This window comes from Adiantum capillus-veneris, chromosome 4 (genome assembly GCF_014529385.1).
Source record: "Adiantum capillus-veneris isolate H3 chromosome 4, ASM1452938v2, whole genome shotgun sequence".
In the NCBI taxonomy this organism is placed as follows: domain Eukaryota; kingdom Viridiplantae; phylum Streptophyta; class Polypodiopsida; order Polypodiales; family Pteridaceae; genus Adiantum; species Adiantum capillus-veneris.
This window is the reverse complement of record NC_140934.1, coordinates 82,878,780-83,022,958: the sequence shown is the minus strand read 5'-3', so window position 1 is coordinate 83,022,958 and position 144,179 is coordinate 82,878,780. Positions and strand designations below refer to the sequence as shown.

General features: G+C 40.8%; 1 protein-coding gene and 1 pseudogene across 1 annotated transcript; one reads left to right on the top strand and one right to left on the bottom strand.

Moving 5' to 3' along the window:
- Nucleotides 1-71,225: 71,225 nt before the first annotated feature.
- LOC147459508 (putative E3 ubiquitin-protein ligase ARI7) lies at nucleotides 71,226-73,901 on the bottom strand. The gene is made up of 4 exons (XM_086511605.1): nucleotides 73,728-73,901; nucleotides 72,841-72,972; nucleotides 72,070-72,788; nucleotides 71,226-71,958 (listed from the first exon to the last, which is right to left on the bottom strand). The coding sequence occupies exons 1-4, from the start codon at nucleotides 73,899-73,901 to the stop codon at nucleotides 71,226-71,228; spliced, it is 1,758 nt and encodes a 585-aa protein (XP_086367731.1).
- Nucleotides 73,902-73,952: 51 nt separating this feature from the next.
- Nucleotides 73,953-106,197, top strand: LOC147459507 (uncharacterized; annotated as a pseudogene).
- Nucleotides 106,198-144,179: the final 37,982 nt, after the last annotated feature.

Here is a 144,179-nt window from a genome sequence, read left to right as displayed (position 1 = left end):
TTCTGAGGGGTAGAGAAATTATGCCAATGTGTGCAAAATATGCTTCCATTCTAGCATATTATCTTCGACGCGCCTAAGATAAACTTACAAATTATTGCAATTTAGGCCCTAATTTTGTCCCATATAGCTTATACTAGGTTAACCATGAAGGTTGAAGCCCTTGGTTGTGTTTCTTGCACTTGTTATTGTGCTTGATTAGGTTGGCAATTCCCTTTTGAGTTGAGCTTGAGTTGGAGTCATTAGTCACTAGTTGTATGCTCACTGAAGGTTGGTGAAGCTCCAATTCAAGGTATAGAGTAGCCCCTTTGAGTTTAAGGTCGTTTCACGGTAAGAATATGGTCATTTTGTCGTTCACTAATGACTGGGCCTCCAATGCACCCCTAACTCTCCAAAGCTCCCTAACATGATAATCCCAACACATATGTAAAATATGGTCCAGATCTAGGTCCTCTATCTTCGGCACACCGATGATACTAGATTAGTTTTCCTAATACATTTTGCATCTGTGACTTAGCAATGTGTTTCTCTACTAGTGAAGAGCCCTTCGTTGAATTTTGGTGTAATATGGATGTCTGACGTGGCCGGTGTTAGTGGTTCCAATCTCGAAAGTTCCCAAATTGACATGTATTGTCATGTCGCCTACAGATCCCGTGGATGATAATGTGATATTCAAAATGCTTCTAAACATCGTTAGGAACTTACCCCTCATGGATAGAGAATAAGAGCCAACAAACAAGGCATAGGAGAGCGTGGAAGGTCACCAAAATCCACAACCCGGAGCTCTCTCTAAAGGCTATAGTGTAAATGAGAGGAAAATGGCCCAAGGGGCTATATATACCTGTACTTTTCTGACACCCCCTGTCCGATGCCTACCCAATGAGCTTAATAGGCCTTATAGTGTACTCTCCGATTGAAAATCTCTAAAAAATGACATCCATGGACCTTTTTGTCACAAGCTGTTCTAGATGATTAGTGAGTCGGAGTGGCCGCCAAGTCTTATGATTGAAATTTCCCCAAAATTTTTTGGCTTTTCCATTGAGCTTCGAGATTTGGCGTTTGAAGTCGAAATCCAATTGTGACATTCTTGCTTATTATTTTTTATGTATTTGGCTTTTGTTAGCTTCTATTAGCAAAAATGAAAGAAAAATTATCCAAACTGCTCAAAAAATTCCATCCTATCTTTAAAAAAATACTAAAACACTTCTAATTTTATTATTTGGCTAAATTTTTGTGGAGTGCTCCATCACAATGATCTTGGCCAAAAAACACGCAATATGAGTAGAAATCGCACTATTTTATGGTTTTTGGCAAATATGTACAATATATACACACCTTGAGGGGTTATCCTATTGTATTTCCCAACCATCTTGTTATTAGGAAAATAGGCTAATTTATTCAATGAAGATCGTACATTAACAAAAAATTACTTCAAAACATTGCCCTTATCTTTTCCAGATTCATATGCTTTGTCCATTTCCTTAGCTTTTGAGCTTACCTTCTTTTCTTTTTCCAAGTCCATCCACCATTCCCTTTTGCATTCATAAATAAGAACTTGAATATATGATTCCCATGTCATTGATGTTTGCATGTGCGCGGACTTACTCCAACACCCGCCTGACCATTCCACATTGGAGCTGCACTTTGGTATTACCGAACGCCAATAATTTTGCTGCATCCTGACGCCCTATGGCCTTGAACAACAAGCCATAAAGTGGAGAAAAGCCTCAATTTTCCTTTGTCACGGTTTTCTACCAAATTGAATTGGATGCATCACGGTGCCCATGACTTCGATTGATGAGCCGTAAATTTTGGCCAACTCTTCACAATGCACCCTACCTTCAGAAACCCTAGCAAGCTCAAAAAAACCTTTGCCAGCACGCCTATTATTGCGGTCAATTTGCCACACAAAATTGACCCCTTGAAAACTTCATTGTCCCATAAAAATCTCCGATTGGAAATTCAAAAAACCGAAATGCACCACAACTCAAGAACTGCAAGTCTATCTGCTTGCATCAGCTATGAGCATCCTTTTGTACCTGCCCAGTTTGGCGATAGCATTTCACTATCTAACTACAATATCTTTCCCCTCATAGCTCCAATTGAGGAGCCATCTAGATTGGCTCAAAAACCACCCCAAATACTAAATCTAGCCATGTATTTTTGGCACCTTGGACACCTTGAGCCACGAGCTTGTTTAGCCCTGTACATGGCCCCTTTGACCTAGAAAACCACCTAGGCATACATTTATGTTATCACCTGCATGCCCAGGTTCTTCACACTTGCTTTATCCCTTTACCATGCACTTGTAGACACCCATACCCATGCTTGTGCCAGCTCTTGGCACCGACTAGATTTGGTTGCACCAACATCATTAGAAATCCACTTTTTATGCCTTGATTTCCACTGCAAAAAAAAAGCGTTTTACCCAACTATAAAAAAATTTGTACACAATGTGTTGATAAAGTTAAGGATTTCCATGAAGGATATACTCAAGATAACAATGCTTCATTTTGTGTCAATGTTTGGCTATACCATAGCACTAGATGGACAGACTAGCTACCAAGAAAAATCTTTGATCAACATAATGATGATTTTCCCCAAGGTCTCAATGTTTTTAGAAGCGATTGATACCTCTCTAAAAGAGAACACATTAAATTTTTAACAAAGGTGTATAAGCATGTCATCCACTAAATAGGGAGGTTTCAAAATGTCACAGCCCTTGTGACAAAAAACACCTCCAATTGTAAGGGAGTAGGCTTGTCATTTCAAGAGAAGTATCATGGGCTCACATGGGTACCATGTGCAACCCATTTATTAAACTTTCTCTTGAAATACATCGGAAAACTTTGATTTGTAAAGAAAGTGTTGTTAGATGCCAACCATGCAGTGAAATTTATTAGGGAGTATGAGTTCACCTTTGCCCTATTTCAAGCCAAGTCATCTAAAAAGGCCCTTCAAATCTTGTGTGAAATTCGCCTTGCAAACGATGTACTATGCTTTGAATGGTCTACAGATTGTTAAAGTAGCATTGGTAGAGATAGTCGTTGATCAAAGATGGGAAGGATGGCTCTCAAATTATTTGAGTTATCAATCCTCTTACCAAATATGTGTATCTCTTGATTAATTTCTGGTATTCAGCATAATATAGAGAAGATATATAGTAATATCAAGCCCTATGTAGAGCTCCTAAGGATTGTTAACACTGAGAAATTTGTAATTGGCAAGGTGTAGTGGTTGATGTTTGAAGCTATTAGATAAACAAAAGAAATAACACAAGTTGTAGGGGTTGCAAAAAATTATTTAATCGATATACTACTAGAGAAAAGGCCCAAGTAGCAGGGGTTGTAGAAAGACATTGGGCCCAAATGCATACATGTTTTCATGGGGGCATTTTTCTTTAGTGTTATTGGTAGCTGCCTCTAGTGGCAATTGAGAACACAATTGGTCTGCCTACGATTTCATTCACTCCAAGCGTAGAAATTGTCTAAATCTTGAGCATGCCAAAGATATTGTGCATGTTTTTTTCAACATGCTTTAATTCATGGCCCATCATCAATTGTAGAAAAGGTAGTGTATGACCACGTCCATCCACCACATACCATGAAAGACTTGCTTCAGAGCAAGTGAGTGATGATGAAATGGATTTTTCATCCACCACATACCATGAAATACTTGCTTCAGAGCAAGTGAGTGATGATGAAATGAATTGGTCATCCACCACATACCATGAAAGACTTGCTTCAGAGCAAGTGAGTGATGATGAAATGGATTGGTTCGATGATAGGGGTTGTTGGAGAAAAACGTTGTTCTTAGAAATGTTTGATCTCTTAAACATTGTCTAGAATTCCAATTCCATTAAAAGGGAACTAATAATTTTGATCATATTAAATACTCGTGTTCTGATTAATTTTAGTTTAGATTCTATGTCAGCTTTTGTATCTAGTTTAATTCTTGTGATATGTGCTAAAAGAACCATATATATACATACCAATGGATGTTTCAAATGGACAAGCTGCATGCCTCCACCTTGATAACACTGCAAGGTTTGTAATTTTCATTTAAACCTCCATGCTTATGCATTATACTTGGACCACACATAAAGACTACAAGGCATGCCACGGCTTCCATTCCTAATATATTTTAAAGAGACCATAGTCCAAACTCTCCACCATACTCTTGGATGCATGACATGCACTGTATGTTTAGCATTTTCACTCTATGATTCATTGCGGGAAAACATGTCACTATTCACATTATTTCCATGTAGCTTAACACAAACAACGTCCTCTATCTTGCACGCTTAAACGAAACCCATAAACAATGACTAGGTCAGTGGTGCACTATAATTTTAGTGTTTATCAATGCTTTTATATTTCTTGATGGAGAACTAGAACCATTTCTCAATTTTGCAGAAATCGACAAAGCCATCGAGATAGCATGCATATACCACTTCTAATACACATGAGTTATAAAGATGTTCAATTTTAAGTCTATTAAATTTTTTGCCATTACAACATCCTCTATTTAATGTCTACTGAATTGTATTGAACAAAATTGGGCCATAAAACACTTTTGAATGCTATGCTAGCTACCACATTCCAATCCCATTTTCTTTAAGAGATTTGAGAGATAAGACCACAAATCTCTCTACAACTTGCAAAGGCTCGACCATGTCTATCTCTACATTTATGACATCCATTACCTTCCCCTAAATAATTTATGGTTCACCTCCTAATAAGCAACTACATTTACGAGAGAGAGAGAGAGAGAGAGAGAGAGAGAGAGAGAGAGAGAGATAGAGTTTTAGATTGATGTTTCAAATCTAAAAGAAAACTCTCTAGACATAGTTCACGAAAACAAACACTTCAAGACTTATATAGCCAGGTAAAACTACATTACCCTATATTTTTTAAAAACATTGATTTTTATATTAAAAAATACTCTCCTTCTCATCGTTTAGTTTATCTCAATTCATATTGTTATATCAACTAAATACCAAATGTGTATGTGTGTGTGTGTGGAAAACTCTTATGATCTGTGTCACAAAAAGCATAAATATTCACAACAATGGACGTTTCAATTAGATAGGCACGATTCTACCTCAAAAAAGCTGCAAGGTTCGTTATCTACATTCAATTCTACATGCCTTTGTGGTTGCTTGAAAAACGCATAAAGACCATGGGCTAGGGCATGGCTTCCGTTTCTTATAATTTTTGGACATAGCACAGTGCAAACTCTCCACCATACTTTTGTATGGCACTTCTGCATGACATGAATTATATATTTAGCATTTTCACTATGTGCGTTGTTGTAAGAAAATTTGTTTAAACTATTTACATTGCTTTTATGTAGCTTGATACAACATCATCCTTTGCTTGTGCAATCAGCCGATATCCATACATGATCTCATGGTCAATAGTGCACTTTTTATTTTAGAGTCCATTGATGCTTTTTGAATTTTTAAAGTTTTTTAATGCTTCATTTAGTTTAGTTTAACTACATGTTTTTTTCTCATTAGTACATACTAGACCTTGATTATTCTATGTATATTTTGAATACTTACAATTCATCAATGCAACTTATGTATTACTGTGCTCAATGTAGTATTATTTTAATAAAATGTCATCTCATACATTGATGGTTTCACGGTCCGCTTCTAAATTTCTACTAAATTGCTTACTTTTTGTGCGCGCTAATTTAATACTTCCTTTTTTATATACTTGCTGCTTTAAATCCACAAGATCACTTTGCTATATCTTTTTAGGCTCCTTTTTGTGAGGACCGGTGAACTGACATGCTAATCTCCACCCAGCCATGCCTTATATAGCCCCTGGCCTTCTAAATATAGGGACCCCCTTGACTGCATGTCCGTCCTGGACCTTGGCCCGGACCCGTGTCCTGACATTACTCCCCCCTTTAAAGAAGAGTTTTCGTCCTCGAAAACAAAAGTGGGAAACTTCTTCTTAAGAACACTAATGTTTTCCCAAGTGGCACCTTCTTCAGGTCGGTTGGATCGGAACCTGGTTCAGTAGGAGGTTCAATGAAACCAAGAGTAACATCTTGATTTTCTACATTGTTGTCCATTTGTACCGTCTGATGGTACTGGTACCTGTCCAAACGTAATACGTAGACTCCACTTAGAACACTCATGATCATGGTAAACGAGTTTATCACAACACAGGTGTACCAAAAAGAGTACCTCTTGTCACTTTTCATGAAAGTAGCTTGTTGACATAACTCATTAGCCAATTTTAAGTCCTTGACTTGATCTTAATTTTCATCATCAGTAAACAACCCCACTCTAACCAGTGTTCAAGGTTGAGAACCTGAGTTATACATGAAGAGACTACCTAGTCGCAACATGCGTTAACTGATAGTAAGTACTCCAAAAAGAGCAATAAATGCTTATGAATTTGATTTTTTGGTGCTAATGTACGCACTTTGCATATCCTTTAGCCCAAGATTACACTTTGTAATCTGTCAATCCCCTTGGATACTGACAGTGCTGAGGTGTGTTTCCCCCACTGTTTACAGACAGTCTTCCCAGACGACTGGTAAACGGGGAATCACAACAGCGTACATTGTTGATGAATCAACAATGTTCGGAATAACCATCGTGGTTAACGGGAAAAAATCCACAAACACCCAAATCGAGCCATGACCTCTATTGGTTATTAGTAGACTCAATATTAATCTCATAGAGATAGTGCACATAGAGTGCAAAATGCTTCATAAGCAACAACTTGAGGAATATGCATGCCATTCCAAATTAGCCTTTGCTAAACACTAGGGCCCATAACACCTAGTGTGCATGCATTTAGCAAAAACTAACCCGAACCTGTATATCCATAATGATCCTTGCCAATACTTATGGCAAATGTGATGCGCCTAGCACACATTAAAGAGGAATGTAAATAGTTCGGAAAGAAACTAAATACTTTCAGTTGCAATCTTTTTGCAAGCCTTGCGGAAATGTCTGAACCATAATAGAAGGTGAAACAGTGATCACTTCTAGGTACAAACAATGAAATTTTTTCATTAGCACTTTAGAGCCTTGCTATATGTATGAACAACCATCTGTCATGTTGTTTAGCCGAACTTGTACCGTAACAAGTCATTCTAAGTATCCGACAATTTCTGGCCACGAAATTGCTCCTGATACGTCGTTCTAAAAATGGTCTAGAAAACAGATATGACCAGCACCTAGGTACTTTGTCGTGACACAGAATTGAAATAATGGCGCCAGTGTCAGTCCAGAGACTCATATTCACCACATGTGGAATATGTCTCAACTAAGGATGTCTGAAAAAGAACATCCTACAAGTACAATATGTACTTGTGTGTGGAGGTAGCTCTAAACACTTTATGACAAGAGTGACAGGGACCCTCATTATCTTGCTCCACACTGGCTAAACGGAACTTCTGGAGTTCCTAGACCATGTTGTATCCCATGTGACAACATGTGCCAAATTGAACCCTACAAGTAGGTTCGTAACAGCATAAGGCAGAAAAATAGATTGGACACTTGGCCCAAAATACTTTGTGCCGACATAACCTTGGCATGGCTCTGTAACATTCAAGCGTACTTATACGTCTTGAAAAACCAAGTAAAGCATACTGAAAAAGAAATAACACCAAATCAAAAGATGCGTACCTGGAGATTTGAACGTAATGTTCATTTACCCGTATTCAAACGGAGAGGAGCACGTCTCCTACCTGAAAAAAATAAATAGTATTGCATTGGGAACCATGGGTGTTGCCCTCGCAATCCAACCCCTTTGGTTAACATCTACGTAGTCAAACCCCTTGGTAAGACCCTCTGTAGAAACTGCACAACTAGCAGGTAACGGTTATCAACATAGTCAACCGTATAAATATTGATTGGAATCAACCAAAAGTTGAATTTGTCCACTACCGCGTGGTAGATTGCAAAATTTGTTCCTTGAAAGGCTAACTGGGAGAGATCAAACTGTGATCCTCAATGCCTATGGGGTGATGTAGCAGTCCTCCGCCGGGTCATACCCCAAAACAATATGTCCATAGACACTCCGTAGTTCTATAGAGAGAACAAGGAATCCACACAAGTGGACTGCTACCCTAAACATCCGTAATGACAAGAGTCTTGCTTGCCCATTAACGTTGATGTGTAATTCCTTGGGTAGATATGTTCAATCTTGAGAACAATCACCCAAAGAATGCCAATAGTTGGGTCTTACCCTTGGCCTAACAATGGCTCTTAGCCTGAGTGGCTCATAGCCCTTGTGAAAATTAGTGTTCAATGGACGAACCAATGAAGACTAATTTGAGTAGCATCTTAGCCACATTTTAGCTGCGAGTTAGAACACCTTGGCTCAGGTTGACTCATGAGCAAAACACGTATTAAAAGCTTCTGAGAAGATTTTCATTTTTCCCTTAGAGAAAGAGAGAACCAGAGAAGAAGAGCATGCTGGGCTGAGGAACTTTCCTTAAACGACTATGACTTGTATAGTTGATTGCCATTGCTCTTGTGCATCTTATGCCTAACGTGCAACTTATCCTATAAGCATGCAACAAGTTTCTGCTATGAGTCACTCAACAAGAGAGGTAACAGAAAAACACAACCACATTTTGACCTACCTTCCTTGCAGGGGTCGTGATTGTATGAAAATGACTTAGCATTGGCACTTTGCCTGTGGAATAAGTGTAGTTGTATGTTGAAAGCAACCCAGAAACCCTCCAGAACGTATCTTGTCTTTGACAAAGCATGCCGTGCATACATAATTTTAAGCCCTTGGCAATAGTGATGGACTCAAATGTGAGAGCCACAAGCATAAGTGCCTTGCACAGTTTAAACTCGTAGGGACTCCGTGAGAGAATATTCCCTAATTTGCTAGATTTCCAAACGTGTGTGCCAATACCCTTGACTCCAAGTCATTGGGGAGTACCTTGGCAGAAGGGAGAAGCCTTGCTTCATGTAAACATGGAAAAAAAAAAACAATAAAAACTTAAACCTGGCTAACTTGGTAGTTGTTGTTGCAAAATGGTTGTCATGAGATTCCAAAGGGAAAGCTCGCGTAAAGGTGGCTCATAGCCAAATCTGTTGTACGAGAAAAAAATGTCGCATATAGATATACGCCCTCTTGTATCCTATACATTCGTCATAGACGGAATGAAATAATTTGTAAACCGTTTGCCAAAGCCTTCCCAAGTTTGTATGCTCATAGCATATGCCAAACGTGGTGAGTCACTATACAAGATGCATAAATAGAAGCCTTGCTTCACGTAAATCTGGTAGTGCTAATAGCCAACTGATGTAACCTGGGACGAGCGTGCGCTAGGAAAGTATCAAAAGAAGCCCTGCTTCAAATAATTATGTCTGGCCTCATTGCCAATAAATGCTATTGATGACAGATGTCATAGGGAATAGAGTCAACTGTGTGGACCATACACAGATAATGGACCTTGTCCAATTGCACCTTGTATTGAAGAGTAGAAAAATACTGATATGCATACCTGCGTAATTGGATCACTGAAAGCAAAGAGACTCCTGTCTGTTTGGCAGGCACTAACAAATGGTCGGCCATGCCAAGCACTTGTGCCTACTGTGCCAAGAAAAGATAAGAAAATCATAGGCCTTGCCTACACTTGCCATACGGTAACTAGAACTTGTCCGATGCACTCCCATGAAATGGGCATACCATACAGTTGTAAAAAAAATTTCCCAAATGGATATGCTCCTAGCATACTCCAGATGCTAGCAGGACTAAAAGGAAAGCTTTGTTTCGGACATTTCCCTTGTAAGTATATACATGCCATGCATGATCAAAAGTTGCAACGGTTAACTCTGGAGTGGTGTAGTCAACACCACAGTGGTGTATGCACTTAATGAGCCTTGCTCAATGATCAGAACAACACGTTGAAGACCAAGTGAGACGTGCTCGAGCATACATTGAACAGCTGCATATTAAGAACGAATAAAACAAGAAAAGTGCAACAATTATTCATACCTTGTTTTTGAAGGTTAGCGACGAATATTATAGACGCCACCATCACCGCAGCTTTTTGAACGCAAGAACTGCATTACCATTGATGCTTCGGCAAATCGAAAAGCTTACAGAAGTTTCTAGAAAACACGACCTTGCCGTGCATAGTGTGCGTGATGATCCTGTCCAGCGCATACTTTAGTTCCGTGTCGTGCATGGTTTATTTGCCGATGGCGAGGTGAAGCTTGTACGAGATGCATGCGTGCCATACTTTCCCCATGTCGGTCGACCTCCACGACATGGGCAGGCCTTTCTTGAGGCGGCCCCCTTGGATGTCGCCTACTAAACAATCGGCGGTTTGGAGTTTGCTTCAGTGGAAAAAACACCAGAATTTTCTGTCCCTGCAAAATTAGGGTATGGCCTTGGTTGCATTCCAAGCATGCCATGCCGCATGGTTGCATTCCTTGACATGCAATCCATAGAGCCGTGGGTCCTTGCCCCTATCAAGAGGGGGTTCCCTAATTTAGGGCGCCCACTAAATCCAAAATCAAGAAACGCCATGGCGGCGACGCAGGCAACTGTGCAGGGGAGAAATCCCGTCGCGCTGGCCTGCACGGGTTTTGTTGGGGCTCGCAGCAGGGACGGGAATTTCATAGCATGCCGGGGCGCACCCGCTGATTCCACCAGCGCACCGTTTGGTGCTGGCCAAAACTATGCCTTCCCTCGGCTTAGGGTTGATGCCCACGGTCTTGCGGGTTTTGATTTTACCTCCTCGACTTGGGACAGCAGCACACAGTGCTGCGTCTTTGGCTTCCCTGCCTACCTCATCGGAGGAGATCCATGCAATTGCATGCAATTCCATGCACAAACACCATGGCTGCGAGAGATATCGAGAGGGATGCCTTCGATCGAGAGAGAGAGAGACTGAGAGAGAGAGAGAGAGAGAGAGAGAGAGAGAGAGAGAGAGAGAGAGAGAGAGAGAGAGAGAGAGAAGATCCATGGCCTCCATGCCCCCTTCTTGTTCCTCCCCCTTCTCCACCTTGCTCTGATACCAATGTGAGGACCGGTGAACTGACATGCTAATCTCCACCCAGCCATGCCCTATATAGCCCCTGGCCTTCTAAATATAGGGACCCCCTTGACTGCATGTCCGTCCTGGCCCTTGGCCCAGACCCGTGTCCTGACACTTTTCCTAACATCATAGCAATTCAAAACTAAGATCTCTTTCAACTAATGCACTTAAATTGTTAATGTCTTGTCATATATGCGAAAAGCTACTTCTAAATTATATATAGTTTTCAAATTACTAATTTGTTTTTTCAATGACCTCAATTTCATGTTTGTTTAATTGCTTTTCGTTATAATGATCTTTTGTTCATGTCTATTTAATCATATTAAGCATAACTTTCTCAGCAACATTGTATAGCAAGGCCCACCAAGCAAGACTAGTTCTCCCCCTCCCTCTCTCTCTCTCTCTCTCTCTCTCTCTCTCTCTCTCTCTCTCTCTCTCTCTCTCTCTCTCTCTCTCTCTCTCTCTCTCTCTCTCTCTCTCTCTCTCTCTCATATATTATAGGCCTTCAGTTTAATACTTGGAAGGTATATTTGATGGCATTGTTCTTGTAACACTAAAACATTTTTTTGCTCTCTATTCTCTCTCATGGAAACTTGTACATGTTGGATAGATCTTTGTGGTCTTTAAGAGTAGTTGAAACTTTTCCTCTCTCTCTCTCTCTCTCTCTCTCTCTCTCTCTCTCTCTCTCTCTCTCTCTCTCTCTCTCTCACACACACACACACACACACACACACACACACACACACATATATATTATAGGCCTTGAGTTTAATACTTGTAAGGTGTATTTGATGGCATTATTCTTGTAACACTAAAACATTTTTCTGCTCTCTATTCTCTCTCATGAAAACTTGTACATGTTGGATAGATCTTTGTGGTCTTTAAGAATAGTTGAAACCTTTCCTCTCTCCCTCTCCCTCTCCCTCTCTCTCTCTCTCTCTCTCTCTCTCTCTCTCTCTCTCTCTCTCTCTCTGTGTGTGTGTGTGTGTCCGTCCTTCTGCAATATTGTCACAATGTTGAACATGGGTGGCCAATTGTGTGTGTATGTTTTACATACGTAACAAAACCTTGACATTGAGTAGCTTAATTTTCCACCAACGTGATACAAAAGTATTGGCTTGGAGGTTGGTCATTGCATGCATGGAAGTCTCTTTGACAACCATTGTGTGTGTGTGTGTGTGTGTGTGTATGTGTGTGTGTGTGTGTGTGTGTGCATCTGCTCATTAGGGCTTCCTTGGCTCTATTTTGTCATATTCAACCTCCTTCGGGCTCCATGCATTTCATCTCTCTGCTCATACAACATGCTTATTGTTGTTGTTGTTGTTGTGTGTGTGTGTGTGTGTGTTCAAATAACAATATAGCATAAACACCAAAGGATTCTTTCAAATTACAAAAGACACTAGAAATTATGTCAGTGAAAAGGTGGTATAATTCCCATTCATGGTACAGAACGGATTTTATACATAAGTACAATAGCGTAAGATCTTGAAGATGGATTAATCCACCATCTCCACTCCAAGGAACTTTGAAAACCATAGTTGAGAAGGTAACCCTCACCTGCACCCATGGAAACAACACAACTTTCAGTTTGTATTGGCACCGTATGCAGGTGGTGCATGGGTATCCGACATGTTATAGATGTCACCCAACTAAAAATATTTTCAAAGATAATTAATAAGAAATATGAAGCTACTCATATAATCAGCAATAATTTCCTTTACAAGGAACGTCACGATCCGTAATTGTGATCCAGAACACCGATGTTCAGGTCTTCGAGAGAGATTCTATGTTCCATAATTTTGATCAAATAAACAACAATTTACATCTTTATGAGGATCCCATTTACAATCGTATTTACCATAATCCACAACCTTTCATAAAATTTATCTTACCATACTCGACCACAATAAGTCATACCCGTGTTCACAACATTAATAACCATACTCAAACAAGTTGAGCACTTTTTCAAAGGATCAATATTCTACCACTATGTCGGCATAGATCATATCTAAGCAAGAATGGTAAGCTCGGTACCAACCCCACAAGCACACATCAGTCTAATAACCACTCTGCCCACAATCAATCAATCATAACCCTGTACACATCACCCATTTATGGCTAAGAGATCAGATGTTAAAGTTCTAAATCCATAACATTAGATCATTATAGAATGAAACCGACTGGTAATGGTAAGCTCAATAACCAACTCAAAGGCACATCATTAGCATAATCCATAACAGAGCATACCAAGTCGTATGTTAACCCCTCAGTCAATCCTATCATATAGGGCCATTCGCAAGAGCCTTTGTCATTATCTTTTAGCAAAAAACACTAACTTCGGGCAGCATTTATCTTGTGTTTATAAGAGGATACCACCTTTAAAAGTATTCTAAAACTATGCAAATGAAAAAGCCCGTAGCTTTTATTGCCCATTCTCACTAACCTCAAATGAAATTTCACAATGCAAACAGAAGGATGCACATATATATGCCAATGATAAGTTCATCACAAACTAAAATCCTTTCCTAAGCCCATAAGGTGCAAAAAAACCTCCCCGTAGTAAGTGATACAGTGGAAGTTTCCGTTTGTGTATAATCTGGCATATGCATGTGGACTACAACAACAAGTGAATCATATCACAACCAAATAGTTCGAACAGAAGTTCATATCAATGCCATAGGTCACCTAAGATTGAGACCAGCTCCACAATAGCCTGCTTATCTTTCCCTTTTGCCATAGAGGCGACAACTTTAACACAACACCACTTGCAGGTAACACCCTTCCAATCCCAATGTACAGATAACAAATCTCAAGTGCACACATACACACCACAAAACATACACTACAAATACTAAGTGACCATGGGAGCTCACCTTTATAGTGTTTGGAGAAAGTGACCACATTCCTCAGGCGCAGTATGGTGGTCCCATCATCAAGAAGTACGACGAATACAGCAGCGCCATCTAGTAGAGAGACAGGGGAAGAGAGAGAGAGAGAGAGAGAGAGAGAGAGAGAGAGAGAGAGAGAGAGAGAGAGAGAGAGAGAGAGAGAGAGAGAGAGAGAGAGAGAGAGAGAGAGAGAGAGAGAGAGAGAGAGAGAGAGAAGGGAAGAGAGAGAGAGAGACAGAGAGAGAGGGGAAGAGAGAGAGGGGGGGGGGTAAGCAAAAGAAAGAGAAAGGGGGAGAGAGCTAAGGAGAGAGAATGAGATAGCCCTTAGAGGGTGTTGTAGTGCGGACCTGTCAGGATGGAGCCACCGTGAAGTTAAGCATAAAATGACAGGGATTACAAATCCAGGGAATCTATCAAATGAACATGTGTGTGTGTGTGTGTGTGTGTGTGTGTGGTGTCATTTCATGTGACAATTAAGTGTCCTTTGAGACACCTCCAAATTCTCAGCTATACCAAATTACCTACTGTATTTCAACCAAGATTCCCTAGGTCAATTAGCCCCAGCAAATAACGTTCAAGGAATTTAACAAAATATCCTTGAATTTTTGTAGTCGGGTAAAAAGACCACAGAAATTTACACCAGTTCCAGAATCACCAGTTCCAGTATACCAGTACATAAGTAGCACCAGTCTAAATATTAAAGAGCACAAACCATACTAGTTCCAATACCAGTGTAATACCAATACACAAGTAGTATCAGTACCATTATTACAAGTAGCACTTATATCATTCCAGTATAATACTGTACACAAACAATATCGGTTCCAGTATCAGTATATCACATAAGTAGCAACCATCCTAGTACAATATAATACCATACCAGTACCAATACAATATAGTACCAGTTCATAATGTCTATACACTCCTTACCCTATGTTAGCCGAGTAAGGGGTCAACCTATTTCTTCACCAGTTCGAGTATCATCAGTACCGGAACAGTGTAGTAGCAGTCCACAAGTAGCACCAATACCAGTATACAAGTAGCACTAGTTCAGTATATTATAGTATGCATACTTTACAAGAACCAGTACAAATTCAGTGCCCGTACACAAGAAGTACCAGTACAAATAGAACCAGTAGACAATATAAAACCTCACCAATTACAATACCAATATATCACACTAGTTGCAATTGCACCAGTTCAATACAATCCAATTCAAGTGTCAGACAGACTATACACACATATGTAACACCAGTATCAGTCTAGTATAATATAGTACTAGTATCAGTCTAGTATAATATAGTACCAATATCATGATCAATCCACAAGTAGCATCAATACCAGACATGGCTCCAGTATTAGTAGCACTAGTGCCAATATAGATAAATTAACACACTATCCCTAGCAAAGTGTGAGTGTGTGTGTGTATGTGTGTGTGTTATAATTCAGTACAATACAATACCAATACCAGTTTTACTAGTAGCACCAGTACCATTCCAGTATAAGATTGTACCCAAACAGCACTAGTTACAATCCTAGTTACTATAAGACACCAAGGACTCCCTAGGGTAACTCGCCCCAAGAAATAATTCCCAAGGACATTTACACACTATCCGTATACTATCCTAGCCGGGCAACAGGTCCACCCATTTTTTTACACCAGTACCAGTATCCCCAGCACCCAAGTAGCATCAGTACCAGTTCAGTATAAACCAGTACCAATACCACTATCAGTTCAACACTAGTACACAAGTGGCACCAGTACCACTACACAAAATATCACCGGTCTAGTCTTTTATAGTAAACAAATAGTCTAAGTACCATAACTTGTTCATTACCAACACATAATTAGCACTAGTACCAGTCTTGCAAGCAGCCCCAGTATCAGTTCATATACTGCTGTACACAAACAGTCTAGTCCTAGGACCAGTATATCACACAAGTGGCAGCAATGACAATACAGTACAGTAAAGTATTAGTACATGTACCAGTACTAGATGTGTATATTACAATACCAGTTCAGCACTAGTACAGGAGAGTCTACAATACCAGTACCCAAGTAGCTTCGGTCTAGTATATTATAGTACACAAACAATATTAGTACTGATAGCCGTTTTTTGGCTTTCCATAATTGCCATAGTAAGCTACCTCACCCTATCAAATCACTCAAACATTTTGGTTATCCCTATCATTTCACTGTACATAGGCATGTGTGAGCTAGGGGACTTTCTCCATATTTTCTTAAAAACCCTCAATTAGCTAGTCACTGGGCTAGTTGAGCAAAAAAGCTAAATAAAATCAAAAAAATAAAATATATTATGGCCCATTTGTGTGTAAATATTTCATTGTATATAGGGCCTAAATAAAAGGATTTTTCATAATTATTTTGGTATTTATTTAAATATTTCTACCTATGGTGCGTTATTTATGCTATGTACATTGACTCACCATTACCATATTTTTTCTTACCATTTTGCATACTCTTTATTCCATATAAAAATAATTTCATGCAAGCTTCTCTTATTTTTGGTGTAACTCCATCCCAACAAAAATCCAAAAAAACTAGTTTTATTTATGTGTATATTTTTTCACTATTGTGATTTTTCCTCCCTACATCTATTCTCTATTACTCTCATAAATTAGACCACCAAAAATATTCATCTTTTTATGGTAGACTTATAATGAGAGATATTTATTTTGACCCCTTTATATTTTTTCCACCTATATTATTTATATTTGACATGTACATATTTTTTTTAGACCCCTCAATATTTGATTTTCTTAGTTGTACTATTCACTTATATCATGATCTCAACAATATCTTCAATTATAGACCTACCAAATAACGTCAAGGGTATGTGGAATGCATGCATGCACCATGGGGAGCTCACTCTTGGAGGTATTCAAAAGAATCATCCAAAGAAAGATCTCACAAGGACCTTGTGCAGTGGAAACAACAGTCGGTTTTGCTGAATTTTTAAAGATCACATGCTCCTCGAATTTGAAAAGGTGATACAAACAAAAGTTGTAGCTCGTGAGCTGAACTTTCACCTCAAATGTTTTCATATTTTTTTGAGCTACGAGCTGTGAGCTATGATTTTATTGGTGGACCCCAGTATGCTATGCAGCCACACTCCCTCTTCCACTTTATCATTTTCCTCTTTCACACACACTCCTCCCTCTCCTTCCCACTCCCAAACCTGCAACTCCCATGTCCTAATTCACCCTCTTCACCATTGCCACTTCTCTCACACCTCCATAGCCTTCATCCTCCATTTCTACATCCTAGGTGTCCCCCTTTCTCTCTACATATATGTCCATATTACCATACTCTCTTCAACTTTGTAAAGAACTTCAAAAAATCAGCAAAAATCTAAGGATAACCTCTGCAAATGAAGGCTTTTATCATGAATTTTCCAATGTTTGAAGATAACGTAGCTTCATCGACACGCGTTACTTCGCCATGCTGACCGCTTCTTCTACCGGTGCTGTAAAGAGGTGAATGTCAACTTCTCCAAGCTTCAACCTTGCTTTACAAGCTTATCCCTTCTCTAACTTTTCTCATCATATATCTCACCATTTGGTGAATGATTTTGTAAATATTTTTTAGTGATAATTACTAACTACTAACCACTAACCTTATTGTAAAATGCACCCTCTACTAGAGTAGGCCCTCCCAAATTATTCACTCAATCCCTCTCTCATTTTATCCTCAATAATTCTCTTCCTTTGAGCCCACATCCATGTGACTCAAAGGACAAGAGAGACCCACCCTCATTAAAAAAAATAAAAACATTCATAATCTTTATTCCTTCAAATAAACTTGATTAGGCCTAATCCTAATCGGGGCTTCTAAAACCTATAAATATAGCCCTTCTCTCCCTTGTAAAAGATCACATGATCACACTACACCACACCATTCTCAACACATAACACACCACTCTTCAAGCCTAGTTGTGCAGAGTGTGTGCATTGTGAGTGCTCTATTCCATCACTACACATAGGTGCATGGAGAAGCTTGAAGTTAGTTATGCCATCTAGAGGAGTGGAGTGATACTATACTCTGCAATCACACTTGTAGCCTACTCTTGTCCATAAATAAGATTCATAGTTTTGGGTGCAATTGTATGCTGCAACTACGACTCTTCTCTCCAAATTGACTTGATAAGTTGGCTCATCAGATGGTTGAAGGTATATTGTCCTTGAAGTTGTTGTGCCATTTCATGCTTGGTGGTTTGAGGGCTTGTTGAATTGTTTGCCTAAAAGGTAAATTGTAAGAGGGTGCTCGGTGAGAGGGCTCCCGTGACCCTAAGAAAATTTGTGTATTGGCAACAAGGTCAAGTTTTGTGTTGTCTCTCTATTCCTCATCAAGCTTTGTGTGCATCTAGTCTTTAAGTCTAAGAATGAGTTGCTCAAGTTGATTTGTGCGCTTTACCTCTCTCTAGCATGGTGAATGTTTGTGTTTGGTGTGTGTGGCTATCTTGCATTCCCCTCTCTTTGTGCGTTTGAGTACAAGGAGATATCACGTGCGTCCTAGTTCGCATCTACAACTAGGTGGTGCCCGTTTTCTTGTTTGGTTTCTGGCTGTGGGTTGTTTCTGTCTCTGATTGTGCTTGCCCCAGCCCGAATTGAGCAGCATCGGAGCCTCGAAGGGTGTTTAGAGGCCGCTCTTCTTGTTGCCCGCCCCGGACCGCCTCAGTACCAGTACTCATTCAGTACCAGTACTCATTCAGTACCAGTAGGCAATTAGCAAAACATCACTAGTGACTAAGCCCAAGAACCATTTAGTTGGAGTAGAAAGTGTATAAACAAGGAATGGGCCACAGTTGCCATATCCATAATGTAATTCGCAACCACATACTACTATGTCAACAACTTTTACTAAAACTATTATAATTTACAACCCATTCTGACCATAACAATATTCTGCCACCGTCATCATAACCAACCAGTCATTTAGTGCATTTAATCAATTTTCTAGAACTAGAGTTGCAATAGTTGAGTGATAATACTGTACTAGTACAAAGTTATTATAATTCACAACCCATTCTGACCATAACAATATTTTGTCACCGTCATCATAACCAACGAGTCATTTAGTGCATTTAATCAATTTTCTAGAACCAGAGTCACAATAGTTGAGTAATAATAATGTACTAGAACACAATTAGCACTAGTACCAATCTCACAAGCAGCCCCCGTACTAGTAAAATTCACAAAAAGTATCAGTCCCTTGACCAGTATATCGCACAATACTATTAGTTCATCGCAACAATAAAGTACAATAAAATACCAATATCAGTACAAAAGTAGCATCGGTTCATAAGTAGTATCATTTTAGTGCAATTTAATACTAGTACCCACGTAGATCCATTTTGGTTCAGTAAAATCCCAGTACCTATTCAATACAGCATACAGTACGCAAGTAACACCGGTATCAGTACGTAAGTAATATCAGTGTCAGTCTAGTATAATAAGTATCCATACCAATACCAATACATAGGTACCATCAGTACTAGTACCAACTCTAGTACCAGTACACAAGTAGTACCAGTATCAGTATAGTAATTTTGATACTTTATCCTAGCAGTGTGTGTGTGTGTGTGCACGTGCGCGCGTACCCACCCTTACCCAGGAACCATAACTAATGAGTCTAGTAGGCCCATTAGATAGGGGCCTACTTCCTCAGTAAAACACTAAGTAATGCAGCATAAAACTTGACCCCAGGCCATTCTTTTTTACTCAGAGCCGCGGTTATGGTGGAAATTTGAACTCGTTTTTGGAAGCCTTTAGCTTGAAATTCTATAATAAGGATCCTAGTTTCTTCAAGGGCTGCAAATACATTAGACGAAGAGTAGATAATTAAGTGAAGACTACCTAAATAAGTATGTAGAGCCATTTTGAATGGTGTGTTGCTCTTTTTTAATACAAACTCAGCAGAAAGCCTAAGGTGATCCCGTTTCCAAAAAAATCTAGTAGAAAAGTTACCAATAGAGAAATTCTCAATAATCAATTCAATGGATAGATAATTAGTATGCAAAGTGAAAGTAATTCCAATGATTGTGTCCTGTTCTAAAAAGGTGGGTTCAATTGCTAAGCAAGCAGGATAGATACAACACCTGTTGGTCAAAGTTGGGATTATTAAAACTTAATATGTCATCCATAAATCTAAAGGTGTGATTAAATTTTATAAGCATAGAGAGTCCTTCTGCTTAGGAAGTTTGCCTAATAATCCATTTATATTCAAAATATAGTAAAAAAGGTTACACATGGCGGGGGAACAAGAGAATCCCATAGGAATGCCACTTGTTAGACGAAAGTAGTTATTTCCCAGTACAACATAATAGTGGTTCAAAACCTATTAAATGATTTTTTAAAACTAACTACTATTCATGTGAAGAGCTAAGGCCTTGCTCACTTTATTCACCCATCTGGCTGTCTTAACAAAGGTGATGCCAAAGAATCCATCTCTTGCTTTATTAGAGAAGGACGTGTCTACAAGACAATTTAATACATTTATAAGACCATATTCACCAACTAAAGGAATATTTTCATAGCATTGGGTAATATCTGTTGTATATATCGAATAAATGCCAAATGGTAGGTTTAAGATGACATCAGATGAGTTGCCAACAATCCACAAAGGTTGAATATCTACTTGTGAGAAGCGCCTTAGATCATTTCTTTTGATAGTGCATATATTTTTGAGTTTGTCACTTATGAAACTAAGTCCTACCGTGACACTTTTTGTAATCTTGGAAAAAAGCCAATTAAAGGCATCTGAGATCCATCAAAATTTGCCTTTATGACTTTTAAATGTTGGAAACAGAATAGGAAGCTTGGTAGTTTCTTCCTAAAATCCTATCTCATTCATACTTTTACAATGTAGCAAAACTCATTTCCTCTGAGTCGGTTTCCAGCTGCTTCAAAGGAAATTTTTTTGTAGATGACAGTTGTCGTGTTCAATGCTTTATCTAGACCAATAAGGGTGAAAGCATGTTAACCTGACGCGCTTTTTGTGCTAGTTAGCAGTTTCAAGTTAGCACATCTTCGAAAAGTTGGGCGTCCGGTAAATTTTTTACAAATAGTATCAAAATTTGTCGGAGGTTGTACATTTGGATTCCTTGTTTCAAGTGTTTTCTATTGATATATCATATGTCATAGATCTTGGAGATGTAGCTCAAGTTATAGTACTAGTTAGCATATGTCAAAATTGTGCTAGTTAGCATTGTCCGGGACATGAAAAAGCATGACAAGTTAACATGCTTTCACCCATAATCACTATGACATTTGGAGCACATTACCGCTCAGATAGACGCACAAAAACAAAGGAAAAGTTCAAGTCAAAAAATCTCGGGAGTGATAATGCTGGAGTCAATCCTCGCGGTAATGGTCCTTCAGCAATGCACGCGGTAATCGGCCCGGCTACATTTCTGCGTTTATTTCTGTCGTATTTACCGCCAGTATTACCGCGACCATTACCGCACGCACGAGTATTTTTTTTAAAAAAGCAGATGACCATTTGGATGGTCCTTGGTAGGACCTATCCAAATGGTCATTTGCCTTTTTTTTATTATACATTTAATAAATAAAAAAACAACAATTTCATTGGACCAAAATCAAATGTTTAATTATATTGGAGAAACTGTTCATTACAAAATTTCTCAAATAGGCGATGCATGGCGGTTATACAACTGTGGCCAAAAGAAGACACTGTGGCCAAAAGAAGACTTTGGGCCAAAATCAAGTGTTTAATTCTATTGGATATTACAAAATTTCCCAAATAGACGATACATGGGGGCTATACAACTGTGGCGAAAAGAAGATGCGTGGGCCCAAAAACACTTGGAGGATTGAGCTACTCGGATCCTGGGACCTCTCGAGGGACTCCTTGACTCTGGAAAAGAAAAAAACAACAAAACCTTTAATTAATACAAATGGATACATAAAGCTGCATGCAATGATTTTTTTTAAAAAGTTCACACTTACAGGCTGTAGTGTACGACATGCATTTTCAAATTCTTCCCGATTGATTTTGTTGTTTTCATACAGCCAGCACCATGTCTGATATTCGGAGTGGCTCTCTCTATATCTCTGGATCTCTCGGCTTGGACGGGTCATAGTAATATTTTGTTGTATATCAATTAAAAAATATCATAAACCTAACCTTATTACCACAAATTGAATCAATTCAAATGAAAATACGCACACTCACAAATTTATCTTTCCATGCTGCTTTTCCGCCCGAGCCGTAATGTGTGGGCGTTTGTTGCGCCCTCGCCTCCACTTGCCAAGTGCGCGCCCTAGCACCTGCCGCTCCCTCGTCCTCCAGCTCGCCCTGGGCTTTCTGCCACTCCTCGTCGTGAACATTTCCAGGGCGATAGTTGTGACCCTCAGATTCAAATGTTCGCTTTGCCGCCCTCCGCACACTGGACTTCTTATTTTTCAAGAAATTCTTTATGCATTCCACTTGCGGATTAGGGAACCGCATGAGCAATGTCGTGTGAATGTACGTCAAGTCGGTTGGGTCCTGATCTTTGAAAGATTTAAAGAAATCTTGGTATGTTGAGTGGATCAGCTGGTTAAGGTGCCCTCAAAATTTCCTCCCCAAAGAGGAACATAGATCCACCTCCCCCCCTCGATGTATATAATAGTAGTAGCCACAAGAGTCCGAGACAGGCATATCACGGTCCTCATCCTCATGTGGAGCTCCAAGGGGTAAGCGAGGAGGTCGGGGTGTAAGAGGAGGTGAATCTATAGCACTGCCCCCTCCACTACCAAAGCAGCATGAGAAACTACCTTGACGAGAGCGTGAGCCACCACTACGGAAAGAGACCTGGCCACCCAAAGAGCGCTGGCCCGAACCACTGGGTGGTGTAGGCGACAGATAATTCGACAGTGCGGGCGTGGATCGCTGCGGATGCAAGGTGGAGGGAGCTGCGGGTGATGGGAAAGTCGAGGGTAAGGTGGAGGGAGGCCCACTGGGAGGCACACTCTGCACTATCAGACTGCCCGCGCCCGGTGTCGCAAGCGGTGAGAGCCCATAGGCAGCCAACTGTGCTGGTGTGCACCGCCCTCGAAGACTCTGCTGTGAGGATAGCCACTCTACCTGGGCGCGGTATTCCCTCTCGAGGTCGGGGTCGTGTACTGCATCTCGGAACCATCGAAAGTCGAAGGTGGATTGTGACTGGTGGGAGGAAGACTGTGAGTAGTAAGCATCACACGCGTCCTTGTAAGAGAGGCCCTCGACGATAAAGTCCTCTATGGATTGATAGCCGGGCATGGAATAGGATGCCATATCCTACAACTTCACAAAAAAAAAGGGACCCTAATTAACATTGGATTCTAGTCAAAGTGAGATTCTTTATTGCATAGGATTCCTCCTTGCATAGGATTCCTCCCTGATAGGATTCCTTTTATCTCCTATTTAAGAAATGGTTTGTGTGCTTTTTTTTTTTGCATCCATTTAGAGTGTGTGTGTGTGTGCTTCTAAATAATCTATTGTGTGTGTGCGTTAGTGTGTGGCAAAGAAATTAATCTAGTGTGTGTGTTGGACCTTAATCTACCGTTGGGCTTCTCGGTGACCATTGGGGTCTCAATCAACTTCAACGCACACCCACATGGAGGTATGTTTTGGTATGTTAATGCTAATGGAGGTATGTTTTGGTATACTAATGCATGCCCAAGTACACACTAATGCAAGCGTTAGTGTGTAATTCTAATGCATGCACACATTAGCATTAGTGTGTGCTTCTAACGCATGCACACACTAATGCTTGCATTAGTGTGTGCTTGGGCACAAATTAGTGTGTGGAAACACACCAATGCATGCACACGCACATTAGGGTGTGTGTGCATGCATTGGTGTGTTTCCACACACTAATTTGTGCCCAAGCACACACTAATGCAAGCATTAGTGTGTGCAATTTTTTCACACACCAATGCTCACAATAGTGTGTGCTTGTGCATGCGTTAGTGTGTAGACACACTAACTTGTGCACAAGCACACACTATTGTGAGCATTGGTGTGTGCTAGAGAGGTATGCATACACTAATGCTTGCATTAGTGTGTGTGTGTGTGTGTGTGTGTGTGTGTGTGTGTGTGTGTGTGTATAATGCATGCATTGTGCCTGAAATAGTGTGTGAAAACACACTAATTAGTGCACAAGCACACACTAATGCAAGCATTAGTGTGTGCTAGAGAGGTATGCACACACCAACGCTTGCATTAGTGTGTGTTTGGGCACAAATTAGTGTGTGGAAACAAACTAATGCATGCACACACTAATGCTTGCATTAGTGTGTGTGTGTGTGTGTGTGTGTGTGTGTATAATGCATGCATTGTGCCTAAAATAGTGTGTGAAAACACACTAATTAGTGCACAAGCACACACTAATGCAAGCATTAGTGTGTGTGTGTGTGTATAATGCATGCATTGTGCACAAAATACTGTGTGAAAATACACTAATTTGTGCACAATCACACACTAATGCAAGCATTAGTGTGTGTATAATGCATGCACACACTAATGCTTGCATTAGTGTGTGCTTGGACACAAATTAGTGTGTAGAAACTAACTAATGCGTGTGTGTATAATGCATGTACACACTAATACGGGCATTAGTGTGTAATTTGTGCACAAATAGTGTGTAAAAACTAACTAGTGCGTCATTAGTGTGTAATTTGTGCACAAAATAGTGTGTAAAAACTAACTAATGCATGCACACACTAATGCTTGCATTAGTGTGTGTGTGTATAATGCACGCACACACTAATGCAAGCATTAGTGTGTGCTTGTGCATGCATTAGTGTGTTTACACACTAATTCATCCACAAGCACACCTTAATGCAAGCATTAGTATGTGTATAATGCATGCACACACTAATGCAAGCATTAGTGTGTGATTGTGCACAAAATTGTGTGTGTATGTGTGTGCGTGTGTGTACAATGTGTGTGTGCGTGCGTGTGTGTACAATGTGTGTGTGCATGTTAGTGCATGTGTGTGCATGCATTCTGTGTGTGTGTGCAATGTGTATGCATTGTGTGTGTGTGCATGTGTGTGTGTGTGTGTGTGTGTAGAAGAACGAGAAGAAAGAGAGAGAGTTTGAGCACTTACATTCGTGATCTCAATAAATTGGATATGGTGGGGATGGAGATGAAGAGAGTAATAGAGGTTGGAGATGGAGAGGGAGAAAGACAGAGAGCTTGGAGATGGAGAGGGAAACAAGTCCGCGCACAAGAGGAGGTTGTTTTTGAATTTTTGGCATTCAATTTCGCGGGGCCACGCAGGTGCCCCCTTTATATTAAAAAATTTACTTGGGATTTTACCGCCAGTATTACCACGCCTGTTACAGCTGGTATTACCGCCAGTATTACCGCGAAAATCTCTGATGAGACATTAAGGTTACGCCTACTGCATGGCCTCTTGTACCCACCTCCCCTCTATCTTTAATGAGTGTCAGTCATGTCAGTACCAACATTCTTGATTTTTCTTTTTATTATTTAATTTTTTCTTATTAGTGTGTGGTCATGTGTGTAGGACTATTGGGATGACGTGGGTCCGTCGGTTGGCGCGGAACGAACTCGATGGTTGAGCAAGCGATTACCATGCCCATGTACGCGATGTAAGTGTGCAATTGCACGGCTTTGGCGTATATGCTTGGCTCACGTGGATGATTATGGGCTATGGGACGATCCCAGAAAACACGCTCGAATGGAAACTAGCGATCCGAGGCTAGAGGCAACACACACCGCTCTTTACGAGGGATGCTCCTACCCCATATTACGAGCATCTCTTGAGATCTTGAATATTCAAGAAATGTTTGGATGGAGCAATGCAGGGGTCGATGCACTATTGAGGTACGTTTAAGCGTAAGAGGTATTAGTTGTGAGTTTTTTTCGTGGTTATATGCAATAACGAGAGTTCTTTAATATTGTCATAGGCTATTAGGCAAGATGATGCCTAAAGGCAATCATCTTCCAAAAAATTGAAGGAAGGCACGACAGGTGGTGACAGGGCTTGGGATGGACTATGATTGCATACATGCATGTGTCAATGATTGCGTGCTATTCCGCAATGAACATGCAGGGCTTGATGCTTGCCCCGAGTGTGGAGAATCAAGGTACAAAGAGGGAATGCAAGGAACCACAATACCTCGCAAGGTTCTTCGTCATTTTCCCCTCATTCCCTGCATCAAGCACATGTTCAGCACCAAAGGAACAAGAGAGCTTCTGACATGGCATATGACAAATCTCTCCACCGATGGGGTTATGAGAGTGTTGGCTGACTCGCCGGCATGGCAACACATTGAGCAGACATGGCCGGAGTTTAGAGAAGAGCCTCGTCACTTGAGGCTTTGTCTGGCTAGTGATGGAGTAAACCCATTTGGGCATCGGTCTACCTCATGGAGTACTTGGCCAGTGGTTGCTGTGAACTACAACATTCCACCATGGGATTCAACCAAGAAGAGGAACATTTTGCTCTCTCTTCTAGTCCCAGGAAAACACAAGGTGAAGAACATGGATGTATATTTAGAACCTTTGATTGAAGAGATTCAAGAGCTATGGAATGGCATAGATGTTTTTGATGTATCAAGACCACTTCATGATCGGCGCACAATGATCAAGTGCATTCTCATGTGGACCATGCATGATTACCCCGGGCTTGGAGAGATTTCTGGTAATCTTATACTTTGTGACGCTCTTTAATGTCTTTGGATTGGTCACTTATATGCGGTTATGTCTTTTGTTTTTGTAGAACTATCGACATCTGGACATAGGGCATGCCCAACTTGTGGACCCTCACTCGTGACAGAGAGACCCGCTCTACTTGGTAAGGTGATCTACCCCAATAACCATCGCTTATTGCCGCCCAAACATCCATCTTATGCTCCACCATGCAATGGGATGGAGCCACTCCATTGGACCATGGACGATTGGGCAACACATTGGAACGAGCATCACAACACATTGCCTCCTCCCAATGATCCACCTAGGGGTATGTCTAGGTACTCTAGTTTCTTATCACTACCCTATTGGGCTTCATTAAAAATCCAACACCTATTGGATCCAATGCATGTGTTCAAAAATGTTGGGCAATCTATATGGGATCACATAGTAGGCAAGAAAGATTCACTGGGGGCTAGAGAGGACATGAGGGCCATAACGAGGCGCCCTCCTTTGGCCACACCTCGCATGGGGCCTCAGGGGAAGATGGTTCTTCCAAAGGCACCTTGGATTCTATCAAGGGTGGATCAAGAGCGGATGAAAAAAGTAATTGCATCCATCCGTACTCCAACAGGTTATATGCGTTCGCTCAAGGGTGCCTTCACTAAAACTAAGAAAGGAGGATCCACACAACTGTATGGGCTCAAATCCCATGATTGGCACAAGATTCTTCAGGTAATGTGTGTGTGTGTGTGTGTGTGTGTGTATGTGAGTGTATATGTGAGTGTGTGTGTGTGTGTGTGTGTATGTGGTTTAGGGTTCTGGATACTAAAAAGTCTTTTTGTTTGTGCAATAGTTTGTGCTTCCAATTAGCATTAGTGGATTTGCGGACATGAAGGTAAAGAATGCAATATTCAAGGTGGGAGAAGTTGTCAGGTATAGAACATTTGATCCTCCCTCCTAAACTTCACTTTGAAGACTAACTTTACTATGAAGATTATGAAGGGTTTTTTGGTTACAGGTTTGTGAGTTCCAAAGAAATCGAAGTTTCATCCATTCCAATAGCTCGACTTCTAGCGATTGAAGCAACTTGTGCTATTGAGGATGCATTCCCATGTTCTATCCTTGTTAGCCAAGTTCACCTATTGCTCCATCTTGTTGAGGAGATAGCCATTTGTGGTGTGGTTCACTCCAGGTGGATGTTCTTTCTTGAGAGGTTCCTAAAGACCTTGAAAGACTTTGTAATGCTACGATCACAACCAGAGGTATTCATCGATCTTAAGACTTAAACCTTATTAGAATTGGATTGTATTCACAACGCTTTTTATTGGTTACTTTAATCACTAATGGTTTCATGTACATGTGTTCAGGCAAGCATGGCAGAGGGTTGGATTGTACAATCGGCTTTTGTGTATGTCTTTTCACAATAGACCCATCATTGCCTCGTTTAAACACGGAGGAAGAGGATCCAAAAAAACACGCAAACATTCCAAGTGGGAAAGGTTCTCTCTTGATTTTGGATAGGGAATTTCAAGCCATAGTCAACAACCATTATCTACTCAATGCTCCCATCATGGGAAAATGGGTGGATATGTATGTGGAGGTGCGTACAACGAGAGAAAGGGAGAGGGAAGCATGGAAGAGGTTGCATGGTGGTAGGCGAGCACCTCCCTTTCCTAAAGAGCTTTCCAAATACCCTGATCTAATTCCAGTTGGGTGGATACACAATGCCATGACCAAGGCAAGGCACAAGGAAAACAAATAAGACTTAAAGAATGGGAGTACGCGCGAGGATGTCTACCAAGGGTAATATACTCAATGTGTTTAGTGTGTGTGTGCGAGTGTGTGTGTGTGTGTGTGTGTGTGTGTGTGTGTATGTGTGTCACCTCTCTCTCTCTCTCTCTCTCTCTCTCTCTCTCTCTCTCTCTCTCTCTCTCTCTCTCTCATCTATCTTGATTGGTTTTTGCAGGCCTTCACATTCAACTCTATGTGGTCCGAAGGACGTCATTTTCGAACCCGCAAGATAGATGAGCGTCGAACCACTCACGATAGTGGAGTTATGGGCAACTTTGACACGACAACCAAGAGGTGACAGAATGTGGAACAATAGAGAGGATAATCAAAGTGGATTTCAGAACATTTCACAAATATCTCTTTGACTGCCGATGGTTTGCGGGTGAGGTTAAGAGACATGAGAATGGACTCTATATGGTAGACTCCGGGCAATTTCATCACGGGAAGACCGACAACTTGGTGCAACCTAGTACTTGTGAGCAGGTAAAGTCCATGTGCAACTCACTAAAACATTATATGATACATACAAAACTACATTCATGTTGTTGTTTGCTCTATGACCTACAGGTGTTTTATGTGCCTTGTATGTATCGAAGACGACTATGGTATGTTATTCCAGTCACACCACGGAACAGATCTATCTTTGCAGATACGAACATAGAGACTTTTGCAGATCCCACCATACCATCTCAAGAAGACGCCAATGACGATGGTGCAGTTGAGGTCGAGGAGAACCCAACCATTCCAAATAACCAACCATAGTGAGGAGGAGGATGAGGATGGAGAGGATGATGATGATTCAATAGGAGAGGCTGTAGAGGATGAATCAATAGATTTATTTGTTGATTTCACTACCATGGGGTTGGACATGGATGTAAGCACTTGTAGATATCTCTTGGAGGATGAAAATTAATAAATACCTTTTGGATTTTGACTTCTTTCTCTACTTATGCTGTACAAATGGGCTATTTGTTTATGAACGCAAGACAATACAATTTTGATCATCGTTCGCTTGCCATTTCCATATGAATGCATAGTTGACATAAGATTTTGAGGTGGAAACAAAATATTTTTTGATATAGAATCTCATGGAGTACAAATGAGTAGAGTAGGAGAATCATACCAATAGATGAGGCAAGCAAAGAGAAGAGAGGTACTAAAAATCCCAATCAGAATGGGATTTCTTACACTCCATGCAAAAAGGGGGTACCAATTTCTTAAAAGTAACAAAATAGAATAGGATTTATAGAAAGGGAAAAGTGGGAGAGGAATGGGCCACGTGGATTCTCTTTTCCTGTTGCAGTAATCTGGGCGGTTATTATTGCGGTAATGCTCGCGGAGAATTCGGGAAACGTGCCGACAGGTCTGCACCATACAATCTCTCTCTTTCTTGAATCTCTCTCTCCTCTTATGCGGTAATGTTGTGCGGTAATAGCAAGATTCTCCCATAGTGAATGAACCATTTTGACTTAAAATCTTGCAAAAGGCTAAGGAAAGTTTAGCGATGAGCCACGTCGACTTAGTGAGTATTCACACATGTGGGAGTTGTGAGTCTATACTCGTTAAGACTTCCACCAGTGCTTTTTTTAATACTTGTTGAATTGCTAACTCGAATTGGAGTTTAGTGACCAAGTCTGCCAGTAAATTGACCGAGTCAGCCAGACGTTCAAAAAGTGCTTTTAAAGCAATATGAATATTAACTTGGATGAGGAGGTATGAGTTAAGGCCTTTAGACAGGAGGCTTCTCACAAAGCTAGTCTCAATAATAAAAAGATTCGTAGTACAAATATGCCTTCCAACATTGCCAATTTCCACTGTAAACTCATTCCACAAGTAATAATCACATGACAAGGGTTTTCCTTTCCTAAAAAACTCATTAGAGTATACCATATGTCATAGACTCGTATGGAATTAGTAAATCTCCACCCAATCCTCACTTGGCTGAGTAGATCCAACTTACCAAATGAGGTGAAAAGAATTCTAAAATATGGTTTGCAAAGACACAATGAGAAAACAATCCATGCCCATTGTCCTCTTTAGAAATCAGATACATTCTGCCAACCTCATTACATAGTACCTGCATTCACAAATCCAATGAGTGTTTGATAGGATATCCTCTTCCTCTCCCTCTAATCATGCTTCTTGCTTTCCCTCTCCCTCCATATGACTCAGCAGAAGAAGAGGTTGGAGGCAAAAAGGATGTGTACGAGGAAGTGGGTGATATAAGAGAGTTGGGTCTTTTAAGAGTAGTGAATCCTCAGCATCCTTGTTAGGTTTTAGCAATCTCAGGAGAGTTTTAATACCAAGATAGTTTCCATAAGTAGCCAAAAGAAGCGTATGTTTTTTTGCAGCCAGTTCTTTGAGTAGAGAGAGCATAAGGGAACGGAACTAAATAAACCCCATTTGAGCTAGACAAGTTCTCTGGCCTATCCTCCAAGCCAAGAGCATGGGAGAGGTAGTGAGTTGAAGGAGTTTCAAGGAACATGAGATCAAAGTTGTTGAGGGCATAACATATAGTATGATCAAACCAGATGATGCTTGATTCACACAAAGCCTTAGGGTCAAGAAACCGACAAGCACATTTGACATAAGGCGACTGTAAATGTTCCAAATAGACTAAGTTTAGTACTCAGAGTTACTTTTGGAGAACTCCATCAATCCCTTTGTACATACATATAAGCCAGTATTTGAGCCACATTTCTTTGAATCAAGAAACCGCATAGTAAAGGAAGCTTTAATAAGGTCACCTTTATCGAGGGATTGGACACCTTTTAACACTTTGATTCATGCTTCTTCTATTGAAGCAGTCGAAAGGTTGGCTAGAAATACCCAGGTCTTGATAGATATGGGAGCTAAAAACCCTTTGTTGGGCAGGGCCCAAAGGTGTTGGTCCACACCAAGAGACTCGATTTCAACTTGTGTGGAAGGCAAGAAGGGAAAAACTTGAGAAACTTTAAGTATTATTTCCATTAGAGCGAGAGATTTCACTAAGAGAACACATCTCTTTCTGAAAGGCTTTGACAACATCTAGGGCCAAGGGGTCCTTGCAAAATAAATTGTTCGATATAGTTTGAACCGGAATAGACAGAGCTAAAACAAACCCAGGTGAAAGACCACATGAGTTGCGTAAAGTAATTGGTCAATTCAGCACCTTCACAAGAGAATTTAGCTAACTCTCTTTTATGGGCAAGTGTTAGGCAAGGGATGTTCCCTATGAATTCGAAGAGATTTGGAAACTCTTCCTTAGAGTTATTGACAAGTTGGGCAAGGGTATGGACACACTTATGAAACGACATGGTTTGAACCAAGGAATTGGGTGCTGTAGTGAAGACCTGTCAGGATGGACCCTCCGTGAAGTTAAGCAAAAAATGACATGGATTATAGAGTTAGGGAATCCGCCAAATGAACATGTGTGTCTGTGTGTTTGTGGTGGCCTTTAATGCGTCAATTAAGTGTCCTTCAAGACACCTCCAAATTCTCAGCTACCAAATTACCTACTATATTTCACCCAAAATTCCCTAGGTCAATTAGCCCCAGTAAATAATGTTCAAGGAATTTAACAAAATATCTTTAAATTTTCGTAGCCGGGCAAAAAGACCACCAAAATTTACACCAGTTCTAGAATTACCAGTTTTAATATACCAGTACATAAGTAGCACCAATCTGAATACTAAAGAGCACAAACCATACTAGTACCAATACTAGTGTAATACCAATACACAAGTAGTTTCAGTACCAGTATTACAAGTAGCACTTGTATCAGTCCAGGATAATATTGTACACAAACAGTACTAGTTCCAGTACTAGTATATCACATAAGGAGCAACGGTCTTAGTACAGTATAATACCATACTAGTACCAGTACAATATGGTACCAGTTCATAATGTCCATACACTGCCTACCCTATCTTAGTAGGGTAAGGGGTCAACCTATTTTTTCATCAATTCCAATATCACCAGTACCAGACAAGTGTAGTAACAATTCACAAGTAGCACCAGTATCAGTACATAAGTAGCACTAGTCTAGTATAATATAGTATACATACATTACTAGAACCATTACAAATTCAGTGCCCGTACAGAAGAAGTACCAGTACAAGTAGCATCAGTACCAGTCCAGTATAAAACCTCACCACTTATAGTACCAGTATATCACACTAGTAGCAATTCTACCAGTTTAGTACAATCCAATTACAGTGTTGATATAGTATATACACACATAGGATCAGCACTAGTACGTATGTAACACCAGTACCAGTCTAGTATAATATAGTAGTAGTATCAGTCTAGTATAATATAGTACCAGTATCAAGACCAAATTGACAAGTAGCATCAGTACCAAACCTGGCTCGAGTATTAGTAGCACCAGTGTCAATATAGATACATTAACACACTATCCCTAGCAAAGTGTGTGTATGTGTGTGTGTGTGTGTGTGTGTGTGTGTGTGTGTGTGTGTGTGTGTGTGTGTGTTAAAGTTGAGTACAATACAATACTAGTACCAATTTTACTAGTAGCACGAGTACCAGTCCAGTATAATATTGTACCCAAACAGCACCAATTATAGCACTAGTCACTATAAGACACCAAGGACTCCCTAGGGCAACTCGCCCCAGTAAATAATTCCCAAGGAAATTTACACACTATCCTTATACTATCCTAGTTGGGTAACAAGTCCACCCATTTTTTTACACTAGTACCAGTATCCCCTGTACCCAAGTAGCATCAGTATCAGTTCAATATAAACCAATACCAATACCAGTATCAATACAGCACTAATACACAAGTGGCACGAGTACCAGTACACAAAATAGCACCCATCTATTCTCTAAAAAAAAACAAATAGTCTAAGTACCATAACCTATTCATTACCAGCACACAATTAGCACCAGTACCAGTCTCATAAGTAGCCCCATTATCAGTTTAGTATACTACTGTACACAAACAGTCCAACCCTAGGACCAATATATCACACAAGTGGCAGCAGTAACAATACGGTACAATAAAGTATTAGTACATGTACGAGTACTAGTTGTGTATATCACAACACCACTACCAGTACAAGTTTAGCGCTAGTACACCAATGTCTACAGTACCCATGCCCAAGTAGCTTCGGTCTAGTATATTATAGTACACAAGCAGTATTAGTACCAATACTAATTCAATACCAATACACAATTAGCAAAACATCATTAATGACTAAGACAAAACCCATATAGTCGGAGTAGAAAGTGTATAAACAAGGGATGTACCACAATTGCAATATCCATAATGAATTTGCAACCACATACAGCTATATGAGTAGCTTTTACCAAAATTATTATATTTGAAAACCCATTCTGACCATAATAATATTGTGCCACCGTCATCATAACCAACCAGTCATTCAGTGCATTTAATCAATTTCCTAGAACTAGAGTCGCATTGTAGTTGAGTAATAATACTGTACCAGTACACATTTAGGTACCAGTCTCACAAGCAGCCCCCGTACTAGTAAAATTCACAAAAAGTATTAGTCCCCTAACTAGTATATCACATAGCAGTATCAGTTCAGTGATAAGTAGCATCAATTTATAATTAGTATCATTTTAGTGGAATAAAGTACCAGTACCCTCATAGATCCATTTTGCTTCAGTAAAGTCTTAGTACCTATTCAATGCAATACCAGTATGCAAGTAACACCAATATCAATACATAAGTAGTATCAGTGCCAGTCTAGTACAATAAGTACCCGTACCAGTACTTTAGTACACAGGTAGCATTAGTACCAGTACCATTTCTAGTACCAGTACACAAGTAGTACCAATATCAGTATAGTGATTTTGACACTTTATCCTAGAAAGAAACAATAATAAAAGTAGAAACTTTGAATGTTTATGTTATTTCAATCCACAAATTATATCTTATAAGTGGGCAAGACTATGATCCTAATAAACATCCATGACTAAATCCTATGGTGTATGCTAACTAAGATGATAATCTATTGGAGAACTGGAGAGGGTGCATTCAAGATGAGACTCTCATTCATGCATCAAGAGTAGATGGTGAGAATTATTGGAGTTATTTCAATGACATAAGAGGGTCATCACAAAAGTGATAGCGTATATATGATTTTGGGTGGCATGCCAAGACTAGTTCCAAGCATGGTCACATGCTTCTCAATTCCACATACGTGACTTGATTGAGATACATTTGACTACTTATGCTAGTCTGGATGTAATTTTTTGGCGACCATTTTTTGACGAGCGCTTTTTTGGAGAAAATTCCAAGAAGATTCTTTCTCTCTTCCCAACTGTACTCTCTCTCTCTCTATCTCTCTCTCTCTCTCTCAAACATTCACAATATATAATTCTCTCTCTATCACTATCCTATCACTCATACATGTGACTTGTCTTCTCAAATGTTGTGATATATGTTGGGCAACCAGATAAACCACCAACGTGATAAGTGTCCTTCTATTTTGTCACACTTGTGAGCAGTCGTACACATGCAACAAATCAATTTCAATGGTTTATACTCCATAATAACAAAATTCTATTTTGAACAACATTTAAAGACTGTAATAAAAACACCACAGATTGTTATTAAAAGGGTTTAGACTACACAACTTAAAACAACAACTACAATAAGATAGATATGGAGAAAAAAATAGTACAATATGCTAATATGGTGCCAAGGCCTTATTTCTCCAACGTTAGCAAGGAAAGGTGAGATCTAGTTGTTGTTTTTGTTGTTGTTATTGTTGGCCATTGGCTATTCCATGCCGGCAATGTATGCCATCCACACTTCTACCCAAGCCTCCACGTGTGATTCAAACAAGGCACACTCTGTGGGGTGCGAAAACCATGTTCCCCCCAAATCATACTTTCATTGTTGGCTAGTTTGGATGTACATTGAAATCAAGGTTTTGCATGACATTGAATATAGCGCTTGTGGCCTCGTCGACTGCATGGAAAGAGTCCATGTAGTTGTGTGTACTCTATGGTGTTGTGCATATTGCATTCATAGCATATACACTATTAAGAATATAAATGGCATGCACATTGTTGATGGAGTCAACATTGGGAGGGGTTTGACCAAGCTCTTCGCGTTGTCTGTAATTTTCCCTAGGCATGGTAAATATATGAATGAGAGAAAACTAAAGGAATAAATTTAAAAAATAGATATTGAATAAAGAGACTTGCTCATGAATGAATGAATGAAACATTGTGTTCTTCTCTCTATTTATAAAAAAAAAAACCCAAGCATCTTTACTTCAAGGGTCCTTCGTAATATTTTCACTTTAAATATTACAAAGATAAAAAAACACTAAAAGATTAACCACCATCGATTGACTTGCCTTCAAAAATTAAACTTTGATACAAAACAAAATCAACATAGAGCAAACACATATTAGATTGAGTAAAAATTAAAACATAGCATGACCAACCAATAAGTTCAGGTGTGCCATTACATAGAAAAAAGTTAAGATGGAGCAATCAATACAAGTTGAGAATTAGGTTCCCGGTGGCCCCGCAAATCTTGCGGGGATTGCACTACTGGAGCGTGTGCACGTGGGGGGCCATGGGCAATGTGGGAAATAGTGGTCGATAGAGCGGTTGATCATAGCTTGGCCAACCAGGAACTATGGCTAGAGGTCTACTCGGAGGAGAAGCAGATGGCACAATCGACTCTTGGTGACGTCATAAAGGAAACGAGGGTGGTTGTGATTGTGCTCTACGAGATTCCTCGCCCGCATGATTATTCAATCCTAGACCACTAGGAAGCCGCTGTTGCGGTTGAATACGTGCCAAAAATAATTTCTTGTCCTAGTCAATGTTGATGCAATGTCGTTGGAGATGCTCGCACTCCATTGTCAAGACATTACAACCTGCTAGACTATCTAAAACTACATCCCCAACCTTTGTGAAGGTACCCAACAACCACATGTTTACAAAAGCACAAACATTAGTAGACATTTCAATGGCCAAAACTCAGCATTAAGGTGTCCTCCTAGACTTACCAAGCAAAGAACTCGCTCTTCTCCAATCTAGGACAAAATGATGCTCCAAGGGCATCTAGCGTCCATGGCAAGTCCCTTAGTGGCTCTCGGATCATGTCACAATCAAACTTGAACCCATCGTTGTGAGTTGCCACATCTTCTACTTTACGAACCAAATAGACTCAAGTGTCCAAAACTGATTTTTAGCTTGTCAAATCAAAACCTAACTTTATAGAACATCAAGAATCAATCCTCCACCACCTATCAAGGTTCCAAAAGCACAAAATGACCCAAATCAATCATTCTTATCTTAGGTGTGCCTAAGATAGAAATGTTAAAAGGGGGACTTGACGTACAATTTGAGGACACAAACATGTCCACAATAGTCAAATACAGCACCTTGACAAGTTTCATCAAGTTTGGCACAATATAACTCTTTCAATCACCAAAATATCAGAAAGTAGTAAAGCGGATAAAATTTGTGCACAACTCTCACCACAAGTGTCTAAAAGCACTTTTTGCATATCACCAACAACCCATACACTTCCTGTGCATTCAGTCTGACAAAAACAACAACAACAACGATGAGGATGAAGTCAGTGATGCAAAGCTAGCATGTGTATTGTCCTAGGTTGTAGGTCATGTTCATAGTTGAACAAATACCAAATCCACCAAATTTTCATCGGGCAGGCTATGTGATCACATGCACCATCCCATTTTTGTAGTCTAATCTTTGAATGACAAATAAAGGTGTAGGGAATGGTCCCTAAGTGACCATTCTATGTGTAATACTGCGATCGCATGGCGACCCGCGTAGGCAGGGAGACATTGGCGGGAGCAATATTGCAGTGAATGGTCACTTAGGGACCACTCACGGCCTTCACAATCAGGAGGTGGGGGGCCAACAGACTTCACTGAAAACAGGCTACACCGACAATGAGCCGCTGCACAGACATTATGATTGTTGAGCTAGAAGTGTTCCTGCTGATGAGTTGGTGCACGATTGGAGGAGCTAGGACGACTTCTACAATCTCTTTCAACCGCTGGCGTGGCTGGCATCCGTCGGCTGCAGCAAACTTTCTGTGCCACAACCTGAACCATATAGACGTCATGACATAACATTCTAGCTACTGAGGTGCGACACTTTCATTAGCTATAGTAGCCTATTGTTATCTGTGCTTAGCGGCATAAACTACGCTGGCTTGTAGACGGTAATTGGGCTTTAAAGAATCTGTATGCTGAGTTGGCAAGCATCTGACGGCTACTCAACACATGCTGAGATGGAGGGCCAGGATGCTAAGCCGCATAACTCCCGACTGTGAAGGAGGGGTCTGTCTGCGATGAAAGTTTTTGTTTCTTTCATGGAACTTAGCTTCCTACAAGTTTTCGGAGGCTCGAGAGCTTCGTGTGGGATCTCTCTCTCTCTCTCTCTCAACAATGGCCCAGACATTGTATTAGATTCATGATTATTGTATCAGTTTGGTCTCATAGGTCATTTTGGCCTTTTAAACTCTTCCAGTTTTGAGGTCATAATTTGAAGTATGGTGGTATTTACTCTAAAATTTGTAATATATTGTCGGTTTTCTTCACGGTAGATTTGAAATCTAGCCAATATTTTACACACACTTGATGCTCACAACCCTCCCTCCATCCCTCTCTCTCTCTCTCTCTCTCTCTCTCTCTCTCTCTCTCTCTCTCTCTCTCTCTCTCTCTCTCTCTCTCTCTCTCTCTCTCTGTGTGTGAACAATATCCGAGACACTATATTATCTACCGAGATTGTATCAGTTTTAGAGACTTTTTAAATAACATTTCATCTGTGTGTGTTTGTGTGTGTGTGTGACACACACACAATTGTGAATCGATCTCTCTCTCTCTCTCTCTCTCTCTCTCTCTCTCTCTCTCTCTCTCTCTCTCTCTCTCTCTCTCTCTCTCTCTCTCTCTCTCTCTCTCTCTCTCTCTATCTTCCTCTCTATCTTTCTCTCTCTCCCTCTGTGTGTGTGTATGTACACACACACAATTGTGAATCTCTCTCTCTCTCTCTCTCTCTCTCTCTCTCTCTCTCTCTCTCTCTCTCTCTCTCTCTCTCTCTCTCTCTCTCTCTCTCTCTCTCTCTCTCTCTCTCTCTCTCTCTCTCTCTCTCTCTCTCTCTCTCTCTCTCTCTCTCTCTCTCTGTATCTCTCTGACACACACACACACACACACACAGGTTTTGCGTGTTGATTGGCTGCGCCACACTTGCATGAACTTTTTGATCGGGGAGGCGACCAATGTGGCAGAAAGAAGGGCTATGTGAAGCACGTTCGAGAGGCAGGCAGTTTAACGACGCATGGCAACACTGAGCGTTCAGCAAAAATTTAAGCTGCATAATAAAGTAGTATAGATTTTACTGACCAGGATAAAGACCATCTAAGGTTGAGTTTGCTTACCAAGCTCATGTCCATACCATGTCTGGAGTCAGTAAATTGATCAATGTGAGAACAAATTTGGGCTAAGGAGTAAGAGTGCCCGTTGAAACATCTTTGTAGATTTTCTTGATAGTAGACAATACAACTTGAATGGACAAGATTAGCACATCCCTGCAAGATTTGGAACATGGTCTGAAGCTCCTTAGCACCGAGGAAATCACCATCTTTGAAGACATCTTTCGAACATCTAATCCGTGCTCTAAAGCACTTGTGTGCTCTTCTAGACAGCAGCCAGCTTTGGTTAGCTCCAATTTTGCCAAACCGGATAGAGTCTTGTAAGAAAAATTGAATAGAAAAATTCTAGAGAGTAGGTGGATTCCACTTTTTAATGTGAATGTTTCAAGCCTTCCAAAACCTGTAATGGAAATGGCCTATGAACTTTGAGAATAGCGGAATTAGTTAATTAGATAAAGCACTTTTGTGAGAATACTTTGAGAGCATAGAGGGTGAACTTAATTGATGGTAGTAACATAAACATGGTACGTAGCTAACTTGGCATGAACAATAGTTTTGCAAGAGAGAGAGTTTAGAGAACATGAAAACAGTTGAGGACAAGATTCCTGCGGAGTCGATCCCCCCTCCAATAGGCATTTGTATTATAGTTTCACCCATAAAGAGAGACTTGGTACAATACAATCTTTGTGTTCCTTGTGACCTAGGTGATGCAATGAAGATGGAAAGCTTCATGCATCATGAGCATAACATAAAATTTGTAGAAAGCATTAACTATCACAAGCCTCAGTCCCAAGAACTCAAACACCTTCAAAGGTGGAGAGAGCTAGTGGGGAATGAGGGTAGGGTAGAGGAAGAAGAAACATTCCATAGGAGAAATAAATAGTTCCTCTCTTATCATCACTCTTCTTGCTAGCATACATAATAGCATAGTAATGAAGATGGAGAAGATGGCAAGTTTAAGCATTGAAGCATGGCTCTTGGTTGGATTTGCATTCCATAGACAAGAGGGTGTGTGTAGACTCTCACTTCTCAACAAGCTTGGAGAAAGAGGTGGAGTTCCTCTACTTCCCCCCAAGTGAGAATACTTGAAAAAAATGAGTGTGTGAAAGGTATATACCCCCCCAAGCACACCCCTTGCTTGCTTTGGGAAATTTTTAGTTTTTGATCATGCCGCAAGCTCATTGGATCCCTCTCCCCCTAGCCAATCATATGCACCATGCATTTCAAGTACATGGGTAGTCTTTGAACAAGTGTCCTTCTTACCCCTTTTAGAGAGAGAGCTTAAAAATATCTAGATATTTGTTAAATTGAACTAGAAGCTCATTGGACCCCTCTTTAGCCCAGCCAATAGCATTCAAGCACACCATGTGGCTAAGCATAGGGAGAATCTGACATGTGTCCATGTGCCCCTTGCGAAAAGGGGGTGCTCTTTGGGTGAGTGGGAGGTTAAGTCAAAGATTCCCCTAACTTTGGGGCTTTCCCCGGCCCCTCCTTTGTAGGGTCTCTCTTGACTCAAGCACCTTACCCCCCACGCATGAGAAGCTTCTCAAGCACCTTCCTCATCCAGCATGACAAGCACCTCAAGCACCTTAATCATCAAGCACGACAAGCACCTCATGCTTAGGTCGGGTTCCCACCTCAAGCTCAGTCTTAGCTTGCATAAGGTTAAAGGACTTTTAACACTAACCATTGGAGGTCTTTAATGAAGCTAACCCTAAGGTATTTTAAGCTCCATTAGCTAGCTTTGCTCTTTGACAAACCATCTCTCATTTAGACCCCTTTACCATTCGCCCCGTGTTGAGATAGATTCATAAGCACGTGTTGAGATAGAACCGTATTCACGTGTCTATATTCTAACCCTTATTCCCGTTTATTATCCCACATTAAATGATCATTTTAATATGAGAAAATCATTTGGTTTATGAAAAAATCTGCAGAACAATACATAACATGTAGGAACAAAATCAACATTAGAGGTGAGCAATTCATGAAGTGACATCCCTGGCCAAGCTCTAGATTTGCACATCGAAGGAATGGACCTTCCTTTTAAGGAGGATGGCCCAAAAATCAATGGAAGTAGTAGCCCTCATAATCCACTTGCTGGCCATCTTATTAGAGAGATGTTGAATGTTGAGGTTGCCCAGCCCACCCTGATCTTTGGGTCTGCAACACACTTGCCATGAAACTTTTGGAATCCTGTTAACTTATATTGATCCACCCCAAAGAAACCTCCTTAAACATTATTGAGTTGACCTTGAGAAGTAGATTGACAAGACAAGAAATATATAAGGGAAAAAAGAAAGAAATGGTTCAACACTTTCCTGCTTCAAAGCTAAACAATAAACAATATATCAATGTAAAGCATGGATGAAACATAACCAACAACCCTTTGTACTCTTTTTACAAACCACATGAAAATGATCAAAAGAATGTAAATACACAATCCTCAAAGTCCCTTGCACAAAAGAAGTTATGCAAGACATGCATGGAATTGTTCTTACCCATAGTGGCATCCACAATCGACAACCACATGGAGTCAACAAACATCACTTGCTACAAGATATCTCAGACTAGTGTACTCCATCCAATTGTCAAAATGTGTATGTTAAGCACATTGCCACCTTTCTTTATGCCTACAGGCTCAACCAAGTATCACATAAATGCGATTGTATTGAAAAAAGATTCATTGTTCATGTGGATGCTTCATTGATTAAGATGAAGTGCGGGATCTGGTCATCCATATCCACTTGTAGGTTGACATGAAGAAAGTTAATCACCATAGGCACATTTAAGGAGATGCTAATGTCAAATATACCACAATTACCAACATAGTGTTCATTAAAAAAAATAGAAGCAATGCATATAAGGATGATTGACAAATTCCACCTGTATGATGCTCGATTGCTACGTGTTGGAGTGGAGGGGTGATTTCATGGCCCACTCTTTTATCTATCAGCTAGTTGCTCTTGACAAGAAAAGAGAGTGTTGGCTAAGAGGTGTCCTTAGGAGAGCCTACATCAATTGGTCCACTTCAAGGGTCTTCCAATAGGAATTGGGCACACCTTGTGGGCATCTGGCCTAGGGAGCTGACATGTGTCCCTCATTCCCTTTGTGTAAAGGGAGCCTGTGTGTGTGTGTGTGGCTTTCTCTCTCATCCCCTAGCTTTGGGGCTCGCCCCCTCCCATGTAGGGATGTAGAAAGACTTTTTGGGCACACACTAAGCATCCAATTTTCCCTAGGGTTGACCTTTGGACACAACCTTTGAATTTTGGAACCTTAGCATTTTGGAAGTCTTAATGGGCTGAACCTTAGGGTCTTTTTGGCCCATTGTTTCACATGGCTCTTTTGCAGATGGCCCCCCCTTTGGATCCCTATTTTCCCTCCTTTGGATCCCTACTGTGGCCGGTCTGCTAACTTAACCAATATTCTAGCTTTTTCTCCCTTGGCACTTCCCCACATTAAATGATCAGTTTAATATGAGAAAATCATTTAGGAGAATTAGATATTGATTATTATGACATTACCTCTCTCTTGAAATCATAGTCGTCCTCGACTATGGTGTAGAGAAGATAAAGCATATGCATGAGTCCTTTTCTTAGCGGGTAGAGGATCCCTATGTTACCCTACGACATCATTCCATAATGGATGACTAGTCCATTTGGCGCTTGAGAGCCTGAGGCTGCCGCAAGCATGTCTGCACATTAGTCCTATCAGTCTTCCATAGTAGAGTGACAAGCTCTACTTGGTGTTTGGGAGACGTCGTCTCCACAAACTTGATCTAAGCATGCATACTACTTCATTTTTGTGCACAAATCAAGAAAAAGAGAGTCTTATAAGACAAAAATTTTGTTCATTTTTAACATTTTGTACATTTGCTTACTCTTGGGAAGCATTGTAAGCATTGACAAGGTTTAGGTTATCCTTTAATTGTATGCCTTGCATCCATCTAGCATCTTCAAAAGGATAATTCTTAAACTTAATAAGATATCGTCGGATAGTCTTACCGCCTCTTAATACCTTGTCTTCATGTCGGAGAATGGACTCGGGCTGCAGCACCTCCTCGTGGTCCTCGATCTCCGGTGGGTCTTCAATAGTTGGTTCTTGAGGTGGCTCTCCTTTGTAAGGCTTTAAGAGGCTCACATGAAAAGCATTGTGTATGAGCCAATGATTGGGCAACTTAAGTTGATAGGCCATCTCATTGATTGGCCTAAGAATCTGGAAGGGACCATAGTACCTTTTTGCTAGTTTAGCATAGTACTTTTGGTGGCCCGTAGGATTCTTGCCCGTCGTGTGCCTTAATCGAGCCTTGGGAAACTTTAACAAGACCCAATCGTTTTCTTTAAAGGCTTGGGCTCTTCTGTGCTTGTCAGCAGCAGCCTTTTGCCTTTGCTGTGAGATAGAGATAGCATCCTTAATCTTTTGGAAAGATTCTTGTAGGTCTCGGCTATACTCATCTGCAGCGAAGATCTTCCCATGTACCTTAAGTAGCAAGGGACTTTTTGATCTTCCCTCAATTACCTCGAAAGGTGCTTTTCCTGTAGAAGTATGTACAGTGTTATTGTAAGCATACTCTACTAAGGGTAAGTACTTCTCCCATTGGGATCTTTGATCTACTTCCGTTACATAGGCTTTTAGTAGATCGAGAATGGTTAGGTTAGCTATTTCACTTTGGCCATCAGTTTGTGGATGATAGGCCGAAGAGAAGTTTAGCCTTGTTCCTAAATTCTCAAAGAGACCCTTCCAGAAATTACTGGTCATTCTAGGATCTCTATCCGACACTATGGACATTGGCAAGCCATGGTACTTGAAAATTTGTGAAATGAAGAGGGTTGCCATTTGATGGGCTTTGATAGTCTTTTTGACAGGTATAAAATGAGCTTGTTTACTGAACCTGTCTACTATCGTCCATATTCCCGTATTCCCATGGATAGACTTAGGCAATCCAAAGATAAAATCCATGGATATGCTCTCCCACGGTGAATTAGGGATTGGCAAGGGTTGAAGCAATCCAAGTTGCTTCCCTCTATCAAATTTTGTCTTTTGACATACCACACATTTGGAAACATACTCGTGTATGTTCACTTTCATGGTAGGCCAATAGAAATATGTTTCAATTCCCTTTAGGGTAGACTGAATCCCTCTATGCCCCGCATATGGGGGAGCATGAGATTCATACATTACTTTCTCACGTAGTGAGTTAGTAACGCATAGTCTATTGCCATAGAGAAGATAACCATCTTGTAAAGTAAATGGTTCTTCTTTCTTCCCTAATGCAAGGGCTGAAATCACATCTCTAAAATCGGGATCAATAGCATACTCATCTATCATTGAAGATAGATCATTGTGAGTTGCTATGGAAACCGCATTCACTCTCGGCGTCTTGAGAGTGCATCGGCTACTTGATTATGCTTGCCAGCAATGTGAGCAATATGAAAATGAAATTGCGAAAGGAAATTTGCCCACCTCATTTGTTTGTCGGAGAGCTTGGTCTGCGTCATGAAGTACTTAAGACTTTGGTGATCCGTTCGCAGAATGAAAGGAGTCCCCAATAAATAGTGCTTCCATGAGTCTAAGGCATGTAGAACTGCAAGGAGTTCTTTTTCGTATATGCCTAGAGCTTGCTCAACAGGGTCGAGCCTTCGACTCTCATAGCCTATGGCGTGCCCTTCTTGGAGCAAAACAGCCCCAAGGCAATCACCACAAGCATCACATTGGACCTCAAATGGTTTTGAGAGATCCGGTAGTGTAAGCACAGGTTGAGAGATAAGCTTTTCTTTAAGCTTTTCGAAAGCATTGTTCTCCTTAGCAGACCACGTATACCTAACATTTTTCTTTGTTAGGTCATGTAATGGTCCCGCAATTTGTGAGAACTTTTCTATGAAGCGTCTATAGTATGCACACATACCTATAAAGCTTCTTAGTTCATGAAGATTCCTTGGTTTAGGCCATCCTTTTATTACCTCTAACTTGGATGGATCCATTTGGATTCCATCTTGAGAGATAATGTGACCTAAATATTGAATCTCTTGCAAGAAAAATTCACTTTTCTTTCGATTAACATAAAGTTTATTCTCTCTTAAAACTTGAAATATTACCTGGAGGTGTTGCTTGTGTTCCTCCAATGAATTAGAGTAGATGATAATATCATCAAAGAACACTCCAGTGAAGGTTCGATGAGGCCTGAACAGCTTCTCCATCAAGCGGTTAAATGTGGCTGGTGCATTAGTCAAGCCAAAAGGCATGACAATGTATTCGTAAAGACCAAATGTAGTACGAAATGCGGTCTTTACAATGTCTTGATCAACTATCCTTATTTGATGATAGCCACTTTTTAGGTCAATCCTACTGAAGTAGGTCGATCCTTGTAGCTTATCAAATAGGTCTTCTACCCGTGGAACGGGAAACCTATTCTTGATAGTGATCCTATTTAGTGCTCTATAGTCGACACACATACGATATGTGCCGTCTTTCTTTTGCACTAATAGCACAGGTGAGCAAAATGGAGATGAGCTAGGCCTAACCATGCCCTTCTCAATTAACTCATGCACTTGCCGCATAATCTCCTCTTGTTGAGCTTGAGAAACTCTATAAGGAGGTTTGTTAGGCGGTGAACTTCCTGGAAGAAGTTCAATTGCATGGTCGTCATTACCTCGTTTAGGAGGTAGCTCACAAGGGATGTCGTCAATAAAGACATCTTGAAACCCCTTGAGAAAATTGGATAACTCTAATTCCTTTTGGTTGCTTTTATTTTCTTTTGCTAAAGCATTAGGTTCATTTTGAGAATCTTTAACAAAAATCATGTACACGGAAATAGAGCTCTTTATTGACTTGTTGAAAGCTGGTGTATGTACAATGGGGATGGTGTTACCCATCTCCCTAGCATCTATATACATGTCCTTTTCCCTGAACTTAAAGGAGATTCTCCTTTCAGGAAATTTAACATGGGCAGCCAGACGGTCAAACCATGGTGCCCCTAGGATTACATCCTCATGCTTGAGAGGAGAGATAAAGAAGTCCTCTTTGTCCACATAGCCTTGGACATGAAGCCTCAATTTCCCGATTAAGGGAGTGACTGAAGCTTCTTGCCCCTTGAAGGCACTGTCTGCGGGTAGGATATCTCCCATCTCGTAGGATTGTATGCCTAGCTTGGTGGCTAACTCCATAGATATGAAATTGTGAGTAGAACCAGGGTCAAAGAGAATAAAAGCATCATGTTCTCTTACCTTTCCCCAAGCATGGCATAGAGGAGATCCTTTGTGGTGAGTTTGGTGAATCTCCTCCTCTTGGATTTCAACCAAAGAAGCTCTAGGAGGATCTTGGCGGTTGTTCTTTTGGGGACAAGCGCGGTACGCATGCCCTTGTTCGCCGCACTTGAAACACCGGTTATCTTTACGATAACGCTCAAGCTCTTCAGGAGAGAGTTTATTCTTTCCTTTGTAAACTCCCTTCTCTTTAGCTTTGTTGGAATTGCCCTTAGGAGACTTTTGGACATTGTCCTTCCCCTTAGGCTCATTGGAACCCTTGTTTTCCGGGGGCTTATTATTTCTTTTACCCCCCGTTTGGAAATTGATTCGCGAGGCCACCATAGTATGGTGTATTACCGCCGATATGGTACGTGGCCTTTGGGAGTTGACATACTCCGCCATTTCTTCGGTTAAGCCCGCACAAAATTGTTGCTTTTGCTCTCCAAAATCCAACTTTTTGAAGACAGTGGCTTTGAGTTGTAGGTCCCAAAACTTGTCTACATATTTGTGGATGGATTCATTGGGAGAGAGCTTTAAGCTTCGCCATTCGGTGAGTACTTTGTCTTTGGCATCGGTGGCCAAAAACTGCTTCATAATGGAAGCTCTTAAAGCCTTCCATGTTCGTGGAGCTTCACCGTTGGCTCGTAGGCTAGACCACCATTGTCTGGCGGACTTTTGAAAGTGCATAGCTACATGGCGTAGCTTAGAGGACTCCGTGAAGCCCTCATCTCCAAACGCCGCATCGAATTGCTGGATAAAGGCCAAAACTTTGTCTGTAGCACCGAAGGTGCCATCATAGGTAAGGAAAGAGATGCTCTTCCCTCCCTCTTTGAATTTCTTCAGCTTGGACGACCTCTTCCATGCGGCATAGGATTTCCTATGGCCTCTTCTTTTTGATGGTTCAAAAGTTGCACCATCACTTTCTTCAGAAGATGAAGAATTTGAAGAAGGTGGAGAAGAGGGTGACCTCTTTCTCGCCTTTTTCTTGTCTTGATCTTTGTCGTCTTCACCATAGCTTTCATAAGAGGAAGAGGATGAAGAAGATGGAGAAGAGGGTGTCCTCTTTCTCGCCTTTTTCTTCTCTTGCTTTTTATCATCCCTCTTTGAATTATGGCGTGGAGAAGAGTGTGATGGTCTTCTCCGCTTTGGTGGTGATGGAGAGCGTTTAGCCCGCCGTCTTCGTGGAGCCATCTCCGCCGAGGTGGCGGGAGACTCGCTTCTTTCTCGTTCCTTCGGTGGAGGCTCTTGAGTTCTCCTTTGGGAAGGAGATGCATCATCAAGAAGTAAGTTCTTGAGCCCTTCATATGGATTCTCTTCTTCTTCCCGAATCGGAGAGAGACCTCTTTTGGTAGTCTCACAAGGAGGCTTCCTAGGTGTTCTCTCGTCATGGTGATGAGCTTGGAGAATCCCGTGAGCACGGAGCTGCCGTTGCACTTCACTTTGGAGAGATGGATTGCCCATGGCTTGTTGAAGCCTAGAAACAAGATAGTTAACAAGCATTGAAGCATCATTAGTAGCTTGCTCATGAGCAAAATCAAAGTTATCAACATTAATTTCACTCTCTTTACTATTGTCAGCCATTCTAACAACTTTTAGGTGTAAACTTTTTAGGTGTACTTTGGCACTTCAAGCCCTAGTTGCTACTCCTCTTTACCCCTTTAGAAAAAGCACTCAAGCTACTGTACCCGCGGCTCGAATACCATTAATTGCAAGGAATAGAAGAGAGGGTCTTTCGACACCAAAACAGCACCGGCTCCTGTCAAGCTTCTAATAGCTCAATAGTGGTTAAGCCGTAGGCAAGCCCCGTAGGACTCCACTATTAAGACCATAGCTCTCGACGGTGATGCCCCGTTAACTGCACAAAGGCAGGCGCACTGCAAGGCTGAAAAATCCCTATTCTACTTACTCACAGGCAATTAATAATACCAACCATTTGTAGCTAGCTTGAGGACCTCCCTTCTTGAGCAAGAAAAGAGAAACCTTGAGCTCTGATACCAATGTAACATTTAATGGCCTAAAATCTTATGTGTAGCGGAAATTAGCATGAACATAGTGGGCATTTCATTAGAATAGATTCCTAATGAGAATTACAAGAGTGCTTGGGTGGAGAGAGCAACAAAAAGCATAACACCTAGTTAGATAGCATCGACAATACTTTCAAAAGAGAGAGCAATTAAGCTATTGACAACAGTTGAGGACCGGATTTGCATGGAGCCGGTCCCCCCTCCAAAAGGCTTTGTATTATGGTTTCTCCCATCAAGAGAGACATTGTACAATACAATTCTTTGTGTTCCTTCAAGACTAGCTAGTGCAATGAAGATGGAAGCTTCATACACCAAGCAAAACACTTAATCAAACACAACTTGAATTATCCCCGTTCTCAGACCCAAGACCTCACACACCTTCGAAGATGGTGAGAGCTAGCAGGGTATGAGAGTAGATTGAGAGGAAAAAGAAGTATCTTACGAGAAAGAAGTACATCTCCTCACATAATCACTCATATTAGCATAGCTTAGCTTAGTAATTAGCTTGGTAGAGAAGATGAGCATGCATTGAAGCTTGGCTCTTGGTTGGATTTGCATCCACATGCCAAGAGAGTGTTGATGTAGGCTTCTATCTCACAAGCTTGGAGTAGGTGATGAGCTCTCCATTAAAGCTTGGGAGGAGATAGAGTATTTTCCCTTCACACATGGTCAAGTGTGAGAGTGTGTGTGTCAATGCCAAGCAAAAATCAGCCCCCCCTCTCTCTTGGGCGAGCCCTAGCTGCTAAATAAGTCTGGCCTTTGCCTCATTGGACCTCCCCAGGTCAAGCCAATAGGGATTAAGCAGCATAAGTGATAGCCTTCTGACATGTGTCCCCCTTTCCCCTTTTGTGAGAGCTTTAGGTAATTAAATAATTAAACTAAACTCTCATTGGACCCCTTTGCCTCCTGGCCAATAGGAATCAGGCAAGCCATGGGGCTCTTGAATGCTCATTGGACCCTTTGGGAGACTGCCCAATAGTCTTCTAGGACACTTAATTCTTATTGGTTTCTTTTATTAAATGTTTTTAAATTAATTAAACTAGATTTACTCTAGCTTAATTCTCATTGGTCCACTTCAAGGGTCTTCCAATAGGAATTGGGCACACCTTGTGGGCATCTGGCCTAGGGAGCTGACATGTGTCCCTCATTCCCTTTGTGTAAAGGGAGCCTGTGTGTGTGTGTGTGGCTTTCTCTCTCATCCCCTAGCTTTGGGGCTCGCCCCCTCCCATGTAGGGATGTAGAAAGACTTTTTGGGCACACACTAAGCATCCAATTTTCCCTAGGGTTGACCTTTGGACACAACCTTTGAATTTTGGAACCTTAGCATTTTGGAAGTCTTAATGGGCTGAACCTTAGGGTCTTTTTGGCCCATTGTTTCACATGGCTCTTTTGCAGATGGCCCCCCCTTTGGATCCCTATTTTCCCTCCTTTGAATCCCTACTGTGGCCGGTCTGCTAACTTAACCAATATTCTAGCTTTTTCTCCCTTGGAACTTCCCCACATTAAATGATCAGTTTAATATGAGAAAATCATTTAGGAGAATTAGATATTGATTATTATGACACAAAGGCTCTTATTGAGCTCCCATCACCCAAGAATCTCAAATAGGTCATCTCATTCATTCAAAAGGTGAATTATATGTCACGCTTTATTCACTTAGCTTCGGAGTTGCTTCATCCTTTGCAAAAGTTGACACAAGTAGAATTTGCATGGTCTGATGAGCTTGAAGAGTACTTTTGTAACATTAAAGTCATTTTGTCAGAACTACCAACACTCATGCCTCCTTGTTGGGAGTACACATTCTTTGTTAGCTCTAGTGTTGGAAGGGAAACAATTGGTGCTGTGTTGCTACAACAAGATCCCCACAGTACCAGGATGCGACCGATCTACTTTGCTAGTAGGGTCATGAATGCTTTGGAGAGAGGCTACATAGAAGTAGAACTCATGATGCTTTCTCTCATATTTGCGGTGAGAAAGTTTAGATCCTACCTACTACCAAAACCTTTTGTAATTCTCATTGCAGAAAATTTGTTCCCTTGGGTGTCATCTCAAATGAATCTTAGTACTAGGATCTCAAAGTGGATTATGAAGTTTCAAGAGTTCCAATACTCTTTCAAGGTAGAAGATAGTGTGCGTGCACAATTGGCAGGGATTCTCACTTATAGGGTACATGAGAAGGAAATTAAGGTGCCTCAAGTAAAGATCCTACCATTTCCACCACCTAAAAGTATTCCTAATGATTTTACCTTGTTCTTTGATGGAGCTTTTCAACGAGTCACAGGAAAAGCAGAGGGAGGGCTACTATTGTTCAACCCAAGTGGAGAGGTGGTCATGAGAGAGAAGGTCAATCTACCAGGTTCAACTAGCAACAATGAGGCAGAATACGAAACACTACTTCATGGTTTGAAGATGTGCATTAGTCAAGGCATACAACATCTCATGGTAAAGGGGGATGCACTTCTCATTGTGAAGAAAATGTTGGGCATTTGGGCATGCAAGAATGAAAGCCTCAGGACAAAGGTTCATGCCATTCTTAGGTTGTTTAATCAGTTTGAAGAAGTGCAACTATATCATATTCCTAGGAAACAAAATGAAGATGCCGATTTACTTGCACAACAAGCAGTTACATGTGTTGAGAAAGAAGTGCAGATCATCATGGTGGCAGCTGTCAAGCAACCAAGATACCAGGGATTGGAGTCATTGGCTCCCATTATTGGCTACATTTTGGAGAGCGAGTTTCCACAAGACTTCACTAAAGCTCAGAAAAGGAGACTCATGAAAAAGTCAAATTTCTATCTCTTCCTAGAAGGCTCCCTCTATCAAAGAGGGAAGGATCAAGTGTGCAGAAGAGTACCAACTATCGAGGAAATTCCAGCCATTCTAAAAGGTTTGCATGAAGAGGCACGTGGTGGTCATTTTGCTCAAGAATTAACTGTGAAGAAGATTTTGCTTGCGGGGTATGTTTGGCCAAGTTTGCATGTGGATGTTCAACATTGGTGTAAAAGCTGTCACAATTGTCAGATAAATGGAAATAGAAGGTTTGTGCATGGCCCGAGGAAAATAGTGCTTGCAAATGGACCCTTTGAAAAATGGGGCATTGATGCTATGGGTCCTCTACCTAGGACAAAAAATGGTAAACTCTACATTCTAGTGGCTGTAGACTATATGACTAGGTGGGTGGAAGCACAAAGTGTGGCAAAGTTAAACGAGAGGACAGTGAGCAAATTCGTCTACACTCACATTTTTTGTAGATTTCGCACACCTTTGGAGATTGTTTCTGATAATGGTCCAAGGTTTAGGAAGGGCTTGCTCACAGAAGTCTGTGAAGAACTTCACATTCTACATCATCACAGTACACCCTACTATCCCCAGTCAAATGGTCTGGTAGAAAAAGCTAATGGTGTCATTGCAGGCATCATTAGAAAGATGGTGAGAAACAAGACAAAGTTGTGGGATGACTTCTTGGATGGTACCTTGTGGGCGTATCGAACCACATATAGGGAAGCCACGGAGTTTACACCATTTCACCTGGTCTATGGTCAAGAGGCTTTACAACCAATTGAGCTCAACATTCCAACAATGTGACTTCATGGCAAAGCAGCACAAGATGATCAAGAAGCATGGATGGATCGACTTCTTACCTTAGCTGAGCTTGAGTGGAAAAGAGAAGCAGCATACGAGTGCTGCAAGAGGAAAGCTACGCAAGCGAAAGAAAAGCTCGACAAGAAACTGAAGGACAAAGGCATCAAGGAAGGAGAGCTTGTGCTAAGGTATGACAATCGACTTGACAATCGTTTTGATGCCAAGTTTGAAACTATATGGCAAGGGCCATACATAGTCAAGAAGGCTTTCAATTCAAGTTACTATCAGCTTATGGACTTGAATGGTAAAGAGCACTCCAGGAAGGTAAACGGGTATCGATTGAAGCCCTATTTGAGTCGCCTTCTACCAAAGGATCTACCAAAGATATGTCAAAAGGCCGCTGTCTCATGTAAGTATTGTTACATGAAGCATGAGTGTAACTCCAGCCAAAATGCTAAGGGGCCAAACAATGAAGATCTCATCAAGGACTCTGAAGCACTATCTTTGGAAGAGATGCTCTATGATGGTACATGAATATACCATCATCTAGGGGAGGGATAAATGATAGCCGTTTTTCGGCTCTCATAAAATAATTTTAGGAAGCCACTTCACCCCACAAAAAGACCCTAGCACAATGACTAGGCTTGTTTTTTTATTGTAAATAGTGTGCATGTGTTTAGGGTTTTTATCACATTTTTTTTATTAAATCGTTAAGCGAGTCATTGGGCTAAGAGACAAACAAATAAATTTATAATATTACGGTCCTCTTTATATGTAAATATTTTCTATCAAATAAAGGACCTAAGTATAAAGGGTTTTTTTTCAAATTTATATATATTCCTAGGTGTGCGTTATCACGCCTAAGTATGCTAGCTTCCATCACGTGTCATTCCTTATCCATATTTTACTATCATTCTATCACTTAAGCTCAACTCACACAAGCCTTGAAAAACCTTTATGTGACTTCATTGTAAAAATTCACCAATAACCTTATCAGCTCCGTCATATTTTTTCCCATCCCTCCCAGTTAAATACTCACACGTAAATAGATTTCATCTTCAAATAAATTCCTTAAATCACTCAAAGTAGAGAATAATTGAGGGTACCTTCCCTCATGATTTTTCTCCTTTTATTTTATATATATTTTTCCACCATGCATCCCATGTGTCCATTTTTCATGACTAGCTAGCCTATCGTCTTACCCCACAAGTATATATTACTTATCCTAGGAAAAAGAATCAAATCGTGGCCCACTTCAAGCTTTATTAGGTGCTGCAGGGATAGCTTTTTGCTCGAATTTTGGCACCTTCTTATGATCCAAATTTGAGGATACTTCCAAAAGACAAAACGTAGCTCGTGAGCAGTAGTATTTTCCATTAGTTTTTCAAAAATTTTGAAGTCAAGGGCGATTTTACATGAAATTTATGGCCGACTTCAAAACTGCCACCTCATACACCCAAAAAATCTTCCTATTTCTCTCACCCTTCCACACACCTACTCACTCTTACACACTCCTCCCTCTCCTTCCCACTCCCAAACCTGCAACTCCCATGTCCTAATTCACCCTCTTCACCATTTCCACTTCTCTCACACCTCCATAGCCTTCATCCTCCATTTCTACACCCTATGTGTCCCCCTTTCTCTCTACATATATGTCCATATTACCATACCCTCTTCAGCTTTGTAAAGAACTTCAAAAAATCAGCAAAAATCCAAGGTTAACCTCTACAAGTAAAGGCTTTTATCATGAATTTTCCAAGGTTTGAGGATAACATAGCTTCATCGACACGCGCTACTTCGCCATGCTGACCGCTTCTTCTACCGGTGCTGTAAAGAGGTGAATGTCAACTTCTCCAAAGCTTCAACCTCTCTTTACAAGCTCATCCCTTCTCTAACTTTTCTCATCATATATCTCACCATTTGGTGAATGATTTTGTAAATATTTTTTAGTGATAATTACTAACTACTAACCACTAACCTTATTGTAAAATGCACCCTCTACTAGAGTAGCCACTCCCAAATTATTCACTCAATCCCTCTCTCCTTTCATCCTCAATAATTCTCTTCCCTTGAGCCCACATACATGTGACTCAAAGGACAAGAGAGACCCACCTTCATTTTTTTAAAAATAAAACTATGCATAATCTTTTATTCCTTCAAATAAACTTGATTAGGCCTAATCTTAATCGGGGCTTCTAAAACCTATAAATAGAGCCCTTCTCTCCCTTGTAAATCATCACATGATCACACTACACCACACCATTCTCAACACATAACACACCACTCTTCAAGCCTAGTTGTGTAGAGTGTGTGCATTGTGAGTGCTCTATTCTGTCACTACACATAGGTGCTCTATTCCATCACTACACATAGGTGCATGGAGAAGCTTGAAGTTAGTTATTCCATCTAGAGGAGTGGAGTGATGCCATACTCTTGATCACACTTGTAGCCTACTCTTGTGCATAAATAAGATTTATAGTTTTGGGTGCAATTGTATGTTGCAACTACGACTCTTCTCTCCAAATTGACTTGATAAGTTGGCTCATTAGGTGGTTGAAGGTATATTGTCCTTGAAGTTTGTTGTGCCATTTCATGCTTGGTGGTTTGAGGGCTTGTTGAATTGTTTGCCTAAAAGGCCAATTGTAAGAGGCTGCATGGTGAGAGGGCTCCCGTGACCCAAAGACAATTTGTGTATTGGCAACAAGGTCAAGTTTTGTGTTGTCTCTCTATTTCTCGTCAAGCTTTGTGTGCATCTAGTCTTTAAGGCTAAGACTTAGTTGCTCAAGTTGATTTGTGCTCTTTACCTCTCTCTAGCGTGGTGAATGTTTGTGTTTGGTGTGTGTGGCTATCTTTCATTCCCGTCTCTTTGTGCATTTGAGTACAAGGAGATATCACGTGCGTCCTAGTTCGCATCTACAACTAGGTGGTGCCCCTTTTTTTGTTTGGTTTCTGACTGTGGGTTGTTGTTGTCTCTGATTGTGCTTGCCCCAGCCCCAATTGAGAAGCACGCGAGCCTCGAAGGGTGTTTAGAGTCCGTTCTTCTTGTTGCTCGCCCCGGACCGCCTCACTAGGATTTTTGGCCTTTTTGAATCGGTAGCGTCTACCTTGTTGGAGAGTGAAGCAAGGAAGGCTGAAAGGAAAAATAACTTTTGCACTAGTGAAATAACTTATGCACAAGAAACAACACACAAGCAAAACAAATTATTCCCAAGAAAATGGGAGTCACAAACCCTAGACCCATAGCTCATCAAGCTTGAGGTTGCATAATGTCTCTACAAGGTCTTCAGTCCCTTGTGGCATGTCCTCTTCATATTCCTCATTGTTGGCCTCTTTCTCTGGAGCATTTTTAAAAGGGTCCTCATTGTCTATGTCCTCTAAAGCTGCCTCAAGCCAAGAAAAAACATCGTGTACCCTCCTTTGTGCAAACCCATAAGATGGTAATTTGAGAATAGGTATGTACACATATTCTTTTGTAAAAACCTAATAAGAACTCACTATGTTCTACGCATTACACAGAGCGAGTTCACCATATCATCGTGCTCTTCTTCTCGCACTCTCTCTCGCGTCGCACTTCCGCTCGTACTCCTTCAACTGGTATCAGAGCTCAGATCGAGGCTCGGGGCAGCACTGCAGGAGGCTAGAGTCACCAGCTCAGATTGGAGTGAAATTCGACAGGCGAAGACACGGCCCCAAATCTCGTGGGATAGCTCGAAGGACTAGGTGTGCTCAGAATTTCATTCTGAGATCATCTCGGTCACCGTTCGGCTTCGACAAAGGTCTGCGTAGGCCATTTTCGACTACGTGGTCTCGGCGGGTGCAGATCCGACTCTGCAAATTTGTGGTTTTCGGCCTACGACTGCAGGTGCGGAGGATATCGACACTCCCAGAGTGTTGATTTGTGGCTGTCTACACATCGAAGGACGGCTCACAGTTCTTGGAGGTGTGTCACATACACACGGGCGCATCTACACACAGACTGTAGGCGACATCCACTTGTTCATCAGGTAGCTTGTGTTTGCTGCTTGATATTCCAGATTTCATCCTGACATTGCAGGTACTTCCACATGGGATGTATTGTCAGAGATGATGTATGTCTGTTGAGGGTTTGCTGGCTGTGAGTCACGCAGCAAACAACCGCCGCAAGGGTTACAGCATACAGTGGGAAATTTGTGGATGTATGACTTTGTGGGAAGTTTATGTACTGTCAGATTTACTGCAGCCTTTGTTGAGGGTCGAGTGAGGTTTTATTGAGCTGGGGGATTCTCGAATGTTGAGATCCTTTCGGTGATACAGGTCTTGGAGCGATCCCTCGAGCACCCTTAGATAGGCAGCTAGGATGTATTGACTGTGAGTTAGACAGTTGGGATTGCATCTTTGCTTTACTACCGTTGAGGAATTGTCACAGTCTATGCTTACAGGATAGTGAGAGACAGTACAGGTGCAGGACAGGTTTACCCGCAGCTTACAGTGTCAGAGAGACAGTGTTTTTGAGCTGTTTTTTGGTCTGTTTTTTGAGTACACCAGAGCCATTTTACAAAGGAGACTCTGCCGAATTTATGCAGAATCTGAAGCTTTCTTGGTTCATTTAACAGGTTGATATTGGTTCAGAGGTCAGTTTACAGGGGAAACTCTGCTGAATTTTTCCCAGGAAAGTAAACCATTGTGAAGCGTAGCTATGGCTGGATCACAGGACACTGCTCTTTACAATATCAAGAAGCTGGATGGAACCAATTTCCCATTGTGGAAGAAGTAGATTTGGCACGTGTTGGTACAAAAGAAGCAGATAAAACCTATAAAGCTCAAGGGGATAAAACCAGAAGATATGGACGAAGATGAATGGAGCGAAATGGATGAATTGGCACTTTCTACCATTATGCTGACTTTGGTAGAAAGCGTTTACTTCAATGTAGCAGACGAGATGTCGGCTTATCAAGCATGGTTAAAGCTGAGTGATCTTTATGAGAAGTAGAGTGCAGCTTCATAGGTATACTGGCTTAAGAAGCTTGTTGACTTGAAGATGAAAGAAGGGACACCTATGTCCAATCATCTGAATGAATTCAACACAATCTATAGTCAGTTGTCAGCTCAAGGTGTCAAGTTTGATGAACCTGTTAGAGCTATGTTCCTGTTGATCACATTGCCGGAAAGCTGGGACACTTTTCGCACAGCTTTGAGTAATCGTGCACCTCTAGATGGTTTGAACATAGCAGGTGTAGAAGGAATTCTGCTTGCTGAAGAAACCAATAGAAAGACAATGGACAAAGGCAAAGGAACAGCCTTAGTTGTCAGGGGAAGGACCAAAGAAAAGTACAAAGGTGGAAAGAGGAATCATTCTCGTAGCAAGTCCCGTAGTGCTAAAGGCAAGAGTGACATAGAATGCTACCATTGTGGCAAGAAGGGTCACATGAAAAGAGACTGCAGAGAATGGAAAGCAGAAAAAGGCAAAGAGAAAGCTGAAGACCATGGTGAGAAGAACAAGTCCTCAGTGAAGATTCAAGAAATAAATGTGACAAACACTGTTGCAGAGGATGACAGTCTAGTGTCAGGAGACATCTACTTCTTGAAGAATACAATGGACTCAGCTCTTCTTACAACATCTGATGGAAATGCACTAAGTGACTGGATTATAGACTCGGGGGCATCACTTCATGTGTCTCCAAACAAGGAGTGGTTTACTTCTTATGTGACCACTAAAGATCATGTTCGGCTAGGCAATGGGCAGACATGTGAGATCTTAGGTGTTGGAGATGTTCAATTGAAGTTTCAGAATAGCTCTTCTTTCACGCTGAAGAATGTGAGACATGTTCCCGCAATTACAAAGAGCTTGATCAGCACAGGTTTACTTGATGATGCTGGCTACGTCACCACTTTTGGACAGAACATATGGAAGATATCCAAGGGTTCTATGATAGTCGCACATGGAGTAAAGTCTGGAGGACTTTACATGATTTATGTATCAAATGTCTCTAAAAATGTAATCAATGTAACCGAGCAACCGAACGTTTCTTTGTGGCATAGCCGGTTAGGACATATGTCCAAGAAGGGAATGGAAATCTTGTCTCGTTCTGGTTATTTGCCTGTCTTTTCATTCAATGATTTTGAATTCTGTGAACATTGTCTGTATGGTAAGCAAACACAGCAGCCACATAAGCATAGAAGCAGTAGAAGAGATACACAGTTGGCACTTGTTCATAGTGATTTGTGTGGACCTATGCCTAACCTATCTCTAGGGGGAGCTTCTTACTTTATGACATTTATAGATGATTACTCGAGGAAAGTATGGGTTTACTTTCTCAAGCACAAGGATGAAGCGTTTAGTGTTTTCAAAACGTTTGTGACACTTGTGGAGAATCAGAGTGGCAAGAAGCTTAAATGCTTATGCACTGACAATGGTGGAGAGTATGTTTCAAAGGCCTTTCAGGACTTTTGTGAGTCAAAAGGTATAAAACGTGAACTTACTGCTCCTTACAATCCTCCTCAAAATGGTGTTGCTGAGAGGATGAATAGGACCATACAAGAGAAGGTCAGAAGTATGTTGTCTAATGCACAGCTGCCAAATGGGTTTTTGGCTGAAGCTGTATCAACAGCTGTTCATCTTGTAAATAGATCTCCTAGCAAGGTGTTGCGGAAGGATTCAGTGCCAAAGATGGTATGGTCACGCAAAATGCCCTCATACAAGCATCTCGGAGTCTTTGGCTGTGAGGCATATACTCACGTTCCAAAGGAATTTAGGAACAAACTTGAGCCAAAGAGTAGAAAGTGCATCTTTCTAGGCTATGGTAATTCTGGTGAGATGGGGTATAGACTTTGGGATCCCGAATCCAGAAAGGTTGTCCGTAGCAATGATGTTCACTTTAATGAATCCAAATATCATTCTAAACCAGAGAGGGTTGAGGAGATTAGAAGAGTTGTCTTCCAAGAACATGGACCTGCACGTGCAAGACAAAATGTCAGGGCTCAAGAGGAGCAAGGATAGGATAGAGTGGAACCACAGGTTGTGGCTGAGCCTGAGCCACCTATTGTGTGTAGATCTGGACATGTCACGCGACCTCCTAATAGGTTTGTTCCATCTATGAATTATGTCATGTTGACTGATTGCAATGAGCCTTCATGTTACAAGGAAGAAGTGCAAATGAAGGACTCCGGGAATTGGCAATTGGCCATGCAGTTAGAGATGACAGCTCTGCATAAAAACCAGACATGGAAGCTAGTTAAATTACCATGGGGCAAAAAGGCTCTACCCTGTAAATGGGTTTACAGGTATAAGATCACCGCTCATGATAGTCAGCCAAAGTACAAAGCAAGGCTTGTTGCCAAGGGCTTTAAGCAAGAACAAGGCATTGACTTTGATGAAGTCTTCTCTCCGGTGGTCAAGATGACTACATTGAGATGCTTTCTTGCATTGGTTGCCATATTAGATTTGGTGTTGCACCAAATGGATGTCAAGACAACGTTCTTGCATGGTGATTTAGATGTGGAAATTTACATGCAGCAGCCAGAAGGGTTTGTTGATAAAGGCAAGGAAGATTGGGTATGCCAGTTGTTAAAGAGTCTTTATGGCCTCAAACAATCACCGAGGGCATGGTACCATAAATTCCACAATTTTATGCTTTCTCAAGGCTACAAACGTAGTGAGTTCGATCATTGTCTATATACAAAGAAGGCTAAGGATGGTAGTTGGCTTATCCTTATTTTGTATGTGGATGACATGTTGATTGCTGGCAAGCACTTGGAAGAAATTTCAGCTTTGAAGTCAAAGATGGCAAAATCGTTTGACATGAAAGACATGGGTGAGGCAAGTCATATACTTGGTATGCGCATTGAGAGAGACAGATCAAAGAAGTTGATTTGGTTATCTCAAACAGAGTATATTGACAAGGTTTTGCAACGTTTCAATATGGAGAAGGGAAAGGCATTGAGTGTTCCATTGCCACCATATGTGAAACTTAGCAAACAAGATTGTCCTGTGTCTGAGGAAGAACAGGCTGAAATGGATAAGATTCCATATGCGTCTGGAGTGGGTAGTTTGATGTATGCAATGATTGCTACTCGCCCAAACATTGCATTTGCAGTGGGAGTAGTAAGTCGATACATGTCAAACCCAGGCAAGAAACATTGGGAGGCAGTGAAAGGAATATTGAGATACCTGAAAGCTACAAAGAGTATGCGTATATGCTATGGGAGTCAGGAGCTAAGTGTAAAGGGTTTTACAGACTCAGATTATGCAGGTGACTTAGACAACCAAAGGTCTACGTCAGGGTATGTCTTTACATTGGCTGGTGGAGCAGTATCATGGCGTTCTAGATTACAAGATTGTGTTACTCAGTCTACTACAGAGGCTGAATATATTGCAGCATCAGAGGCATGCAAAGAATCAATTTGGCTTAATCGACTAGTAACAGATTTGGGAATCAAAGAAGAGATGCCTGTGTTATATTGTGATAGTCAAAGTGCTATACAATTGGCTTGCAATCCAGTTTATCACTCAAAGACAAAGCATGTGGATGTGAAGTATCATTTCATCAGGGAAATTCTCGAGGATAAGCAACTTCAGCTTGTCAAAGTTCACACCACAGAAAATCTTGTTGATCTACTTACAAAAGGACTTCCCTTAGAGAGCTTTGTGCATTTTCGCAAGCAGTTAGGTGTAGGTTAGTACATCACTTCTCTACATCTCTTGTATATTAGCTTGTATAGTAGCTTCTCTCACACTTAAAGTACCACATTGGACTTTAAATGGGAGGTTGTTGGGGTATAAAGCCCAATGTGGTCGCCCAGGTAAGTGGGCGGGCCGCCAGGTATGTGCACATATTCTTTTGTAAAAACCTAATAAGAACTCACTATGCTCTACACATTACACAGAGCGAGTTCACCATATCGTCGTGCTCTTCTTCTCGCACTCTCTCTCACGTCGCACTTCCGCTCGTACTCCTTCAGCATGGGCCTTCGCATTGCCTTGTGTTTTCCCTTTGCCACATCCTTAGATTTGCCTTGTACTTTTTCGTTTGCCACATCCTCTACCACTTCTTTAAAGTCCACTCCACATTCAATAGTACACACCGACTTCTTTCGTGGATGCTCCTTTAGGCTAGAGGTTGTCTTCATCAATAGTTGATTTCATGGACTTGTCCGCGGTTGAGGGGTAGCCACGTTAGCAACAAGAGATTTGGGGGGGGAGTAGAAGCTCTCCTCATAGAAAGGAGATCCCTCTTCTTAATCATGGGCTACATCCACATTCCCCACCTTTGCATGTTGGACTTGAGCATCACTCTTTGCACACAATGCTACATTGAGATTTGATGCTAATCCTTGTGCAATTCTGCGTGTAATGCGTGAGGAACCACCTCTGCACATGATCCCTTCCCCTTTTGGAAGGGTGAGCAAGCCATATGCTAGGAATGGGAGCAATGTGACTTATTTTGCTCAGACATAAGCTTGAATATATAAGAATACTCTCTCTCTCTCTCTCTCTCTCTCTCTCTCTCTCTCTCTCTCTCTCTCTCTCTCTCTCTCTCTCTCTCTCTCTCTCTCTCCCGCCGTCCCTCCCTCCCTCCCTCTCTCTCTCTCTAAAAGATTAATGCATTCTACAAGTAAGTAGGCACGTATGTGCCATCAAAATTTTACCACCTCCAATAAATTCTTCACTCGATTTTTGACAAATAAAGAAATAACTAACATCCCCCCCCCCCCCCCCCCCTCTCTCTCTCTCTCTCTCTCTCTCTCTCTCCCCCTATGTGTGTGTGTGTGTGTTTTCCAATAACAATGTACACCAAAGAATCCATTCAAATTAAAAAAGACACTATAAACTATGTCAATGAAATGGTGGAATAATTCCCATTCATAGTACATAGAACGGAATTTATACACAAGTACAAGAGAATCAAGATCCTGAAGATATATAAATCCGCCATTTTTCAAGCCAAGGAACTTTGAAAACCATAGTTGAGAAGGTAACCCTCACCTCATGCATGGAAACAACACAACATTTAGTTAGCATTGGCACCGTATGCAAGTGATGTATGGGTATCCCACATGTTATACATGTCACCCAACTTAATTGCTTTCAAAGATAAATAATGAGAGAGGTAAAACTAATCATAGATTCACATATGGTTTCATTTACAAGGGGGGGAAAACATATGGAGCCCCGTGTGCTTTAGAAGCTCTCAAGAGATAAAGCCGAAGACAAGTTTTATGAAACAATTTAGCTTCAACGTGGGCCACATATACCTGTTTCTTGACTTTATAGAGTTTGGCATTAATTGCCAATATCTTTTTTGGGTCGGTGACAATGCTCATACGTGCAGTTTATCTATATTTTGGAGTCACTTGTAGCATAAAAAGACATTAGTAAATAAGTCCTACACCCCTTTAGTAGGAGTTGAAAACCACATGTAAGGTAGTAAGTATAAGTGCTAATCGTAATACATATATATGGGATATTCCATATTTCCTCATTTGTTCCAAAAGCGAGGGACGCGTGCCGCAAAGGCCCATAACATTGATGCAATAAGCAACCACTTAAACGACCTCATAAACAGCCTATTTACAACCATATCTACCATATTCCACAACCCTTCATAACCATATTCTTGACCAAATTCGGCCACAATCAATCTTAGCCTTGTTCACAACCACCAACCATTGATTTGGTCCATTTGAGCAATTTTGCCCAAGATCACAACAATAAAACAGCATAGACCGTATCCAAACAAGAAAGGTAAGCTTGATATACAATCCAAAGGCACATCACCCGTAGTATAACTTCCACGACAGCCTTACCAGAATAAAAAGACCATTTGTCTTAGACCCCACAAGTACGTCAACGCCACCATTTAGGGTCATCCACCAGGTATTTAAGAAGAACGTCTATCATTACCCCCTTTTTTTTTTTTTTTTTTAAACCAACTTTCAAGGTAACAATTATCGAGTATTTGAAAGAGGAAACCACCTTTCAATTTTTCTTTACATGCCTATAACAAACCGTATATATGCATTGACAGATATCCCTAAACTCCAAAGGAACTTATAAACCAAAGTTGTAGACACCGAAAGGGTGCTCTTACACCTACATATGATAAGTCAAAAAGCAATTCCTAACTCGCAAGGTGAGTAACACAAGCCCACTGCCATAAGTATAAAACAGTTCAACAAAAGTTTCCATTCATGTACCTCTACCGACATATGCATGCGGAATATTACCATACCAACAAGTGAATCAAAACCCATCAAACATTTCAAACAACAGCATGAGTCACGTGAGATTGAGTTGAAGCAGCCAGCTCCACAATAGCCTGCTTATCCTTGCCCTTTTCCATAGATCCAACACTTAACACTACCCTTTTGCAGGTAAAACCCTCACAGGCCTAATGTATAGACAACTACTCATAAGTACACACACACACCACCAACACCTGTTGGGCAAAGTTGGGATTATTAATACTTAATAAGTCATCCATAAATCTAAAGGTGTGATTACATTTTATAAGCATGGAGAGTCCTTCTGCTTGGGGAGTTTGCCTAATAATCCATTTATATTCAAAATATAGTAAAAAAGGTTACACATGGCGGGGGAACAAGAGAATCCCATAGGAATGCCACTTGTTTGACGAAAGCAGTTATTTCCCAGTACAACATAATAGTGGTTCAAAACCCATTAAATGATTTTTTAAAACTAACTACTATTCATGTGAAGAGTTGAGGCCTTGCTCACTTTCTTCACCCATCTGGCTGTCTTAACAAAGGTGATGCCAAAGAATCCATCTCTTGCTTTACTGGAGAAGGACGTGTCTATGAGACAATTTAATACATTTATAAGACCATATTCACCAACTAAAGGAATATTTTCATAGCATTGGGTAATATCTGTTGTATATATCGAATAAATGACAAATGGTAGGTTTAAGATGACATCAGATGAGTTGCCAACAATCCAGAAAGGTTGAATGTCTACTTGTGAGAAGCCCCTTAGATCATTTCTTTTGATAGCACATATATTTTTGAGTTCGTCACCTATGAAACTAAGTCCTACCGTGAGACTTTCTGTAATCTTGGAAAAAGCGCAATTGGAGGCATCTGAGGTCCATCGAAATTTGCCTTTATGACTTTTAAATGTTGGAAACAGGATGGGAATCGAAGCTTGGTAGTTTCTTCCTAAAATCCTATCTCAGTCATACTTTTACATGTTCTTTGGATAATAATATCCAGGTCTTTTGCAATGTAATAGAACTCATTTCCTCTGAGTCAGTTTCCAGCTGCTTCAAAGGAAAACTTTTTGCAGATGACAGTTGTCCTGTTCTATGCTTTATCTAGACCCATAATGAACCATTTTGACTTAAGCTTGCAAAAGGCTAAGGAAAGTTCACAATGGTGAGCCACGTCGACTTAGTGACTATTCACACATGTGGGAGTTGTGAGTCTGTATTGGAAAAGCCTTCCACCAGCGTTTTTTTCAATCCTTGTTGAATTTCTAACTCGAAATGGAGTTTAGTAACCAAGTCGGTCAGAAAACTGAACAAGTCAGCTAGCCGTTCAAAAAGTGCTTTTAAAGCAATATGATCATTAACTTGGTTGAGGAGGTATGAGTTAATGCCTTTAGACAAGAGGCTTCTCACAAAGTTATTCTCAATAATAGAAAGATTTGTAGTACAAACATGCCTTCCAACATTGCCAATTTCAACTGTAAACTCATTCCACAAGTAATAATCACATGACAAGGGTTTTCCTTTCCTAAGAAACTCATTAGAGTATACCAGATGTCGTATGGAATCAGTAAATCTCCACCCAATCCTCACTTGGCTGAGTAGATCTAACTTACCAAATGAGATAAAAAGAATTCTAAAATTTGGTTTGCAAAGACACAATGAACAAACACTCCATGCCCATTGTCCTCTTGAGAAATTAGATGCATTCTGCCAACCTCATTACATAGTACCTGCATTCACAAATCCAATGAGTATTTGACAGGATATCCTCTTCCTCTCCCTGTAATCATGCTTCTAGCTTTCCCTCTCCCTCCATATGAGTCATCAGAAGGAGAGGATGGAGTCAAAAAGAATGTGTACGAGGAAGTGGGTGATATAAGAGAGTTGGGTATTTTAAGAGTAGATGGATCCTCAACATCCGTGTTAAGGTTTAGCAATCCTAGGAGAGTTTTTATACCGAGATAGTTTCCATAAGTAACCAAAAGAAGGGTAGGTTTTTCTATAGCCAGTTCTTTGAGTAGAGAGAGCATAAGGGAACGGAACTAAATAAACACCATTTGAGCTAGCACAAGTTTTTTGGCCTATCCTCCAAGCCAAGAGCATGGGAGAGGTAGTGAGCTGAAGGAGTGTCAGGGAACATGAGATCCAAGTTGTTGAGTGCATACCATATAGTATGATCAAACCAGATAATGCTTGATTCACACAAAGCGTTAGAGTCAAGAGACCGACAACCACATTTGACATAAAGCGCCTATAAATGTTCCAAATAGACTCACTATAGTACTCAGAGTTACTTTTGGAGAACTCAATGAATCCCTTTGTACGTACATATAAGCTAGTATTTGAGCCACATTTCTTTGACTCAAGAAACCGCATAGTAAAGGGAGCTTTAATCAGGTCACCTTTATCGAGAGATTGGACACCTTTTAACACTTTGAGTCATGCTTCTTCTATTGAAGCAGCCGAAAGGGTGGCTAGAAAAACCCATGTCGCGATAGATATGGGAGCTAAAACCCTTTGTTGGGTAGGGCACAAAGGTGCTAGTTCACACCAAGAGACTCGATTTCAACTTGTGTGGAAGGCAAGAAGGGAAAACTCGAGAAACTTTAGGTACTATTTCCATGAGAGCAAGTGGTTTCACTAAGAGAACACATCTTTTTCTAAAAGGCTTTGACAGCATCTAGGGCCAAGGGGCCCTTGCAAAATAAATTGTTCGATATAGTTTGAACCGGAAAAGACGGAGCTAAACCAAACCCAGGTGAAAGACCACATCATTTGCGTAAGTAATTGATCAACTCAGCACCTTCACAAAAGAATTTAGCAAACTCTCCTTTATGAGCAAGTGTCAATCAAGGGATGTTCCCTATGAATTCGAAGAGATCTGCAAACCCTTCCTTAGAGTTATTCACAAGTTGGGCAAGGGTATGGACACACTTATCAAACGACATGGTTTGAACCAAGGAATTGGGTGCTGTAGTGCGGACCCGTCAGGATGCAAAAACCGTGAAGTTAAGAAAAAAATGACAGGGATTACAGAGCCAAGGAATTCGCCAAATGAACATGTGTGTCTATGTGTGTGTGTGGTGGCATTTAATGCGTCAATTAAGTGTCCTTCAAGGCACCTCCAAATTCTCATCTACCAAATTACATACTATATTTCACCCAGGATTCCCTAGGTCAATTAGCCCCTATAAATAATGTTCAAGGAATTTAACAAAATAGCTTTAAATTTTCGTAGCCAAGCAAAATGACTACCAAAATTTACACCAATTCTAGAATTACCAATTCTAATATACCAATACATAAGTAGCACCAATCCTAATATTAAAGAGCACAAACCATACTAGTGTAATACCAATACACAAGTAGTTTTAGTACCAATATTACAAGTAGCACTTGTATCAATCCAGGATAATATTGTACACAAACAGTACCGGTTCCAATACCAGTATATCACATAAGTAGCAACAGTCCTAGTACATTATAATACAATACCAGTACCAATACAATATGGTACCCGTTCATAATGTCTGTACACTACTTACCCTATCTTAGCCGGGTAAGGGGTCAACCTATTTTTTCACTAGTACCAGACCAGTGTGATAACAATTCACAAGTAGCACCAGACCAGTACATAAGTAGCACTAGTCCAGTATAATATAGTATACATACATTACTAGAACCATTACAAATTCAGTGCCCGTACACAAGAAGTACCCATACAAGTAGCATCAATACCAGACCAGTATAAAACCTCACCAGTTATAGTACCAGTATATTACACTAGTAGCAATTCTACCAGTTCAATACAATCCAATTACAGTGTTAGTACAGTATATACACACATAGCATCCACACCATTACATATGTAACACCAGTACCAGTCTAGTATAATATAGTACTAGTATCATTCTAGTATAATATAGTACCAGTATCAAGACCAAATTCACAGGTATCATCAGTACCAAACCTAGCTCGAGTATCAGTAGCATCAGTGTCAATATAGATACATTAACACGCTATCTCTAGCAATCCCCCCCGCCCTCCTCTCTCTTCCATTCCCAACCAATTTTGGAATCTCTCTCTACAAAATGCAACAAATGAGCACAGTAAACAGTTTAAGATTATCACAGTGTGTATTGAGAAGAAGTTTTATCTTCCATCAAATGAGTCTATTGGGAGAGACTAAAAAGAGAGATTGTTGCTAGTCCCTTTTATTTTTTGTAAGCTGATGAGAGTAGAGATGTGAGCACTGGATAATACATGACTATTTATGGGACTCACATGTGAGATAATGGAAATGGGTCTTTATACACATCATTTGTGGATTTTTTGCATGTAAACAATGGTGCATTTGAAAGCTTGTATGCAACCTTGATGGCAGTTCTGGTTAAAATAGAGCTTGCAATGCATAAAATGATAGGCATTAGGAATGATGGAGCTGTTGGGGTGGTAAAGCCCAATGTACCGTGCTTAAGTGTTGGGCAGTCAGAGACTAACCGGGAACTACACTGACCATTCATTCTATATCATGGCTTCTAAATTTGCCTTAATATTGATCATTTTCTAAGGGATGTAGGGATTGTAACGTAAGATCGAGCTAGTCTTGTTTGAAGTGTCTTGTACCAAGCTTATATCAAGGTTTGGCATGAGCTTTGCTCTTTTCTCTCTGCTTCTTTGTGTAGTGGTCGACCTCCAAGGCACTTTGCAATCTCTATGTTGATACCATGGTAGTCCTTGAGGAGATCCATCATCCACAACCTCTTGAAAATGAAGGCCGGTCTCTTTGGGCAATCTACCGTTAAATGACATTAGCGTGCTAGATGCCCATCAGGGAGCTCCACCTCTAGGAAAGGCTTTAGATCTTTAGCCCAAACTGCCTCTTCTCCCTTTCCATGGACCTTAGCATTGCCTTGTGTTTTCCCTTTGCCACATCCTTAGATTTGCCTTGTACTTTTTCGTTTGCCACATCCTCTACCACTTCTTTAAAGTCCACTCCACATTCAATAGTACACACCGACTTCTTTCGTGGATGCTCCTTTAGGCTAGAGGTTGTCTTCATCAATAGTTGATTTCATGGACTTGTCCGCGGTTGAGGGGTAGCCACGTTAGCAACAAGAGATTTGGGGGGGGAGTAGAAGCTCTCCTCATAGAAAGGAGATCCCTCTTCTTAATCATGGGCTACATCCACATTCCCCACCTTTGCATGTTGGACTTGAGCATCACTCTTTGCACACAATGCTACATTGAGATTTGATGCTAATCCTTGTGCAATTCTGCGTGTAATGCGTGAGGAACCACCTCTGCACATGATCCCTTCCCCTTTTGGAAGGGTGAGCAAGCCATATGCTAGGAATGGGAGCAATGTGACTTATTTTGCTCAGACATAAGCTTGAATATATAAGAATACTCTCTCTCTCTCTCTCTCTCTCTCTCTCTCTCTCTCTCTCTCTCTCTCTCTCTCTCTCTCTCTCTCTCTCTCTCTCTCTCTCTCTCTCTCTCTCTCTCCCTCTCTCTCTCATACCATATAGTATGAACAAACCTGATAATGCTTGATTCACACAAAGCGTTAGAGTCAAGAGACCGACAATCACATTTGACATAAAGCGCCTATAAATGTTCCAAATAGACTCACTGTAGTACTCAGAGTTACTTTTGGAGAACTCCATGAATCCCTTTGTACGTACATATAAGCCAATATTTGAGCCACATTTCTTTGAATCAATAAACCGCATAGTAAAGGGAGCTTTAATAAGGTCACCTTTATCGAGAGATTGGACACCTTTTAACACTTTGAGTCATGCTTCTTCTATTGAAGCAGTCAAAAGGTTGGGTAGGAAAACCTAGGTCTCGATAGATATGGGAGCTAAAACCCTTTGTTGGGTAGGGCCCAAAGGTGCTGGTCCACACCAAGAGACTTGTGTGGAAGGCAAGAAGGGAAAAACTCGAGAAACTTTAGGTACTAGCTATTTCCATTAGAGCAAGTGGTTTCACTAAGAGAACACATCTCTTTTTGAAAGGCTTTGACAGCATCTAGGGCCAAGGGGTCCTTGCAAAATAAATTGTTCGATATAGTTTCAACCGGAATAGATGGAGCTAAAACAAACCCAGGTGAAAGACCACATCATTTGCGTAAGTAATTGGTCAATTCAGCACCTTCACAAAAGAATTTAGCAAACTCTCCTTTATGAGCAAGTGTCAAGCAAGGGATGTTCCCTATGAATTCAAAGAGATCTGCAAACCCTTCCTTAGAGTTATTCACAAGTTGGGCAAGGGTATGGACACACTTATCAAACGACATGGTTTGAACCAAGGAATTGGGTGCTGTAATGCGGACCTGACAGGATGGACCCACCGTGAAGTTAAGAAAAAAATGACAGGGATTACAGAGCCAGGAATTCGCCAAATGAACATGTGTGTCTATGTGTGTGTGTGTGTGTGTGTGGTGGCATTTAATGCGTCAATTAAGTGTCCTTCAAGGGACCTCCAAATTCTCATCTACCAAATTACCTACTATATTTCACCCACGATTCCCTAGGTCAATTAGCCCCTATAAATAATGTTCAAGGAATTTAACAAAATATCTTTAAATTTTCGTAGCCGGGCAAAAAGACCACCAAAATTTACACCAGTTCTAGAATTACCAGTTCTAATATACCAATACATAAGTAGCACCAATCCTAATATTAAAGAGCACAAACCATACTAGTGTAATACCAATACACAAGTAGTTTTAGTACCAATATTACAAGTAGCACTTGTATCAATCCAGGATAATATTGTACACAAACAGTACCGGTTCCAGTACCAGTATATCACATAAGTAGCAACAGTCCTAGTACATTATAATACAATACCAGTACCAGTTCATAATGTCTGTACACTACTTACCCTATCTTAGCCGGGTAAGGGGTCAACTTATTTTTGCACTAGTACCAGACCAGTGTGATAACAATTCACAAGTAGCACCAGACCAGTACACAAGTAGCACTAGTCCAGTATAATATAGTATACATACATTACTAGAACCATTACAAATTCAGTGCCCGTACACAAGAAGTACCCATACAAGTAGCATCAATACCAGTCCAGTATAAAACCTCACCAGTTATAGTACCAGTATATCACACTAGTAGCAATTCTACCAGTTCAATACAATCCAATTACAGTGTTAGTACAGTATATACACACATAGCATCCACACCATTACATATGTAACACCAGTAACAGTCTAGTATAATATAGTACTAGTATCAATCTAGTATAATATAGTACCAGTATCAAGACCAAATTCACAAGTAGCATCAGTACCAAACCTGGCTCGAGTATCAGTAGCATCAGTGTCAATATAGATACATTAACACACTATCCCTAGCAATCCCCCCCGCCCTCCTCTCTCTTCCCTTCCCAACCAATTTTGGAATCTCTCTCTACAAAATGCAACAAATGAGCACAGTAAGGAGTTTAAGATTATCACAGTGTGTATTGAGAAGAAGTTTTTATCTTCCATCAAACGAGTCTACTGGGAGAGACTAAAAAGGGAGATTGTTGCTAGTCCCTTTTATTTTTTGTAAGCTGATGGGAGTAGAGATGTGAGCACTGAATAATACATCACTATTTATGGGACTCACATGTGAGATAATGGCAATGGGTCTTTATACACATCATTTGTGGATTTTTTGCATGTAAACAATGGTGAATTTGAAAGCTTGTATGCAACCTTGATGGCAGTTCTGGTGAAAATAGAGCTTGCAATGCATAAAATGATAGGCATTAGGAATGATGGAGCTGTTGGGGTGGTAAAGCCCAGTGCTTAAGTGTTGGGCAGTCGGAGACTAACCGGGAACTAACACTGACCATTCATTCTATATCATGGCTTCTAAATTTGCCTTAATATAGATTATTTTCTAAGGATGTAGGGATTGTAACGTAAGAGCGAGTTTTGTTTGAAGTGTCTTGTTTTAAAACGTCATATCATGCCCAAGATTTTCTTAGGTGGGCGATTTTTTTGTGCTTTTGGCATGTTCTATTTTGATGGTAGGTTAGCAGAATGGGAAACGTGTCTTTTTTGCACCAAACATCATGTTTCAAATTACAATTTGTGGAGCTGAAACAACCATATAGTGTCATCCTCAAGAAACGGTGGTCCTCAACAAAATGAACCAGTACATCAACTAATTTGGTAGCTTAATTCACAACCAAATTATGAAGAGGAATTCGGAAGGTTACTAATCTTCACTTCGAGCCTAACAAAGCTAGTACATCGACTAATTTGGTAGCTCACCACAAGCAGAACAGATGCTTGTGGTTAAGAAAGCAGAACAGATGCACATGCAAGGAGAATTGAAGTTATTTAATTTCAAAACCTTGAATAGCCATCAATGACCAGCTACATGGCGAGTAGCCGCCTAGGTCTTTTCTTCGCCTTGGAGGATGCAGCTTCTGGTGGTTGTGGTAGTGCAGAGCTCTCTCCATCATGAGATGTAATTACATCTTGTAAACATAGGCCATTAAATTCTTCAAGTGCTCGAAGGAGGTTCTCAAAGCACTTCCTTGTTAACGTGGTTAATGCATCAAGCTTTGCTCGGAAGTCCTTGAAGGCGGACGACGACGTTGCTGTAGTGGGCGCGCCGGCACCCAGACAAGCTTGGACATCATTTTCTGCACAGTCATGCAATCTCTCCAGCGCAGCCTCAGCCTGACCTTGAAGGTACTCAAAAATTTGCTTCTTCACTGTATCATCTTCTTCTGGTAGATAATAGCCATATGCATAAGTCCATTTCAAGACACAGCGGCATTCAGCAATCTGAAGCCAAGCGTCGCCGATAAACTCTAGCTGCGACATTGGTAAACAATAGTTCTGAAGAAGCTTTTGCAGCTGCAAGGGGTGACTGTCCCTAAAGTGAGAGAGTGCCATTGTCCTCCACGTTTCATTCGACGCCCAGCGGTCATAGTAATGGTTGTATCGACTAGTTTGAAGAGTTTTTTTGGCCGTTCTTCGTCTTCTTTCATCTTCACGATGCTCGGGGTCTTCTTTCTGGGCATCATACCTGCTGCAAGTATAGCCGCCTGCACCAATATGTTCAGACCAAGGTCCCAGACAAAGCCAGCAAAATTCGAAGCTGCATGGTGGCGTGCAGGTCATGTGCATGCAACCCGAACTCTTTTGGATTGGCCGTTTACACATCGGGCAAGGTTTGGTGTTTTCGACAATCCAAGCCGCATTTTGGGACTGATGGGCTGAGGCTTTCAAAAGCCATTTTGCAGCCATGCTGCATTCCACAGGTCGGTGGACCTCCTCCGAGCAATTCCAACAAAACTTATGCCCACATGCACAGGCAACATATATAACGCCTGGCGCACTTTGTGAGGTGCGTAACTCGATGGCATTCTCACACCTCGGTGCCGGACACCACTTTACTGTTCTATTCTTCCCTTCAACAAAGGATCTGAGTATGTAGCGCATGTACTTCGTCTTGTCCTCTTGCGACACCACGGAAAAAATAAGATCATCTCCCACCGCTGCATTGCAGCCAGAAATGGGACATCGCAGCGAGAGGCAACCCATGCCCAGTTCACTTAGAGATGTATGTACATAGCCACCCCAGCAAGACAGGCAGAAATAATCGTCACAACAAGCTGTCGCCTGCATTATCTCTATGGGATGATACTCTAAACAAATGCTGCATTTCATTTCCTCCACAAGCCTTGCAGCAATTACCTGCTCTGGTTTGATGGGATTGGTGGGCTTTTCCAACAAACCAACACGATCACGAACACTCAACTCGTCGGCAAACCATTTCTCGTGGACTCGGTTAGGACACCACTCATAATTCCGCAAAAGAATTCCAGCCTGCGTTTTCGACAAGAACAACACCGACATAACACTCTCGATGGCCGCCTCTTGGCGCTGCTTGATATCCTCTTCAGCTAAAACAGTAAATGGCAACGTCTGTGGCCGCAGAGATCTTCATGGGCTTCACCTCGTCGAATTCATTGTATACGTAGCCTCCGAAGAGATCTGCATGGGCTTCACCTTCATCCACGTCCATATGCTGATCATCGTCCTCAGAGGTCTCATGATCTGAGAGAGAACTCTGCAAATCTTCGTCTGATTCCATCTGATCTGCAACAAACTACCAAGAGAAGGCCACGCACGTCAGCTAGGCAAACGCAAGATCCTGCTCAGCTAATTGTACTCCGATACAGCTAATTGTACTCCGATATATAACTGGCCAGAGGCAATTTTAATAAGTAGTCTCCACTCGCCGTGAATGGTCGGACAGGCCACGACGTTTCTTGACTTGATTGACCCACTTAGGCCTTTAATTTATCTGGGGTGAACGTCTTACTTGTCAAAGTCCCTTTCCACGTGACTGGTAGGTGAAGGGTGAACCACCCATAATCAGCTACCGCAATCTCTCCCTGGATCAACTCCCTTGAATTGCTCCCCTCAACTCTTGGGCTAACTTACCCCCACCTGTATATAAAGAGCTGCACGCTCCATTCCATTCCATCAGTGTATTCAGTTTCTAGTTATTAATCAAAGTTCTGTCTTCTCTCTATTATGCAATTCTTATTCTAGACTTAAGTTTCTACATGGTATCAGAGCGACTTAGAGCCTAAGTCTATTTAGTTAGCGCTAATTACATTCTATCCTAATTAATCCACACTAGAAGCTATTTATCACCCTCTTCGAGGAATCCGGAACCTCGCAAGATGGCTGACCAAGCTTCATCTTCATCATCTACATCTACCTATAAGCCGAGATACGTCATTGACAAGCTCAATGGCTCAAATTACCAAGTGTGGAAATTTAGGATGGAGCTCTACCTCAAGCAGCTGCAACTTTGGGAGGTCACATCGGGCATCAACGAGCAACTCGACCTACCCAAAGAGAAAGACCCTCAGGGAATCGCCGATCTTTATTTTGCATGGGAACTTCAGAAACAATAGTGCAATGATGGAGCTCATTCTCCACTGCCAATATCCGCAAGTCCAAATGGTGAAGAAATTGGCAACGGCCAATGCCATTTGGCAGTTCTTCGAGAAGAACTATGAGCATACTGACTTGGTCTACCAGGTTTCTCTCCTCAAGAAACTGGTCAACACGACCATGTCTGAAGGTCAGTCTTCCTCTAAATTTGTAGAAGCATGGCAGATACTTCTTGATGAACTTATCATATCAGGGTTGCTCATCCCTGAAGAGCTGCAAAGTCTGCTGCTCTTAGCCGCCTTACCTGCCTCTTGGCGAGCTTTCATTACCACGCAAGCCACCTCGGAAAACCTACATATCCAAAATTTGGTGTCAAAGATCAAGCAAGAGGAGACACTTCGCGATCAAACTAGTGGATCATCAAAGTCTACAGCCTTGATTACAATGGCAAAACATCATAAACATCAGAATCATGGCAAAAGAAACTTCAATCAACCTCGTCATCATAATCAGAACATGGCAAGAAAGCCCCAACATCAAGGAGGACGCAGATCAAATCCCAATCCAAAGCAATGTACAAACTGTAATAAGTTTGGGCATCTTGATAAAGATTGTCGACAACCGCGCCAACAAGGTAATCATAATAGCTTCCGCCACTCTGCTGCACCTTCTCATAACTATTCCTCTTACCCTCAAGGGGGCCCTCGGCACTATACTTCTTATAATAGCCAAGCTCATTATGTTGATATACCTCAAGCTGAAATATCTACTTATGAAGAGCAACCTCCCTATCCTATGCATCTTTATGCTAGTACTATAGACAACTCATTTTCAGACTCTTGGTTACTTGATACTGGAGCTACTAATCACATGACATATCATGTTGAATGGCTCACTCATCTCACATATCTTGAGCACCCACTAGAAGTCTGTTTGGGTGATAATAGCATTCAGATTGCGAAGGCCTATGGGAACGCCCACATCACTCTTCCCACGGGTCTCCAAATCGTCATTTCTCGCGTGTACCTCGTCCCTCTTGAGAGAGAAAGAGAGAGCACAGAAATAGAACCCCAAGGTGTGTAGAATACACACATGAGATGATGTATATATAGAGGGGACCTGGGTGCCATATATAAAGAAGCCATATATTGAGTAGCTTCACATATAAGCTCAACACCCCCGCTCAAATAAGGGTCCCTAACTGTGGATGAAAAAACCCTTGGGGGATCAAGGGAAAAACCCACAGCTCTATATACACCCACCATTATATTATAAAAATCATTGAATATACAAATGTTCATGAGGAGCTACATCACTCCTTTTACAATGAATATTTTATGAGGAGCTACATCACTCCTTTTACACTGAATGTTTTATGAGGAGTTACATTACTCCTATCCTATCAAATACAATAATGAATACAAAGGTTCAATAAAGAGGTGTAAAGGCTATCGATTAGCTCGTAATCAGAAGTGTCTCCATGAATCTGCTATGTAGCTTGTCATCACTATCGTATCACCAAACATATCTTCATGTTGTCATCAATATGACATCACCAAACATATCTTCATAAATCTTTTATTGTCACCAATTAGTTTGTCTTCATAAAATCAATTCTTTGATGAATCCTACATAGATCATAGACTCAAAAAAAAAACATAGTCATGAAAATTATTAGCATCGTTAGTGAAATAATTTACGTTCACAATGCCATAAGAGATGGTTCGCGACACCAATCTTTTGACGACATATATACGCACGAAAACATATGGTACATAGAGTATGAACGTAAAAGTACAAGATGCGTGATTACGTGATGCAAATGATATGTATATATACTACATAAAACAACATTTATCAACGTAGTGATCAATGAATATCATCAAATTATTAACAAAACATCATCATTGTATCAATAAAAATGAATAAATCATCATGGTATCAACAAAAATCATCATGCACTACAACAAAAAAACGTGTTATCGACGCAGATATCGACGCGGCACTATGTACGTCGCTGTGAATCCAATCGCTATTAGCGACGCGGATAGCGACGCACATAGCGACGTACATAGCGACGACCATAGCAGAAGAAAAATTTCTTGGGCAGAGGACAGGTAGCCTGGCCTGTGCCCAGTTAAAAGATGTACACAGCCACAGCCAGACTTCCTGCCCTCTGCCCAAGAAAGCGAGCAGCACCAAAATATCAACCATGCTCCCGCGCGCAAAAATTTCGGCAGAGTTTCCTTTGTTTTTACATAAACTTTTCAAAAAAAACCATATCATGTATACACCTCCTACATGCTATCCATGTAGGATCTCACATGAGATTTAAGGCCAATAAAAGACAACCGTACCAACTGCAAAGCATAGCCATAACTTAAAAGCATAACCATAACTTAAAACCATAACCGGCTATAACCACTTTGATCAAAACCATAATGCAGATAACCATAACCATAAACAAAATTAACAATAACCATAAGCATAACCAGAAAGAGAAACAATAATTGTCTATACAATGACGATGACAATAATCATAACCATAAGGGAAACAATAACTGTCTGAACACTAACTATTTGTACAAAAAAGAGACACAAAAGCGTGTCTGTGTCTCACAAAGCATATAGATGAAATCTGGTCCACTAATGACTAGGCGTCACAACCTGCACATAGGACAACTCACAAAATTAGTATTGATATTACTTCACATATATTGACTTAATTAAATCAACTCACACATATTAACGTCTCACCTCAAGCGATTAGCGAGACTGTAAGGCCTCCCAGTCTACAGGCTCTCCTGAAGCTTCAAGATCATTCAGTACTTCATAGATACCTCTGCGATATCCATCTGACTCCTCCTCGCGTGATGGAGCTCGATGTATCACAAGATTCTGCGTTTATACAAAAATCAAAGTAATAAGAATACATGATTCATCACGTTTTAAAAAACGCCATAGTTAAGATTGGATTAGAAACTCTCAAACTCATAGCGAAAGGTGTCGAAGCCTCCGCTGCCAAGATGAGATGTCCCCCTAGTCATCAGTCGTACCTGCGCGGCCTCATGCTGCTGTCTGAACCGCGTGGCCGATGTCGGCTCATCCTCCCTGATCTGCAGCCACGTCTCGTGTGGGATGCCCGAAGGCTTCGGTGAGCCTGTCCTGAAAGCCTTCCGAGCTGCATCTCGTCGATGTTTGATGGTGTCCCGTGCAACACCCTTGATCCACCGCGCCGAAACAACGGAAGAACCTGGAGCAGGCTGGTACTCTCTCAGGATGGTCTCCACTATGTAAGTGACTTTTTTCTTTTCTTGTTGATCCCAAGACGTCAGAATGCTGGTCGAAAACTGCAGCTCCACGAGCTGGCGAATCTGCTGTCGCATCTCAGTCCCGACTCTATCCATGTCAACAGAACCATCTCCCCATACAGTATAGAGCTTGGAGGCACTAGGATCGTGTGCCCCCCAAGGTGTCCGAGGTGTGCCAAGAGGTGTGTTGAGAGGTGTGCCTCGATAAGACGGGGGTCGTGAGCGAGGAGGGGTCGAAGCATCTGTGGACCCTCCTCCACAGCAACCACCACCTCCACCTTACGATCGCCGAGATCGGCGAGTGCGCCTGTGCTGCGGAGATGAGGACGTACCCGCCTCTGCCCCACCCCTAGGTGTCGAAGCGGCCGTGATGGGAGAAGAAGGCGTCGTACCCATAGGCATCCTGAACCCCGTAGGCGTCCCCCCCCTAGGCGTCGGACCCTCGGGTGTGAAGCCCGGAGGCGTAGTACCCGTGCCTCTGGCTACCCAGTACTGAGAAGCCTCTCCCATCTGAGCAGGCGTCATCCGTGTAACGAAGCCCATGAATGCATCTGCACTCATGGAAGCGGGATCTGGAATCTCGTCTGTCATACTAAAGTCCTGCACAAAGAAAGTAAAATAAAGCGTCAGAACACAGTTGTTTAAATTAACTTTAAGCTTAATTTTAAATAAAGTCTTCACACAAACACTTACAGGCCTAGGCCTCGACGAGTGAGGCATCATCGATAAGATCTTGCCCCGCATTATCGTCTATCTCTAATTGCAAACATAACTCTGCCCCAACTCGTTCTGGCAGATTGTCTTCATCCATTGCATCTTGTTAAGGCGGTTACGCCACTAGCGGAAGCTAAATAGCGAGAACTCAACCAACAACAGAATTTGTCAGACGAGGACGGAGCTTGACCCGCAGGCGCATGGAAACAACTAGCTGGGTGTCAAATCACCTACTCGACCTTCTAATGACAATCACTACTAAGGAAATCAAATCTAAGTTCTAAAATACGCAAGTGACTGAAATCCGTACTACGAACGAATGCTATACGAAATAGGATCTAGAATCGTTGAATCGATTTCAAACTCAAGGGGAAGTCTATACACTAGGTAAGAACAACACCCTAAAGAATTGAACTGCAAAATCAACCTATAACCACTCCGTGTGGTAAACGCGTATGAAGACAGGCCGAAAAATACAGGTGATCGAAACTTGACCCCAATGGTACCAATGTGTAGCTCTACTCGTTGTGGTTCTATAGATATGCTGCACGCTCCATTCCGACACACGAGTTGGAAGAAAACTCACACCCTTTGTTTGGCTGTCTCCATCTCTACTTCCTTTGCCTTGGATCTTTCTTTTATCTTGCTGAGCAGTTCATGCACCATGTGCATGTCTTTTTCATCTTCATCTGTCAACTCTAAATCTCTTTCTGCCACCACCTCCATTGGCTTTGGCTCTTCTAGTACGTTTGGTTCGTCCAGTTTCTCTTCAATTTCTTTTTTACTCTCTGTCTTTTCCTCCGTCCCTCTCCGTTCATCTTGTTTTTGTAGTGTGATCCCATAAACTGCCTCAAGGGCCTCTTCTTCAGTGTATCCTATAGCTACCAGATCCTCATAATCATTTCTCTTTTACTGAACTGGATTTATCTTCTTTTCTTTGGTCTCGGCCTCTGGATTTTCCAAATCCTCTGTGTCCACCTCTACTGTGGTCTCCTTCACAATTTTTTCCGTCTTCTTCGGGCTTGGTACATCAGTCATAGAGGGATATCTGTCCTCAGCTTCCTTGGCTTTCCCTTTGTCGGCTTGCCCGTCTATCTCTTGAGGCTTAGTAGACTCATCTACTTTCCTTTTTCCCTTGTCGTCTTTTTTCAGCTCAGCTTTTAATTGATGTACCTCCTCTTCAGTGTATGGCTCGACAGGTTGTTGCTCTAGAATAGCCTCTCACTCCTCATAAGCTTTAATATATTGATCGTATTGATCAATATGTGGCCTGGCTGAGCTAGTTCCGACTTTAGTGGGGTCTGCCATCCACTTTTCTTCAAAGTCACCCTTTAGATCTCTTTCTGCTCTAAACTGCTCCACTAGTCTTTCCATTCTTGCCGCTTTCTGACTTTTGGTTTGCTTGGGAGCAACCTTCTTCTTTACTTTCTTCTTAAGCGGCTCGTCCACATCCTCTACAGGTTCTGAAACTACTTCTAGTTTCCAGCGTGCTCTTGTGGATGCCCTCTTGGATACTTCGGGCTGTTCTTCCTCCTCGTCGGCTTCTCTAAGCCACTCATTCTGGGAGGGAACCTTTGGCCACTGATCTCTAGCTCCAATACCTTCATAAGCTATTCTTGTCAGAATTTCCGCTCCTCTTATGTACTTTGGCTTCTCGTTGTGCATGGCAATTACTTGCTCGTGGATGTGTTGAGCGTAATTCACCTCTTTTGGCATATTGCTCTTTAATGCCCATGTGATGGTGGTCGCAATGGCATGGGGTGGTGTCGTATACTTTTGCGGTCTCTTACTGCAAACATGGAGAAACTGGTTGTACAGTCGGCAAAGGGTTGCCGCTCTTGGGTCCGCCATATCTCCATAGGTTGCATTTTGCTTCTTGGGCCCATAGACCTCTATGGCCTCCCTTCTTTCCCTGACCAAGCTCCCTTTGTTGTGCAGCTTCAATGCATCTGCAATGAGCTGTGGAGTGATCTGTACTTCTACTTTCTCTCCATCCATGGCTGTCAATGTGGCTTTTCCATCCTTCTGAATGGATGTTGCCAACTCGTACACTCTTCTTGTATCCACACCTGATGGTCTCAAGGTGAAGAAATTGTGCAAGTCTGCCCTTTCCAGGTACCTGCCGATGTCTTTTGACCTGCTATAATCTACCAATTCCTGTGGGATCATCGGTACATCAACCGCTTGCCCTTGAGGATCTCTGAAAGTCCCCTGGTAGATCTTTATTCCCTCTTTCTTCAATACTGCTTCCTCCACCCAAGTTTTGGTTGGCTTGAGGGTTTCTGCTGGAATGTCAAAGGGTTCCGCTTCTGCAAGAGCATCTTTGATTGTCGGTCTTTTTCTCTTCGTTGCCGATGACTTGGCGGAATCCATGGATCCTGTAACTCCAATTTCAAAAGTTAGCGTCTTTTTAGTTCTGAAAGACGAAATGAAGCTTTTAACTATTCAAATGACTTGAAAATTGAAACATGAGCTATTCAGGGCCTAAGGATGCAAGGTAGGTGAAAAAATATGCAAAATGGGCTCAAAATCATGCTGGAGACATCATACGCGTATGATGTCTTTTGTGTCAAAATGACTTCATATTGGTTGTGCTTGTAGCTGATAGTGTACATATGAGTATCATATGCTTGGATTTGAGTTTGGATCCCATTTGGTCAAGTTTTGGCCAGTTTAGTCCAGTTCTAGCTCTTGGCAAAATTTTGAAAGGGAATTGGATTTTATGATCCAAATTGGATAAAACTTGGTGGTTCACTTTCAAATGGCATGTAGATCACTTCTGTTTGGTGGTTGAAGCCCTGAGGTGCCAAAATCACATAGTGAGACATCATACGCGTATGATGTCTTTTAGTGTATTTTTGGACCAAATTTCTCTATAAGCTTGGATTTGGCTTTAGATAGGCTTATTCAGTGGATTTATGAAGTTTGGATAGATTTTGGGCTAAAAATGGCTCTGGAGACATCATACGCGTATGATGTCTTTTTCATCAATTTTTCATGGGATTGGTTCTGTGGACTCCCCATGTACTAGTGAAGGACTGTACCTACTCAAATCTTGGTTTGGACTTGAGTATGTTGGATTTGGGCCAAAAATAGGCTTTAAGTGAAGGATTTTCCCTCAATTGGGCTAATGGGGTGATCCACTTGACCAAATGGTTCCAAATTTCATATGTAGCATGTATTAGATATATATAATGGATGTATGATGACAAATGAGCAGTTTTGGCTCTGTAAGTGCAAATAGACATCATACACGTATGATATCTTTTGTGTCAAAATGGTGCTTTTTGGTTCCAGATAGCTTGTAGATGTGTTAATCAACAATCCTACAAAGTTTCATTGAGTTTGGAGTTATTTTGACAAAATTAGGACCAAAAATCAATTTTATGGCCTAATTTGCGTCTTTTTGGTTTTCCTTGGGTTTTCTAACTCCAATTCTCATGATACTTGGTTCATAGGATGTGATTAACATGTGGAATGAGGCTATGCACTCAAATGTTGAAATGGATGTGAAATTCATGTTGTGAGACATCATACGCGTATGATGTCTTTTCTTGAAATGTTGGTCTTTTTGTGCAAAGAATGCTTTGTGCTAGTGCCCTAAGCCCTGCTAACTAGTTTTCAACTTAAAAAGTCATCAGTTTAGCTAAAAAGCCCCCTTATAGGCATTTCAGTCTCCGAAGTCGTCTCTTTGCCGTGGGGTTGAATTTCTTCAACTTTTCTTCTCGAGAGTTGCATTTCCAGCTCATTGGATATGTTGTGAAGCCATCTATTTGGTTGAACTTGACTTTGGCTCCCCGTTCTCCATCTTTCTCCATTTGGTTGCCCGAAAGCGTCTTTTTCACCATCGGTAAGTGAATCAGCTTTCTTTTGGGTTTTTCTTGCAAACATAAGTCATCCATGTATATTTGAAGCTGCTTGTGAAGTTTCATTTCATTCGGTCGTCAATTTCAACCGTTATGCCAAAATGACGCTTTGTGTGTCCGCAGCCGAATCGGTTGTTTCGACCTACTTTTGGTGGTCCCAACCTGGAGATACTCCATGGTTGCATTGCCCTCGATGTTGTTAAGCTTCCTGAGAAGTTTTGTGTCGTTTCGACAACTTTTTCCTATTTGCCTCTTGCAGGCTCTGTTGACCTAGGGTTTTTCCAGTCGTTCTTTCTCGAGCTTTGAGTGTTAGAAACCCATCTTCTATACTAGGGTAACCCACCTATAAGTTCTTGCAAGGTTTATTTAGGCGTTTTTGCCCCTTGTTGAAGATGATGAAACAGGAAACAGAAGGAAGACAGCAACTCAGAGTAGGAAGAAGATGGAGAAGGAGAAGACACAGAGCTTGTGTACGAGATCTCTGTAGTCTATCTCTCTGTATTGGAATAATAATGTGTATACAAACTCAGAGCTACAAAGCTTATATGAAACCCTAAGAGATAAGGTGTCCTTTCACACCAGATGTCCAGGGGGAAAAACCCAGTGGGAGAAAAGTGCCCCTGGTGAAGCGCGTATACACACTAACACTACTACATGTCTACAAATCCCCCCTGTAGTTATAGTGTGAATCCGTACAAGGTAGCAGATCATCATGTGTATGAGAGTAAGCCCAAAGCTTTTCGGAAAGCTTCAAACTTTTCTCGTGATAACGCCTTCGTAAGTAGATCTGCAATGTTATCCTGTGTAGGACAGTAAGTTAGTGTGATCTCCCCTGCATGTAGCCTTTCCCTGACATAGTGGTAGTGAACCTCTATGTGCTTTGTTCTTGCATGAAATACTGGATTCCTTGCAACTGCCATAGCACTCTGACTGTCAGTGAAAATGGTAGTGGGTGCCTGTTGACACTCACAAAGATCTGCCAATAACCTGCGTATCCATACACAATCAACTGTTGCCGTGAAAGCTGCCCTGTACTCAGCTTCACAAGTTGATGTAGCCACTGTGGGTTGCTTCTTGCTTAGCCAAGATATACATGCATTTCCCAAGAAAAAACAATTGCCACTTGTGGAATGTCGTGTGTCAAAATCACCAGCCCAATCTGAATCGCTGTAACCAAGAAGCTGCATAGAACTGTGCTTTCCATACATATCCCCCCTTGGAAAGAACATGGCAAGATTAGGGGTACCTGAAAGGTAACGAAGTATGCACTTCACAGCCTGCCAATGATGCATACCTGGGCTGTGCATAAATCTGCTTGCTTGTGAAACCCCAAATTGAATGTCTGGACGAGTGTTGCCTGCCAAATATATCAAGCAACCAACCGCTGCTGCATAAGTATGTACATCAAAAGGTTCTCCAGCATCGTGCATGCTCAACTTTGATCCAGTTTCTACGGGTGTAGAGATTGGTTTACAATTTTGCATACCAAACTTGTCCAAAATTTTATGCAAATATTTTGCCTACAGCATGTATATGCCATCCTCTGATTGCACAAAATGAATACCCAAGTAATAATGTAGCAAACCAAGATCAGACATCTCAAAGGTTTTTCTCAAAGCATCTTTAAATGCTTCAATTTCATCTGCACTATTGCCTGTAAGAAGCATATCATCCACATAAAGTGTTAGCATAATGAGAACTCCATCTCTCTTTTTGACATACAAAGTACTTTCTGTTGGACTATTCTGAAATCCCTTGCCAAACAAATAAGTATGTATCTTCTCATACCATGCTCTTGGAGCCTGTTTGAGACCATACAAAGCTTTACGCAATCTACATACCTTTTGCTCTTGACCTTTTACAACAAAACCACTTGGTTGACTTACATAAACTTCTTCCTGCAAATCACCATTCAAAAAAGCAGTTTTGATATCCAACTGATGCACTTTCCAACCATGATGAGCAGCAATTGCAACTAGTGATCTAACTGTGGACGCACGAGAAGTAGGAGCAAAGGTTTCATCATAATCTATGCCTTTCTGTTGCGCATAGCCTTTTGCCACAAGCCTTGCTTTGTACTTGTCAATAGTACCATCTTGTTTCCTTTTTACCTTAAAAACCCACTTTGTACCAATAGGCTTTTTACCTGTAGGCAAGTCCACTAGATCCCATGTATGATTCTTATGAATAGAATCAATTTCTTGCTGCATAGCATCTTTCCACTGAACACACTCTAAAGCTTGTTCAAATGAATCAGGCTCATCTGCATCACAAAGAGTGCTAAAGCAAGCCAACTCTACTTTCTCTCTGCCAAAAGTAGTACCAGCACGTGTTTTTCGTGGCAACGGTGCATCCAACTTACTATCCTGCAAAGTTTTCTGAACCCATTTAGGCAAGGTTCTTTCTTCCCTGAGAACTTCTTGCTCTTCACGCACAATTTCCTCTACATCATGAGGTGTCACATGCTGATCAAAAGATTGATCAAGATTATCAACCTGTTGTGATTCTTGATTCTCCACAAAAGAAGGAAGCAAACCTTCAAATACATCATGTGTCTGCATATGAGGTACATCAAAAGCAACCATAGGTTGAGCAGTAGTTTCTGCAAAAATTACATCACGACTTTCAAAAATCTTGTTTGTAGCAGGATTGTAAAGTCTATAACCTTTACTTCCACTACTGTACCCCACAAATATACATTTGATTGCCTTATCATCAAGCTTCCCACGTAACTGCTGAGGGATGTGAGCATAAGCAAGACAACCAAAAACACGAAGATAACTGACTGAAGGTTTTTTGTCATACCAAGCTTCATATGCAGTAATGGTCTTCAAGGCACGAGTAGGACACCTGTTCAAAACATGTGCTGCACAAGCAACTGCCTCCATCCATAGCTTATGAGGCAAACTCTTAGCCTTGAGCATACATCTAGCTGTCTCCATTAAAGACCTGTTCTTCCTTTCTGCAACACCATTCTGTTGTGGTGTGTATGGCATAGTGCATTGGTGTTTAATGCCTTTCTTTCCCAAAAAATCCTTAAATGCACCTGACATGTATTCACCTCCTCGATCGGTACGAAGAGTCTGTACTTTGCAACCTGTTTCATTTTCAACCATGGAGACATAATGTTGAAAAACTGCAAACACATCTGACTTTGCTTTGAGTGGATACACCCAACAAAACCTGGAAAAGTCATCAATGAAGGTCACAAAATAAAGGCTCTTTCCTATAGATGGCGTCCTCATAGGACCACATACATCACTGTGTACAAGTTGCAACTTTCGTGTCGCTCTAACTTAACCATCCTGCGAAAATGCAAATCTGTGCATCTTTCCAAGAACGCAACCTTCACATACATGTCTTGGTGGCATCTCCAATAAAGACAAATCATGCACCATAGTATGACGTTGTAAAGTCATCAAACTGCCATAACCAACATGCCCAAATCTAGCATGCCACAACTCAGCATCCTGCATGGCCTGAGTCTTTGTTTCTGCAATACATACCTGAATCTGCTTTTCATAACGATCTAGCACAAATAGTCCATTGTCCAGCGTACCTGTAGTGATAAGAGAATAACCATTCTCTCGATCTCGTACAACACATCTGTCATCCTCAAAAATGACCCGAAGACCATTTTTTGCAAGAGAGGATACAGACAACAAATTCTTCTTGATCCCTGGAACATATAAGACATCTGGCAAGCATAAATCTGAACCATCTGAAATGGTAATCAAAATCTTACCAACGCCTTTGATTAGATAAGAAGCATTATTTGCACATGTCACCTTCTTTCCTGCTGGAGCTGCATCCAATGAACAAAACAAATCCTTCCTTGAAGTAATATGCCTGGATGCACCACTATCAAAGTACCAAATCATTTGTGTCTTGTCAACACTGTAAGCAGACAAATTTGAACATACTACAAAAGCATAAGAATCCTGCACAAAGTTTGCAGACTCTTCTTTAGCTGTAGAAGAATCACCAGAAGCTGAAACAACCAAACTTGACTCTTTCTTCTTTTCTTTAGCAATTCGCTTTTTACACTCACTAATGTAGTGACCAGGTTTCTTGCAGTAGTGACATTTACCTTTCTTCTTGGACTTGTCGGAATCACCTTTAGACTTCTCTGAAGACTGTAATGCACTAGACTTGGAGTGATGAGCACTCTCTTTACCCCTGTTTTTGTTCTGTACAACAAGAGCATGATCCATACCATCCACCTGTAAAGACTTGTTCTTACGTGATTGATCCTCCTGCAATAGCAAATCCACTAACTCTTCAAAATGAAGAGGGTCAGGATTAGCTCACAAAGACAGAGTCAAAGAAGTCTGAAAAGTCAAATAAGATGGTGGTAGTGAATTGAGTGTTTTGGAAACCAAGTCCTTCTCTGGAATCACTTCATCAATGCTAAGCAATTGCTCTTTAAGATCCCTGGTTTTTGTAAGATGCTCGACAATATTGTCACCTTCGTCCATCTGTATTTTGTCAAGTTGTTTCTTCAAAAACTCTATTCTGGCAGCGTTTCTTCCTCCAAACATAGCTTGCAGAGTGTTCCAAGCATCCTCAGAAGTTCTGCAAGATCTGATATGTGGTGTGATTGTCCTCTTTATGGTTAAGGCAATCACAGCCATAGCCTGTGCATCTTTAGTATCCCATCTCTTTTGCTCTGGAGTGACTTGTGAGGGTCCTGCACCAACAGCTGCACCACGACCAGGCGTGGCAGGTGCAATGCTACCTGGACGAACTTCATCTCCAGATACATAATCCCACAATCCTTTACCAACCAAAACATTTTTGTCCATAAAAGACCAAAGAGAATAGTTGGTACCATCCAATTTGTCTTCGGATGTAAACGCACCAAAAATCTCTTTCTCCGTAGATTGAGCCATACTGTAGATGCACACAAGAGAGCAAAAGAACCTCCAAGAGATTCACAAATCTCCTCTCCAATCCAAGCAAAACTCTACACAAAATCTCATCACAAAGCTAAGACAAGCTGCTTCCCAAAAGAACTGTTTACCTGAAGAAAATCTGTCAAAAAGCACACCCTCTTGATCTAAACACCTCCGAAAAGTAACTTCTGCTACGCTGCTCAGAACAAAATTCTGAGGGCTCAAACGGCTTCGAAAGGGGGGTAAAACCGCAGGTCACCTGTTCAAAATACTCCCGGAACGTCGAGGATGCTCCCACGAACAAATTTTCCGAAAACTGCCTGAAAACTGCGATTGCGCGCGCGGACGCGAAAACGCAAGTAGAGGCTCTGGAAATCACCTCGCTCTGATACCAATTGTTGAAGATGATGAAACAGGAAACAGAAGGAAGACAGCAACTCAGAGTAGGAAGAAGATGGAGAAGGAGAAGACACAGAGCTTGTGTACGAGATCTCTGTAGTCTATCTCTCTGTATTGGAATAATAATGTGTATACAAACTCAGAGCTACAAAGCTTATATGAAACCCTAAGAGATAAGGTGTCCTTTCACACCAGATGTCCAGGGGGAAAAACCCAGTGGGAGAAAAGTGCCCCTGGTGAAGCGCGTATACACACTAACACTACTACATGTCTACACCCCTACCTAGCATTCTTCCCCATTCCCCGTCTGCTCTTGTTTCTTGGTTTTGGTCAGTTTTCGCGACAAAAGTTAATGATAAGCATCAAAAGCTTATGGCAACGAGTCTACCTCTCATGTATGGTGTCCTCTGAGCTCTCGTAGCAGTCATAGAAGGCTGTAGAAGGTCGGATGCTCCTGTGTGCTCTTTGCTCTCTCCAAGAAGGTAATAGTGGAAATGAGCTTGAAAGTGATGTGAAAAATACTTAACTTCAGACTTCTCGGATCACTTGTTACCAAATTTGACATGTGCTCCTATCTCGTCGTGAAATGCACTTTAGGATTTGAAATTTCTCAATTTGGACTCCGTTTGACCTGTTTCTGAGAGATCTGTCCACTTTGCCAAAATTCTGTCATTTCGGGCTTCCCGCAACTTTTCCCGAATTGTACTCAATTTTTACCATGGGTTGCCCTTGTCATTAGGATCATCACCATCTATTCTTTTCTTTTTTCTGATCTCGTTTCACGTGCTTTTTTATTTTTCTTTTACTTTTATTAAGAAAATCATAAAAAATAAAGAAAAATAGCAAATTGAAGCCAAAAAATTCCAAACATACACAATAAATAGCTGGTAACCCTGTGTATATGAATATACACTTATTTGTGATTTCTGGACTTGGATTACCACTTTTTTCCACTTTTTAGCTCCAAACACACTCTTATTTAGTGATATTTACACGTCTAGAGACCCAAATTCATCATTTGATCTCTTCTTGTTGCAAAACAAGGTATATAAGGGCATAAATATTATCAATATCCGCAATCAAACATAAAAACTGCAAAATCATGTAAGACACTGCCCTTGTAATATAATTTTTGTTTTTCTTTGTTTTTGTCGCTTGTAGCTGCTTTGTAGCTCCTGTATACCTGTATACCTCCCCCCCTCCTAGTCTGAGTCCTCCTGGACGACTATGAAGTGTCTGTGGGCGAAGCATTGTAGTTGTTTTGGTCATAAGTTCCCAATGCAATTGTAGAGCGATGAAACAACAGTCTTTCCAATAAAGCTGCTCTTTGTTTGATTGAAGGATTGGTGGTCGGGTTTTGGGTTGGTTTTGGCACTGCGGTAGTAGAATCAGTAGATGGATTCTTCTTTACCTTGTTGTTCTTTTTCACAATCCAAATCTGCTTCCGCTTCGCTTGTGCTTGCCACAAACTCTTTGCGACCCAAACCTGCTTTGTTCTTTGTGTTGATTTCCTTGCCTTGAAATACATAGGAGTTTCCGTGGATTGTACTGAAGGGAGTTCCTGTTTACAAATCTTTGGGATCCAAATTTGCTTGCTATAGCTTTGTGCCGTCATGAACTTCTTTGGAATCCAGATCTGTTTCACTGTCCTTGATTGTTTGGAATCACTCTGTTGTCTGATATTGAAGACTCTGTTTTCCACCTTTGTTTCCTCTGTCACAACCTTTTTTGGTCTCCATACCAACTTTGACTCCGTTTTTTCCCAAGGTTGAGCTGTTATATTATTGCTTGTCTTCCTTATCCACTGTTGAGAGTTCCTCGTCGAAGAGCAATCCAGTTGTATAGAAACTTTTGGTTGCCATTGCTTCTTCTTTTTCTCTGGTTGTTGTTTACCTTTGTGCTTGGATTCTTCCTTTGGAGTTGGCTCTGCTCCTTTGGTGAACTTAACTGATTGACTTTCACCTTCGTATTTGATAAGCACTGATTTAGAATTCCAGTCAATCATTACATTGTATTGCTTCTGCCATGGTTGTCCTAGCAATAATGGATGTTGTGTAGCTTTGTCTTCAACCACGTAAAACATATGAGAATACACATACTGGTTAATCTGTATATGTAAAACTGTGCATCCGACAGTTTTGATTGAATTCTCATAGTAACTCTTTAACTCTTGCTTGGCAGTTTGTAATTTAGTGTCATTTGTCAATTGTCTATACAAACTGAGTGAAAGTAGGATAGTTTGAGCTCCTGAATCCAATAGTGCTCTGGCTTTGATTTGGTTGGTTCCTACTTTGCATTCAATGATGGGTTCTTCTTTGTCGTTATCCATTTCTGTTATACTGACTGCGTTTATTCGTATTGCTCCTTCATGGCGCTGTTTCTGACGCAGTAGTCTTCTTTTCTCCATTTTTTCCTTCGCCTCGGCTTGCGCTTCCTCCACAATCTTTTTCTTTTTCTGGACACACAGCTTTTCTTGATGTATTTTGAGAAGCATGTCTTGGGTTAGCGGCAAAAGATACTTTTTCACTCTGCATCCACTAATCCAATTGGGCATTTCTTCTCCGTCTAATGTAGCAAGCTTGACGGCTCCACTTGGTGATAGATCTTTAATCACCAAAGGTCCCATCCCTCGCTTTTTAAGCTTCTTAGCATGCTGTTTCAGAGTGTAAACTAGGACATGGTCCCTAACCTTAAACTCTTTAGTCCGCACATGCTTATCAAAAAATTGCTTTTGTCGCCTTTTTTGAGCGTAGATAGAAGCTATTGCTTTTAGGCGAAGCTCGTCTAGCTTTTCCAGGTCATCTATTCTATCAGAAAGCTCATGCCCTGTCCACTCTAGATCCTTAGCCACCCTTAAGGTTGAAATCAAGAATTCTATTGGTAAGATAGCATTTAGCCCAAAAACCATGTTATATGGGGTCATTCCTATTGATGTTTTATATGCTACCCTATATGCCCATAATGTTGAATGCAACTTCTGGTCCCAGTTAGTTCTCGACTCAGATACAATCTTCGTAAGGACCGTGCATATGGTTTTGTTTGTTGCTTCAGCTTGTCCGTTTGCTTGTGGATGATACGGGGCTGATTTCCTATGGATTACCATGAATTCATCTAGAAGGATCTTTATCACTTCATTTATAAAATGTGTGCCTCGATCACTCACAATTTCTATTGGCAATCCATATTGTACAAAGACGTATTCATATAGAAATTGTGCCGTGGTCCTGGCATCCGCTTTTTGAGTTGCCTTTGCTTCGACCCACTTTGTTAGATAGTCTGTAGCCACAACGATGTATTGTGCATGAGTCTTATAGGCAGGAGGTGAAATGGGTCCGACATAATCAATTCCCCATTTTGCAAAATCTCTTGCCCCCATCATTGGTCTAAGCGGCATATCATCTCTTTTAAGTGGTACTTTGGTCCGCTGACAGTCATCACACCGTTTAACGTATTCCTCAGCGTCCATCTGTAATGTTGGCCACCATATTCCTGCGGCTAAGACAAGTTTTGCTGTCTTATCACCTGAGAAATGGCCTCCACCTACTCCTCCATGAGCTTGCTCCAGGATTATCACATACTCAGACTCTGATGCGCAAATCCTAAGCTGGTTGTCTTTACCTCTCTTATAGAGTTGATCTCCTATTAAAGTGTAATCTCTAGCTTCTGTCTCTATAGATTTCTGACGAGATTTCGACGCTCCTTCTGGGAAAGTTCTATTTGTGAGATATCCAACAATATACTGACTCCATTCCGGAGCGATCATTATCTGATATAATGTTGAATACTCTGCTGGCGGTTTTGAGGAACATACAATACATACAGTGACATATTCATGTACGCTTTCTTTCATTCCTGGCCAATAGACTCCCAATTGTAACAAATTCCTATATGTGTTCCTTCTTGAACAATGAAATGCACATTCCTGAACATGTGCTTCGCGCAGATATATATTATATTCCTCAGGATTGATGCATAGTCGTAAAACATGATCATTTTCCAATTGATACAACCTTCCTGCAACCAATTGAAGATTCTTGGATTGCTGAATAGCAATATGTTTCTGGTTGTATTCTCTTTTATCAAACTCTCCTCCATAGGTTAATAGGCTAACGACATTTTGAGACCACCTCGGTATCATTTCTATTTTGAACAAGTACGCGTCTGGCATGTCGTCATCTACTCCTATAGGGTCTTCTCCATTCGTCAATCGCGAAAGATGATCAGCTCTAAGATGTGTTTTTCCTTTCTTTACTACTACCGTGAAGTCGAATTCCAGTAAGATAATGAACCATCTCACTATTCTCCCGGTATTGCATGGTTTATTCACTAGGTAGAGCAAGGCTTGGTGATCCGTAAAAAATACAAACTTGTTGGCTAGAAGATAATGCCGAAATTTCTTCACAGCATATATCATTCCTAATCCCTCTCGCTCTATTGTGGTGTAATTCTTCTCTGCATTGTTGAGCTGTCGACTGGCGTAACAGATAGGAAAATCCATGTTTCCTTCTTCTGGCTGAGCAAGAATGCATCCTATTGCATATGCAGAAGCATCTATATGCACATGGAATATATTTTCCCAATCTGGTGATTTCAAGATTGGAGCAGTAATGAGTGCCTCTTTCAATTTCTTGAATGATTCCTCACACTCCTCTGTCCATTCAAAGTTCACTATTAGCCTGTAAAGTGGTTGGCCTATTATAGCGTACATGTAAATGAATCATCTATAATATCCGCAATGTCCCATAAAGCTCTGTACTTGTTTCGCATTGGTTGGTCTAGGCATATCCACTATAACTTTTATCTTCTCTAAATCCGTGGATATTCCGTTTTGTGAGACAATATGTCCCAGAATTCTGCCTTGTCGGACCATAAACACACATTTCTCAGGATTGAGACAAATGCGATATGTCCTACATTTCTCAAATACTTTTCTTAGGTGTTCTAGATGCTCATCTCTCAGAAGAGAATGTACACATAAGTCATCCATGTATATTTCTAGAAACAACCTTAAGTATTCTTTGAAAGCATGCGTCATCAGCCTCTGGAAGGTTGCGGGAGCATTGGTTAGACCAAAAGGCATAACCCGATAAGCATAAATTCCCCACTCCGTTGCAAAAGCTGTTTTATGTTGATCTTCCAGTGCTATGGCTAGCTGGTTATATCCTGAAAAACCATCAAGAAAGGAGTATGTTGTTTTCCCTGATACACGCTCTAGAACATGATCAGTTATCGGCAAGGGATAATTGTCCCTGATTGTTGCAGCATTCACTTTCTTTAAGTTGACACACACTCGGAGTTTTCCGTTCTTCTTGGGTACCACCACAATGGGGATACCCAATCGGTGTGTTCAATCTCGTATATGAATTCAGCTTCCATTAGCTTATCTATCTCTTCTTTGATTCGCTTAGCAAACGTATCATTATATGTGTATGGTCTCTGTCTGCTAGGCTTTGCATCTTGTTTTAGTGGGATTGTGTGTTGGCATATCGATGGGTCAACTCCCTTTAAGTCCTTATAAGACCATGCAAACACATCCCTGTACTCTCTGAGAAGACTCAAAAGTCTCTCTTCCTCGCCTAGAGACAAATCCGTGGCTATGTACACCGGTCTAGGTGTCTCACCTAGAGCTACTAAATCAACTTTTTTTGCATCTTCCGATCCGTCATAAGATTCGGTCTCCCTTCTCTCTCGAATAGGTTGGGTTAATACCACCTTCCTATCCTCTATTGTGAATTTCCTGTAGTGAGAGGGAACATCCATGTTTTCTTTGATTTTGGCGTTTTCTTCCTCTCCACTCTCAATTTCTATCGTCCAAACTTCTTTCAGAGTTTTCTTGAGCTCTCTGTACTTGTTTCTACGTTCTAACTTGGACTCCGTGTGTTCTTTGTTGCGCTTGTTCTTTTCTGATTTTTCTGTTTCAGTTTTCAATTCATTCCTTTGAACTTGATTTCTTGAGCTTCTTTTGTCTTTTCGTAAGCTCTTTTGATCATTGCCTCTCATTCTTCCAGAAATCTTGTCCTTAACACAATCTTCTGTCTTTACTAGCATTAGGAATTGATTTTTTCCCCTTATTCTAGGCATCGGATTGGTTCTAACCCCCTTTGTTTTTCTCTTTGCTCTATAGCGTTTCTGGCGTTGTTTAGTTTGGTTCGGAAAATCATAAAATCAAACATCCGTTATAGTTTCTTCATTTCCGCTTGAATTGTCCGTTGACTCGTTGTCTGCTTCATTTCCCCACTCTGGATGATCGGGAATGTCGTGAAACACCTCTTCTTCATTTTCCTTTTCCAGTGTATCGTTCTTTTCAGTTTCTTTTTCGAGTATCGTTCTCAGCATGAAGTACGGAACCACGTCGTACCCGTCCTTGTCGCAAAATTTCGTTGTGGGACCATCCGGGATTGCACAAACATCTAGGGTTGCTAGAATGTGTGTCCATTCTAATGGTTCAAGCGTGTCCTCTGGAAAGGGTTCTCCTATATAATTTTCGTCTTCGATTGCCCTTTCTAAAACATATTCTTCTCGCCTCAGACTTCCACATTTCGAGGCTCCACACATCCATAACTCCTTGGGCTTACCTAACCAAGCTGGAAATTCGGATCCGGTCAAAGTAGCTGAATCAAACTCCTCTACCGGTGTTCGGTTCACATCTTTGTAGCTATGGTCTTTCAGGTTCACACGTGTAGTGGTATCCATATTTCTTAGGTATATGTGATCGTAGCCCCAATCCTGGACCATTTTCAATTGTCTCATGAATGGTCTTCCCAGTATGATATCATAGTTATTCTCCTTGCCAAAATCGACAATAGCAAAAGTATGTTCGTATTCAATGCCGCAAGAAGTCACTACGACTTTCTCTAATAACCCCATAGGTTTCTCCATGTGTCCATCTGCTAATTGGAGTTTCAACCTAGTCTTCCTTATTGCTGGTTTCCCCCATTTTTTCCAGATTTCTTTTGTAGCAATGGCTACCCAGCTCCGCTGTCTAGTATTGCCATCGTGTTCACTCCTTGGAATTCAACTGGTAAGGTTGTATTCCCCTCTTCACCTTCGCAATACTCTCCGACCTTGTTTAAGGGTACAGGCTTAGCGTTCTTTTGTGGTTTGCTCAGCTCTTGTATACCCTCTTGCAGTCTCGATGTTGGGTCTTTTATCCCAAATTTCTCCAAGCATTTTCCTACAGTGGTCCACATATGTGGTCTTAGCCTCAAAAGCTCAGCTAGAGTGATAGTGCATGTCACTGGTGTTGACAAGATCTCTATCAATCCTTGCGAGTCCATGACTTTTTCTGATGAGATTCTTCGTGAGGGAAGTGCTCTAATCTCGGATTTTGCTTCATACTCTCCTAAGTATGAAGGTAAGGTTTTCAGTGAATGAGGTTTGCTCTCCATTGCTCTAACAGAGCCCCCATCTCCCCAGTAAGATTGCAGATCCAAGTCCACTTGAGATCCTGCCTCAAATTCCACTATGGGAGGATTCCTGATGTCCTTTTCCCAATTTGTCTGATTAGCTTGGCAACTTAGCTCGTTTGCAAAGTTTGCCTCTCTCACTTGTTTCCAAAATTCATTGTAATCCTCATCTCTTCCGTAAGACCTCTGTATGACTGGATGAAAACTCTCTATCTCCTGATCGGTTGTGTTCAATACTATGCGGTCATCCTTGTGTGTATTTTCAGGCTTTTGTGCACTGGGAGTCTTTTCAGCTACCCGTGAAATGATAGTCTCTTGCTGAATTGGGTTTTCCGTTCCACAATTCATTGTTTCTCTTGGTGGTTCTAATAAGGCTTGTGCAGTCTCGATCATTCTCTGGCACATTTCAAGTCTCTGCTTTTCCAATTCCGCGTTTGGGTATGTCATCCACCTCTGTTCTTGTGTTTGGTTGTTCTTTAACCTAGCTTCGTAAGCTTCATCAGTGCGTCCAATGGTTCGTGTACTTTGTCGACTAGCACTGATCCCCCTGAGCTTAAGCTCGTTGTTTCTTTGATACTCTTTTGTTTCGTTCTTTCCGGGCTCATCTCTCCTTTCCCGTTTTGACTCTCAAGTTTTTCTAATCTATCTTTAGTTCGCTTTAGTTCCTCAGCTAGAATAGCGTCTTCACGTTCTTTTCTCAACTTCATGCGTGCTTTTCTAGCTTTCCATGTGTTTCTTTGACTCCGCGGTCCTTGACTAACCACTTCGGTCGCTAACTTTCCATTCTCAGGTTCTCTAGTGGTTTTCTTAGCTTGAGCTCTAGTAACAACTTGCGTTGGTATCAGAGTTTCATTTTCAGACCCACTGCTGGTAGGAATAGTTTCTAGCATATTCAATGTCGTCTTTTGCACTTTGTTTGGATTCTTTGAACAATCCTCAATGAAGTGAGTAACCCCACACTCAGTGCAATAAGCGTTAATTCTAATGATTTCCGTATGTGGACAAACATTCATCAGATGGTCACCTCCACACTTGTAACAGGGTCCTAGTGCTGGTCTTGGTCCCACTTGATTCGTCCTTTGTGGATAGGATGGTCTTTGTCCTGTTAACCCTCCATGAGCTATGAACATCAATGTTCTTGCGTCCAAATTGTATCTCTCTTCATCAGAAGCACTTGTAACTGTTGGTATTCCAACATTCCCAATCATGCCCCATGGTTTGGTTGTTTGGGTTCTTCTGGTGGGTAATACACAGTTGGAGACATGTGTGCACCAGATTCTTCATAATAGGCTTGAACAGGCACTAAGGCTTGTTCTTCCTGATTCTCTAAGGTTGGTGCATATCTAATGCCCACTGGTCTTGCTCCTGGTAAAGGTGGTTGTTGTCCCAATACTGGTTGTGGCCTTTCTATCCCCATAGGTCCTGGTACATTTCCCGTTGGGTATCGAGGTACTGGATGTACTTGAGGTGGTGCTAATTGAGCAGGAGGTGCATACTGACGCTCCCTTACATACCCTTTGTTGTAATATCACTCCTCTGTTGGATGGTTTGTCCATTTTTGTTCAATAGCACACCATTTCAGTGGTTTTGGCAATGGTTTTTGGTATGGTGCCATCCTTTTTAGAGCCTCTTCTATCATTTTCTCTACATTTGGCATGGTTGTTGTTTGAACATTCTTTTTAGTGGTAGTCTCGCTCACTATGGAGGAAGAGCTACTGGATACAAAATCTGTATCCGCTGACACCTCTCCATAAACCGTACAGTTATCCACAAAGTACAATGCTTCTCTCGTTACTTGCTCGAAACTTGTACAAGCTTTCAAGTGCAAGTCCTTCTTGAGAGTGTCGTTTCTCAGTCCCTCAATAAAGAGAACAGATAGTCTCTCATCTTGTGGTCGTTCACGTACTGGACATCTCTCAATGTATTGTTTGAAGCGAAGTGAAGCTTCCTTCACTTTTTCGTGTTCTCTCTGTTTAAAAGCATATATTTGTGAGACCGTATTGTGCTTAATCCCTCGTTTTGAGAATTCCTCAGCAAACTCTTTAGCAAATGGTCAATGTCATGGAATCCCCCTATGTTCAGTGGTTGAAACCATGTCAATGCCGTACCTTCTAGAGTAAGACCAAATCCCTCGTATTGTGTATGGAAATCTGTTATCTGCTCAGCTCTTAAGACTTGCTTAAAGAGTGACACATGTGCATACGGATCTCCTGAACCACCATACTTCTTTGGCATACACTTGGCTACTTGAGATGGTCTCATACGTCTATGGTCTGCTACCAATCTCATTGCTCCTGTGTCCCGGCTAAAGCTTTCTCTAGCATCATGGACTTCATGGGTTACCCTTGTCGGTTCCCCTGCCCTGAATCTACTACTAGGAGGTAAATGTGATGGTTCCGCTTCGAACCTTGGACCTGGAGTGGTATATGTGGGGATTGGAACTGCACTACCTCGATTCGTATCCATTGACTCTCTGGAATGTAATGATCCCATTGGTCCGGGCTTCGAGTACTGAGGTTGACTAAAAGAGTCAGCAACCTGAGTTCTTTGTCCTCCTGTTGTCATTGGGTTTTGCACTCCATTTGTTGGTGCTGGTCTTTTTGAGCTAGAAGTAACATAATACTGATGTAGTGGTCCCCCAAAGTATGTATATCCTTCTAATTCTTTCTTGCCCATTGTTGAGTATTGTCTCCCATACTTGTCGTAAGCGGCAATTTTCACTTCCGACCCCTCTGTGTAGGTAAAGACATAAAGTCTTTTTTGGTCTGTCAACTCTCCGGTGTAGGGTTCTTCACATCTATAATAGAGATCTTGCTCCCCATTATTATATTTGTATAGCCCCACATAGATGTTATCAGTGTTGATCCTTGTAGTTTCATTCTCTCTTCTTAACCTCGCATCAGGTAAGTTCATTATTGGTGCTTTCTCCTCAAGTTCTTCATCTACTTTGGCTTTGGTGCCCATCAATCCCCACTTGTCCACAATGTTAGGGTTTAGGACTACAAAGTACATGGTACCCTCGTCATCTAGATATCTATCTCCGCTATAGCTCACAGGCACTAAGTCCTTGAACTCACTAGGTCTCTCTTCTATCTTTACACAATAGCGGTCCATTCCATCTTTGTAGATCTTGGCACCTTGCTCATTTTCGTACTGGTATTTTATGAACAATAGCTTCATTGTGGCGGAAGGGTTTGATGATCCTGCTGCCATATTTTCTCTGTTGTTCAGGTTCAAGTGTTCCAAGTGTTCGGTGAAAATCTCGTAAGATCTCTCCGAAGAAGTATCAGAAACACTTCCTTCAAAGATCGGCTCTAATGGTTGCACCCAACTTTGGTTTACACTTCCCTCGGTTGATATGACACTTGCTTGTTCCCCTTGTTTTGGTTGGTTATTCTGGAGATTCCTGCCCGATCTCAAATTCATCAATTCCCCTAAAGGACTTTAACTTCTCCGTCTCGGCAATTTGTTTTCCCAAGTTTTTGTGGTCAGAATTGATCCAAATTGATTGATACTTGGTCAATTGTTTAATCTTGTCAGTTGGAACACTTCTGTTTCATCAAGTGAGAATTTTGTTGCAGTTATGCTGAAAAAGACATTATACGCGTATGATGTCTTTTTTCACAGATTTGGACTATTTTGGTTATGCTCACTCTCAGTAGCCCCCTTATGCTCTGTCCACTCACAAAATTCAGTTTGAACTCTGTTTGAGCAAGTTATGGCTAATTTAGGCTTTTCTTGGCAATTTTCCGCTTTTGACTTGTTTTGGGTCAATTGTGATCCAATTGGGATGAAACTTGAAATATAACCTCTAGACAGTTATTACAATGGATCTGTGTTGGCAAAGTATCAAATTATGTCCAAAATTAGGTCAAAGACATCATACGCGTATGATGTCTTTTTCATCAATTTGGGTCAAGACTTGATATTTTTGCTTTCTACAGTGTTTGTAACAATCTTGTCAGGTCAGATATCAAAAATAAGTAGTGGATGTGCCAAAAGACATTATACGCGTATGATGTCTTTTGTCCCAGATTTTGACTATTCTTGGTTTTAAGCCTTCTCCAATGTTTATAATTGAGTTTCAAGTGTTTTGTCAGGTTTGAATGTAAAAACAAGATCTGAATCCAAAATTTCCTATTCTTTGCGTTTCTTGGACTCCGACTTGTCTTTTTGGGTTTCTTTGAGTGTTAATGCTCTTGTTTTAAGTTGAAATTAGGGTATAACTCCCCTTTTGAATACTCTGGTAAAGTCAAAATTTCTGTTTTGGTCTCTGTTTGGTCATTTAGACATCATACGTGTATGATGTCTAAAGTTGCAGATTTCCAGTTTTTTGGCACAGAATCCTTCCTAAAGCTTTCTCAAGTGCTCAGCAACTCCCAGATACACAGAAATTTTCTCTGACTTTTGTTTATTGCAAGTTTCACTACTAACTCGACGGTTTAGTGATCTAACATGCAATCAACCATATCAAGCAAATACTCCAATGATTACTAGCTCCAGATCAGGATCAAATGAAGTCCTACCTAAGCTATTCCTAATCATAAAATGGGTTTGGTAATTGTGATTTTAAAGAGATCCACTGCCACTCACGGACTAGCAAATTCTTCTTCTATCAACAACTACTCAACACCAACAAAACAACAAACAAATCTAAGCTAAACTAAAAATACTGTCAACACGGAAGACCCAGGAATACCCCACTTCCTAGTATCTCTCGAGATCTTCGAAGTCCACCACTCCTAGATCTTTTCTAACTAAAGTATACAAAGTAGTTTATACGACTCACCTCGTAGGATTAGTCTAAGGTCACCTACTTAGGGCTCTCGTCCCCGGTAACGGCGCCAAATGTTAAGGCGGTTACGCCGCTAGCAGAAGCTAAATAGCGAGAACTCAACCAACAACAGAATTTGTCAGACGAGGACGGAGCTTGACCCGCAGGCGCATGGAAACAACTAGGTGGGTGTCAAATCACCTACTCGACCTTCTAATGACAATCACTACTAAGAAAATCAAATCCAAGTTCTAAAATACGCAAGTGACTGAAATCCGTACTACGAACGGATGCTATACGAAACAGGATCTAGAATCGTTGAATCGATTTCAAACTCAAGGGGAAGTCTATTCACTAGGTAAGAACAACACCCTAAAGAATTGAACTGCAAAATCAACCTATAACCACTCCGTGCGGTAAACGCGTATGAAGACAGGCCAAAAAATATAGGTGATCGAAACTTGACCCCGATGGTACCAATGTGTAGCTCTACTCGTTGTGGTTCTATAGATATGCTACACGCTCCATTCCGACACACGAGTTGGAAGAAAACTCACACCGAAGCTCTTAGGAACTTACCACACATAGAAGCCGATAGCGTGCACTCTTGGTATCTGTGCGTAGCTCTCGCCGTTGCTAACACAATGGCGGTGTCGCTTCTCCAATGGCGGCTCCGTAGCTCGCATAGCAAGTAGATAAGACTCTCTCTCTCTCTCTCATTCTCTCAGACACAGTCACAGCGCTCAAAAACTCACTTTGATCAATAATCTGAATCCCCTTAGGTTACAAAAACTTTGGCTTATATACCTCAGCCTTGGAGGTGAGAACATCTCTAACTAATTACATCAGCAAGTGAAATTACTTCGGGATTACAAGCTGGAAACTCAATTGAGTCCCGTTACTTAATGAATGGCTCAAATCAAAATTAATGTCGGAAAGACATTTATTACAATCAATGGTTACAAAATGATGAGTGTGAGCAAAAATGTGGGTGTGATCCTCTGCTGGCTCAACACATCTTCATCTACAAGTGTCAATTCTAGCTCGTCTGCATCATCCCTCGTATATCTGTCAGCTTCCTCTGCCATACCTTCGTCCATCTCATTTAATGTCACAGTAGTATGTACGTCGTCTGACTATCTGACTTTCCTCCAGGAGATCTTGCCCTTCAAATACTTGTTTATTTCTTGGAGCAACCTGAACCACAAACCACCATTGTCGCTCTCGAGGGTCCAGTACAAAGACCACTTGCTCGCAATGTTCGGGGAGAGCAAATGTGTCCAGGTATCTTCAATGTGCCTCCAAGCCTTCGAATCAGTGGGCACCCTAAATGTTGCTTCAGTGGATCTATTCGTAGAATGCCACCACATCAACTTTGCAATGGAACCACAACGAAACATGCTTTTTATCCTAGGAATAATAGGGAAATGCCGCAACACTTTAGGTGGCACTGTCTCTCCAACTGCATCTTGTTTGTAGCGCATTGCTCCGCACTTAGGACACGACAGACAATCTGCAAATTCATTGCGAAAAAGAATGCAATCATTTGGACATGCATGAATCTTGTTGTCAGAAGTTCCTTTGCATCTGGCCTGGTGGGACGCATTTCATTGCCAGCCGGGAGAAGTTGCTCCCGCAATAAACTGTTTAAGCCACATTAAATTAAAATTAAAGCTCTCCGAGCACATCACCGCTGCAATCGGAAAATCTCTTTTGTAAATTACGTATCTAAACAAAGCAGTGACGCTTGCATCTGACCACCCGTACACTGACTGAAGATTCAAAAACGCCAGACAAGTACAAAGCACAGATATTTTGGCGCCTTCATAGATTGGTTGACGTACCAACTTTCTCAACATGTCTTCAGGAGATAGGCGCACGGCTTCTGGTGCTGCTTCGTTCGCGTTCTCCTCACTTGTCTGGAAGAAGGCATCCAGCATCTCCTCCATGCCATCGTCTTGTGTCTGTAAGCCCTTTTCTGCTTCCATCCGTGGCTCTATATTGGTCGGACCTTCACACATAATATTTTTTTTCTCTCTCTCTCTCAGATGTAGGTGCTATGTCGCGGAAATCAAAGCCCATTCCGTAGGAGTCGTATCGCAGATTCTGTACGGTTTCTCTAGCAAACTCTCCGTACTTGTGCACATGCTCATTACATATCCTACGCTTGCGCAGGATTTGATACTTGCAGAGCGTGCAGGAGCATGCAATCTTTTCCTCCATGTTAGTTGATGACGTTGCCATCTACAATGATATGAATGTTGTTTTAATATATATATATATATAATATATATATATATATATATATATATATATAATATATATATAATATATAATATATATACACACACACACTCTCACAATGTAAACTACCTCGCATTCTCTAGTCTTGCCCAATCTCCGTACACCTCGGTCCAGAGGTGTACGAAGATCAGGACCACCGGTCAAAATCTCGTCTTTATTGGTCAAATCCTATATGGGTAGACACATACGTGCACTCCCAGGTGTACATGGCAATTCATGTAGCAGGCAAAATCCCTTTGCCTCTTTCAGTTCCATAGTTTCTTCTCTGTCTACGTACCCTATCTCCTCGTTCTTTCTCTCTCGTCTCGCTCTCGCTGCTATCTCTCTTTCTCTCTCGATCTCGCTCTCGGTCTCTTTCCTAACGCTTATCTCTCCTCTAAATATAATATATATATATATAACTCTCTTTCTCTATCTCTATTTCCTATCCTCTCCTCTCTCTCTCTCTACTACCACTCTCTCTCTTCTCTCTCGCTCTCTACTTCCCTCTCTCTCTAATGATCGAACGAGCGACTGATCTAGGGAGATCTAGACGCCCACGACTGCGGAGGACTACACAACATCGACAGAGGCTCCATCAGAGGATCTAGCTAGGTCACTTTGGCTCGACATGCACCCTATCTCTCTCCTCTCTTCTCTCTCCTCTCTCTATATAATATATCATATATATATATATATATATATATATATATATATATAACTCTTTTCTCTATCTCTCTATTTCCTATCCTCTCTCTCTCTCTACTTACCTCTCTCTTTCTCTCGCTCTCTACTTCCCTATCTCTCTAATGATCGAACGAGCGACTGATCTAGGGAGATCTAGACGCCCACGACTGCGGAGGACTACACAACATCGACAGAGGCTCCATCAGAGGATCTAGCTAGGTCACTTTGGCTCGACATGCACAACGTCCGGTCAGAGTACTGACCATGGAGGAGATCTACCTATCCCAACTAGCTCGTTTAGCCGTTTAGTCCACACCCATCAATTTAGGATTCCATAATATTTTATTTTGTCATCTTCTTACTCTGACTTCGTATCAGATCCATCACATTGTAACTTTCTTGTCTCATGTCTCATAGGTCTCTTTGGCCTTTCGAAGACGTTAATATAACATTTCATTTCATTTCTCTCTTTAATTTTTTTTTCTTTAGTTTTAATTTCCTAAGCATACATTAATTCTCTCTCTCTCTCTCTCTCTCTCTCTCTCTCTCTCTCTCTCTCTCTCTCTCTTTCTCTCTCTTTCTCTTTCTCTTTCCTACACACACACACACATTTCTCTCTCTCTCTCTCTCTCTCTCTCTCTTTCTCTCTCTTTCTCTTTCTCTTTCCTACACACACACACACACATTTCTCTCTCTCTCTCTCTCTCTCTCTCTCTTCTCTCTCTCTCTCTCTCTCTCTCTCTCTCTCTCTCTCTCTCTCTCTCTCTCTCTCTCTCTCTCTCTCTCTCTCTCTCCTACACACACACACGATGTAGAGGTAGAGAGAGACAGAGCAAGAGAGAGGGGTTGGGGAGGGTGGAGATGGACATAATACCTGCGCAGCAGGTTTCGGCCAAGATCCGAGCAGGCGAAAATGGCCCCTACACGCGGGTTTTGCTTTTTTTCCCCAATTTTTTTGGCGTCGATATACGCGTCGCTATACGCGTGGCAAATAAAGCCTTTCCACGCGTATATCAACGCACATTGCGACACGTATAGCAACGCGTATAGCAACGCGTATAGCAATGTGTATAGCAACGCGTATAGCGACGCCCGCTAATGTCGTCGATATATGCGTGGAAAAGCATGGCCGTCGATATAGGCGCGTCGATATCTTCATTTAGTGTTGTAGTGATGATATCACCGAGAATAACCATGGTATCAACGAAACAACATCATGGCATCACCGAGAATAACCATGGTATCAACGAAACAACATCATGGTATCACCGAGAATAACCATGGTATCAACAAAACAACATCATGGTATCACCAAGGATAACCATGGTATCAACGAAACAGCATCATGGTATCAATAAAAATCACCATGGAATTAACAAAATATCATCATGGAATCACCGAGAATAACCATGGTATTAACGAAACATCATCATGGCATCACCAAGAATAACCATGGTATCAATGAAATATCATCATGGTATCAACAAAAATCACCATGACCAAAGTACTAACAAAACGTCATCATGGTACCATCAAAACCACTATGGTATCAACGAGAAATTATCAATAAAACGACGAAACTATATCTTTAAAAGAATAATTATACGAGAATCAATGAGCGAGTATATCATATAACAAAAGATCATGTACCAACAGTAGCTCGATAGAATTTGGACGATCATCAACTGCTCGACTGAATTGGAACGATATGTAACTGGCTTCTGCAGCAAAGTTACGTCAGTAACAAATATATGATTGATGAAGAAAAAATATAATTGAGAAGTTTTCAATTATGAGAAAAATCAAAAGCAAAAAGTAAAATTTTGCTTTTCAAACATATTCACAGTCCGCGATACGATAACCCAAAATCGGTGCAGAATTTAGAGAAACTTTCTTCTGCAAAGTTATAGACCACATCAGTTTCGATGGCTCAAGCAAATAGATTCTCATCGATTCCGATGCCTGCAGTGGCTAGTTTCTTCTGCAAAGTTGTAGACCACATCGATTCCGATCCCTCACGCGGGTAGTTTCTGCAAATCGTTTTCAATTAGCATAAAAATCAAAACATAAAACGAAACTTGCTTTTCACGTATGTATGCAGTCCGCAAACGATAACTCAAAATCGGTGCAGAATTTTAAAAAACTTCCTTCTGCAAAGTTGTAGACCACATTGATTCCGATCTCTCTGTACCAGGTAGTTTTTGCAAAATCGTTTTCAATTAGCAGAGAAATCAAAAAAAAAATGTACTACTCTGATACCATGTTGAGAGAGAAAGAGAGAGCACAGAAATAGAACCCCAAAGTGTGTAGAATACACCTCTTGGCGCAGCCCTTCTTCCATTGCCAGTTACTGCTGATCAACATCATTCTCCACCCTCTTCATTGGCTCCTGTATTTCAACGACCTCCCAGCTCCCAAAGCGCCCTCTTATCACCTCCGTCGCCCAGCATGGTGCGCACTTATCAAACTGCGCGCAAAAGGAGCCTCCCTCCCGACAACCTTCGTATTGCTCCCTATCGTGAGCCAGCGAGATATGCTCGGCTTTCCACACCACCACTCTCGCCATCACATGTCCCCGCTCCAGAATCCCATGCCACTCCTCCTCATATCCCCATACCTTCTGATGTGGATGAAATTGAACCCTAGTCCTCTACTTCTGCCCGTTCCCCCTCTACTGCCTCATCAAATGGCTCCTCACCACATCCTCCTGAGCTTCCTCCAGCCACCGTGTTCGCACCCGCTCCATCCACGATATCTATCATGCGACAGCTTTCTCCACTGTCATGCTCGATGAGCGCATCACAGCAGCACCACTCGACCCCTTGGAAGATGTACTCCCACTCTCTATTGCAGATGCTCTAGCCTCAAGTAAGAGTACTCTATGGCATGGAGCCATCATGGAAGAGCTCCAAGCTCTCGAAGAAGCAAACACATGGACTTTGGTGCCTCCACCGCAGCATCATTACATCATTTCCTGTAAGTGGCTCTTAAAGAAAGAATATCATTCAAATGGCACAGTCGAGCGGTACAAAGCTCGTTTAGTAGCTCGCGGTTTCTCACAGCAATACGGCGTCGATTATTTCGACACGTATTCCCCTGTCCTTGGCATGACCACTTTTCGCCTACTAGTCACAATTGCAGCTAAGTTCGATCTTCTGCTACATCATCTCGACATCAAAACTGCTTTTCTTCATGGAGTTCTGTGCGAACTCATCTACATGTTTCAGCCACCCCACTTCGCCAATCCAACTTATCCAAATCATGTATGTCAACTCAACAAGCCCATATATGGTCTCAAGCAATCTGCTCGACAATGGTATACGCGGATGCATGAGTACCTGATTGGTTGTGGCTGGGAGCGTCTTCAAATTGACAATAACCTTTATATCTGGCGTTCTGCTGAAGGTATGGCCATACTTGGTCTCTTTGTTGATGATATTCCTCTATTAGGCACTTCCGAATATATCATTATGAAAGAAATAGATTGCCTTTCCCAAGAGTTTCCCGTCACTGACAAGGGTCCGATGTCTTATTTCTTGGGCATACAAGTGACGCGTGATCCAATCCAAAAAACCATTAGTCTCTCTCAATCACAATACATTGAGGAACTCCTTCATCCTATGAGCTTACCCCTCTCCCTCTTAAGCACAAGCTTGCACCAGAATATCATGCTTACACTCACGCTGATGCCTTATATTTTCCTAAGTTTTGTGGCCAAATCCGCTACCTAGTCTCATTCACACGCTTTGATCTATCCTATGTTGGATACATGCTTTCTCGCTCTATGGATAAACCCTGCAAAGCACATAAACAAGCTGCTAAGCATACACTGCGTTATCTCCGCACTACACAAGCCTATTATGATCCAAATACTTCTATATCTATCTCTAGGTATGTTGATGCAAATTGGGCCGGTGATGACCCACGTTGTTTCTCCACTGGCGGCTATGTGTTTAACCTTGCAGGTGCCCCTATCTCCTGGCAAACCAAGCGCCAATCGTCCATCGCTCAGTCATCTACTGAAGCGAAATATGTTGTTGTCGCCCTTGCTTCGCGTGAAGCACTATGGCTACAAGATCTCATTTCATAATTCACATTGCCCTTTGCTATGACACATGACCCGGTCATCCTAAACTGCGACAACCAATCTACCATCACCTTGGCTGAATCCCCCTCTTTTCCATCAAAGCTAAAGCATGTAAAAATTAGTCATCATTTTTTGAAAGACTTGGTCCAAGAGAAGTTTTTGCAACTCACGTATGTTCGTAGCAAGGAGAATTGGGCTGATTTCTTGAAGAAATCCGTGCTTGCGGCCAAATAAACTGCCTCATGCCGTGCCCTCAACCTCATCCCTCTTAGGTTCCCTTCTCCTTGAGGGGGGCTATTTTAGAGCTATGTATTACACTTCCCTTTTTTTTTCATATTCAGATGTTGGATCAATCCTTGTAGCAAGTTCTGTTTTTATTTCAAGGAGTAGCTCACCCTTCAGGGGGGCTGTCAAAGTCCCTTTCCACGTGACTATTAGGTGAAGGGTGAACCACCCTTAATCAGCTACCTCAATCTCTCCCTGGATCAAATCCCTTGAATTGCCCCCCACCTGTATATAAAGAGCTGCACGCTCCATTCCATTCCATCAGTGTATTCAGTTTCTAGTTATTAATCAAAGTTCTGTCTTCTCTCTATTATGCAATTCTTATTATAGACTTAAGTTTCTACATTACTTAATTGATCTCGGGTCTTTTTATCAAATGAACCTCCTTGTCGTGATCTAGTCTCGCAGCTCTCCATCGTTTTTCACACGCTATGCTATTTCTTTTCAAATATGCCATCGACACCTATTCACCAACTGCATCTCAACGACATCTTCAAGCAGCAACATTGCCATGCACACTACAGTGGCTGTTTGTTATTTTGATTAGTGTTGCAAAGTCCCCTTGAAGCATCAATTTGCACTTATAGGTTAAGTGAGGGAAAATTTATGAATGCAATTATGGCGCTTACATCTTGAGGACAACAAGCGTCTCGTGAGTTTTTTCCAACATGGTCAAAAAAAGAAGGTATATGTTTCTTCTTAAAAATGCAAGGTGAAAAGCCTTTCTGTGAGTGCATTGCTTATGCTTGGATCTTAAAGAAGCCACTTATTGCACGTTACATCCAACATTGGTGGGAGAAGAAGCTTTGGTTTACAATTCTCGGATGCGAGGTGAGGATCCCTAAGAAAAAGAGACTACTTGTACTTTCTTCTCAAAGTCATGCTGGTATATGAAAGTGGAAAATAATGAGGTTTTTAATCACAAGCTCTTGGAAAAATATGGTATTCTGCATTGTTTTGTTCATCATCTTTGCTAGCATTGAGAATGTCATCTAGTGGAGTGTGTTAGTTGTCGGATGTGCACCAACATATACAAGGCCAGGAGTGTACCTCGTCTAACATGGAGCCGTGGAATCATGGATTTCACTATAAGAAATCAACTATGCTTGCGTCTTGAAAGCATGCTGCATTATTGTGCAAGAAGTGGACATTGGAAACCATGTGAAGATGGGGTGCTTGATATGGCCTCTTGCAGAGAACGTGGTGCTTGGTTATACTTTCTATGCTCCAAAACTCTAGCATGCATTCTGATACTATTGTGACTATGTTTCACTTCCAAAGAAAACCACTTATCTCTTACATGCTCTTTGTCAAGGCAAGGCAAGTTTAGTTGGCCCACTTGCAAATGAAGAACCTAGATACAAGTATCCTTGGAATTGCAAGTCTTGAGAAAATGTGGAGAACAATCAAGGTTGAGGAGTGATGCTGAGTTTCATTGATGCTCGTAGAATGATGTGTAGTACTAGCCAGATGGAAACTCAACATCTCCACTTTAGTACGCATTTTTCAAAAGGAGTAATTTCTCAGTACCTTTCTCTCCTTTGGAGTTCCCCCAATGAAGACTTCCATTGATGCTCATAGAATGATGTGCAGTAATAGCCAGATGGAAACTCGACATCTCCACTTTAGTATGCATTTCTCAAAAGTAGTAATTTCTTAGTACCTTGCTCTCCTTTGGAGTTCCCCAAATGAAGAATTGGTTGCATGGGATATTGAGCCATTATTTGGGCAAAGAATAGGGTCCATTCGTTCAACTCAAGTATGCTTTTCCCAAAGGTAAAGACCTCCAAGACCTATAGGTGCTTACCTCCCTCACCTACATCCAGGCTCTCTCTCAGATTGTCCGACAAGAAGCTACTAGTCTTACACCTATCTAACAACCAGTTGTAGTCCTCCCGAAGCATTTGTACTACACCATATTCTCCTTATCAAATTTTTGCATCAGTTATTGCAACAACTCTACGTATAAGTTCCATTATTTCTGTAACTTTACTAGCAACAATACCTCTCATGACTAATCCCTCCCGAAGCCGAGCCCCCCTGACAATAAATGTATCCTGGGTCTTGAGAAACCACATAGAGAGAGAGTCACACACACACACACACACAGTCAACTAAAGGATGGGAAAGCAAGACATGCTCTAGGTGAATAGAGGGTAAGGCTCTACTTGTTACTTGCAATTCCATGAGGGCTATTGACAAGTTTGTTGTGCTAAGGTAGCAGGATATTTGTAGCATGTTCAAATTGATGAATATCCATGGCATGTATTTTCAAGCTGATGATTGTAGGTATGTTTTAAGCATCACGGTGAATATCTATTGTGTGCAAGCTAGAGTTATTGATGAAAAAATCTGCTAAAGCTCTTCAGCCAATATAAAGAGTGTCACGGATTAAGAGGTATGCTATGTCTTGCAAGAACGTGACTTCTTTATGGCTTGTACATCTAGAAGAAAAACTCTCATGCTTTATGAAAATGGCTTCTTTTTTCTATCTTTCTTTTCAACTTGAGCTCGTTGTAGTTTCTCTTGTGTGTTTCTATTGATTTTCACTTTGATTTCCAAGCCTCTTATAGGTTCCAAGGAGGACAATGGCATGACTTGTGTGGCAATGGCCATGAATGGAATCCGTTCTAAATTTCTAGCTTTATGGGGGTTTCAATGACATTCTTTAGCGAGAGAGAGACACATGGGCAACAAACAGGGGAATTTGGAGTTCTTAGTACTTGATTTGAATCCCTGTGATGGAGTTCAAGGTGTTTGAACCTCTGTGTCAAAGTTCAAAAGCACATTGCATCTAGTAAGGAACAAACATCACATATAGAAAACACTATGGAGATGCGTATACGATCTATGTTTTTGGTAAAATCATGGACAAGGTGTGTTACAAAACTCACTATTTTGAACATCTTGGACGTGATATGTTCACAACTCAAGGAGGGGAATTCTTGGATGTAGTGTGATCTACAATTCAAATTTCTATGAGGCAATGCCTGCTCAAGATGATATTCTTTTTGGTGGCAAGTTGCCAACTGATTGTTGCCAATCCAAGGTGTATCAAGATCAAGGATCCTCTATTAGTGTGCCCATGGTAGCATTTTTATCAGTTTGGTCTTCTTACTTGTGTACACTATGAATTGTAGAGAGGGTGCTAAATTTCATGCATCTTCCCAATGTGTTCCCTAGTAGGTTTTTTTCTTTCTTATGTGACTTAAATATGGAATGGGAAATTCTTGAGGCGAGTACTTAAATCTCCCCAATTTATATAAAGGAAAGAAATTTCTTGCATTGTATAGTAATCGAGATAGTAATATATTCATTTCTAAGTTCATTGGTGCATAGAAATATCTCCCTCTTTCTTTTTCGTGCAACCTTTAGCCCTATGATTATTCATCATGGACTTTGGAAACCTCCAGGACGAGTGTTGAACTCAAGACTTGATATTCCAAAAGAGATTAAGATAAACAATTTACCACACATGGGTGCTACAAGGCTCTAAATTAGAGGGCATTTGGAATGCACAGAATTTACTAAAGGGCGGGGATGTGAGACCAATGTGACAAATAGGATTTAGTAGAGAGAGAGAGAGAGAGAGAGAGAGAGAGAGAGAGAGAGAGAGAGAGAGAGAGAGAGAGAGAGAGAGAGAGAGAGAGAGAGAGAGAGAGAGAGAGAGAAGGTTTAGGGAGCAAGCCCCCGTTCCTCCTTGCGACTCTCTTCTCTCATTGTGTACATCTAAACTTAACATATAATGGAGAAGCAAGTCCCCTAACCATAGTGGCCTCTCAGGAGCATGTGCAGCTTGTGGCCATCCTTTGGAGAGTCAATGTCATTGTCTTTGGGACTGCCCTATGGAAAAATAGGTTTGGCTTCAAGTCCTTTTACTGATGCCAACTCTTTCCATAGCATGACAAAACACTTGGGGTGCAGCTGCTTGGTCTACCACTCTCATGGGACCTGCATTACAGTTTGAGCTATCCTCCACCAGCAGGGTGATAGTGATACAGGGGGGTCAACCTACACTCTAGCCTGCTACTACAGAGGTTATTTCACAAGAGTGGTGCAATGAGAGAAAGGAGTTTTGGGAGCTCTTCTGTGGTTGGACACTCTGTTTCATCTGGTGAGCCCGCTGCTTTTGCATCAGAGACTGTTCGATATGTTTGGCTAAGGTCATCCATACTCTCAGGGGAAAATTTGAGAGACTCCTAGGCATCTCTGATCGCATGTGGGAGGGTAGCAAGGTGCTCCTTTGACTCTGGCATCCTGGGCCTTTCTTCACCATGGCCCAGGGTGTGCTCAAATGGCACCAATTTCCACGTGTGTGGCTTTTTGTGCTCCCATTTTTTGATTTAGCCTCATTGTACATATGTTGTTTTTTCATTGGGAGAGTATTTTTATCAAATGAACCTCGGGGCTACTCCTTGTCTTGATCCACTTGTTTGACATCACATCAGTGTGCATGCATGTCATCCTACGGTCAGTCTCACACCGCTTAATGTTGCGGCTCTCCATCCCTTTTCACACGCTATGCTATTTCTTTTCATATATCGAATTTCATAGCCAATCTCTTTGATTGCCGTTGACGCCTGTTCACCAACTGCATCTTAACGACCTACACTTTCATCTCCAAGCAACAACATTGCCATACACACTACAGTGGTTGTTTGTTTTGATGATTAATGTTGCAAAGTCCCCTTGAAGCATCAATTTGCACTTATAGGTTAAGTGAGGGACAATTTATGAATGCGATTATGGCTCTTACATCTTCAAGACAACAAGCATCGTGAGTTTTTTCCAACATGGGAAAAAAAAGAAAGTATATGTTTCTTTTTCAAAATGCAAGGTGAAAAGTCTTTCTGTGAGTGCATTACCTATGCTTGGATCTTAAGAAGAGTGCATTTGAGAAGAGTTATGCATGAAAGGAGTGTACCAGTGTGATGTGGGCTTTCTGAGGGGTAGAGAAATTATGCCAATGTGAAAATGTGTGCACAATATGCTTCCATTCTAGCATATTATCTTCCATGCGCCTAAGATAAATCTTACAAATTATTGCAATTTAGGCCCTAATTTTGCCCCATATAGCTTCCACTAGGTTAACCATGAAGGCTGAAGCCCTTGGTTGTGTTTCTTGCACTTGTTATTGTGCTTGATTAGGTTGACAATTCCCTTTTGAGTTGAGCTTGAGTTGGAGTCATTAATCACTAGTTGTATGCCCATTGAAGGTTGGTGAAGCTCCAATGCAAGTATAGATTACCCCCTTTGAGTTTAAGGTCGCTTTACGGTAAGAATATGGTCATTTTGTCGTTCACTGTTGACTGGGCCTCCAATGCACCCCTAACTCTCCAAAGTTCCCTAACACGATAATCCCAACACATATGTAAAATATGGTCTAGATCTAGGTCCTCTATCTTCGGGATGCCTATGATACTAGATTAGTTTTCCTAATACATTTTGTATCTTTGACTCTAGCAATGTGTTTCCCTACTAGTGAAGAGCCCTTGATTGACTTTTGGTGTAATATGGATGTCTGATGTGGCCGGTGTTCTAGTCTTGAAAGTTCCCAAATTGACATGTGTTGTCGTGCCCCCTACACCTCGTGTGGATGATAATGTGATATTCAAAATGCTTCTAAACATCGTTAGGAACTTACCCCTCATGGATAGAGTGTAAGAGTCAACAAACAGAGCATAGGAGAGCGTGCAAGGTCACCAAAATCCACAACCCGGAGCTCTCTCTAAAGACTATAGTGTAAATGAGAGAAAAAATGGCCCAAGGGACTATATATACCTGGACTTTTCCGACACCGCCTGTCCGATGCCTACCCAATGAGCTTAATAGGCCTTTCAGTGTACTCTCCAATGAAAAATCTCTAAAATTTGACATCCATGGACCTTTTTGTCGCAAGCTGTTATAGATGATTAGTGAGTCAGAGTGGCCGCCAAGTTTTTTGATCGAAATTGCCCCAAATTTTTTTGGCTTTTCCATTGAGCTTCAAGATTTGGCGTTTGAAGTCGAAATCCAATTTTGACATTCTTGCTTCTTATTTTGTATTTATTTAGCTTTTGTTATTTCTATTAGCAAAAATTAAAGGAAAATTATCCAAACTGCTCAGAAAATTCCATCCTATACTTAAAAAACTTCTAATTTTATTATTTGGCTAAATTTTTGTGGATTGCTCCATCACAATGATCTTGGCCAGAAAACACGCTATATGAGTAGAAACCACACTATTTTATGGTTTTTGGAAGATATGTACAATATATACACACTGAGGGGTTATCCTATTGTATTTCCCAACCATCTTGTTATTAGGCAAATCGGCTAATTTATTCAATGAAGATCGTACATTAACAAACAATTACTTCAAAACATTACCCTTATCTTTTCCAGATTCATATGCTTTGTCCATTCCCTTAGCTTTTGAGCTTACCTTCTTTTCTTTTTCCAAGTCCATCCACCATTCCCTTTCGCATTCATAAATAAGAACTTGAATATATGATTCCCATGTCATCGATGCTTGCATGTGCGCTGATTTGTTGGAACACCCGCTTGACCATTCCAATTTGGAGCTGCACTTTGGTATTACCGAGCTCCAAGAATTTTGTTGCATCCTGACGCCCTATGGCCTTGAACAAAAATCCATAAAGTGGAAAAAAATAGCTCAATTTGCCCTTGTCGCGGTTTTCTACCAAATTGAATTGGATGCATCATGGTGCCCATGACTTCGATTGATGAGCCGTAAATTTTGGCCAACTCTTCACAATGCATGCTACCTTCAAAAACCCTAGCAAGCTCAAAAAAACCTTTGCCAGCACGCCTATTATTGCGGTCAATTTGCCACACAATTGGACCCTTGAAAACTTTATTGTCCCATAAAGAGCTCCGATTGGAAATTCATAAAGATCGAAATGCACTACAACTCAAGAACTTCAAGTCTATCTACTTGCATCAGCTATGAGCATCCTTTTGTACCTGCCCAGTTTGCCGATAGCATTTCACTATCTAACTGCAATATCTTTCCCCTCGTAGCTCTAATTGAGGAGCCATCTAGATTGGCTCAAAAAATACCCCAAATACTAAATCTAGCCATGTATTTTTGGCACCTTGAGCCACCAACTTGTTTAGCCCCATACATGGCCCCTTTGACCTAGAAGACCACCTTAGGCATACATTTATGCTATCACCTACATTCCTAGGTTCTTCACACTTGCTTTATCCCTTTACCATGCACTTGTAGACACCCATACCCATGCTTGTTCCAGCTCCTGGCACCGACTAGATTTGGTTGCACCAACGTCATTAGAAATCCACTTTTTATGCCTTGATTTCCAGTGCAAAAAAAGAGTTTTACCCAACTATAACAAAATTTGTACAGAATGTGTTGATAAAGTTAAGGATCTCCATGAAGGAGATACTCAAGAGAACAATGCTTCATTTGGTGTCCATGTTTGGCTATACCATAGCACTAAATGGGCAGACTAGCTACCATGAAAATTCTTTGATCAACATAATGATGATTTTCCCCAAGGTCTCAATGTTTTTAGAAGCGATTGATACCTCTCTAAAAGATAACACATTAAATTTTTAACAAAGGTGTATAAGCATGTCATCCACTACATAGAAAGGTTTCAAAATGTCGTAGGCTTGTCAATTCAAGAGAAGTATCATGGGATCACATGGGTACCATGTGCAACCCATTTATTAAACTTTCTCTTTAAATACATTGGAAAAATTTGATTTGTAAAGCAAGTGTTGTTAGATGCCAACCATGCAGTGAAATTTATTAGGGAGTATGAGTTCACCTATGCCCTATTTCAAGACAATTCATCTAAAAAGTCCCTTCAAATCTTGTGTGAAAGTCGCTTTGCAAACGATGTACTATGCTTTGAATGGTCTACATATTGTTAAAGTAGCATTGGTAGAGATAGTCGTTGATCAAAGATGGGAAGGATGGCTCTCAAAGTATTCGAGTTATCAATCCTCTTCCCAAATATGTGTATCTCTTGATTAATTTCCGGTATTCAGCATAATATAGAGAAGATATTGTAGTAATAGCAAGCCCTATGTAGAGCTCCTAAGGATTGTTAACAATGAGAAATTTGTAATTGGCAAGGTGTAGTGGTTGATATCTAAAGCTATTAGACAAACAAAAGAGTTTAATCAATTTACTGCTAGAGAAAGAACACAAGTTGTAGGGGTTGCAAAAAATTATTTAATCAATATACTACTAGAGAAAAGGCCCAAGTAGTAGGGGTTGTAGAAAGACATTGGGCCCAAATGCATACATGTTTGTATGGGGGCATTTTTTTTAGTGTTATTGGTAGCTTCCTCTAGTGGAAATTGAGAACAAAATTGTTCTACCTATGATTTCATTCACTCCAAGCGTAGAAATTGTCTAAATCTTGAGTGTGCCAAAGATATTGTGCATTCTTTTTTCAACATGTGTTAATTCATGCCCCATCATCAATTGTAGAAAAGGCACTGTATGACCACATTCATTCACCACATACCATGAAAGACTTGCTTTAGAACAAGTGAGTGATGATGAAATGGATTGGTTTGATGACAAGGGTTGTTGGAGAAAAAAGTTGTTCTTAGCAATGTTTGATCTCTTAAACATTGTTTAGAATTAAAAGGGAACTAATAATTTTGATTCATATTAAATACTCTTGTTCTGATTAAGTTTAGTTTAGATTCTATGTCAACCTTTTTATCTATTTTAATTCTTATGATATGTGCTATAAGAACCATATATATTCATACCAGTGGATGTTTCAAATGGACAAGCATGCCTCCACCTTGATAAAACTACAAGTTTTGTAATTTTCCTTTAAACCTCTATGCCTATGCATTATACTTGGACAACACATAAAGACTACAAGGCATGCCACGACTTCCATTCCTACTATATTTTTTAGGAGACCATAGTCCAAACTCTCCACTATACTCTTGTATGCATGGCATGCACTATATGTTTAGCATTTTCACTCTATGCTTCATTGCATGAAAACATGTCACTATTCACATTATTTCCATGTAGCTTAACACAAACAACATCCTCTATCTTGCACGTTTAAACGACACCCATAAACAATGACCAGGTCTATGGTGCACTACAATTTTAGTGTTTATCAATGCTTTTTATATTTCTTGATGGAGAACTAGAACCATTTCTCAATTTTGCAGACATCGACAAAGCCATCAAGATAACATGCATATACACTTCTCATACACACGAGTTATAAAGATGTTCAATTTTAAATCTATTAAATTTTTCCTCATTACAATGTCCTATATTTTATGTCTACTGAATTGTATTGAACGAAATTGGGCCATAAAACACTTTTGAATGCTATGCTAGCTACCACGTTCCAATCCCATTTTCTTTAAGAGATTTGAGAGATAAGACTACAAATCTCTCTATAACTTGCAAAGGCTTGACCGTGTCTATCTCTACATTTATGACATCCATTACCTTCCCCTACATAATTTTTGGTTCACCTCCTAATAAGCAACTACATTTAAGAGAGAGAGAGAGAGAGAGAGAGAGAGAGAGAGAGAGAGAGAGATTTGGATTGATGTTTCAAATCTAAAAGAAAACTCTCTAGACATAGTTCACGAAAACAAATACTTGAAGACTTATATAGCAAGGTAAAACTACATTACCCTATGTTTTTTAAAAACACTGATTTTTACATTCAAAATACTCTCCTTCTCATCGTTTAGTTTATCTCAATTCATATTGTTATCAACTAAATAGAAAATGTGTGTGTGTGTGTGTGTGTGTGTGTGTGTGTGTGTGTGTTGTGGGGGGGGGGGGGGGGGGGGGGGGGGGGGGGAACTCTTATGATGTGTGTCACAAAAAGCATATATATTCACAACAATGGACGTTTCAATTAGATAAGCACTATTCGACATCAAAAAAACTGCAAGGGTCATTATCTACATTCAATTCTACATGCCTTTGTGGTTGCTTGAAAAATGCATAAAGACCACGAGCTAGGGCATGGCTTCCGTGCCTTATAATTTTTGGAGATACCACAGTGCAAACTCTCCACCATACTTTTGTATGGCACTTATAGTTAATCAATGCAACTTATGTATTACTATGCTCAATGTAGTATTATTTTAATAAAATGTCATCTCATACATTGATGGTTTCACGGTCCGCTTCTAAATTTCACATCTACTAAATTGCTTACTTTTTGTGCGCGCTAATTTAATACTTCATTTTTTATATACTTGCTGCTTTAAATCCACAAGATCACTTTGCTATATCTGTTTAGGTTCCTTCGCCTGACATCATAGCAATTCAAAACAGTTCATAGCAATTGTTAATGTCTTGTCATATATGCGAAAATCTACTTCTAAATTATATATAGTTTTCAAATTACTAATTTGTTTTTTCAATGACCTCAATTTCATATTTGTTTAATTTTTTTCATTATAATGTGCTCTTTTGTTCATGTTTATTTAATCATATCAAGCATAACTTTCTCAACAACATTGTATAGCAAGGCCCACCAAGAAAGACTAGTCCCCCCCCCCCCCCCCCCCCCCTCCCCTCTCTCTCTCTCTCTCTCTCTCTCTCTCTCACTCTCTCTCTCTCTCACACACACACACACACACCCATATATTATAGGCCTTAAGTTAATACTTGTAAGGTATATTTGATGGCATTGTTCTTGTAACACTAAAATATTTTCTGCTCTCTATTCTCTCTCATGGAAACTTGTACATGTTGGATAGATCTTGGTGGTCTTCGGGAGAGATTCCATGGTCCATAATTTTGATCCAATAAACAACAATTTACATCTTTATGAGGAGCCCATTTACAACCATATTTATCATAATCCACAACCTTTCATAACCATTATCTTACCATACTCGACCACAATCAGTCATAGCCATTTTCACAACATTAATAACCATACTCAAACAAGTTGACTACCACTACGTCGGCATAGATCATATCTAAGCAAGAATGGTAAGCTCGGTACCAACCCCACAAGCACACATCAGCCTAATAACCACTTTGCCCACAATCTATCAATCATAACCGTGTACACATCACCCATTCATGGCTAAGAGATCATATGTTAAAGTTCTAAATCTATAACATTAGATCATTATAGAATGAAACTGAGTGGTAATGGTAAGCTTGATAAACAACTCAAAGGCACAACATTACTATAAGCCATAACAGAGTATACCAAGTCGTATGTTAACCCCTCAGTCAATCCTATCATATAGGGTCATTCGCAAGAGCTTTTGTCATTATATTTTAGCAAAAAACACTAACTCCGGGAAACATTTATCTTGTGTTTGTAAGAGGATACCACCTTTAAAAGTATTCTAAAACTATGCAAATGAAAAAGCCCGTAGCTATTTATTGCCCATACTCACTAACCTCAAATGAAATTTCAGAGTGCAAACAGAAGGATGCACATATATATGCCAATGATAAGTTAATCACAAACTAAAAGCCTTTCCTAAACCCTTAAGGTGCAAAAAAACCTCCTCGTAGTAAGGGATACAGTGGAAGTTTCGATTTGTGTATAATTTGGCATATGCATGCGGACTACAACAACAAGTGAATAATATCACAACCAAATAGTTCAAATAGAAGTTCATATCAATGCCATAGGTCACGTGAGATTGAGTCGGAGAAACCAGCTCCATAATAGCCTGCTTATCTTTGCCTTTTGCCATAGATCCGACAAATTTAACACAACACCGTTTGTGGGTCACACCCTCCCAATCCCAATGTATAGATAACAACTCTCAAGTGCACACATACACACCAGAGAAGCATACACTACCAATACTAAGTGAGCATGGGAGCTCACTTAGTATTGTTTGAAGAGTGACCACATTTCTCCATCAGAGTATGGTGGGCCCATCATCAAGAAGTACGACGAATACAGCAGCGCCGTCTAGTAGAGAGACAGGGGAAGAGAGAGAGAGGCGAGGGAGAGAAAGAAAGAGAAAGGTGGAGAGAGCTAAGGAGAGAGAATGAGATATCCCTTAGAGGATGGTGTAGTGCGGACCTGTCAGGATGGAGCCAACGTGAAGTTAAGCAAAAAATGAAGGGGATTACAAAGCCAGGGAATCTGTCGAATGAACGTGTGTGTGTGTGTGTGCGTGTGCGTGTGCGTGTGCGTGTGCGTGTGCGTGTGCGTGTGCGTGTGCATGCGTGGGTGGGTGGGTGGGTGGGTGTGTGTGTGTGTGGTGGCATTTCATGTGTCAATTAAGTGTCCTTTAAGACACCTCCAAATTCTTAGTTACCAAATTACCTACTATATTTCAACCAGGATTCCCTAGGTCATCCCCAGCAAATAACGCTCAAGGAATTTAACAAAATATCCTTAAATTTTTGTAGCCGGGGAAAAAGACCGCCCAAATTTACACCAGTTCGAGAATTACCAGTTCCAGTATACCAGTACATAAGTAGCACCAGTCTCAATATTAAAGAGCACAAACCATACTAGTTCCAATGCCAGTGTAATATCAATGCACAAGTAGTATTAGTACCATTATTACAAAGTAGCACTTGTATCATTCCAGTATAATACTGTACACAAACAATACCGGTTCTAGTACCAGTCTATCACATAAGTAGCAACAGTCCTAGTACAATATAATACCATACCAGTACCAATACAATATCCCGAGGAGGTCACCTGATAAAAATGTAACCTATCACGTGAGTTCAATAGAAGGGTATTTAAAGTTCTTGAAACTTACAGAGATATATATACATAAGGGAATTATTTTTTCAAATTAAAAAAAAACTTACAGATTTTAAAGGAAAAGGGTACATTATATTCTTAACAAAATTCACAGATAAGGGGTTTTACAAACATGTCTTGAACGCACGTGATATGGTAGTTTTACACATAGTGAACCCCCCCGGTACAATATAGTACCAGTTCATAATGTCTATACACTCCTTACCCTATCTTAGTCGAGTAAGGGGTCAACCTATTTTTTCACCAGTTCCATTATCACCAGTACTAGAACAATGTAGTAACATTCCACAGGTAGCACCAGTACTAGAATAAAAGTAGCACTAGTTCAGTATAAGATAGTATACATACATTACTAGAACCATTACAAATTCAGTGCCCGTACACTGAGAAGTACCAGTACAAGTAGCACCAGTACCAATCCAATGTAAAACCTCACCAATTGCAATGCCAGTATATCACACTAGTAGCAGTTGTACCAGTTCAATACAATCCAATTCCAATGTCAGTACAGTCTATACACACATATGTAACACTAGTATCAGTCTAGTATAATATAGTAGTATCAGTCTATATAATATAGTACCAGTATCAGGACCAATCCACAAGTAGCATTAGTACCAGACCTGGCTCTAGTATCAGTAGCACCAGTGTCAATATATATAAATTAACACACTATCCCTAGCAAAGTGTGAGTGTGTGTGTGTGTGTGTGCGTGTGCGTGTGCGTGTGCGTGTGCGTGTGTGTGTGTGTGTGTGTGTGTGTGTGTGTGTGTGTGTGTGTGTGTGTGTGTGTGCATGCATGTGCGTGCGTGTGCGTGCATGTGTGTGTGTGTTAAAATTCAGTACAATACAATACCAATACCAGTTTTATTAGTAGCATCAGTTCCAGTCCAATATAAGATTGTACCCAAACAGCACCAGTTACAATCCTAGTTACTATAAGACACCAAGGACTCCCTAGGGTAACTCGCCTCAGTAAATAAGGACCAAGGACACACAAGTGGCAGTAGTAACAGTACAGTACAATAAAGTATTAGTATATGTACCATTACTATTTGTGTATATTACAATACCATTTCAGTATTAGTACACTAGAGTCTACAGTACCAGTGCCCAAGTAGCTTCGGTTTAGTATAGTATAGTACACAAACAATATTAGTACCAGTACTAATCCAGTACCAGTACACAATTAGCAAAATGTCATTGGTGACTAAGCCCAAGAACCATTTAGTTGGAGTAGAAAGTGTATAAATAAGGAATGCGCCACAATTGCCATATCCATAATGTAATTCGCAACCACATACTACTATATCAGCAGCTTTTACCAAAATTATTATAATTCACAACCCATTTTGACCATAACAATATTATACCACCGTCATCATAACCAACCAGTCATTCAGTGCATTTAATCAGTTTTCTAGAACCAGAGTTGCAATAGTTGAGTAATAATACTGTACCATTACATAGTTACTATAATTCACAAACCATCCCAACCATAACAATATTCTGTCACCGTCATCACAACCAACCAGTCATTCAGTGCATTTAATCACTTTTCTAGAAACAAAGTCTCAATAGTTGAGTAATAATACTATACCAATACACAGTTAGCACAAGTACCAATCTCACAAGCAGCCCCCATACTAGTAAAATTTACAAAAAGTATCAGTCCCCTGACTAGTATATCACACAACAATATCAATTCAGTGCAATAAAGAACAATAAAGTACCAATATCAATACATAAGTAGCATCGGTTCATAAGTAGTATCATTTTAGTGCAATAAAGTACCAGTACCCGCATAGATCCATTTTGCTTCGGTAAAGTCCCAGTACCTGTTCAGTACAATATCAATACCTATTCAGTATAGTACCAGTACACAAGTAACACCAGTATCAGTACATAAGTAGTATCAATGTCAGTCTAGTATAATAAGTACCCATACCAGTACCAATACATAGGTATCATCAATACCACTACCAACTCTAGTACCAATACGCAAGTAGTACCAATATCAGTATAGTGATTTGACACTTTATCCTAGCAGTGTGTGTGTGTGTGTGTGTGTGTGTGTGTGTGTGTGTGTGTGTGTGTGTGTGTGTGTGTGTGTGTGTGTGTGTGTGTGTGTGTGTGTGTGTGTGTGTGTGTGTGTGTGTGTGTGTGTGTGTGTGTGTGTGTGTGTGTGTGTGTGTACGCGTGCGTGTGTGTGTGTGTGACCACCCTTACCCAGGCACCATAACTAATGAGTCTAGTAGTCCCATTAGATATGGGCCTAGTTCCTTAGTAAAAGCCATGCCATTCTTTTTTACTCAGAGCCGCCGTTATGGTGGAAATTAGAACTCGTTTTTGGAAGTCTTTAGCTTGAAATTTTATAATAAGGACCCCAGTTTGAATGGTGTGTTGCTCCTTTTTTAATACAAACTCAACAGCAGAAAGCCTAAGGTGATCCTGTTTCCAAAAAAATCTAGTAGAAAAGTTACCAAGAGAGAAATTGTCAATAATCAATTCAATGGACAGATAATCAGTACGCTTAGTGAAAGTAATTCCAATGATTGTATCTTGTTCTAAAAAGGTGGGTTCAATTGCTAAGCAAGTAGGATAGATATCCAATACCTGCTAGGCAAAGTTGGGATTATTATTACTTAATATGTCATCCATAAATCTAAAGGTGTGATTACATTTTATAAGCATAGAGAGTCCTTTGCTTGGGAAGTTTGCCTAACAATCCATTTTATTCAAAATATAGCAAACAAAGGTTACACATAGTGGGGTAACAGAGAATCCCATAGGAATGCCACTTGTTTGACGAAAGTAGTTATTTCCCAGTACAACATAATAGCGGTTCAGAACCCACTAAATGATTTTTTTAAACTGACTACTATTCATGTGAAGAGGTGAGGCCTTGCTCACTTTCTTCACCCATCTGGTTGTCTTAACAAAGGTGATGCCAAAGAATCCATCTCTTGCTTTATTACAAAAGGCCGTGTCTACAAGACAATTTAATACATTTATAAGACCATATTCACCAACTAAAGGAATATTTTCACAGCATTGGGCAATATCTATTGTATATACCGAATAAATGGCAGATGGTAGGTTTAAAATGACATCATATGAGTTGCTAACAATCCAGAAAGGTTGAATGTCTACTTGTGAGAAGCGCCTTACATCATTTCTTTTGAAAGCGCATATATTTTTGAGTTCCTCACTTATGAAACTAAGTCCTACCATGACACTTTTTGTAATCTTGGAAAAAAGGCAATTGGAGGCATCTGAGATCCATCGAAATTTGCGTTTATGACTTTTAAATGTTGGAAATAGGATGGGAAGCTTGGTAGTTTCTTCCTAAAATCCTATCTAAGCCATACTTTTACATGTTCTTTGGATAATAATATCCAGGTCTTTTGCAATGTAAAAGAACTCATTTCCTCTGAGTTGGTTTCTAGCTGCTTCAAAGGAAAACTTTTTGCAGATGACACTTGTCGTGTTCGATGCTTTATCTATACCCATAATGAACCATTTTGACTTAAGCTTGCAAAAGGCTAAGGAAAGTTCATTGGTTAGCCACATCGACTTAGTGACTATTCACACATGTGGGAGTTGTGAGACTATACTCGAAAAGACTTCCACCATCGTTTTTTTCAATTCTTGTTGAATTGCTAACTCGAATTGGAGTTTAGTGACCAAGTCAGCCAGTAAACTGACCAAGTCGGCCAGACGTTCAAAAAGTGCTTTTAAAGCAATATGAGCATTAACTTGGTTGAGGAGGTATGAGTTAAGGCCTTTAGATAGGAGGCTTCTCACAAAGTTATTCTCAATAATAGAAAGCTTCATGGTACAAACATGCCTTTCAACACTGCCAATTTCCATTGTAAACTCATTCAAGGGTTTTCCTTTCCTAAGAAACTCATTAGAGTATACCAGATGTCGTATGGAATCAGTAAATCTCCACCCAATCCTCACTTGGCTGAGTAGATCCGACTTACCAAATGTAGTGAGAAAGCATTTTTTAAATATAAAATGAGGTGAAAAGAATTCTAAAATTTGGTTTGCAAAGACACAATAAACAAACACTGCATGCCCAAATGTTGTCCTCTTGAGAAATCAGATGCATTCTGCCAACCTCATTACATAGTACCTGCATTCACAAATCCAATGAGTGTATGACAAGATATACTCTTTCTCTCCCTCTAATCATGCTTCTCGCTTTCACTCTCCCTCCATATGACTCAGCAAAAGAAGAGGCTGGAGTCAAAAAGTATGTGTACAAGGAAGTGGGTGATATAAGAGAGTTGGGTCTTTTAAGAGTAGGTGAATCCTTAGCATTCGTGTTAGGTTTTAGCAATCCTAGGAGAGTTTTAATACCAAGATAGTTTCCATAAGTAGCCAAAAGAAGCGTACGTTTTTCTACAGCCAGTTCTTTGAGTAGAGAGAGCATAAGGGAAGGGAACTAAATAAACGCCATTTGAGCTAGCACAAGTTCTCTCGCCTATCCTCCAAGCCAAGAGCATGGGAGAGGTAGTGAGCTGAAGGAGTGTCAGGGAACATGAGATCCAAGTTGTTGAGGGCATACCATATAGTATGATCAAACTAGATAATGCTTGATTCACACAAAGCCTTAGGATCAAGAAACGGACAAGCACATTTGACATAAGGCGCCTGTAAATGTTCCAAATAGACTCAGTGTAGTACTCAGAGTTACTTTTGAAGAACTCCATCAATCCCTTTGTACGTACATATAAGCCAGTATTTGAGCCACATTTCTTTGAATCAAGAAATCGCATAGTAAAGAGAGCTTTAATAAGGTCACCTTTATCAAGAGATTGGACACCTTTTAACACTTTGAGTCATGCTTCTTCTATTGAAGCAGTCAGAAGGTTGGCTAGAAAAACCTAGTTCTCGATAGATATGGGAGCTAAAAACCCTTTGTTGGGTAGGGTCCAAAGGTGTTGGTCCACACCAAGAGACTCGATTTCAACTTGTATGGAACGCAAGAAGGGAAAAACTCGAGAAACTTTAGGTACTATTTCCATTAGAGCAAGAGGTTTCACTAAGAGAAGACATCTCTTTCTGAAAGCCTTTGACAGCATCTAGGGCCAAGGGGTCCTTGCAAAATAAAATGTTTGATACAGTTTGAACCGGAATAGACGGAGCTAAAACAAACCCAAGCGAAAGACCACATAATTTGTGTAAGTAATTGGTCAATTCGGCACCTTCACAAGAGAATTTAGCTAACTCTCCTTTATGAGCAAGTGTCAGGCAAGGGATGTTCCCTATGAATTCGAAGAGATCTGCAAACCCTTCCTTAGAGTTATTGACAAGTTGGGCAAGGGTATGGACACACTTATCAAACGACATGGTTTGAACCAAGGAATTGGGTGTTGTAGTGCGGACCTGTCAGGATGGAGCCACCGTGAAGTTAAGCAAAAAATGACAAGGATTACAAAGCCAGGGAATCTTCCAAATGAACATGTGTGTCTATGTGTGTGGCGGTGGAATTTAATTCGTCAATTAAGTGTCCTTCAAGACACCTCCAAATTCTGAGCTACCAAATTACCTACTATATTTCACCCCGAATTCCCTAGGTCAATTAGCCCCAGTAAATAATGTTCAAGGAATTTAACAAAATATCTTTAAATTTTCGTAGCCGAGCAAGAAGTCCACCAAAATTTACACCAGTTCTAGAATTATCAGTTCCAATATACCAGTACATAAGTAGCACCAGTCCGAATATTAAAGAGCACAAACCATACTAGCACCAATACACAAGTAGTTTTAGTACCAGTATTACAAGTAGCGCTTGTATCAGTCCAGGATAATATAGTACACAAAATGTACCCATTCCAGTACGAGTATATCACATAAGTAGCAACAATCCTAGTACAGTATAATACCATACCAGTACCAGTACAATATGGTACCAGTTCATAATGTCTATACATTGCTTACCCTATCTTAGTAGGGTAAGGGGTCAACCTATTTTTTCACCAATTCCAATATCACCAGTACCAGACCATTGTAGTAACAATTCACAAGTAGCACCAGTACCAGTACACAAGTAGCACTACTCCAGTATAATAAAGTATACATACATTACTAGAACCATTAAAAATTCAGTGCCCGTACATAAGAAGTACCAATACAAGTAGCATCAGTATCATTCCAATATAAAACCTCACCAGTTATAGTACCAGTATATCACACTAGTAGCAGTTCTATCAGTTCAGTACAATCCAGTTACAATGTTATTAAAGTATATACACACATAGCATCCGCACCAGTCCATATGTAACACCAGTACCAGTCTAGTATAATATAGTACTAGTATAAGTCTAATATAATATAGTACCAGTATCAAGACCAAATTCACAAGTAGCATCAGTACCAATCCTGGCTCGAGTATCAGTAGCACCAACGTCAATATAGATACATTACCAGTTTTACTAGTAGCACGAGTACTAGTCCAGTATAATATTGTACCCAAACAGCACTAGTTATAGTACTAGTTACTATAAGACACCAAGGACTCCCTAGGGCAACTCGCCCCAGTAAATAATGCCCAAGGGCATTTACACACTATCCTTATACTATCCTAGTTGGGGAACAGGTCCACCCTTTTTTTTACACTAGTACCAGTATCCCCTATACCCAAGTAGCATCAATATCAATTCAATATAAACCAGTACCATACCAGTATCAGTACACCACTAATACACAAGTGGCACCAGTAGTAGTACACAAAATAGCACCTATCTATTATTTATAGTAAATAAATAGTCTAAGTACCATAACCTGTTCATTTCCAGCACACACTTAGCACCAGTACCAGTCTCATAAGTAGCCCAGTATCAGTTTAGTATACTACTATACACAAACATTCCAGCGTTAGGACCAATATATCACACAAGTGGTAGCAGTAACAATACAGTACAATAAAGTATTAGTACATGTACCAGTACTAGTTGTGTATATTACAACACCACTACCAGTACCAGTTCAACGCTAGTACACCAGTGTCTATAGTACCCGTGCCCAAGTAGCTTCGGTCTAGTATATTATAGTACACAAACAGTATTAGTACCAATACTAATTCAATACCAATACAAAATTAGCAAAACATCATTAGTGACTAAGCCCAAAAACCATATAGTGGGAGTAGAAAGTGTATAAACAAGGGATGCGCCACAATTGCAATATCCATAATGTAATTCGCAACCACATACTACTATATGAGCAGCTTTTACCAAAAATATTATATTTGAAAACCCATTCTGACCATAATAATATTGTGCGACCGTCATCATAACCAACCAGTCATTTAGTGCATTTAATCAATTTTCTAGAACCAGAGTCGCAATAGTTGAGTAATAATATTGTACCAGTACACATTTAGGTACCAATCTCACAAGCGGCCCCCGTATTAGTAAAATTCACAAAAAGTATCAGTCCCCTGACCAGTATATCACACAACAGTATCAGCTCAACGCAATAAAGTACAATAAAGTACCAGTATCATTACAGAATAGCACGAGGACACAAGTAAACCCAGTATCAGACTTCAATACATAAGTAGCATCGGTTCATAAGTAGTATCATTTTAGTGCAATAAAGTACCAGTACTACCTGCATAGATTCATTTTGCTTCAGTAAAGTCTTAGTACCTATTCAATGCAGTACCAGTACGCAAGTAACACCAGTATCAATACATAAGTAGTATCAGTGCCAGTCTAGTATAATAAGTACCCATACCAGTACTAGTACATAGGTAGCATCAATACCAGTACCAACTCTAGTACCAGTACACAAGTAGTACCAGTATTAGTATAGTGATTTTGACACTTTATCCTAGAAGTGTGAATGTGTGTGTGTGTGTGTGTGTGTGTGTGTGTGTGTGTGTGTGTGTGTGTGTGTGTGTGTGTGTGTGTGTGAGAGAGAGAGAGAGAGAGAGAGAGAGAACTTATTTGGCTTGGACCTATTAAATTTCAGCCTTCTTATGTGACAAAATCAAACTAGCCCTAAGAAAGAAACAATAATAAAAGAAAAAACTTTGAATGTTTGTATTATTTCAATCCAAAAAATATAACTTATAAGTGGGCAAGACTATGATCCTAATAAACATCCATGACTAAATCCTATGGTCTATGCTAACTAAGATGATAATCCATCGGAGAACTAGAGAGGGTGAGTTCAAGATGAGACTCTCATTCATGCATCAAGAGTAGAAGGTGAGAATTATTGGAGTTATTTCAATGACATAAGAGGGGTAGCACAAAAGTGATAGCTTATATATGATTTTGGGTGGCATGCCAAGACTAGTTCCAAGCATGGTCACATGCTTCTCAATTCTACATACGTGACTTGATTGAGATACATTTGACTACTTATGCTAGTCTGGATTAATTTTTTGGCGACCATTTTTTGACGAGCGCTTTTTTGGAGCAAATTCCAAGAAGATTCTTTCTCTCTTCTCAACTGTACTCTCTCTCTCTCTCTCTCTCTCTCTCTCTCTCTCTCTCTCTCTCTCATATCTGTATGCTTTGATGATGGTTATATGTGTGTTTAAAAAAAAGTGATAAATGGTTCTATCACTATATCACCCAAGCTGCTTCTTCTCTCTCTCTCTCTCTCTCTCTCTCTCTCTCTCTCTCTCTCTCTCTCAAACATTCACAATTTATAATTCTCTCTCTATCACTATCCTGTCACTTATACATGTGACCTGTCTTCTCAAATGTTGTGATTTATTTTTGGCAACAAGATAAACCACCAACGTGACAAGTGTCCTTCTATTTTGTCACACTTGTGAGCAGTCGTACACATGCAACAAATCAATTTCAACGGTTTACACTCCATAATAATGAAATTTTATTTTGAACAACATTTAAAGACTGCAATAAAAACACCACAAACTGTTATTAAAAGGGTTTAGAGTACACAACTTAAAACAACAACAACAATAAGATAGATATAGAGAACAAAACAGTACAACATGCTAATATGGTTCCAAGGCCTTATTTCTCCAACGTTAGCAAGGAAAGGTGAGATCTAGTTGGTGTTGGTGTTGGTGTTGTTGTTGTTGTTGTTGTTGTTGTTGTTGTTGTTGTTGTTGTTGTTGTTGTTGTTGTTGTTGTTGTTGTTGTTATTGTTGGCTCCATTGGCTATTCCATGACCGGCAATGTATGCCATCCACACTTCTACCCAAGCCTCCATGTGTCATTCAAACAATGCACACTCTATGGGGTGCGAAAACCATGTTCCCCCCAAATCATACTTGCATTGTTGGTTAGTGCTGCAACTTGATCGATATCCCCTTTGTTTAATTGTGCATTGAAATCAAGGTTTTGCATGACGTTCAATATAGACCTTGTGGCCTCGTCGACTGCACGGAGAGAGTCCGTGTAGTTGTGTGTACCCTATGGTGTTGTGCATACTACATTCATAGCATATACACTATTGAGAATATAAGTGGCATGCACATTGTTGATGGGGTCAACATGGGGAGGGGTTTGACCAGGCTCTTCACGTTGTCGAGAAATTTGCGGTCTTGCCAGGAAAGCACCGGGCTTAAGGCTGTGAGAGTTTGTGAGAGAACTCAACAAAAACTATATGAAGGAGTTAAACCATAGATGCCATGAAGACTAGGGTTTGGAAAGAAGTGCAATCAAAGAAGACTCACTCTTTCTCTCTTGCACTCACACACACAAAGAAAGAACACAAAAGAGAATGTCAAAACAATATGAAAATGAAAACATCAAGGCTATGGTCATATCGTATCATGGGTAATATGAAAGGGTTAATAGATGAGTTAATGGCATTCAATCTTGGCTGACCAAATAGGCTACGAATTGTTCTTTGGAATTGTAGTTTTGTGCTTACCATAATATATATATTTTGTCTTGTGATTGGGATTAATTGTGTGTACAAGTCCTCTTGGTTCATAGCAAGATAACTACGCTTACGTCAAAAGAAAAGTTATAGTCTATGAGAGGTAGTATGATGGGATCCGGTGATAGAAGTATTTCATTAAGCCTTTCTGGGCCAAAGAGAAACACCATACGTTGTTGAAAGTGTATTTTTCGGCTAATCCATACGTTAATTCTAATAGATCGTACAGAGTGAAAGCGATAGAAATGATCATCATGTGGGTTATTCATCTAGGATAGTATGTGAGAAATGTAGATATGAGAGAAGTGAAGAGATGAGAAGTTTCCCTCCCAAGCCCTATTCTTGCCCGTAGGCAATAAGGATACTGCGGGGAGAGATGTACCTGTAGCAAGAGAACCTAGAGAGGATGAATTACTAAGAATGAGAGAGATAGATTTGGTTAAGGAGATGATATTAGATACATATATATATATATATATATATTGGATTAGAGATGAAAATGAAAACAACAAGAAATCAAGAAAACATCAATGTAGAACACATCTTACTTGACAAATCTTTCGGCACCATTATTGATGGAGAGAGAAGAAGAGTGGAGAATTCCACTTTGATTGATACACCAAGTCCAATATCTTCTTTGATTAGAGTTGATCTTCCAAAGATAGCGTACAAGAATGGCTAGTCTTCCTCTAGGAGAAAGTGTAGGCTTGGGCTTATGTTAATGGCTAAGTACAATTAGGCATTACTACTCACTCCCTCAAGAATTCCTCTCATCAATGGCTTGAATTCTTGAGTTCTTTCCAAGGAAGAAGAGGTCCCCTTTTATAGGTGAAGGGAACCCCCAAGGGTTTACACAAGAAGAGAGGAGCCAGTGTGAACAGGAATTGGAAAAGTTGGAAATGAGCTGCCCCTGCATGATGTGGGCAGACTGGGGTCCATTATTTTGATCATATCTCCTCAACCGTGGCTCCAAATAAAAAAGTAAAAATATGGACAAAAACGTCAGCTCATTAGCTACGATTTTCATTTTAAAATCATTTTCCAATTTGGATTGGAACCTTGTGTAAAAAATTCATCAAAATAGGGTCCATTTATGACAGCAAAAGTCTTCATGTGGTCTCCTTAGCTTAGACTTTCATTTAATTCCAAGGGACACCTCATGCCATATGAAAGCATGACATTGCTCCTTGACAAAGTTTTGTAATCATGCTTGCAATAATGCATTAAAATAAGTGTATCTTTGAAATCATGCCACCTAGTGTCCCACTAGGATTTGATTCTCTCCGAGTAGCTATTTAAAAAGAAATATAAGAAAAGTATAAAAAATACGTAGAATATATATATATTGGAGTTTATCCTAGATATAGGATCTAGCTAGGGTGTGAGATGATAATGAAATAGTAGAAATAAAGAATCAATGCTTTTTGCCCCAAGTTAAAGAGGCGGAGCTATTGATGCTTTTCCCATAGTATTTTCTGATGGTAAAGTAAGGATAGGTTACCCTTGAGAAAAATAATAGGATGAGATAGAAGGCTTATTATTATACTTAAATATGCATATGTACACTATAGGAAATATAATTATGTATCTAAAAAAATACAAGTTAGATCTTGTAGCATGCGTTCCCACTATGTACGTGTCACAGCACGACATCCACCCTCTCTAAACCTGCACATCCTCCGGTATGTGCCACATTGTCTCTTTGTAAGATTAGACCTCTTGTACATCTTCCTTGTCTTCTTCTTCACTGGATGATTCCAGAGCTTCATGTTCACTTTGATCTTCACCTGTGTTTTTCTCTTCTTCCTCATCAATATCTTCTAGATCATTGTCTCCTCTTCTCTTAAACATTTTAATCCTTTTTCCTGCAATGGGAATCTTTACTTCTGTACCATCTAGTTCAGACAAGCTGTAAGTAGCATTTTCATGCACATGCTTTACAACATACGGTCCAAACCATCCTTTTGAGAACTTACGCATGACTGTGTGCTGCTTATCAAGGCTACTATCATACACTAAAACCCAGTCACCTTTGTCCATTGCTTTGCTCCTGAGTCAATGTCGCTTATCAAAATAGTCCTTGTTTTTCAACCTTGAATTTTTGAGTCGTTCTTTTGCAGCTTCAATGTCTCCAGGTCTTCTCTCTAGCTGCCTTATACGCAGTGCAAGGAGATCTTCCCTACTAAGCCCCTCTTGCCAAGGTAGTACATTCCATGTGGGAATTGTATCCTCAATCGGCATCACTGGCTTTTGACCATGCATTAGCTCCGCAGGCATGTAGCCAGTTACTGAGCTATGTGATGTACGATCATCCCATAAAGCATATGGTAACAATTTTGGCCACTCACCAACTCTTCCTTCGCAAGCGTTGGCCAAAGCTTTGATGATAGGAGGATGCCCTCTTTCACTCTTTCCATTGCCTTAAGGGTTGTAAGCTGTAGTAAGAGAAAGCTTGATCCCTAATCTAGAGAAGAACTCACTTGCTTCTTCGGCATCGAGTTCACCTCGATCTACAGTGATTTTTCCCACACAACCATAACGGCAAATCACCTCATCAAGAAGGAATTTGCACACAGCTTCTGTGGTCTTAGCTCTTAATGTTCTTCCTTCAACCTGGTTAGTTAGGTCCTCTCGTGCAAGAACCAAGTATCTCATCTGCCAGAGTCCTAAAGGCATCGTGACTAGATCCACAACCCATTTATAGTGCATGGCTAGTGGATATGTAGGGTGCAATCCATCACGATGTCGAACATTTGAATACATTTGACAAGTTACACATGACTCTACAAAATGAGATACATCTTTATACATACCCTTCCACCAGTGATTTTCTTTCAACTTGGAGAAGGTTGCCCACACACCCCTGTGTCCAGCCCATAGACTCTCATGAAACTCTTGCATGAGCTTTACTTGGGTCTCTTTTTTACATATAACCCGTTGTGGTGTAGCACCCTTTTGTTTAGGATGCTTCCACAAGTAATCATCCCTTAAAAAGTACCCATATGCTTTCCTGCGTATCCTCTTGAATTCTTGTTCAGACCAATCATCCTGTTTTGTTAGAGTACTCAAGTACCTTCCAATAGAAAGCCAATCACCTTCATAAAGATCTTTCAAGAACAATTCAAGTGAATTAGTCATGCAGACATTGTTACCTTTGACATGAGAGATAGAATAGAATTTTGTGCCTACATCATCTCCCTCATCAATCATTTGTGACTCATCTTCATACCTTGCCCTTGATAGCATATCTTCCACTGTATTGTCTTTACCTGCAATGTGCTTAAACTCGGGATTTAAGGACTTAATGTAGGCAATCCACCGCAACATAGCAATGTCTGGTGTTGAGCAGCTTGTAATCATCCCAAGAAGTGGTAGACAATCTGTTTCTACAACCACACATGCACCAATTAGGTACTCTTTCCCACTTTTCAAGGCTGTAACCATACCCCATAACTCTCTCTTTATCTGTGGATAGTTTCTTTGGCGAGCACTTAGTACCTTTGCTCCAAATCTTACCACATACCTGTGTCCTTCTTTGTCATCTTGCCCTATTGCCCATCCAATCCCTGTAGGACTGGTATCTACTATCACAATCACTGGCCTTTGACACTCATGGTCTACCTTTCTCAAAGTCGTTGCTCACTGGAGTAACTCCTTTAGCTTTTTCATGGATTTTACATGTGCTTCTGTCCATTTAAACTTTTGATTCTTTCTAAGCAGCTGATAAAGAGGATCAGCTACATGTGCATAATGTGGAATCCAAATAACATAGAAGACACATGCTCCCAGAAACCTTCTAACCTCAGTGATGCTAGTGCATGTTTCTTTCATTCTTTGGATGGCATCTACCTTTGATGGACAAGGTTTCCTACCATATGGCCCGCACATGTGCCCCACAATGAGCACTTCTTTGACACCAAACATAGACTTTTTCCCTGACAATGTAAGATTCACTTCTTCCAACTTAGACAAAATTTTATCACAATCATTTATGTGATTTACCACAAACCTGCGACATCCCTTGAGATCCAAAGCTTCATCTTTGTCACTTTCTTCACATCTTTTGATAGGCAAATCATCAATGAAAGGCATTGTGATTTGAGGAATAAAGTCACGTAAGACCTTATTCATCCCACTCATCATATGTGCAACCGAGTTGGTTGCTCCCTGTGGCAAGGTACACATCCTTACCAAACCCAAAGGTGTCCTCATGGTTGTCAAGTCTCTGCTTTCGATTGCAAGCTGAAATTGATCATACCCTGAGTAGAGATCCCCCATTGATTAGATTGCCCTCCCTACAAACGCCTCTGCAAATTCATCCACAATTGGACCTGTACCTACATTTCTAATTGTCACCTTGTTCACTGGTTGCATATCTTGGATGAAGCGTAGAGAACCATTCTTCTTTGGAACTGTGAACCACCTGTTTGAGTATGGAGCACAAGAAGGCTCCAAGATTCCCATTTTGATTTTCTCATTCAATAGCTCTACTAACTTTGGCAAATGAGCCTTTGGAACCGGAATAGGCCGCAGATTCCAAGGCACATGAGGTATTGTGAAAATTACCATACGAGCTACAATATAAGGATCAACACATCCTATCTCATGTGGCTCAAATGCAAAAGCCTTACCATGCTTTGAAAGCATTTCTTTGAAGCACTTTGTCTCCTCCCGTGTTAGAAACTCCTCGCAACCAATCTGCAACTCTTGAAAAGACTCCTTTGTGAAGGTATGCCCGATCTTTTTAGGATTCCGCAAACTTGGTTGTAAAGAAGCCTGTTCAATCTTTTCCCTGTTGTTGGGTGGTAAGGGTGAAGCTACTGGTTTCACCTTCTTTGCTACACTCTTGTATTTAGTTTCAACATGGACTTCTGGGCCAACTGTTTGGCTTTCTTTAAAGGCTTCTATTACTTGATACATTTCCATAGAGCAAACTTCCACAACTTCATTTTCAAGATGCAAACTAGACCTCATTATAGCATCAAGCTCACCCATAGTATCTACAAAAGAAACTTGTTCACACAAACCCAAAACATTTTCAGTAGGCTTTAGCAACCCACTCTTTTTCATGCCTATTTGTACATTATGCACATATTGCCTCTCATATCTCTTCAAATCTTCAAGTTTTGTAAAACATACTGATCCATTCCTTGTTACCAAGGAGCTCATTGAGAAAGTTTCACCTTCTTTTGGATCAGGCGAGACCCTCTTTCTTTCTGTACCACTGCAATCCCGCTTTACAATGGTACTTGGCAAAAACCCATCATTTCTCTATGATCATGAAACTCTTTGCTTACCTTTGGTAGAGGATGTTCTCTAAGGTTGTCACGATTTCTTTCATGGTTTACACAAACTGTGAGAAATTGGACAGCACGTTTACCATCTTTGCTATGTATCCTAGCATATGCTGAACCATCGTCCATTACCTTTGTTTCCATTCGAACTCCCACAATGTAGGGTTGTCCAAGGATGAGATGATATGAAGATGTATCATGTACAAAGAAGTTTTGGTCAATCTTTACATCACCTATTGTTACCTTCACACCTGGACATGCTGCATACAATTCACCGGATGAATTGTTTTCCACTTTTACCATCCAGCCATGATTTGTGTCCATCGTCCATTTGCACTTGTTGTAGAGACTCTTTGACATTATGTTTATTTCTGAACCATGGTCAATCAAGGCAACAAATGGCTCTTCAAGATCACCTACCTTGACCAAAGCTTCTGTAGTAGCCCTTGCCCAATGACTTCGTGAATAGTAACTCCTAGGAATATCTTCAACTTCTTCATCATCATTTGAGAAATACACTTGCTTCACTCTCCCTCTAGATTGGTAGCATCCTACCACAGCTCCATCATTCTCCTTATTTTGCAGTTGCATCCCTTGTGTCTTTGAGGTTTCCCCTTCAACCTGTGGACGAGAAACTTCAGCAAGGGTTTGCCTCTTTCTCTTGATGATGTCAATGATCTCCTCATGGAATTCATGCTTTGCAATGCCAAGAACTTCTCCCAGAGTAAACTCAATCTTGCTATTCAAGATCCTTTCCTCCAAGACTTTCTTTAAATCTGTAGCAACCTCAATATCAGATTGTAGTTTATAAGTTGGGCCTTTTGTCTTACCTTTCGTTGGCTCTTTCTTCTTTCCTATTGTAGACTCCTCCATGAGTACTTCAGGTGGAGATGCTCCTTGTGTTGAGGGTGTTTGAGAAGGCATTGAGTCGCTTCTTCCCCCACTTCTAGAAGCTCTTTTTGATGGTCCTTCATCATCATTCTCACGTCTGCGCTTCTCTTCTACAATTGCCTCATTTTGTTGGCATTTTGTAATGTAGGCATGCACTGACAATGAGTCCACTGGATCATTCCATCCTATTTCTAGATGTATGCAATCACCTGCTTCATGTAGAATCTCTTTTGTAAGCTTTCCCTTTTTAGCTAATTGCATGACATTTGGCCAAATTTGACCATGATGGTCACTCACCTCTTCATCACAAAAATGTTCAATTTTTACTCCATAAGTAGCTGCCTCAACTGAAGAGGTGGCATGCTTGGTTGCCATATCTTCAGCTAAGGTTTACATTCCCCCCTTCCCAAAGTTAGTTCTCAAGGGTAGACCTATCTCTCTTAAGTGGATTTTACCATCCTTAAAAAAGACAACATCTTTTGACAAAGCATCACTAAAATCATCACAATCCCTTCTTACATGGTCTGTACTATCACACGAAATACATCTATTAACAAACCCTTCTTTGGGCTGTTGTCTTTGCCTAGGAAGTGGCCCTGATGGTTGGCCTTTTTCTTCAAGCTTTGCAAACTTCACCTTCAAGTCACGCATTCCCTTCACAAGCTCATCTAGCATGGACTCATCAAACTTAGGAGCGATAAAAGTAGGCTTTACCATTTTGTCAGAAGTTGAGGTGGAAGGACTTGTAGTGTTTACTACCATCTTGTCCCTTCTTCTTTGTTGTTTGGCAAGCAGTGAGACAGCACCTTCAACCTCATTCCAATCGGTCTTTAGTCCTTACTCAGCATCTTTATCTTCAAGAAGAAGCTCCAAATTTTCTTGAAACTCTTTACCTGCAGCTTGTAAGAAAAGATCTGTCTTCTCTGCATGTAGTGTGGCCCTTTCTGTCCTAGTGAGTTGTGCATAGCGCCGCTCAAATTCCCTAAGTAGCTCTGTTATTGATAGTCCTTGCTTTGGCTTGACTACCCATTCTAAGAATGTCCTTTTGGTCACTCTCTCCGAGTCCTCCATGAAATATTCCTCCTTTAAAGCTACTTTGAGTTCTTCCCAATTTTTCCCATGCCCATCTTTAATTGCCCTAACATGCTCCCTAATTTCTGGAGCAACAACTAGCTCAAAGCTTTCAATCATCTCACCTTCTGACACACGATGCAGCTCCATCTCCTTCACATACTCGCGTAAGTACTTGGTTACATCTTTGCCATTGAACTGATCCATTCTGTTGACAACCGCTTGTATGGCCTTCGTTGCTGAAATCTCCCTTCTTTCAGTAGCATGTTGTTGTTGCATGCACATTGCAAATGCTTGAAACATTTGCATTGTTGCTGGGTCAAAATGCATACCCAGTTGCTCAACATGATCACCCATGGTTACCCACAAACTCTCACCCTAGCAGATTCGCGTCGGGTTCACCAAAAATATGTCGAGAAATTTTTGCGGTCTTGCCAGGAAAGCACCGGGCTTATGGCTGTGAGAGTTTGTGAGAGAACTCAACAAAAACTATACGAAGGAGTTAAACCATAGATGCCATGAAGACTAGGGTTTGGAAAGAAGTGCAATCAAAGAAGACTCACTCTTTCTCTCTTGCACTCACACACACAAAGAAAGAACACAAAAGAGAATGTCAAAACAATATGAAAATGAAAACATCAAGGCTATGGTCATATCGTATCATGGGTAATATGAAAGGGTTAATAGATGAGTTAATGGCATTCAATCTTGGCTGACCAAATAGGCTACGAATTGTTCTTTGGAATTGTAGTTTTGTGCTTACCATAATATATATATTTTGTCTTGTGATTGGGATTAATTGTGTGTACAAGTCCTCTTGGTTCATAGCAAGATAACTACGCTTACGTCAAAAGAAAAGTTATAGTCTATGAGAGGTAGTATGATGGGATCCGGTGATAGAAGTATTTCATTAAGCCTTTCTGGGCCAAAGAGAAACACCATACGTTGTTGAAAGTGTATTTTTCGGCTAATCCATACGTTAATTCTAATAGATCGTACAGAGTGAAAGCGATAGAAATGATCATCATGTGGGTTATTCATCTAGGATAGTATGTGAGAAATGTAGATATGAGAGAAGTGAAGAGATGAGAAGTTTCCCTCCCAAGCCCTATTCTTGCCCGTAGGCAATAAGGATACTGCGGGGAGAGATGTACCTGTAGCAAGAGAACCTAGAGAGGATGAATTACTAAGAATGAGAGAGATAGATTTGGTTAAGGAGATGATATTAGATACATATATATATATATATATATGTTGGATTAGAGATGAAAATGAAAACAACAAGAAATCAAGAAAACATCAATGTAGAACACATCTTACTTGACAAATCTTTCGGCACCATTATTGATGGAGAGAGAAGAAGAGTGGAGAATTCCACTTTGATTGATACACCAAGTCCAATATCTTCTTTGATTAGAGTTGATCTTCCAAAGATAGCGTACAAGAATGGCTAGTCTTCCTCTAGGAGAAAGTGTAGGCTTGGGCTTATGTTAATGGCTAAGTACAATTAGGCATTACTACTCACTCCCTCAAGAATTCCTCTCATCAATGGCTTGAATGCTTGAGTTCTTTCCAAGGAAGAAGAGGTCCCCTTTTATAGGTGAAGGGAACCCCCAAGGGTTTACACAAGAAGAGAGGAGCCAGTGTGAACAGGAATTGGAAAAGTTGGAAATGAGCTGCCCCTGCATGATGTGGGCAGACTGGGATCCATTATTTTGATCATATCTCCTCAACCGTGGCTCCAAATAAAAAAGTAAAAATATGGACAAAAGCTTCAGCTCATTAGCTACGATTTTCATTTTAAAATCGTTTTCCAATTCGGATTGGAACCTTGTGTAAAAAATTCATCAAAATAGGGTCCATTTATGACAGCAAAAGTCTTCATGTGGTCTCCTTAGCCTAGACTTTCATTTAATTCCAAAGGACACCTCATGCCATATGAAAGCATGACATTGCTCCTTGACAAAGTTTTGTAATCATGCTTGCAATAATGCATTAAAATAAGTGTATCTTTGAAATCATGCCACCTAGTGTCCCACTAGGATTTGATTCTCTCCTAGTAGCTATTTAAAAAGAAATATAAGAAAAGTATAAAAAATACGTAGCATATATATATATTGGAGTTTATCCTAGATATAGGATCTAGCTAGGGTGTGAGATGATAATGAAATAGTAGAAATAAAGAATCAATGCTTTTTGCCCCAAGTTAAAGAGGCGGAGCTATTGATGCTTTTCCCATAGTATTTTCTGATGGTAAAGTAAGGATAGGTTACCCTTGAGAAAAATAATAGGATGAGATAGAAGGCTTATTATTATACTTAAATATGCATATGTACACTATAGGAAATATAATTATGTATCTAAAAAAATACAAGATAGATCTTGTAGCATGCGTTCCCACTATGTACGTGTCACAGCACGACATCCACCCCCTCTAAACCTGCACATCCTCCGGTATGTGCCACATTGTCTCTTTGTAAGATTAGACCTCTTGTACATCTTCCTTGTCTTCTTCTTCACTGGATGATTCCAGAGCTTCATGTTCACTTTGATCTTCACCTGTGTTTTTCTCTTCTTCCTCATCAATATCTTCTAGATCATTGTCTCCTCTTCTCTTAAACATTTTAATCCTTTTTCCTGCAATGGGAATCTTTACTTCTGTACCATCTAGTTCAGACAAGCTGTAAGTAGCATTTTCATGCACATGCTTTACAACATACGGTCCAAACCATCCTTTTGAGAACTTACGCATGACTGTGTGCTGCTTATCAAAGCTACTATCATACACTAAAACCCAGTCACCTTTGTCAATTGCTTTGCTCCTGAGTCAATGTCGCTTATCAAAATAGTCCTTGTTTTTCAACCTTGCATTTTTGAGTCGTTCTTTTGCAGCTTCAATGTCTCCAGGTCTTCTCTCTAGCTGCCTTATACGCAGTGCAAGGAGATCTTCCCTACTAACAATTTTGGCCACTCACCAACTCTTCCTTCGCAAGCGTTGGCCAAAGCTTTGATGATAGGAGGATGCCCTCTTTCACTCTTTCCATTGCCTTCAGGGTTGTAAGCTGTAGTAAGAGAAATCTTGATCCCTAATCTAGAAAAGAACTCCCTTGCTTCTTCGGCATCCAGTTCACCTCGATCTGCAGTGATTTTTTCCACACAACCATAACGGCAAATCACCTCATCAAGACGGAATTTGCACACAGCTTCTGTGGTCTTAGCTCTTAATGTTCTTCCTTCAACCTGGTTAGTTAGTTCCTCTCGTGCAAGAACCAAGTATCTCATTTTCCAGAGTCCTAAAGGCATCGTGACTAGATCCACAACCCATTTATAGTGCATGGCTAGTGGATATGTAGGGTGCAATCCATCACGATGTCGAACATTTGAATACATTTGACAAGTTACACATGACTCTACAAACTGAGATACATCTTTATACATACCCTTCCACCAGTATTTTTCTTTCAGCTTGGAGAAGGTTTCCCACACACCCCTATGTCCAGCCCATAGACTCTCATGAAACTCTTGCATGAGCTTTACTTGGGTCTCTTTTTTACATATAACCCGTTGTGGTGTAGCACCCTTTTGTTTAGGATGCTTCCACAAGTAACCATCCCTTAAAAAGTACCCATATGCTTTCCTGCATATCCTCTTGAATTCTTGTTCAGACCAATCATCCTGTTTTGTTAGAGTACTCAAGTACCTTCCAATAGAAAGCCAATCACCTTCATAAAGATTTTTCAAGAACAATTCAAGTGAATTAGTCATGCAGACATTGTTACCTTTGACATGAGAGATAGAATAGAATTTTGTGCCTACATCATCTCCCTCATCAATCATTTGTGACTCATCTTCATACCTTGCCCTTGATAGCATATCTGCCACTGTATTGTCTTTACCTGCAATGTGCTTAAACTTGGGATTTAAGGACTTAATGTAGGCAATCCACCGCAACATAGCAATGTCTGGTGTTGAGCAGCTTGTAATCATCCCAAGAAGTGGTAGACAATCTGTTTCTACAACCACACATGCACCAATTAGGTACTCTTTCCCACTTTTCAAGGCTGTAACCATACCCCATAACTCTCTCTTTATCTGTGGATAGTTTCTTTGGCGAGCACTTAGTACCTTTGCTCCAAATCTTACCACATACCTGTGTCCTTCTTTGTCATCTTGCCCTATTTCCCATCCAATCCCTGTAGGACTGGTATCTACTATCACAATCACTGGCCTTTGACACTCATAGTCTACCTTTCTCAAAGTCGTTGCTCACTGGAGTAACTCCTTTAGCTTTTTCATAGATTTTACATGTGCTTCTGTCCATTTAAACTTTTGATTCTTTCTAAGCAGCTGATAAAGAGGATCAGCTACATGTGCATAATGTGGAATCCAAATAACATAGAAGACACATGCTCCCAGAAACCTTCTAACCTCAGTGATGCTAGTACATGTTTCTTTCATTCTTTGGATGGCATCTACCTTTGATGGACAAGGTTTCCTACCATATGGCCCGATTAGGTTCCTGATTAGGTTCCCGATGGCCCCGCAAATCTTGTGGGGATTGGGCTACTAGAGCGTGTGCAGGTAGGGGCCCCACGGGGAGTGTGGGAAATAGTGGTCAATAGAGCGGTTGATCATAGCTTGGCCAAGCAGAAACTATGGCTAGAGGTCTACTCGGAGGAGAAGCAGATGGCACAATCGACTCTTGGTGATGTCATAAAGGAAACAGAAGTGGCTGTGATTGTGGTCTACGAGATACCTCGCCCGCATGATTATTCAATCCTAGACCAGTAGGAAGCCGCTATTGCGGTTGAATACGTGCCAAAAATAAATTTTTTTCCAAGTCGATGTTGATGCAATGTCGTTATAGATGCTCGCACTCCATTGTCAAGACACCACAACTTGCTAGACTATCTAAAACTACATCCCCAACCGTTGTGAAGGTACCCAACAACCACCTGTTTACAAAAGCACAAACATTAGCAGATTTTTCAATGGCCAGAACTCAGCATTAAGGTGTCCTCCTAGACTTACCGAGCAAAGAACTCGCTCTTCTCCAGTCCAGGACAAAATGATTCTCCAAGGGCAACTAGTGTCCATGGCAAGTCCCATAGTGGCTCTCGGATCATGTCACAATCAAACTTGAACCTATCATTGTCAGTTGCCACATCTTCTACTTTACAAACCAAATAGACTCAAGTGTCCAAAACTGAGTTTTATCTTGTCAAATCAAAACCTAACTTTATAGAACGTCAAGAATCAACCCTCCACCACCTATCAAGGTTCCAAAAGCACAAAATGATCCCAAATCAATCATTCTTATCTTAGGCGTGCCTAAGATAGAAATGCTAAAAAGGGGACTTGACCTAAAATTTGAGGACACAAATGTGTCCATAATAGTCAAATAAAGCACCTTGACAAGTTTCATCAATTTTGGCACAATATAACTCTTTCAATCACCAAATCCTAAGAAAGTAGTAAAGCGGATAAAAATTTGTGCACAACTCTCACCACAAGTGTCCAAAAGCACTTTTTGCATATCACCAACAACCCATACACTTCATGTGCATTCAGTCTAATAACAACAACAATAGCAATGAAGTCGGTGATGCAAAGGTAGCATGTGTATTGTCCTAGGTTGTAGGCCATGTTCATAGTTGAACACATACCAAATCCACCAAATTTTCATCGGGCAGGCTACATGATCACATGCACCATCGCATTTTTTTAGTCTAATCTTTGAATGACGAATGAAGGTGTAGGGAATGGTCCCTGAGTGACCATTCTGTGTAATACTGCGATCGCATGGCGATCCGCGCAGGCAAGGAGCCTTTAGCGGGAGCAATATTGTAGGGAATGGTCACTCAGGGACCATTCACGGCCTTCACAATTGGGAGGAGGGGGCCCCACAGACTTCACCAAAAACAGGCTACACCGGCAATGAGCCGCTGCACAGACATTATGAGTGCTGAGCTAGCAGTGTTCCTGATGATGAGTTGGTGCACGCTTGGAGGAGCTAGGACGACTTCTACAATATCTTTTGACTGCTCACGTGGCTGGCATCCATCGACTGCAGCATGGCAGAACATTCTAGCTACTGAGGTGCGATGATTTCATTGGCTATAGTAGCCTGTTGGCGAGCATCTGACAGCTACTCAACACGATTCTACAGCAAAAATGAAAGGAGATGGAGGGCCAGATGCTAAGCCCCACAACTCCCAACTGTGAAGGAGGGGTCTGTCTGCGGTAAAAGTTTTAGTTTCTTTCATGGAGCTTAGCTTCATACAAGTTTTCGGAGGTTCAAGAGCTTCGTGTGGGATCTCTCTCTCTCTCTCTCTCTCTCTCTCTCTCTCTCTCTCTCTCTCTCTCTCTCTCTCTCTCTCTCTCTCAACAATGGCCCAAACATCACACACACACACATACGCGTGCACACACAATAATGAAGGTGGGATGCATGTGAAGCTGGCATGTGGAACATGATATGAGGGGGTGTATTGTCCTATGTTGTAGGTCATGTTTATAGCTAAACATTGAGCAAATCCACGAAATTTACATCGGGCAAGCTACATGATCATAGGTTGCATCTCATTTTTGTAGTCTACTCCACAGACAATGAACAAAGGACGGGTCTATCGACCTTGAAAGTTTTTTTTTCTTTGATAAAACTTAGCTTCGTACCAAGTTTCCTCAGTCTCGAAAGTCTGATGCTCTCTCTCTCTCTCTCTCTCTCTCTCTCTCTCTCTCTCTCTCTCTCTCTCTCTCTCTCTCTCTCTCTCTCTCTCTCTCTCTCTCTCACACACACACACACACACACACACACACACACAGTCGTTTTTTGACCTAGTAGACAGCAGTTCACTCTTTTGATCATAACTTCTTCATTTGAACTCCGATTTAGGTGATCTATAGCTTCAATCCAAGAGCACAAAGCCCTCTACGCGTTGATGTAAAGATAGAATTTTTTTGAGCAATGGAGGGCTTTGTTGTAACAGCATCTCAGAGCTGAAAAACTGTCAAAACTTTGCGTTTTTGTTGTCGACTTGAAGGCAATGTCGGACAAAACTCACAAGGGTGGAAAAGCCAAACTCGCCATGGAGAATGATGCAAAATATCCAAGGAATTTGGATGCTAATCCAACCACATTGTCTACAACAATGGAAGCAATGATCGTGGCTTACTTGATCTCATTACAAGAAACCATCAACAAGGAAGGTGAAGAGTTGTGCGCACTTGCAATGGAGAATGGTACTTTAAAAGTTCTTGTTGTGGAGAAGAAGCACCTCAAGAAGGTTCTTGAAATGCAAACAACACGCTTGGTGCATCTTGAGAATGAAGTTCAAGAATATAAGCGCTCTCTTGTGGACATGAATGTAATGAAAGAGCGCTTGAGCAAAGTTGAGAGTGATCATGTATTGAAAGAGAAAACGATAGATACAATACGATATGATGTATGTGAGATGAGAAATGCATCCAAATCATGGGCTGATATATGTAAGGATAATGTGGTTTCTACATCTCCTATAATGCAAGCTGTTGTCCAAGCAAAGAATGTAGAGAATGTGGACACTCAAGAATTGCAAGAACGGCAAAAACGCTCAAAGAACATCGTCATTTGTGGAATCAAGGAGGAAAGCATGGAATCACCCCAATATCTTGCGATTGCTATTGAAGAGTTTTTTGCTACACAATTTGGCATGTCTGGAATCATGGCTTATGATGCACATCGAGTTGGAAAACAAGGAGTCCCTTGCTTGGGAGAAAGACCTATTGTATGTACCATGGCTCATGAGGTAAAGAGAAAGATCATCCTTGACAAT

Bases quoted from the DNA above. Each gene is read 5' to 3' on its own strand.
- LOC147459508 (XM_086511605.1), bottom strand. From the start codon at position 73,901: ATGCTCATAGTTCTTCTCGAAGAACTGCCAAATGGCATTGGCCGTTGC. The intron at 72,973-73,727 runs GTAGGTCGAGTT...TTCTCTTGGTAG, and splicing joins CTGAGGGTCTTTCTCTTTGG to TTTGTTGCAGATCAGATGGA. The intron at 72,789-72,840 runs GTATACAATGAA...CTGCGGCCACAG, and splicing joins CAGATCTCTTCGGAGGCTAC to ACGTTGCCATTTACTGTTTT.